This window comes from Trifolium pratense, linkage group LG6, assembly GCF_020283565.1.
Source record: "Trifolium pratense cultivar HEN17-A07 linkage group LG6, ARS_RC_1.1, whole genome shotgun sequence".
NCBI classification, from domain to species: domain Eukaryota; kingdom Viridiplantae; phylum Streptophyta; class Magnoliopsida; order Fabales; family Fabaceae; genus Trifolium; species Trifolium pratense.
Window position 1 is genome coordinate 33707628 of NC_060064.1, and position 135951 is coordinate 33843578.

At 33.3% G+C, this 135951-nt stretch overlaps 14 protein-coding genes across 19 annotated transcripts; 8 read left to right on the forward strand and 6 right to left on the reverse strand.

The window, feature by feature from the left end:
- Positions 1-1019: 1019 nt before the first annotated feature.
- LOC123888680 (glycosyl hydrolase 5 family protein-like) lies at positions 1020-3990 on the reverse strand. The gene is made up of 3 exons (XM_045937797.1): positions 3418-3990; positions 2577-3174; positions 1020-1441 (listed from the first exon to the last, which is right to left on the reverse strand). Exons 1-3 carry the CDS (start codon positions 3988-3990, stop codon positions 1020-1022), a joined length of 1593 nt encoding a protein of 530 aa, XP_045793753.1.
- A 7503-nt stretch (positions 3991-11493) lies between these two features.
- LOC123888681 (cyclic nucleotide-gated ion channel 2) lies at positions 11494-17104 on the forward strand. Its single transcript, XM_045937798.1, has 8 exons — positions 11494-11961; positions 12442-13096; positions 13583-13798; positions 14298-14611; positions 15384-15495; positions 15832-16068; positions 16159-16245; positions 16352-17104. The coding sequence occupies exons 1-8, from the start codon at positions 11936-11938 to the stop codon at positions 16838-16840; spliced, it is 2136 nt and encodes a 711-aa protein (XP_045793754.1). The 5' UTR covers positions 11494-11935; the 3' UTR covers positions 16841-17104.
- Positions 17105-18094: 990 nt separating this feature from the next.
- Positions 18095-23425, forward strand: LOC123888682 (phosphatidylinositol 3,4,5-trisphosphate 3-phosphatase and protein-tyrosine-phosphatase PTEN1). Its single transcript, XM_045937799.1, has 8 exons — positions 18095-18419; positions 19366-19701; positions 20628-20804; positions 20942-21055; positions 21231-21419; positions 21632-21868; positions 21954-22055; positions 22434-23425. Exons 2-8 carry the CDS (start codon positions 19414-19416, stop codon positions 22587-22589), a joined length of 1263 nt encoding a protein of 420 aa, XP_045793755.1. The 5' UTR covers positions 18095-18419; positions 19366-19413; the 3' UTR covers positions 22590-23425.
- On the reverse strand, positions 23139-27049 carry LOC123888683. The gene is made up of 5 exons (XM_045937801.1): positions 26413-27049; positions 24563-24701; positions 24357-24418; positions 24022-24160; positions 23139-23676 (listed from the first exon to the last, which is right to left on the reverse strand). The coding sequence occupies exons 1-5, from the start codon at positions 27036-27038 to the stop codon at positions 23548-23550; spliced, it is 1095 nt and encodes a 364-aa protein (XP_045793757.1). The 5' UTR covers positions 27039-27049; the 3' UTR covers positions 23139-23547.
- A 6125-nt stretch (positions 27050-33174) lies between these two features.
- On the forward strand, positions 33175-41601 carry LOC123888684 (isoliquiritigenin 2'-O-methyltransferase-like). Of its 2 annotated transcripts, XR_006802268.1 has the most exons (5): positions 33175-33685; positions 36331-36644; positions 37032-37096; positions 37366-37733; positions 41463-41601. XR_006802268.1 is itself a non-coding variant. In XM_045937802.1 (4 exons), exons 1-4 carry the CDS (start codon positions 33237-33239, stop codon positions 37660-37662), a joined length of 1125 nt encoding a protein of 374 aa, XP_045793758.1. In that variant the 5' UTR covers positions 33175-33236; the 3' UTR covers positions 37663-37790. The 2 variants fall into 2 exon arrangements, 1 of the variants encoding a protein (XP_045793758.1); XM_045937802.1 differs by lacking the exon at positions 41463-41601 and having other exon boundaries at positions 37366-37790.
- LOC123888685 (isoliquiritigenin 2'-O-methyltransferase-like) lies at positions 37957-41601 on the forward strand. Its single transcript, XM_045937803.1, has 4 exons — positions 37957-38470; positions 40067-40380; positions 40761-40825; positions 41095-41601. Exons 1-4 carry the CDS (start codon positions 38022-38024, stop codon positions 41389-41391), a joined length of 1125 nt encoding a protein of 374 aa, XP_045793759.1. The 5' UTR covers positions 37957-38021; the 3' UTR covers positions 41392-41601.
- A 5366-nt stretch (positions 41602-46967) lies between these two features.
- Positions 46968-49276, reverse strand: LOC123888686 (nucleoporin nup124-like). The gene is made up of 2 exons (XM_045937804.1): positions 49063-49276; positions 46968-47916 (listed from the first exon to the last, which is right to left on the reverse strand). Exons 1-2 carry the CDS (start codon positions 49197-49199, stop codon positions 47517-47519), a joined length of 537 nt encoding a protein of 178 aa, XP_045793760.1. The 5' UTR covers positions 49200-49276; the 3' UTR covers positions 46968-47516.
- Positions 49277-51564: 2288 nt separating this feature from the next.
- LOC123888687 (probable mitochondrial saccharopine dehydrogenase-like oxidoreductase At5g39410) lies at positions 51565-55448 on the reverse strand. The gene is made up of 2 exons (XM_045937805.1): positions 54608-55448; positions 51565-52561 (listed from the first exon to the last, which is right to left on the reverse strand). The coding sequence occupies exons 1-2, from the start codon at positions 55265-55267 to the stop codon at positions 51869-51871; spliced, it is 1353 nt and encodes a 450-aa protein (XP_045793761.1). The 5' UTR covers positions 55268-55448; the 3' UTR covers positions 51565-51868.
- Positions 55449-57078: 1630 nt separating this feature from the next.
- LOC123888690 (UPF0301 protein CHU_1773) lies at positions 57079-59448 on the reverse strand. Its single transcript, XM_045937807.1, has 2 exons — positions 59105-59448; positions 57079-58392 (listed from the first exon to the last, which is right to left on the reverse strand). The coding sequence occupies exons 1-2, from the start codon at positions 59229-59231 to the stop codon at positions 57644-57646; spliced, it is 876 nt and encodes a 291-aa protein (XP_045793763.1). The 5' UTR covers positions 59232-59448; the 3' UTR covers positions 57079-57643.
- Positions 59449-59743: 295 nt separating this feature from the next.
- On the reverse strand, positions 59744-64893 carry LOC123888688 (pentatricopeptide repeat-containing protein At3g29230). The gene is made up of 3 exons (XM_045937806.1): positions 62617-64893; positions 62103-62210; positions 59744-60542 (listed from the first exon to the last, which is right to left on the reverse strand). Exon 1 carries the CDS (start codon positions 64719-64721, stop codon positions 62913-62915), a length of 1809 nt encoding a protein of 602 aa, XP_045793762.1. The 5' UTR covers positions 64722-64893; the 3' UTR covers positions 59744-60542; positions 62103-62210; positions 62617-62912.
- Positions 64894-80432: 15539 nt separating this feature from the next.
- Positions 80433-86239, forward strand: LOC123888691 (probable WRKY transcription factor 3). Its single transcript, XM_045937808.1, has 4 exons — positions 80433-81114; positions 82441-83171; positions 83484-83642; positions 85593-86239. Exons 1-4 carry the CDS (start codon positions 80725-80727, stop codon positions 85873-85875), a joined length of 1563 nt encoding a protein of 520 aa, XP_045793764.1. The 5' UTR covers positions 80433-80724; the 3' UTR covers positions 85876-86239.
- A 3109-nt stretch (positions 86240-89348) lies between these two features.
- On the forward strand, positions 89349-94674 carry LOC123888692 (protein IMPAIRED IN BABA-INDUCED STERILITY 1-like). Of its 4 annotated transcripts, none has more exons than XM_045937813.1 (8): positions 89349-90027; positions 90950-91234; positions 91440-91757; positions 92179-92409; positions 92589-92686; positions 92824-92941; positions 93165-93659; positions 93916-94674. In XM_045937813.1, the coding sequence occupies exons 1-8, from the start codon at positions 89656-89658 to the stop codon at positions 94051-94053; spliced, it is 2055 nt and encodes a 684-aa protein (XP_045793769.1). In that variant the 5' UTR covers positions 89349-89655; the 3' UTR covers positions 94054-94674. The 4 variants fall into 4 exon arrangements, with proteins under 4 accessions (XP_045793769.1, XP_045793768.1, XP_045793765.1 ...); XM_045937812.1 differs by having other exon boundaries at positions 93156-93659; positions 93916-94585; XM_045937809.1 differs by having other exon boundaries at positions 92806-92941; positions 93156-93659; positions 93916-94317.
- A 2908-nt stretch (positions 94675-97582) lies between these two features.
- LOC123888693 (protein ENHANCED DISEASE RESISTANCE 2) lies at positions 97583-103428 on the forward strand. 2 transcript variants are annotated; one of them, XM_045937815.1, is made up of 10 exons: positions 97583-97702; positions 98132-98454; positions 98562-98645; positions 99283-99714; positions 99931-100066; positions 100259-100421; positions 100549-100677; positions 102002-102196; positions 102827-102949; positions 103058-103301. In XM_045937815.1, the coding sequence occupies exons 2-10, from the start codon at positions 98160-98162 to the stop codon at positions 103172-103174; spliced, it is 1674 nt and encodes a 557-aa protein (XP_045793771.1). In that variant the 5' UTR covers positions 97583-97702; positions 98132-98159; the 3' UTR covers positions 103175-103301. The 2 variants fall into 2 exon arrangements, with proteins under 2 accessions (XP_045793771.1, XP_045793770.1); XM_045937814.1 differs by having other exon boundaries at positions 97690-98454; positions 103058-103428.
- A 12119-nt stretch (positions 103429-115547) lies between these two features.
- On the forward strand, positions 115548-126325 carry LOC123888694 (ent-copalyl diphosphate synthase, chloroplastic-like). Its single transcript, XM_045937816.1, has 15 exons — positions 115548-115836; positions 116543-116614; positions 116789-116892; positions 117224-117506; positions 117709-117892; positions 118564-118778; positions 119939-120059; positions 120201-120313; positions 120425-120651; positions 120957-121072; positions 122305-122403; positions 122494-122733; positions 123461-123584; positions 124630-124824; positions 125830-126325. The coding sequence occupies exons 1-15, from the start codon at positions 115695-115697 to the stop codon at positions 126058-126060; spliced, it is 2466 nt and encodes an 821-aa protein (XP_045793772.1). The 5' UTR covers positions 115548-115694; the 3' UTR covers positions 126061-126325.
- The last annotated feature ends 9626 nt before the right edge of the window (positions 126326-135951 follow it).

Here is a 135951-nt window from a genome sequence, read left to right on the forward strand (position 1 = left end):
TTAGCATTTATTATTTGATTTAAATTTTGAATTTGAAACAAAATAACATTTTCATGATGCCAATAATGATATATTTTACTCGTAAATTTATTCCAAAAAACGACTGGCTAACAAAACTCATGGTAATTATTTTATTACTTGTATTGTATGATTCGGTATAATTTCTGAAATGGCCATCGGTAACATTCTAAGACTATGATCAGAATGTCGTTTGGTGAAAAGTGAGGTTGTTGACATTTGTCATGAAGTTTTAGACTATGATCCAGAAAACTATGAGTCTAAAGGATTTAAATACGACTTAAGCATGTGGCGGCTGAATCCACTCGCTTGCATAGGAGTAAATTTAAGAAAGTTTCAAGAATGAATCCTTTGATGGAACTGCTTGCACCTTTCATTTGTGATAGTTTTTGCTGCTTGATTGTCTGATTTATTGCAGGATCGAGTGCAGATTTCAGGCCTGTTCTTCAAGGTTCTGTTTTGTGCAAATGTCGCTTTAAATCAAGCTGTCTTGGTAGCATCTCATAATGTCACTGTCCTATTGTCTCGGGTTTGAAGCGATTTCGTTTCCAAAGCCCAAGATTAAACTAGTGGTGTGACGCGGGATCCCAAGGCTCTCTTGTTTTAACGACGCATTTGCTGATTTTAGAACATGATGTTTAGTCGAGCTGCAAGGATGAAATACTTTTGGTGTTCAAGCATAGGCGCGCCTACCCATTGTTGTCTTCCTGTCATTAGTGCTCTTTCTGTTGGCTCATCTTGGTTTGCTCGATTTTCAGTACTGGATCGAAGTGGCGAAGTGGCTTTAGACGAATAGGATGTCAGCTTACAGTTCTATTTTAGCTTTGTGTTTTGTTTCCTCAATACATCAATGCAGAAACTCATGCAGGAAAAAAAATTCATAGAGCGAATAAATAAATAAATAAATAAATATGGATACATTGTTTCTCATATTACTATGAATCTAATGATATTGAAAAAAAAAAAATTAATCCATAAAATAAATGTATCAGTTAAAACAGTTACACATTTGTTGTAACTAGTTGAAACCATTGACTTTGAGGGTCATCCAAACAAGTAGGGTTATCATCCACACAAATGCATTTCTTTGTAACAATCTTAGGTGAAGTAGATGATTCCCTTTGCAAGCATAAATTTTTCCCTTTTCCATCCAAAGTACTCAAATGAAGATTAGTTGCTGATAATGTTTTCCAAAAGCTTTGCTTGCTCTTGCAATTAGTTGAGAGCTTTAGTATTGATCCCTCACTAATTGCTTCTATGCATGCACCTCTTCCAACTAATTTGATTTGTTGCCCTTCTTTATTCCACTTACTTTTCCCATCACAATCACCCAATTCAAGCTCAAGGTTATTGTTAACTCTCACACATTGTCCACTTAATGGATGATATATTATGTAGGACTTGATTGAATTTGAACTTGGTTCTGAAAAATAATTAAAAAAACATTCATCACCATCAATTATTTAAAATAATATACTATTGTTAAATTTATTGTGCTTGTAATTGCCCATACTTACTTTAGTGTTAATAAGTGTGGTCTATTTGATTTTAACTCATTTTAAAAAGAAAAAAAAAAAAATTGTGCATAAAGTAAATCTATATTAATTGGTCGGTTCGATCCCCACAATTGCGATTGGGAGGGTTGCGATTGGGAGGGGACTGAAACCACTTGATGCCAGAGCTGACCCCGAACTAGATTAGACGGTCCAGTAGGCCAAATAGTGGTGCTGAGTCGAGAACTGTAAGATCAATCAAGTAGGCTAGTCAAGTACTCCTGTAAGCCGTAAAGCAAAGAGTGTAGCGGGTAATCCGTGAAAGAAGTTACTTCCTTGCCCAAGCCCCGACGGCTTCTATGAAGAAGGCGGCGCAAAGGAGGCTCGAGGGCTTGTTAAGGAAGGCGGCTATTGCCCCTTCTTTACACTCCAGTTGCTTTCGGCGCCGGTTTTATTGGCCAGGGGAGATAAATCATACTTTATCTCGTACTAGGGCTAGTAGAGGCCCATAGGTTGGCCCAACCTAGTCCTCTCGTACTAGGGCTGGCTCCTCAAGCCCTTGCCCTTGCCAACAAGTGACGAACTACAAGTAAATATAGAGTCCATAGAAAACTGCTAAGTCCGCAACTTTGGCTTGGAAACCTCCGCCGCTACATTAGCGGCGCATAAACCATCTTCGTCAATCAAGTTTCTTCAGTGGTCATAACGTAATTGGTGCCTATAAAGAACCAGAGAACTAGACTACCCTAAATCCCTGTTTTTCACTTGGTGCGAGCTCATGATGAGACAAGAGGTTGTGGTTGCACGTGGGACTAATGTATATGGTAACCCGTATGTTCTATTTGGTTCTACAACTTTTTATTTTAAATCTTCTATTCTACCAATGTATTTGTTATGTTGACTAATGATCTAGTGACATTCCTTATATGTGTAAAATTTAACTTAGAAAAAAATGTAGAAATGAATAAACATAAAATTTAAATGTCTCAAATTCCATTTCAAAGTGTTTTCTTTTATGCAAACTTATTGATAATGCAATTTTTTCAAGTAGTAAAAATATCATACCTAGAAGCTTCTTTTGCACAAGTTGAAACCTTTGAGAGAATTTCGAATATCGAAGTGTACTAAAATCATAATTCCATATACCATAATGTTCACTCACAATAAGTTTTTTCTCTCTTATATAGTAAGCACCTTGTGCAGCCCACAAAGCCCAATCCAAGTCTACCCCTGCAAGATAGGCCAACATACAAGACATGAATCTTTGATTTTTATCATCTATATCACTCATGTTCATACCAAATTCACTCATAACCAATGGCATTGGGCTGGAACCACTCATGAGAAACCCTGCCTTGTCATTCAACTTATTCATTACATTGGCACATTTTTGGTTCACTGGTTGCTTATTCCAATCATTTGCTGACCCATATGACCATGCATAGGAATGTACCTCATACACCAATTTGTTCCCTATGCTAACATTTAGAGGATTTGTCTTCAAGAAACTTAAATCAGTGTCATAGTTTAAGCCAGAAACAAAGACTAAAACATTTGGATTTGCTTTGTGAACAATTGTAGCTCCTTGGCTCATGTACTTGAGCCAATTGTTTTTGTCTTGATTTGGACCTCTTAATTCATTTCTCATCCCTATTGCCACAACCTATTCAAAACTCAACCATTAGAAAAAAGTGTTTTTTATTTTAATAAATACCCAGTACTCTTGAAATATATATTTATGTAATGTAGTTAATTAAGATACTCTTACCAAAAAAAAGACTAATTTTAGCATTAGCTCTAAATAATTTATACTATTACAAACAAAAACAAAAAAAAACATTGTAGCACATAGATGTAATTATTTTTATATCTTATAAAAGAGATGAAAATAATGTTTTGTTTGAACCTGAGGTTTTGCTTTGACACGATTGGCAACATTAGAAAGTCCTTTTAACCATTCTTGAGGGTTAAAATATTGGTCACCAAAGAATCCATTTCCATCATTATTGTCACAACACCATTTAGGATCACTAACATGATTATCAACCAACACCATCATACCTTGTTTCCCAAACTCATCAATTATAAAATCAAATGCATCAACAACAGTAACATTCTCCAAAGAAGGGTTATAAAATCCAATTCCTAACCTAATACCATGGAGATTCAATTTATCAAAAGTTTCTCCAACTTTATAAGTTGAATAACGTGTAAACATATGTGTTGCCCATGTGTATCTAACACAATTAAACCCTAATTCTTTCAATTGGGCTATAAACTTTTTTAATGGTATTTTGTCAAGTCCTTCAGATATCATTGCATTTAGGTGACTTGACCAATTGACACAATGTAGCTTCACCCTTTTCCCTGACTCATCTACTATCCATCTCTTGTTGCTTGAGAGAGGAAGAGAATTTGAATTTGATGCAAATATTGAAAATGCTAAAACTAAAATCAAGCACAAATGTTTTCCTCCCATCATGAAATTTATAAAAGGGACTATAAGGATGTGAGAATGTAGAAATATCAAATAGGTTTTGGGCTTATTTTTTATTGATTTAATTTCCTCACACTTGATTGTTTGTGCTTATAATATAGGTTTTTTTTTGCCACGGTGTTTGTTTCCATGATTATGAGATTGATATGAATGATTAGATTGATTTGTTTTTCTTCTAATTTTAGTATGATGAATATATGTTTTAATGCAACTATTGCCAATTTCATTTTCCTTATATAAACATTTGTCACAATAACTATTGTTTTTTTTTTTTTTTATAAGCAGTCACAATAACTATTGTTGATTGTTTCCAAAAATATAGATAGTTTATGAATCCCAATTCAAAAATCAGTGTCTTTTCAATGAGTGATAGTTTATGTATTTTTTTATTTTTTTTGACAAAGATAGTTTATGTATTTGGTCTTGCTAATAAGTTTAATTTAGTTATCAAACTTTTTTTTCAAGAAAAAGGACACTTTATTTTGGTAAGAAAAACTAATATCTGATATAGATAGAAATTAGTATACTTAACTAGTTTTTTTTTTGGATATTTTCATATACAGTAATAATTTATTTAAAAGTTTTTTTTTTAACGTAATTTATTTAAAAGTTAATTACTAGTATATAATTAATTAATTTATCTTTTGAATCAATCAATAGTAATACACGTTTATTCCTATTGAACTCATTATGGTTGCTTTTCAATGCTAATTAAAAGGATATTTCGGTTATGTCTTTTAACCATGATGAGAACATTGCAACGTTACTTCTAATCCTAATAAATAGGAATTATGGTTTTGTCTTGTGAGATTGATTAGCTATGGTATATTGCCTTTATATACAAAGAAGACTGAGCTATGTATACAGAGGTGAAGAAGAGAGAAAATAAACATGTATGTAAATAATAAAATTAAGTTCTCATGAGCATCCAAAATATTGTCTATGAGATCTTGTTAATTCACGTGCAGTGCTAGCAAGAAGTGACTGTTGTATTCTGAAGAGTATTAGCTATAAGACCAACTACACCTGATGGCGAAATACTTTTAAACTCATTGCATTAGCATGCCTTAGTCAAAATCTGATAAGATTTTCTTCTTAATTTTATTTTATTATGGGTCATATTTATCGGTCTAATATTTTTATCTATTTTATCATATGAGAATAATTTTATGTCTTATTTTTCCAACAGTTTTTTATAATGATAGTAGCACTTAACTATTTTTGTAACAAATACACGTAATCTTAAACGACATTTAATATGACACGGAAGTATAACTATACTCCTTCAATATGTATTAGGAAGGAGGAGAGAATTAAGTACAACTCATAATGCTTATATATAAAAATAAAAATAAAAGTACAACTCATAATTTGTATTTTTGTACGGAATTTTCATATCTAATTAAGGTCCCACAAAGATGATGGTTTTGTTGTTTATCAATTATTTGAGAATAGATGTGTTTGTGTTGGATTGTCATCATTTTCGACCTCAAAGTTCCACAATTAAATGTTGTGGTTCCTAAAGGTTGCAGCTACGAAGTGAACACTTATGAGTACGAATCAAGATTGAGTGACATTGTGGAGGAAAAAATATATGGAGCAAGATAGATAAAAGAGAAGAGCCACACCATTGGAATACATACATATTTGCCCCACACTGTACAAAAATACATTCATCCTCTATTGCTCTTTCTATTATGTAATTCTTGTTGTTCTTCATCCAATGACTCGTAATAAAAATAATAGTTTTTGTTGGATATTTTGATCTTATAATTTATTTTAAAGTTATTTAAAATAATTTTTATAAATAGTTTTAAAACAATTAATGTTGTTATTATTATTATTATTATTAATGATTTGTTAAAATGTGTTTTATACTTTGTCAAAGAAACGTTTATCTTTTAATCCCCATTATTTGGTATCAATCTTTATTAACAGGGCCTGTGGTATATCCAAATATAAGATGAAAACATAATGATATATAAAAAAACGTGAAAAGTTGTAATAAAAAAAAAATCACGTTAGCTTCCCGTTCTTTGATTACTTATATAAATCTGTGGTTTATTATGGTGAATATGTCCAATTTTTACAACAGTTTTAAAGAAAAAGAAAAATATGAATGGACGGTTGAGATAATGACAGCGTGGACAACAGAAGAGGATGAGCTGGAAATGATCTAGATCCAAAATACATGAAGTTTATACATGAAGTTGTGAGTATTCGGAAATTGAGGTGAATGAACATATTCTTTTTTTTTTTAATTGAAATTCAATTATATTCAAAAACAATTATATTTGTCTTCGTAAATTTATATATGTATGGGCTGAAATTCAAGCACCCCACTTAATCACCTTAAAATTTTATCCATTAACTTCCTTGACAGAAAAAAAATTCAAATGTGTCAAAATCGATTTTATATCTCTAAAATTAATTTTCCTTTTAAGAAGGTAGAACCAAACATAAAGTAACTATATCACAATCCCATATCTAGGTAAAAATCATAACCAACCTTTCAAATTAAATATCACATATCTTTTCAATTTCTTTCAAAGATGTCGTTTTGTTGACATTTTCATGCAAATGGTGGGGAGTGATCGGTTTACCAGACTTTGGCTCTTTATTTGTATGATGATCACATGGAAGATCATTATAAGTGATGACGATGATGATGTTGATTTAACAATAATCTTCACCAAAACTATCTAGATATTTTATGAAGGGTTAAATACATACTATAATTTTTGTCCTTTTAAAAAATCTCTATTAAGAGGGGGTGGATAGAGAGATAGATGGAGAGAGGTGGTTGAAGAGATTGATAGAGGGAGATAGATGGAGAGGGGAGGATGCATGAACGAAAATTAGAAGGTTAATGGACTATCAAATCACAAAGGAGAGAAACAAAATGGACTAAGTTAATTTGAAAAAATAGGGGGCAAAATGTAGTTTCGCTTTTCTACTTTAAACGTCTAACATAATTTTTTGGATGACGGCATGACATCTTTCCTCCACTAACATTATCGTCGCTACAATTGCGATCGATATTTGAATAATCACAAGTGCAATGCATAAAATAATATATATTTAAACTTCGCTAAAGTTTAAACCACTAAGTTTGATATAGTGGTAAAAAATTTCCTCAATATTTGTTAAATTTTGATTGGGTAGGATCGAGCAGAGAGGTAGTAGGCATTACACCAAATGCCTCCATTCACGTGATGTTAATACCACACAAAGAGACATTATTTGGGCTTCAGAGAGCAACGAGTCACAAAAAGGGCTACCTATAAGCTAAATTAAGGTATTCCATCGAATACTAATAGGTGAGCGAAATCGCCGAAAAGGAAAGGGCTACCATCGATTCAATGTCAATAGACTGAAAGGGTGTGACAACTGACAATGTTAGGAGTCTCACATCAATATATCAAAATGCTCAATATGGCACTTAAGCCATGAAGCTCCCCCGCCTATTGGACTAATCTTTTGGGTTTGGCTCTCCTCATGTGCTTAAGTCATAACAATTCATGCTCTCGTTGTGAGTTGGGTCACGGAAAAAGCTATCTATTGAAAACAATTAATGGTTAATTAACTCTTTTATGAATTATTTGGTTGAATCCAAATTCAATTTCTACTAAAAACACTTATTGATCATAATTCATTTACATCATGATCGAATTCTGCATTATTGGGCCTTTTTTTTGAGAATATGAGAGGTTTAACTAAAAAAAATTATTGAAATCATTTTCCAACGTTTTATACAAATTTTTTTTTTATAAGTCTTCTCTTCTTTTCTTCAAAAACACTATACCGTGGGATTTTTTATTTTTTCCTTCCTTTTTCTATTTTTCTCTTAACTCACAAATAAAATCTTAAGATATACTATAAGTTTAGTGAACATGTAAAATCATCAATTTGTTATGTCATATATTAATTTTAAAATATCTATTAATGGAATATAAAAAGATATTTGACATTCGATATGAAGCTATTTTATACTATTTTCTCATACTATATATGTTCAAAAATAAATAAAAAATTAAGACTCTATTAATTACCAGTTTTTTAACTATATTTTTTTTAGCTATACTTACACACCTTAAATAGGTAGAAATGAAGAATCTCGAGTTGGAAGTCCGATCATTGCAAATCAATGTTCCTGTAGCTATGAATTGAACTGTATTTACGATTCCATTTTTTTTTCGCAGTACATCATTTAATTTTCTTTTTTATATTTGAAAAAAGATAACAAAGGGTTTTATAGAAAAAAAAATCAATTTAAGAGTAATATGTTGTTTTTTTTTTAAATGGTTTTTTCTTATGGGTGAGTAATATGTTGTTTCATGATGGTACTTCTTTTCCATCTAATATATGTTGTTTCCTTTAATGTCTGTTTCTCAACGATGAGAAGTTACCATTGAAGATCAATCAAATATTCATAATGATTTGCTTAGATGATCAATGTGTCCTGTATTGACATTTGGACATAAAATTCATAAAAGAAATAATCAAGAGAACAATTTTTTTTTTTAACAAATCAAAATGAAATATATATATTAACAAAAATAACAGCTTACTCAGTACAAGATGTGCCAAAATAGACAGACACATATTGTGTAACAAACACTTTTGGAAAATGTAAAGAAGATGGACATATCCACAATTCTATTATTTTCTAATAGATGGTTAATTACGTACATGAATTCTATTATCCCATGATTATTAATGAATATCATTTGTGTAATGTTAAAAAAAATGGTGGGTTGAAAAAAATGTATTAATATTGATATATAAAAGATGACTATAATTTTTTTTCCAAGAATACTCTCACACTATAAATATGGAAAATCCGAAATTCAAACTTTAATTCCTCTGATAATGTTTCTAAGAGTTATCAATTGAGTTACCCTTACAGGGCAAATTTATTCAAAGAGATTTTTTGAGAGAGAATTTAATTAAAGTGATTTTTTTAATTCCAACAAATTTCTTTCTGGAACTCATTTTTCAAATTCCCTTAAACTAGAACCTCAACCTGCTTTCAAAATGGAACTATACTATTTCTCCCTTACTTTTTGCCCTTCGTTTTCACTTCATAACTCTCAAATAAAATATCTTAGACTTCTTATTTTTAAATAAGTGAGAAAAAAGAAATTATTATTGATAACAATAATATTAACGATCATTTTACAAATATCCCATATAAAATTTGAACTACATCCTTTAGATATTATTGGAGCAACAATCATGTAAGTCTTGGTGGGGACATGTTCTACCCTTGCCCCCCTACATCCGCCCCTACACTTGTTATAGTGAAAGAATAATGTATGATATTGAAATAAAAATAATTTGAGCTCCGGTGTTAAGAGTTCACATCAGTTGCGGGATGACCTAAATGTGTGTTTATAAGCAAGAGACAATTCTCACATTACAAGCCGGTTTTGTAAGGATGAATTAGGCCCAAAGCTCAATTCTAAGATGGTATTAGAGTCTCTCCACGATCCGTTTGACCACCTGTTATCAAATTTTCGCTATTCGGGTCACCCACCGTTTATATTCACGCATCAAGCCCAATAGTGTTTGGCGTGAGAGAGTGTGTTAAGAGTATCACATCGGTTGCGAGGTGGCCTGAATGTGTGTTTATAAGTGTTAAGAAGTCCCACATCGGTTGAGAGATGGCCTGACTAAGTGTTTATAAACTAGAGGCAATCCTCACCTTACAAGCCGGTTTTGTAGGGATGAGTTAGGCCCAATATCCATTTCTAAGATGGTATCAGAGCCGGGTTAAGGACTACAATGTGGGCATTTGACCCAGGACCACGCTAGGCGTGAGGGTGGGTGTTGAATATGTTGTTGTGTTGTTGGAGATTGTTTGAAGTCCCACATTGCTTAGGTTCCCGGGATGTGAAGTGTATAAATATGTGAGGGCAACCTCACCCTTTGAGCTAGCTTTTGGGGATGAGATCCAAACATATTTAACATGGTATCAGAGCCTCTCCAAGATCCGTTGGGCCACCCGATATCGGGTCACCTACCATTTATATCCGCGTACCAAGCCCAATAGCGCTGGACGCGAGGGGGTGTGTTAAGAAGTCCCACATCGGTTGAGAGATGGCCTGACTAAGTGTTTATAAACTAGAGGCAATCCTCACCTTACAAGCCGGTTTTGTAGGGATGAGTTAGGCCCAATATCCATTTCTAAGAATAAGCAAGAGACAATCTTCACCTTGCAAGGTGGCATGAATGTGTGTTTATAAGCAAGAGACAATCCTCACCTTACAAGCCGGTTTTGTAAGAATGAGTTAGGCCCAAAATTCAATTAAAAGAAGGAATTGAATGTTGTGACATTGATTGAGCTGATGTGACAAGCATGATCATCATTAGCTAAAAAACAGATAATAATTGAAGAGAAGGAATATATGAAGAATTGAACTCCGACATGAATTGAACAATTTTATATCCACAGAACATGCATGACTCACATTACTCATGCTATTGTGAATTTGTGATGCATTGTTGAAGATAAGAATAAAGAAACAAAAACATAAAAAAAAAAAAAAAAAGACAATATAATTTAGATTGTACCAACAAATAATTAGATGGTTAATTTTTTTTTTTTTTGTGAGAATTAGATGGTTAATTTTGTTCTGTAGTAAAAAAAATTGTTGAAATACGTAGTTAGTTTTTTGCAATTTACTTGATAATGAATACACATATATGAGTTGTGGTAACTTTTTTTCTTTGAAAATAGTTGTGGTAATTCTTATTGACCATAAATTGAACACAATTTACTTGAGTTTGATTGAATGCAGCGTTATGCACGAATGATGTCCGATTTAAATAACAATAAAAAAAACTCGGTTAAGAATGTATTAGCCGTAGAAATGATCATATTCGAATCAATTCAAAAGTAAAATCACAAATCGGACCAATTCAAATTGAAAACCGCAAAAAATCGCATTTAATGTGAACAACACGAATCATTTTTCTTCTAAATTGCATGATTTGTTTAGTTTGCGATTTTCATTTCAGAAAATCGAACCAAACCAAATTCAATCAAACCGTACAAACCGAACCAATCCTAACCACATTGATTTGGTTTGGTTTGAATGACTTTTTAAAAATCAAACCGAACCGCATGCATTTTTATCTCGTTGTTAGGATGACTTTTATACTCAAAACTAAATTAAACCGTACTGCGAGCACCCCTAATTAACCGTGATTCTCTAGGATATCAAAAATGAATTTAATTTATATGCACCGTCAGTGTAAAGCTATTTTACACACGCGTCCAATAATATACCGACACATTATGTATGGTAATTAAAAACACATGATGTGTCATATTCATTAAATGATGTGGCAACGCATTATTGGATGTATGTGTAAAAAATCTTTATACCGACAGTGCACAACAATTAAACTCATCAAAAATTGCGACCGAAGAATTATGCGACTACTATTCAAAACCTGGTTGTAAAGCACTGTATCTGCATCTGCTTGCAGAAGTATACAAATGATAAAACAAGAGTGGTCCCTAAAAGTATGACAGAAAACGGCAAAGAACAAAAAAACATAGTTGGAACGTAAGTAGTCACACACGCACACATAAAACACCAACGTTAATAACCCCACAAAACACTCTCTCTATTTTCACAAAACACTAAAATCCACTCTACATTGCGTAACCATAAACACCATTGTGTTTTCATTTCCGTTCCCTACTTCACCAAATTCACATGCAAACTCAAACTCACCTTAATTTCATTTCCAACACAATTTGATACTCTCTTCATTTTCCAACACAAACACCATGTGCTCTTCTCTGTCACACCTTAACCCCACTCTCTCCCTCTCTTCCATGTAACAAAGTACTTCTCCTCCTCCTTCAATTTCTCTCCCTCTCTCCCATGGTTATTACTCTTCATCATCAACCATGCCCACCTTCTTCTCTCTCCCTAGGTATATTCCATCTTTCAATTAAATTAATGTGCTCTCTCTGGTCTAAAATAATGAAAGAGTCTCAGTATTTAGTCTAAATATAGACCAGATACATAGACTCTTTCACTATTATAAAGATCAAGGAGAGTATTACCAATTCTTGAAATTATATTTATACAAAAGTTAGTACAAAAATAAAGTTAAATTAATAAGAAAATCATGAAATTTTCTAACAAGTCACTAGATTTTTTGACCAATGAATTTCTCTTTTTTTTTCATCATTAGCTTTAGTAATTTGAAAATTATTTATTATTTAATTATTTGAGTTGAGTATTTATCAACCAATTTTGCATAGTTTATGTGAATTGAACTATTTTTCTTCTTTTTCAAAGGCATTAAGTGTTGATAAAAAAACATTTTCTTGAAGTAGTGTTATATTATGATTTTGATATGAAATATGAAAATAATTGAGATATTCAAATTTTGATGTTGCGTTTTTAGGTGGATTGGTGGAAAATTGTTTGGAAAGAATCCTAAGAGTACAATCAATAATGTTGGTGACAGCGGTGATGACACTGGAGTTGCTGTCATAACTGACGACAATCCAGTGACAAGCGTGGTGGAGTGTTACGCCTGCACACAAGTTGGTGTGCCAGTGTTCCACTCCACCAGCTGCGATAGCTATCAACAACCAGAATGGGAAGCATCAGCAGGTTCATACTTAGTTCCAATACAAAACCGTCCCGGAAAATTCGCAAGAGCGGTCACAGGGGCAAATTGGGGACCTTTAGGAAAAGTTTTAGATCCAAGAAGCAAGCGTGTGCAAATATGGAACCGCGCATTGTTATTGGCACGTGGTGTTGCCTTGGCGATTGATCCGTTGTTTTTCTACGCGCTGTCTATAGGGAGAGGAGGCTCGCCGTGTTTGTATATGGACGGTGGTTTGGCGTTGGTTGTTACGGTGGCGCGTTCGGTTGTTGACGCGGTTCATTTGTTTCATGTTGTGTTGCAGTTTAGATTAGCGTATGTGTCAAGAGAGTCGCTTGTTGTTGGATGTGGGAAACTCGTGTGGGACGCACGCGCCATTGCTTCTCATTATATGAGATCTTTCAAAGGATTTTGGTTTGATATTTTTGTTATTCTTCCTCTGCCTCAGGTATGAAGTTTTTTCTGTTTTCTGTTAATTTTTATTTTATTTTTAAGAAGTGATGTCTAAAAAGTTACAATGCACAAGAGAATATTTTTATTTTTGCATCCTTAAGTATTTTCTATTTTTTATTTATATTTGTGAATTAAAGTTTTAGATGAAATGATATTTTAATGTCCGAGGTTGTTTGCTGTTGTCCACTAATATATTCTTGGTTCACATGTTGTTTCTGGTGACTAGGAAAATTTCTTCCTATTACTTTTAATAGATTAATAAATAATAGTTGCCCTCAAAACAAAAAAGATTAATAAATAATAGATTAGATTAATAAGATTAAGAGAAGAAATGTTTGACCAATATATATAAAAGCAGTTGAGTGTTCATTAGTTTACTTTTATTAGTTTATACTTTATAGTTTATTTATATTCTTGGAATAGACAATTAAGTATACTTTATTAAACTTATATTGACTACATAATATACTTCTATTTGCAGGTTGTATTTTGGGCAGTAGTACCAAAATTGATAAGAGAAGATAGGATTAAAATAATTATGACAACAATGCTATTGCTTTTTTTGTTCCAATTTCTCCCTAAGGTTTACCATAGCATATCCATGATGAGAAGAATGCAAAAAGTCACCGGCTATATCTTTGGCACTATTTGGTGGGGATTTGGACTCAATCTCATAGCTTATTTCATTGCCTCTCATGTAAGCGAACCTCAAATGAAATTTGAGCCTCTATTGTCAAGTTATCATTAAAAGCATGTTTGAATAAACTTATTTGAGTTTATCTACTGGTATAAGTATTTTTGAGATAGTTTGTGAGAGCTTATGAAAACAACTTATGACATGTCCATAAATTGTTTTCAGCTTATTTCCATCACCTTTCCAGGATAGTATATGAAAATAGTCACTTATGAGACTTTTTGAGAGAGCTTATGAAAACAATTTATTACATGTCCACAAGTTGTTTTCAGCTTATTTCGATAAGCTTAGTAGGATAACTTATGAAAACAATTTAAGTTTGGTATGAAAATAGATTGTTTGAGACAGCTTATGGAAATAGCTTTCGATATGTCTGTGAGCTACTTCAGCTTACTTTCATATGCTCTTCAGGATAACTTGTGAAAACAACTTATAACTTATATGAACACAGTTTGACATTTTTTTTATCTTTTGTTATAAACACTTACACTACAATTTATAGGTTGCTGGAGGGTGTTGGTATGTCCTTGCGATTCAACGCGTTGCATCATGCCTACAACAGCAATGTGAAAGATCTGTTGGATGCAGTCTCCCTCTGTCATGCTCAGAGGAAATATGTTTTCAGTCATTGTTGCCACCGGGAACCATTGGAAATGCATGTGGTGGAAACTCAACAATGATGAGTAAGCCTGTGTGCTTAGATGTGGAAGGACCTTACAAATATGGGATCTATCAATGGGCACTTCCTGTCATATCCAGCAATTCCTTGGCTGTCAAGATTCTCTATCCAATTTTTTGGGGTTTGATGACCCTCAGGTAAATTGCTCAATAAACAAACTCTTACTTTAGCATTGACTTATTTGAGCTTATCTACTGGAATAAACAATTGTGAGACAATTTCGAAGAGCTTATGGAAAACTTATAACATGTCTATAAGTTGTTTTCATACATGGCTTATTGTTAGTTTCTGTCTAGTTAAACAGTTTGCTTGTTCAAATTAGTGTTTTGATGGTTATAATTTTATATATCATATGATTAATAAGCATTTATTAGGCCAAGGCTTGGTTTGTACATTTTTCTCAAACTTGAAGACATTAGATGACTTTTGCTTTTATTTAACAACCTACATCATAATATATGAAGCACTAACACAAAGATCATAGACACTTAGATACCGGTAATAATTTAAGAAAATGGAAGTGATTGAATGTAACTAAACTACATGTATTAGTATTGTGTCTGTGTTAGACATCAACATATGTTGGACACCATACACGCCTTTAATTTGAAGTGTCGTTGTTACATAGATCATAATCAAGTATGAGAATAGGTGGTTAACTAATCATGCACCATGTTGAAATTCTGTTCAGTACCTCCTAAGGAAACTGAACTCAAGTATTGAGTTCTTGAATTGTTTGAGTGTTGAAATGCAATTCTGTTAACTTGTGAAAACCTAAAGTCTATTCACCTTATCTGAACTTGCTTTCAGAGCATCATTTTACGTGTAAATGGCTAAGCAGATATATATATATTAAGCCCTTGAATTAGTTAGCATCTATGTTTTCCTAATCCCTACTAATTCTTGCAGCACTTTTGGAAATGATCTTGAACCCACAAGTAACTGGCTAGAAGTGATTTTCAGCATATGCATTGTACTCGCTGGACTACTACTTTTCACTCTGTTGATTGGTAACATCCAGGTATCCAAAATAGATTATTATTGGATTTGGATTGCCTGAAATCCTACACATTCGCACTATAAACACATCAGTGGCCGTTGGATCGAAATCGGATGGTCTAGATTTCAAGCGGGGTATTTCATGATTTTAACTAAATAAAAATATGCTTGCATTCTGCACCGTCCAATATCAATTCATCAGCCACCAATGTGATGATTGTGTGAATGCATGGGATTGGCAACTGCAGGCAATCTAATCCTAGAAGTAAATATGAATAATGCTTGATATTGTTACGCTTATTGAAAAACTGTTTCGTACTCAACCATTGTTTAACAATGAGACATTTGTGCTATGAAGGTATTCTTACATGCAGTCATGGCAAAGAAGAGAAAGATGCAGCTGAGATGTCGTGACATGGAATGGTGGATGAGGAGGAGGCAGTTGCCATCCCGATTAAGACAAAGAGTTCGGCATTTTGAACGTCAGAGATGGGCAGCTATGGGAGGAGAAGATGAGATGGAACTGATCAAAGACTTACCTGAGGGTCTGAGGAGAGACATCAAGCGCTATCTTTGCTTGGACCTCATTAAAAAGGTAAGATAGATCCAAACCTGAAAGTGAAAAAAATTGGACAGTAAAGTTGCCGCATTAAAATGGATAATATTCCTTATGTCTGTTTGACAGGTACCATTGTTCCATAACTTGGATGGTCTTATTCTTGACAACATTTGTGACAGAGTGAAGCCCCTAGTCTTCTCTAGAGATGAAAAGGTATTAACGATATCATCTATGAACAATTGAAGCACTTTGTTTAGATAGGACATTAAAATGATCGTCATCGTTGTTTAACTTTTTCGTATATATCATTATGAAACAGATAATTAGAGAAGGTGATCCTGTACCAAGGATGGTGTTTATTGTCCGTGGACGCATAAGGCGAACCCAAAATCTCAGCAAAGGCATGGTAGCAACAAGTGTCCTTGAACCAGGAGGCTTTTTAGGCGATGAACTTCTTTCATGGTGCCTTAGACGCCCTTTTATAGACCGGCTTCCGGCATCCTCAGCTACATTTGTGTGTCTCGAATCAACAGAAGCATTTGGTCTTGATGCTCAAAACTTGAGGTACATAACCGATCACTTCCGGTACAAATTCGCGAACGAGAGGCTTAAGAGAACAGCGAGATACTACTCATCGAATTGGAGAACATGGGCTGCTGTCAACATTCAACTTGCTTATAGACGTTACAGGCAGAGGACTAGAGGTCCAGTGACTCCTGTAAGGGACAACAATGGAGGCACCGAACGCAAACTCTTGCAGTATGCTGCAATGTTCATGTCAATTAGGCCACATGATCATCTCGAATGATAAAGGTTTTAAATTGTGGTCCACAACAATAATTGCGGACGTAATATAAAGGAGTTTGAACTCTCTGCAACAACATCACAACCATTATTTAGATGGCATTGGTTGTATTTTCTTGCATTTTTCCGCAATATTTATTATTAAGATTCGCAGCTTAAACACAACTGCCACCGCAATTTGAAATCATGTGATAAACTAGTGTGCATGATTGGTTTTATTTTTATTGATTTTTTTTATTTATGTTGAGGTTTAAGGTCCTTAATTGAATTTTCTGTGTCATTAAGTCCTTTAGCCCTTTGAAATTGGTATATTATAAAAATCATGAAACTTATATAAAAAGACAGAAAGGAAATAAGCAACAGTGATTCAGGAATTATTGAGTTCCTGTCATAAGGAATTATTGGATATGTATCTGAACAATTTCCTATTGAGGCTGCTATATACTTATTGCATATAAATGAATAAAAGGTACTAGAGTGAGATTTGTTTTGTTTCATTCTTATGAAGTTTCCTTTCTATGAAAACCAAAAATAGGGAATCATGGATTTTACCTTAATTTCAAACGGGTAACCTTTTATTGACATTAAATTAGACAGAGTGGAACTGATCTCAAATTCTTGAACTGAGGCTTAGGTTCGAGCATTGTGAATGAAAAAAACAGAGTAAGCAGTCATTTTGGTCCCTATATGTGTGAAGTGTTGGCGCTACAGTCCCTGAATGTATCGAAATTATAAAATTATCTCTAAGGTGTGTTTGATCTGCTAAAAAATATGGGATTAGACATGAGAAATTCAATTGTATTGTGTTTTGTTTTAAAACTGTTTCTATGACTAGACAAACTGGGAGTAAGTGATAGGATAAAAACTGAATTTTTTCTCCGTGAGTTATCTAATATACCAAAATAACATTTTGTCCACCAAACATCGTACAAGACAACATTTGATCAAATGGACCATAAGTTTGTCTTTTATTAACCAAATTAACAGACAAAAGACACATTCTTCGATAATAAAACTAACTAAAAAAACACATTTGATGATCAAACTAACATGACACATTTAAATATGTTTTTGTAATATTGATACACTTGTGAATTATTGTGATGACGCCTCACATTTAAGGGTCAATATGTCACACCTACAATATAGAAAATGGATAACCTATTTATATTTGAGTACTTATTTAATTTCATAATGCAAATATTATAACGACTGTGAGACAGTGTGATTTGGCAAAAGCAGCAGACAAATAGAAAAACACAACAACATAAAAATACCTTTTCTTTGCTATGATAACGGTTTCTGTTGTAACCAAATATAGAGAAATTGATTGGAAGTGAGATAATCATTACCTCTAAATATAGCAAACCATATCTACCAATCCCCTTTCCATTTTTCTCTCTTTCTCTTACCAACGTATCATCACAACATGGATAATCAATCTTGTAATCATCATCATCATCACCTTTCATTTCATCATTCTCTGAGGGCTCCTCAATTCTTTTGGAGCCCTGGATTTTGCTTGCTTCTGATCTTTCAATTTTAGAGCTACTAATCTGCTACTACATGTTCAGATTACTTAGGTACCATATTTTGTTTCTTATATATTATCTATCTCTCCATTTGTCTTTTTATTTTTCATTGTTTTCAAAATGCTCTATGAAACATTTAATATAGGACATTATGTTCTTCTACCAAATGAATCATATATGCAATTTGTCTTTAGAGGATGTAATGTCTCTAAAGAGCAATTTTAGTTAGACCATCAAACACCGTACAAAACACATCCGGATTTTGTGTTATTTTGATTTGAGCAAAGAAAAAAAATAATATAACCATTGAAACCGTATCAAAACATGGTGTTAGATGTTGGTTTTAGATGTCGAAATATCTTTTCTCGTGTCAAAATGATGTTGTCAACCTTGTGTGTTCAAACCACGATTTTAAATTGTGATGTGAAAAATTGCAGACAAATATAGTTGATTGTGCTTGCAATGCTGTTGTGGAAATTTGAAAAACTTCGATGTTGCCATGTTAAAACAACAATTTTAAGCCAACTATGATGGTTGTTCCTCCCCCTAAATTGCTCACACTAGAAAACACACTACCAGAAGATATCTTCTGATAAGATTTGCACTACCAGGAGATATTTCCCGGTAGATGGGGAGGACATGGGGGAGATTCTGATCAATTTAGGGGGTGAATATGTATGATTGAAGTTTGCCTGCAAAAAGACTAATCAAACCAAAACATTTGTAAAAAGAAATATCAGCTTGCAAGCACAATTGCAGCTTAAATATGAAGATTTTAGAGGTCTCTGGACATTGAAACTGCAATTGCGGCCACATCTGTCTGCAATTTGTTGCAATATCATAGTTTGCAGTATAACTGCAATCGCAATTTAGAATCATAGGTTGCAGCCAACAATCTAAGTTTTTGAAAATTCACAATTTTTTAGAAAAAAGAATATGTAGCTAACCTTTATCATATTCAATATTAATTTTACAAATATGATTATTTTTGTGATAGGTACCTTATTGTCAGTGTGGAACCTGGCATTGGCATATCAACCTAAAAATGGGGTTGAAACTTACAACGGAGAGTCCACAACATAAAATTAGTAGTCCAACAAGTTTGGAACTACATCATAGAATGATTCATTACCTTACCAAGAATTTTATCCGTAACTTGGTATCTAAGCAAAGGAGAAGAATGCTTATTGCTGGTTATGATCTTGACATGTCATATATCACAGATAGAGTATTAGCAATGTCATTTCCTGCTGAACGTATGAGAGCAGTGTATAGAAATCCTCTCTGGCAAGTCAAATCTGTGTTGGATATGAGACATTTTGAACATTATAAGGTATAACTTCAATCCACCACTATGTCTTTTTCTTCTTTTCTTTCTCTTTTATAATAAGTTTAGATAAGTTGGGTCGCCCGGACTCATCAGGGCCAAGGCAGGCCTCAGGCTTAAAGAGTACTTACATATGTAATTAGAGATTTTCTAACATTGAGGTCTTTACATTGGTAGCGGGAGTTGAACGCGTACCTTTGTAGGGTATGAATCGACTCCTTACCAACTGGACTAACATTCGTTGTCAATCGACCACTATGTTTACTCCATACTAGCATGAAGCTTACTTACCCTTAGTTTGTATGCAGCATTCTTTTTGTTTAGTTCTCTATGTAGGTAAATTTTACAACTAGGGATTGATACTTAAAAATTGTTTGAAAATTCAGCGATGACTGGCATTGTCTTTTGAAAGTAAAAGATCGTGGTCCTCCTCGTTTTTAGGGATAAGACAATGACTTGATCGGTACTGATTGAACAAAAACAAGAGAACTTTGGTTATGTCGAAACTGACATCGATCATATCACTGAATCAATCGTAAGAACGAGGAGGATTGTGAGCTTTTATTTCCAAAAGCTGCCGGTTAGAGTTTTAGGTGATTTTTAAGTACCGAGTCTACCGTGGACCACTTATCAGGTGGATTACAATAGAACTCACATCAATTTGATCACTTTTAGATGATGATGCATCAATGAAGTACTAATGTTGTTTTTCCTATTATACCCTTATTATTTATTACTCTCATTTTTCTAATTATTGTATTTTTTTCTTTCTATACCATTAATGAAGGATAATTTTGTAAATTACAACTTCTCTTTTCCATATAAAATTAACGAGGTTTCTTAATTGTGTGTCATTTTTAAGTGACATATTTTGAGACAGAGGGAGTAATGAATGTTAATATATCTAAGCATACCACTTTTGAAATTTTCAGGTCTATAATTTGTGCATAGAAGAAAATTATGATCCAGAACACTTCCATGGTCGTGTGGAAGCATACCCTTTTGATGACAATCATGTGCCATCTCTTGAAATGATTAAAGCTTTCTGTGAAAGTGTGGATTCATGGCTGGCAAAAGATCCAAAAAATATTGCTGTTATTCATTGCATGGTATGAGTTCAAATTCACACTTCCTTTAAATTCTTACTCCCCCAGTTCTAAATATAAGCAAAAAACCGGAGGGAGTAACTATTACTACCAGTTACAAGTTTTTTACTCAATTGTATTATATGATTCCAATTATGCAGGCAGGTAAAGGTAGAACTGGTTTGATGGTGAGTTCATACCTAACTTATTGCGGCATGTCAGCAGACGAAGCTCTTCAATTATATGCCGATAGAAGGACAACGAATAATGAAGGAGTAAGTTAATGTTAGGTATAATTCCAACAATATAAGATGTAAATTTAATCTATCAGAAAATCAGCACTAACCATATGATGTGTAATTATAAAAGTAGTTATTATTAAAAACAAGCGCTTTAACAATTTGACGATTATGTTTGATTAACAGTATAAAAAATGTTTATACTTATTAGGTATCAATACCAAGCCAACGTCGATATGTAGGGTACTGGGAAAGTCTACTTTCTGTCCCCAGAGGAACTGGATATGGACCTCCAACTGTGAATTTGCCTCAACCATGTAACAGAGAATTGCGACGAATCCGACTGTATGATACTGTCAACATTGACACAGTTTTCTTTGTTATATCAGAACTGCAGGAGGTTAGTTTCACCTCAATTTATGAAATGTTTATTTAGAGGTGGTGACTATGTCATCATCGATGTTTTGAATGACTTTTAAGCATAAGTCCACCATAGACCGCATGAGATACTTTTTGACCCTAGCGATTACCTTGAGAACATACTTAAATAATGATAAGCTGCAAAATTTTCTTTGAATACTTACCAAGATGTGTTAATCCATTTCTTGACAGATTCCAAATGAGGTCTACCGTCCACCAGTGGAAGTTTATAGGAGCGGCTGCAGAGAGGTTAAGAAAGGTTATCAAAGAACACAGAGTCCTCGCTATTATATTTCCATTCCTGAAGGTGATGAAGATGGAGTAGCATCAGAAATAGAAGAACCTCGTGTTGTAGTTCAAATGGATACAGAGAGTCCTGCAATATACCAAAAATCTTGTTTGGACCATTATTTTGATAAACCTATACAAGTAAGTTATAAGTTTTTATCAAACAGAATATTCATTTTCACTTCTGTTTGTATATATTCTGAAGAGACATTACATCATTGGACAGGTAACTGGAGATGTACGTGTGATATTCTACGAGAAAATGATCGGAGGCCGTCTTTTCTACTGCTGCTTTAATACAGCTTTTATTAGGAACAGCTTACTGCAGGTAATCTCATTTTTTTCAGAAACTGCAATATACATAAAAGCTATTTGAACCATTTTCAGTATGATTTTTGCTGCATGAAATTTATAAATTTGAATTCCACGTAGTCAGGAGAATCCCGCATTCACGACATCAATGGTTGTTCAATCAACGTCGGATGGTCCAAAAAAATATATATTTTATTTTATAATCCAAAATATCGGGCTTTGGACCATCTGAACTTGATCCAACTGCCACCGATATTCCAATTGTGTGAATGCCGCCCATCCCTTACTGCAGTGGAGCAGATTCGACATTAACCAATATAAATTGGAAATAATAACAATAAAATACATCGAGTTCGACTGACTGTGTTCGGTTATGTGACTATTTGTTTTGCAGCTCACAGTAACGGAATTGGACAAAGTTGGGAAGAAAGGAAGATCAATATGTGGCCCTACATTTTGCCTAGAATTGTTGTTTGGTCCTGCTAATGCAGGATATTCATCATCTAGTCTTCTTTCTGTTAGTGATCATTCTAGTGATGATTCATTATAAAAATTTATGTCCACATATCTGGAAAAAAAAATGAATAATATGAAAGGTTTGTCCAAATTCTTTACACAACTTGTAACATATTTTTGTGCGAAATGATCCCAACAATGAGTCCCTTACTGTGTTGTGTAGTAGTGCATTGATTCCACCAGCCATCTTCTCGTCTAGTTTTTCATTGGCAAAAGGCATGAGTTTGTAAGTTTTGTATTGTTCTAGTGATTGAATAGCATTTTGCGGAAGATGAGGTTGAGAGCATTATAATGCAAAAGTTCCTCAGTTGCGTGACTGGTTTGTGTCTTAACCCTCTGGTTCTCATTCTCAGAGGAAAAGGCATTGATAATCTAGAGTTTGGCCAAGATGTAAGTAAACTTTGGCTAAAGGATGGTCTAATCAGTGTCAAATTCGGATACTATACTCCTGACTGGTTCGACCTTGGCTGAATGTTTACAAATTTTTAAATCTCATCCATTTTGTAAGGGATTTCCAAAACACAGTTCAAAAACTAAGAAAAGAAGTCATTAAGAAAAGAAGTCATCAAGACAGAGAATGATATGGCATTCAAACCAGCAACATTACCTTTCCTCCATTATAATACAAAGTACTGTATGTCAAAATGAATCGAACAAGGAACTTAAAATCGTTGTCCTCATGATACAGTAATACCCAAAAACTCGACTAAAAACAGTCGCACATTAGTTGATATCATTCCCTGTTGCTAAGGGATTGGGCGAGTAAGCAGATCATTAAGGAAATATTACAGTTTAAACAGAAGCATGGTATTATATGGTGAGTTCCCCATTGTCATGTGTAAGGCCTGCGCACTATGATTCGGCTAATGCAACGTAGCATTTGCTTAGTTTGCAGGAATATGATTCGAGGATATCTAGTGCTTGCCTGTCTCCTTGTCAAAAATGAGTTAACGTACAACAACTAGAAGTAGTTTAACTTCCTGTGGATGCTACTAGGTCAATAATGCTGCCTTGCGCTTTGCATAATCTTCAACAACACTAATCGCACTATTGCTATGGCGTAGCGAAAACTCTGCTAGTAGAATTTGTCTTTCTTCAACCGTTAAATCGCCATGACAGCCCTGCAAATGTTGTGAAAAGATCAGACTTCGCTACAATCAAATGAGATCCAGCAAACAGCAATAATGAGAAATCCATAAATGAATTGTAGAACAAGAAATGATTTTATAATTTATATCATAAACTTGTTGGAACAGTAGACCATTTCTTCATTTACAGGTAATATTAATAAAACAAGAAAAGTGGAATTACATTGAATATCCAAAAAATAAGGTGGGAATAACCATGGAGAAAAGAATACACAGCAATAGCATTATAGTGATTGGATTGTAATTATCAAAATAAGGTTGGTTTAAAAATACAAAACTGTCATCTTATGCCACAAAGTATAAAATTAAAATCATTACCGTACGAGAAATTCTATCACAAACAGCATGGTGCATGAGGATTCCTGCAGCAACTGAAACATTAAAAGAGTCCACCATCCCTTTCATTGGAATACTGCAGTGTAAATCTGACATGGCCAAAGCCTCATCACTGATACCCCTGCAAAAAGAACATAACCCTGATTAGATAGATAAAAAACAAGCTCATATTTGCATCTTAAAGGTAATACGTAGGATTTTCTTAATCCAAAAATATATCAAAAGCACCAATATGAAGGAAATATATAAAATAATAAGACATCTATTACTTCATAGATAAAAAAACTAAAACAAGAGACAAATGTGAAGGAAATAACCTATTTTCGTTCCCGACTACTATTGCGGTTGGACAGGACCAGTCCATGTCATAAATAGAAACCTATACACAGCAAGAAAAGGCCAGTCAACTTCACTGTATACATGAGGATTTTCGACACAATTTACATTTTAAATACAGCATAGGTTAGGTTACAAACAATTCCTGTGGATATGAACTAACAAAAATATCAGAGAAAAACAATACCGCGTCTATTCCCACATGAGTTGTGGCAATTCGATAACCACGTGATTTCAACATTTCAAAGCACTCCTTTGTAGAGTCCCACAGTTCAATGTCTAACCATTTCTCTGCACCCATGCTTACATGACGATTGTCCTTATACCTGCAACAAGCAAGCCAGGTTACATGTTGCAATTAGGTTTCTCTTAACTTCATTTCAGTTTAAATTTACAAACTTTATATTCATAATTATGAAAAGTTTTGACCTTTTGACAACAAACATTTATGAGATTGGCTAAATCTTAGAAATATTATTTATTCAAGAAGAAACCCACTTGGGGTTGGTCTAGTGGTGTTGGCTTGGGTCCTTGGAGTATGCTCCTCTCAAGGTCTCAGGTTCGATTCCCCCTGGTGCCAATTTCGGTGGGCTAAGTCCATACAGAGCAAAAAACTCTAGCTTTAAATGGGGCCCCCGCAAGTGGGCTGTGGGATTGGTCCCCTTGAATTAGTCGGTCCTAGAGCCGGATACCATGTTTTCAAAAAAAATTATTATTCAAGAAGAATAAAAAAGATTTATAAAAATAATTAGAACAAAAATTACTTTTAACCTAACAAACTTCATATATGGGTGACAATGGAAAAGATAATTAGAATGCAACACCCATTATAATCATCAGCAAAATAACCTATGAAGCATTGACATCGACACCGGACACGATTGGCACCATTGTTGTCAATGGTGGATGGCGGAATATATATAGAGGAAAGCCAAAGGTCCTCCACACAAACAAGCCATGGTGGCCTATAGTGCCACCATGGAGGGTATCCGTTCAGAAATTGCCTATGGCGGTTGTCCAAAAATCCGCCACGCCATCCTGCCATAGAGGTGACGTGGCTTCCATTTAACACACACTAACTGACAAATAGCAACGATTAATAATTTAAGAAAATGGAAGAGATTGAATATAACCACATGTGTTAGTATTGTGTCGATGTCCACATTGACACCGACCTCAAGTCCACAACATTGTTTTCCTGAGGTATTGTCCCCTTGGGGACTTGTGTGATGCCTTGCAATTCTGGCCTTTGCAAAAGGCGTCTCGGTGGGGTGAGGAGTGTGAGTGTTGCTTATAAATAAACTACCCTTAGCCTTACTTCTTAAGCAATGTGAGACTTTTTGGTATTTGACTTATTGACTTGGTCAAAATTAAGTCTTTACTCGTATCCTATTTTGGTTACTTTTGTTCTTTTACTAATGGTTTATCAGTGAGGTTTACCTTTCCTCTATAGAAACCTTCTTTGCAATCATTTTTTTTCTTTTCTTTTTCATAATAATAATATTCAGTTGTTATTCTGAATCATAGTTACTTTCTGCCTATTCAACTAACACACTGACATATATCAGACACCGAACACTCTTCAACCTCAAATGTCGGTACACGACAAAAGTTTCAACAATCAAGCGGACTTCAAAAGATAAAATGCAGCTTTGATTCCACTAAAAATCAACTACGCTATAGAATATATTCATATCAAATATGACTCCAAGATAGCATTCACAGTCAAATTCCTAATGTTATGGTGATTCAATTCATCGAAATCAATAATTCAAACCTATTTTATGAACTATGAAGCACGAACACAGACACGACACCAGACATGGACACTGACACACACGGAGACCAATAGTAATTTTAAAAAATGACATAATTTAATGTAATGATAAGTCGGACACCAACTTGTGTCTCACACAAGGACATGTCTAATCCGAGGAGTATTTGTGCATCATAGTTTATGAATCCAAATGCAATGAAGTGAATAACCAAAAAAAAACATTCCATTTTCAAATTTCACCTCAACAAGAATGTAAACACCTTTTGTTAGCATCAGTAGAAACAACATGAACAGACTGAACACCAAGAGCATCAGCAGACCGAAAAGCAGCAGAAACATTTCCAAAATCACACAAACCTTCAACCACAAGACAAACCGAATAGCTTCGATTCCGAACCGCATTCCCAAACCTAACTTTCCTCGATTCCGAAATACAAGGATTAACAGCTTCAATAACTTCCTCACTAGTAACTTCATAACCATTTCCGCACCTGAAAGTGTCTAGGTAAGGGAACCACCGAGCCTGAGGTTCGTGAAGAAGTGGTTTTCGTTCCATTTTCATGAGTGAAGAAACTCCTTCGTTGGCATTGAGAATGTTGTGTATTGTGTCGGTTGATTGAGGGTGTTCTGTTGAGGAAACGACGGCGGGTTGAGGTGAAGTGTAACATCGGCGCCATGTGGGGGTTTGGCGGCGGCGAAGGAGAGAATAGAGGGTGGTTGGTGGTGGTTTGAAGTAGGAAGAAGAGAGTGATGAACACAACATGGTTTTGCAACTAGAGTATGTTGTTTCAAGTTTTTTCTTAGATTCGGGATAAGAACACCAAACAAGTAAATCAGGTGAAATTAAACTCACGATCTCGGGTTCGAATTCGAGTAATTTTGACATTTTTTGCTGGTTGAGTTAGGACTTATAAACTCTTTGGAACACTTTTTAGGTTAAACTTTTTAATACATTGACTTTATGTGATGTAGAAAAGTTGGTCGCGCCAGAGCGCATAAACGAAATAGTGCAGAATTTTACTATATTTTAGATAAATTTGCTATATTTTTATGTTTTAGCTAAATTCATTATATTTTTATGTTTTTGCACAATTTGACTCTAATTGCTGGACAAGGTTATACTTCATTCATACTAGTGGTTGAAGATATCTAGAATTTTTTTTTCTATCCCAACAATTGTCAATCCATCCCAACATTTATTTTGAATAAACGAATTTGCCCTCATATATAAACTAAAACCCTGAAGAAAAAAATTTGGTTACCGGAACACTTTGGAAAAAAGTGTTCTGATATGTAAATTTTTTTTTGTTACCGGAACACTTTGGAAAAAAGTGTTTAGGTATATAAAATTTTTCTAACTTTTTTTTACATGAACACTTTGAAAAAAAGTGTGTAGGTATGTAAAATTTTTTCAAATTTATTTTGTTACCTACACACTTTGAAAAAAAGTGTTCAGGTATATAAAATTTTTCTAATTTTTTTTTGTTACCTGAACAATTTGAAAAAAAATGTGTAGGAAAAGAGAGTTTCGTAAAGAAATGTTTGTTAAGAGAGAGAAGGAAAATTATTATATGGGTGTTTGAAGTTAAAAATGAAAAAAATATATTCCTCCTTGGTCTGTCACAAGAGAAGAATGATTATTTTTATAATAGTTGTGTGTTTTTTATTTTTGACTGAGTGGTTAGTGATGTATAATGTACATATTTCTTTATCTTGACTTAGTGTACTTATCTCTTAGAGGTTTGTTATTTAAACATTAAATTTGACATCAACTTTTTTTTCACTTATAAGTACGCAAATCGAGATATTAAAAAATATTAAAATAAACAAAAAAATATATTTATTGTATTTTTATCAAATAAATGTGTTTAAATAACAATTTCCTATTTCTTAACCACCCATAATTTTTATTTTTGTAGAATTATTTCTCCAAAGAGTTACCTCACGTGATTATTTTTTTTTATCAAACAGTAACGTGTGAGTATACAAATGATATTTGTAAAGTTTGACTTTGTAAATAGTTTTAACTTTATTTTTGGTGATACTTCCTAAGTCTTTTATAATTTATACTTATTCTTAACTCAAATAAATTGAACCGGTTTGAGCTACTCACTCCCCGACCAAATCAAATATTCTTTCCCTTATACGTTTACTAGTGTGATTTTTGTATGCTTTTTAACACCATTTTTTCAGACAATGATAACGTGTTCAAACATAGACGAAATCAGAAAAAATTATTTAGGGTGGCAAGAATATAACACAACAAAAATTATTTTAATAAAAAAAAAGTCATCATATATACAGTAAAAAAAAAAGTCATATATATATATATTTTTTGAACAGGCAAAAATGGGATATATAAATATAATAAAAATCAAATAATCTCCTCAGCACAAGGTGTACCGAGAACGATTACGAAAGTTTATAAGAGAATCAACACATAAACAGTAAGATAAACAAAATTAGTCGATACCAAAACATAACAAAGGTTCGACCATCGATCATCTGTGATAATTCTAAACTATATTTGAATTTGTCTACATAACAAAGGTTCGACCATCATCTTTGATAATTCTAAATTATATTTGGATTTGTCTACATCATATATACTATAAAATTAATTAAACATATAAAATTACATTGACATAGTCATCAATCTAATTTTTTTTTAAACTTAATAAATATACACATTTTGAGAAAAGTGAGGAATATCTAGTTTTAAGAAAGGTGAGGAGTATATCTAGTAAAGTGGTTTTGAAAAATAACTCCTAAAAAATGCACAAATAAACGTCTTGTTCACTACACACTGTTTTTCACAATTGTACATAATGCAAGCCTTTTAGAGTTTAATATGTATATACCATCGGTGTAAAGTTTTTTACACACGCATCTAATGATGGGCTGCCACATTATTTAATGAGTGACAATCATGTGTTTTTAAGCACCATACATAATGTGTTGATTTATTATTGGACGCATGTATAAAATAACTTTACAATAATGATGTATACAAATTAAATTAATTTTTTTAACACCATATAATTAATTGCCCTTGAAATACTAGTATTATATATATAAGAGAAAGAAATCTCAATTACTCACAAGTTTTTACCAATAACAATACAAATATACAATTGTACATTATATGTCAACAATGTTAATAGTTTTTACGGGTTAGCAGGGTAAATCCACCCTTTGCAAGTAGGAATTGCACGCTGCGTTGCGTGATGTATTCACTCCCCCGGCGTAGTACAATCCTGTTACTTCTTCAATTCTTCATCTCTTTCTTCAAAACCAAGTAACTTTCATACATGATCATTTTGCTCTTGTTTATTAGCTAAAAGATACTCAAAAGAGGTCTAATGTCTCTCAATTGCCTTAGAATAAAGTAGTGTGACGAGGATTCATCATTTACCACCAATATATAATAGGCCCACTGGATTGTCTAATCTGATTCGGGGGTCAGTTTTTTTTTTATGATGTGGCATGCATATGTGGATTTTCTTAGAATTTTTATTTATTTTTATTATTATAATTATTCCAAATCATTGTTATTTAAAATAAAATAAAAATTAAAAAAATCTTCATCTCAAATCCCACAATTTTTTTTTTCTTCCAAAAAACAACTTTCATATCAAATCTCAGGAAGCAACTTTCATCTCAAATCCCTAAATCGAAAAAAAAAATAAAATCATCATCTCCACAGTTCCTCCAATTCAAACTCTTCCTCCACCTCCTCCATAACCACCACCACCAACAACAACCCTAACATAATCAACTCCTACATCCCTCTCCTTCCTGGTCTCTACCTCTCACGTGTTCATTTCTTTGATCTTGGTGAAGGATATGGGTTGGGTTAGCAATTACAAGTTCAAGAAAAATAACAACAACACATGTTCTCCAAACATCATTAATTCTGATTTAATTTTAATTTTTTGGAAAATCAACAAACAACAAAATTCAGATCTGAAAATTGGCGGAAATTAGTGAGAGTGATGCTGCAAGGAAGAGAGATGCAATTGGTGGGAAAGAGAGATGGACGACGACAGTGGTGGTGGCTGGTGGTGGAGAATGAACCGTGAGATTTTATGTTTTGAGAAACTTATGAGTTTTTTATGGTTTTGGATTTATGGGTTTGAGATTGAATTGATGAGATGAAATTTAAGATTAAAGATGAAGTTTGTTGTTGTTGTTTTGATTTTTTTTTTTAATTGAATGAAAAAATGGGTTGTTGTTGTTTGTTCTTCCCATGAGAGTGGTGAAGATTGTTGATGTTTCTTGCTGTTTGTTTTTGCCCTTTTTTGTTTTTTATTTTTTATTTTTTTTAAATGACATAGCTCAATATGTGACAAAATAAAAATTAAATAAATAAAAACAGTAAAAAAAGTCATGTGTAAAAAAAAAAAGCCATGTATGGTTGCCATGTCAGCAAAATTAAGATTCCAAATCCATGTTGTCAATTCAGGGGGGCAAAACAAAGAATCTTAATATTTCGAGGGGGAAATCACAACTTTTTATTTTACAGGGGTAATGCAAAATTCTCCTATTTTGCAGGGGGTAAAACCCTATTTACCCTATAAAATATTAAATGGAAAGTCAATATTTTGTTTTTGGACCGAAAATGGAGAGGCAATATTATTGCTTGCTTATTAGCCGTTCAAAGAAAAAAAAATATTATTGCTTATTCAAAGTTTATTGAAGTAACATAATAAAGTTTAATTTTAGTAGATCTGACTTTTGAGAAGCACATCAAGATCAAGTGACATAATAATTTTTCTCTTTTTTAAGTAGTATAGTGAATAGAAAATTCACCTTAAAGGTGAATAAGTGGAGTGTCCCGGGTTTGAACCCGAGCTCCTGCACATATTATGCGATATCCCTACCAATTGAGTTTAGTTCATAGGGATATAAAAAAAGTTTAATTATGTACAAAAAAAAAGTTTAATTTGACCATTATATACAAGTTTTTTGTTTTCTGCCTAGGAAATTTAGTTCTTTTGACAAAGTTTTTTTTTTTTACTGATAGTTAGTTGGTTTAGTGGTAATTGACGCTGAACTTGGTAGAGAGAACCACGGTTCGATCCCCGCAACTGCGATCAAAAGGGGGCTGCAACTACTTGATGCTAGAACTGACCCCCGAATCATATTAAACTGGTGGTGAAAACTAAAGTTTATTTTTTTTGTAATTGATAGTTTTTTTTTTCTACATAATTGATAGTTGGGGGCTTCTATGGTACAATAGTAAGATTCTGATGTACTGATACATTAAAATGTATTAACCAATAGTAATTTGACATGCTGTAATGGTATCGACAGGTTGGAACAATTAATTTTGACTTATATTTGTAAATTTAACACCACAAAACATCTGCATTTTTCACTTTTCACCACCAAATTTTCTTGTTGATGATTTTGTTCATCTTTAATTCCAAACTCCACATTCATACCCGACCAGATGGTTCCGATGTTCATCATTGAAACATCGTCTCTTCCGATGCGCCTCTCTTTGCCGACCAGATCCTCTACCATGGCAGCGACACCGAGAACCTTCAACTCTGTAACTTTGATGGTTACGATTTTCACTTCTTTCTGGACTTTTGAATTCCTTTTCTTCATTTAGATGTGCGATTTTCTTCTTGAATTTTGAATTCCTTCGTAAGTTCAAATTGAAACTCAATTTTGAATTCCTTTTATTTTATCGCAGTTATCTTTGATTATCAGTTTATTTTCTCTCTTTTCTCCATATTCTATATTTTTACAATTTCCATTCCTTTTCAAATTGAAACTCAACTTCTATTTATTCATTTTCAATTAAGTTGTTTCAGATCAAATTAAAACCTAATTTTGTTCTTCAATTGTGTTGATGATGAACATAAATTGATTTTTCAAATTATTAAATTAAATATTGAAATACAATTTGTATAATTTATGGGGTTAAATTTTTATACATAAATGTACCAATACAACAAATTTAGTTGACTTTTAAAATATAACCTATAAATAATGACATGGACAAAAGTTAATTTTCTATTGGTTGAATTGGCTATTGTACCGGTACATCAAGTTTTAATGAAAGCATAGTAGAATTTGCCTTGATAGTTATCTTTAAGTTTATTTTATATTATGATGATGATCGACCATTATATATAAATTATAATTGTTTGGGTACACCTAATCTGTATGTGCGTATGTGATAACATCATTTTATTTTCTTTATGAATTTAATTTATATTCACCGTCAGTGTAAAGTTATTTTACACATGCGTTCAATAATATATGAACACATTATGTATGGTAATTAAAAACACATGACGTGTCACATTCATTAAATAATGTGACAACGTATCATTGAATGTATGTGTAAAAAATCTTTACACCGACGGTGCACAACAATTAAATTATTTATTTATGAAGTTTTGGATAAATTATTTTTATTAAATTAATCATATTTGAGGCCCTACAAATTGCGTATGACTGAATGAGACATTTTTTTTTTATAAGCAACTGAATGAGACATTGATTTGAAACATATATAATAAACGTCTTACATTGAATGTGATATTTTTTTTACACAATTTTTTTTTTTTTCCTTTTACAGTCAGTTTAATTTGGTTTGGGGATAAATTTCTTCTTTACTTAACATTAATTATTCATATTAATTTTTTTTTAACACAAAATTATTCATATTAATTAGTCGGTCAAAAAATTAAAATTAATTATTCATATATTACGGTAAAAGCACTTACCACAACCCTATCAAAGCAGGGTGACACATAAATGATGTGAAGTAGCCAAGATAACCATGATCACTATTTTCGTCATGAGAAAAATATTTACCCGACGGGGTGATCGCATAAACTCTTACGATGCTACCATCGTCATTGGTCCGAGTGGAAACAGACAGCAGAGAGTAAATAATTAAACAAATTGATTAATAGACAATGACATAAATAATTAAACAAATTTTCTCAGTATAGCAACGAAGGGCCAAATTTGCCTATAAAAAACCGCACAATTGAAGGTATCAAACTTACACACCATCAAAGAATATCATAAAAGCTATAAGCCAAAAAATAAAACAAACATGAGTTCCTATTCCAATGAGAAACAAAACCATGTTGGGGAAACTCAAACCCCACAAATAGAAGACAGTGATACACTTTCTGCCTTGGTACTAGGTGCCAATTTGGTTTTTCCAGCTGTTCTTAATGCTGCAATTAAGCTCAACTTGTTTGAAATCATTGCTAAAGAAAGTTCACTAGATAACGGTGGATTCTTATCAGCTTTTGAAATTGCTTCAAAGTTACCAACTCAACACTCTGACTTACCGAATAGGCTCGATCGTATGTTGCGCTTGCTTGCTAGTTACTCTCTTCTGTCTGTTTCTACTCGGACCAATGACGATGGTAGCATCGTAAGAGTTTATGCGATCACCCCGTCGGGTAAATATTTTTCTTATGACGAAAATAGTGATCATGGTTATCTTGGCTACTTCACATCATTTATGTGTCACCCTGCTTTGATAGGGTTGTGGTAAGTGCTTTTACCGTGCCCAGTTAATATATTTTGAAAATCAAATACTAACATTTACCCTAACAGTTGGATGCAATATTTTAGTAAGTGTAAAATCGTCAAGTTATAAAGATATATATAGTAAATAGGATTGTCTTCACAGAGATTACTTATTCAATAATTCAATTAAAATATATTTAGGAAGAAAGATAAGAATTGTGGGAGATTTAAGATGAGTAAAAATATAAAGGAGGGGGATCTGTTGACTCCAGAGTAAGTCTCCATTGATTTATTACTCTACTTAATAACTAGATATCGGCATTATATTTCTACAATCCAACCGTTGAATTCAAAGATCTCATTGAGTAGATCAACTCTGCAATTTTTTTATAAAAATTCAAAACCGTTTGATACTTTTTCTGATAACTTCAATTGAACGTACAACAAACTTTTAAAAAAATCGTTGAATTTTAATAGTCTGAATACATAACTACATTCTTTGAATTTTTATAAAAATTTGTGGAGTTAATCTACTAAATAAGGTCTTTGAATTCAACGGTTGGATTGAAGAAATATAATGCCGATATCGAGTTATTAAGCGGAATAAGTCAATAGAGACTTACTCCTAGAGTCAACGAATCCCTCCTTAATATAAAGAATAATAATTTGGGCTTCTACCCTCTTGTACTCCAAAAAAATAAAAAAAAATAATGACATCTTAAATAAGATGAAAAAATAGTTAGGTTATTTTGAGTTTATTGCTTATTCCTATTTGGTAATATATGAATAATTAATTTTAATTTTTTGACCGACTAATTAATATGAATAATTTTGTGTTAAAAAAAATTAATATGAATAATTAATGTTAAGTAAAGAAGAAATTTGTCCCCCAAACCAAATTAAACTGACTGTAAAAGGAAAAAAAAAAAATTGTGTAAAAAAAATATCACATTCAATGTAAGACGTTTATATATGTTTCAAATCAATGTCTCATTCAGTTGCTTATATAAAAAAAATGTCTCATTCGGTCATACGCAATTTGTAGGGCCTCAAATATGATTAATTTAATAAAAATAATTTATCCAAAACTTCATAAATAAATAATTTAATTGTTGTACACTGTCGGTGTAAAGATTTTTTACACATACATTCAATGATACGTTGCCACATTATTTAATGAATGTGACACGTCATGTGTTTTTAATTACCATACATAATGTATTCATATATTATTGAACGCATGTGTAAAATAACTTTACACTGACGGTGAATATAAATTAAATTCATAAAGAAAATAAAATGTTATCACATACGCACATACAGATCAGGTGTACCCAAACAATTATAATTTATATATAATGGTCGATCATCATCATAATATAAAATAAACTTAAAGATAACTATCAATTATGTAGAAAAAAAAAACTATCAATTACAAAAAAAATAAACTTTAGTTTTCACCACAAGTTTAATATGATTCGGGGGTCAGTCCTGGCATCAAGTAGTTGCAGCCCCCTTTCGATCGCAGTTGCGGGGATCGAACCGTGGTTCTCTCTACCAAGTTTAGCGTCAATTACCACTAAACCAACTAACTATCAGTAAAAAAAAAAATTTGTCAAAAGAACTAAATTTCCTAGGCAGAAAACAAAAAACTTGTATATAATGGTCAAATTAAACTTTTTTTTTGTACATAATTAAACTTTTTTTATATCCCTATGAACTAAACTCAATTGGTAGGGATATCGCATAATATGTGCAGGAGCTCGGGTTCAAACCCGGGACACTCCACTTATTCACCTTTAAGGTGAATTTTCTATTCACTATGCTACTTGAAAAAGAAAAAAATTATTATGTCACTTGATCTTGATGTGCTTCTCAAAAGTCAGATCTACTAAAATTAAACTTTATTATGTTACTTCAATAAACTTTGAATAAGCAATAATATTTTTTTTTCTGTGAACGGCTAATAAGCAAGCAATAATATTGCCTCTCCATTTTCGGTCCAAAAAAAAATATTGACTTTCCATTTAATATTTTATATTATAATTACTTGCTAATAGCTTGTTGTTGATGTATGATAAGTATATTATAAACAGTGGCGGAGGCAGGAATTGTTTTTTGGATGGGCCGCTAAAAAATTATCTATACTATATATAAAGAGGATACATAAGTTTTGGTGTGGACAATACCAACAATACTCTTGATTTTTTTAGTAGCAACAAAAAACATTTATTAACAAACTCACCATAACATAATACTTGCAGAAAATTGATCTTCAAAAAATATATTTTTTGTTATATTACATATATACAAAAAAAAAACATATAATCCAAAATAAAAAAATTATGCTTTATTCACACAAAAAAATTAACAAAGAAGATAACAGTGGATATATAAATATGAAAAGCTAATTTTATAAAAAAAATGGGATTAATTTAAGACTTTAATTCTGTCTCAAAGTAAAAGTTGCCATCCACCTTAGCCACTCGGTCAAATACGTTGTTATGAAATTAGTATGCGTTCACTAATATATGTATACAGTCACATTGTTTTATATATGTATAGGGGTACCCTAGTAATTTCACTTTTTTGGGGTGGGCCATGGCCCTGCCTGGCCACCCCCTGGCTCCGCTACTGATTATAAAATCATTTTTGTGATGGCAAAGGTTAAATTTCAAGGAAGCAGTGGTTGATCCAGAGGTTGACTTATTCAAGAAAGTCAATGGAATTACCAAGTATGAGTACATGGGGAAAGATCCACAATTGAACCAAATATTCAACAACTCAATGACTAATGGAACCAAAATTCACATGAAAAAAATCCTTGAAATATACAAAGGATATGAGGGAGTCTCAACTTTGGTTGATGTAGGTGGTGGAAATGGACAAACTCTCAAAATGATTATTGAAAAATATCCATCAATAAAGGGAGTCAATTTTGATCTCCCTCAAGTGATTGAAAATGTCTCACTAATTCCAGGTACTTTTTATAATTATGTGATTAAATTCAAATGATTAATGAGTTTTATCTATCGACTTGTGTTTTGTGTTTAGATTAACAAAACTTGTGTGCTTTAGTATTTCGTCGAGGATAAAGTACAGAATTTTGTATATGGACCCTAAAAAATGTTCAAAGAGAATCTTTACTTATCTTTTTTTTATAAAATAACAGGTTTTGTAAATAAAATAGAAATAAATTCATTGATCATGGATTGATTTCTAACGAAGATCAGTGAAAATTTCATATTTATAATATGGTAACAAAAAAAATTGTATTTTAATCAAAATGAAAAATTATGACCACCTCAATAATTATTTCAACTTTCCCAAAATTATTACTAATTGAAAATGGCCAAATTCCATTTAGGGATTGAGCATGTTGGAGGAAGTATGTTTGAAAGTATTCCACAAGGAGATGCCATAATGATGAAGGTTTGTATACACTAATAAAAACACTTATTATCTAAAACTTCAATTACTATTTATTGATAATAATCCTTCTGATCTTATATATAAGTTTTTTTTTAGGTTCATTGAATAATCGATGTATGTGATCATGAACTAGATACATCAATTATTCAATAAACCTGCAAACCAAATCTTTATTTATATATGAAATTAGAGGGAGTACCATCGATTCTCAGCAATATTCATATAATCATTGCTAAAATATTTTGTATCTCTCTTTTGGTTTGTTCTAGAGTGTATGCCATAATTGGTCAGATGAAAAATGCATAGAAATTTTTAGCAATTGTCACAAAGCTTTGCCTCAAAATGGAAAGGTCATACTTGTGGAGCTTTTATTGCCAGAATGTCCAGAAGCAACAGATGCATCTCGAATGATTTCAATTGTTGATAATATCATGTTCATCAATGCTGGTGGAAAAGAAAGAACTGCAAAAGAATATGAAAGTTTGGCTCAACAATCTGGATTTTCAAGACTTGAAGTTGTTTCTTGTGCTTTCTCTATTTTAGGAGTGATGGAAATTTACAAATAAATAAGTCATATTAGTAGTTTTCATCTAGAATAAATAAGTCATATTGATATTGATATATAGTAAAATATGACATTTTAATGTGGAATATGTTTTGGACTAATACACCGCCTATAAAAAAATGTTTACTATATTTTTGGATTTGGGGTGAGTCGTGGCCCATCTCAGTAGACAATGACATAGTAAATAATTAAACAAATTTTTAAATAATTAATGATAGACAATGACATAAATAATTAAACAAATTTTCTAAATATAGCAACGAAGGGCCAAATTTGCCTATAAAAAAAGCACAATTGAAGGTATGAAACACACACCATCAAAGGAATATCACAAAAGCTTATAAGCCAAGAAGAAAAAAAATGAGTTCCTATTCCATTGAGAAACAAAACCATGTTGGGGAAACTCAAACCCCACAAATAGAAGACAGTGATACACTTTCTGCCTTGGTACTAGGTGCCAATTTGGTTTTTCCAGCTGTTCTTAATGCTGCAATTCAACTCAACTTGTTTGAAATCATTGCTAAAGAAAGTTCACTAGATAATGGTGGATTCTTATCAGCTTTTGAAATTGCTTCAAAGTTACCAACTCAACGGTCTGACTTACCGAATAGGCTCGATCGTATGTTGCGCTTGCTTGCTAGCTACTCTCTTCTATCTGTTTCCACTCAGACCAATGATGATGGTAACATCGTCAGAGTTTATGGGATCACCCCGTCGGGTAAATATTTTTCCAATGACGAAAATAGTGATCATGGTTATCTTGGCTACTTCACATCATTTATGTGTCATCCTGCTTTGATAGGGTTGTGGTAAGTGTTTTTACCGTGCCCAGTTAATATATTTTGAAAATAAAATACTAGTAACATTTACCCTAACAGTTGTGATGCAATATTTTAGTATAAGTGTCAAATAATAAAAATATATATAGTAAATAAAATCGTTTTCACAGATATTACTTATTCAATAATTCAATTAAAATATATTTAGGAAGAAAGATAAGAAATATAATGTCGATATCGAATTATTAAGCGGAATAAGTCAATGGAGACTTACTCCTGGAATCAACGGATCCCTCCTCAATATAAAGAATAATGATTTGGGCTTCTACTCTCTTGTGCTCCAAAAAAAAAAAAAAAAAAGTGACATCTTAAATAAGATGAAAAAATAGTTAGGTTATTTTGAGTTTATTGCTTATTCCTATTTGGTAATATATGAATAATTAATTTTACTTTTTTGGCCGACTAATTAATATGAATAATTTTGTGTAAAAAAAATTAATATGAATAATTAATGTTAAGTAGAGAAGAAGTTTGTCCCCCAAACCAGATTAAACTGTTGGTGAAAGAAAAAAAAAATTGCGTAAAAAAAAATCACATTCAACGTAAGATGTTTATATATGGTTCAATACTTCAATGTCTCATTCAGTCATTCGCAATTTGTAGGGCCTCAAATATGATTAATTTAATAAAAATAATTTATCCAAAACTCCATAAATAAAGAGTTTAATTGTTGTGTACTGTCGGTGTAAAAAAAATTTACACATATATTCAATGATGTGTTGCCACATCATTTAACGAATATGACACATCATGTGTTTTTAATTACTATACATAATGTGTTCATATATTATTGGAAGCATGTGTAAAATAATTTTACACTGACGGTGCATAATGTTATCACATAATATAAAATGAACTTAAAGATAACAATCAATTATGTAACAAAAAAAAAACTATCAATTACAAAAAAAAAAAAAAAAAAACTTTAGTTTTCACCACCGGTGTAATTTGGTTCGGGAGTCAGTTCTGACATCAAGTAGTTTCAGCCCCCTTCCGATCACAGTTGCGGGGGATCGAACCGTGGTTCTCCCTACTAAATTCAGCGTCAATCACCACTGAACCAACTAACGATCAGTTAAAAAAACAAACAAAAAACTTGTATATAATGGTCAAATAATTAAACTTTTTTTATATCCCTGTGAACTAAGCTCAGTTGGTAGGAATATCGCACAATATGTACAGGAGCTCGGGTTTGAACTCGGAAGACTCCACTTATTCACTTTTAAAGTAAACTTTCTATACACTAGACTACTTGGCAGAAAAGAAAAAAGAAAAAAAAAACTTTTTTTATATATATAAAAGCAACTTTATTATGTCACTTGAATAAACTTTTTTTTTTATAACCATGAGGGCCTAAGCCCCAATGTCACTTCAATAAACTTTGAATAAGCAATAATATTTATTTTTATTTTTTAACTGCTAATAAGCAATAATATTGACTCTCCATTTTCGGTCAAAAAAAAAATATTGACTTTCCATTTAATATTTTATATTATAATTACTTGTTAATAGCTTGTTGTTGATGTATGATAAGTATATTATAAAATCATTTTTGTGATGGCAAAGGTTAAATTTCAAGGAAGCAGTGGTTGATCCAGAGGTTGACTTATTCAAGAAAGTCAATGGAATTACCAAGTATGAGTACATGGGGAAAGATCCACAATTGAACCAAATATTCAACAACTCAATGACTAATGGAACCAAAATTCACATGAAAAAAATCCTTGAAATATACAAAGGATATGAGGGAGTATCAACTTTGGTTGATGTAGGTGGTGGAAATGGACAAACTCTCAAAATGATTATTGAAAAATATCCATCAATAAAGGGAGTCAATTTTGATCTCCCTCAAGTGATTGAAAATGTCTCACTAATTCCAGGTACTTTTTAGTATAATTATCTGATTAAATTCAAATGATTAATGAGTTTTATCTATCGACTTGTGTTTACTTGTGTGCTTTTAGTATTTCGTCGAGGATAAAGTACAAAATTTTGTATATGGACCCTAAAAAATGTTCAAAGAGAATCCTTACTTACTCTTTTTTTTATAAAATAACAGGTTTTGTAAATAAAATAGAAATAAATTCATCGACCATGGATTGATTTTTAACGAAGATCAATAACAGTGAAAATTTCATATTTATAATATGGTAACAAAAAAAATTGTATTTTAATCCAAACGAAAAATTATGACCACCTCAATAATTATTTCAACTTTCCCAAAATTATTACTAATTGAAAATGGCCAAATTCCATTTAGGGATTGAGCATGTTGGAGGAAGTATGTTTGAAAGTATTCCACAAGGAGATGCCATAATGATGAAGGTTTGTATACACTAATAAAAACACTTATTATCTAAAACTTCAATTACTATTTATTGATAATAATCCTTCTGATCTTATATATAAGTTTTTTTTTAGGTTCATTGAATAATCGATGTATGTGATCATGAACTAGATACATCAATTATTCAATAAACCTGCAAACCAAATCTTTATTTATATATGAAATTAGAGGGAGTACCATCGATTCTCAGCAATATTCATATAATCATTGCTAAAATATTTTGTATCTCTCTTTTGGTTTGTTCTAGAGTGTATGCCATAATTGGTCAGATGAAAAATGCATAGAAATCTTTAGCAATTGTCACAAAGCTTTGCCTCAAAATGGAAAGGTCATACTTGTGGAGCTTTTATTGCCAGAATGTCCAGAAGCAACAGATGCATCTCGAATGATTTCAATTGTTGATAATATCATGTTCATCAATGCTGGTGGAAAAGAAAGAACTGCAAAAGAATATGAAAGTTTGGCTCAACAATCTGGATTTTCAAGACTTGAAGTTGTTTCTTGTGCTTTCTCTATTTTAGGAGTGATGGAAATTTACAAATAAATAAGTCATATTAGTAGTTTTCATCTAGAATAAATAAGTCATATTGATATTGATATATAGTAAAATATGACATTTTATTTTACTCTGATGTCAATGATATAATTGGTCTTTTGTACTTATCAAGATTCAAGGCACGTCTGTATTGATTTTCTTCATTATCTTTTTGGTCTTTGATCAAAAAAATATATGAAAAATATCATGTTCCTTTTATGTTTTGTTTAAGATATAGTTTGAACTTTTAAGAAGTTGATGTCATATTGGCGTTGAAAATACTGTTACATTCAAGGTTTTCACACACATTATATATACACACACACATACAGACAAATGTATATGTATATGTCATGTATTTTAATTAGTAATCTTTATTTATCTTATGTATTTATATATACTAATACAAAGGTATACAATACAAGATTTGGTATGATCTATTTTCTCTTTCAACTTAACTCTTCTTGTCTACAAATATAAATAAATAAATAAATAAATAAACAAATGAAGTAGTTGAAATTTTGTCACAGATCATTATTGTTGGTATCAATATTAGTAGAGATATAGTTATAGATATATAAGTTAGGTGTTAGTTGCTTACTAATTAGTTAACCTATATAAAGTCCAGTATGATCATTTTCAGTTACTTTTCACATTTTGTAGCAACTTCAATACAAGTCATTTCTCCAGCGTAAGTAGTGCTAACGTTAGCTCGTGATTATACATAAGCGGGTCGCATCCAGCATGCATGCATAAAATCGGGACGTAACATCATTCAAGTTGGTTCGGAGGCTCCGCAAACAAGTTGGGTAAAATTAAATTCATATGGTTCTTGTAGAGAAGATTGTAGGAGTGGAGTGGTGGTGTTATTAGAGGGAGTGATGGAGAATGGCTCGAAGGTTTTGCGAAATATTTGGAGACGGAGTAGTGCTTATATGACTAATCTTTCGGGTCATTATGAAGGACCGTCATTAGCTCATAATTTGGGATTTAATGCGGTTGAGGTTAACATTGATTCGAAGATTATTCTGGACACATTGAATGATAAAAAGGTCAGTAGTGTGTTGGGTCGATCGCTTGTTGGAAGAATTTGGCGTCTTATAGAGCTTAATTGGCAGGTGGTGGTTCATCATTCATATCACGAAAGAAATCAGTATGCAGATGCGTTAGCTAGCGTTGGAAGTTCTTTGAGTACTGATATATCTTACTTTTGAGTCGTGAGTCGTGACCCCTATTGGTTTTTGTAATTCAAAACTCTGAACCTCTGAACCTCTGAACCTCTGAAGCTGATACAGGCTCTGAAGCATAGGAGGCTCTGAAGCTCTGCCTCTAAAGCTGATACAGGCTCTGAAACATAGGAGGCTCTGAAGCTCTGTTTCAAGTTCTGATACGCGTTCTGTTTTGTTAGCTTTCAATTAGCAGTTAGTTAGTTAGTTTGTACAGTTGTAATTCAGTTACGTTTTGTTTGTCTTAGGTAGTTATGCAGTTACTTGCATTTTGAAGTAACCACCTATTGTATATAAACAATCAAGACCCTTTGTGGAAGAATAAGATTTTACTTTTCCTTTATTCAATTTTCTGCTTAGTTTCCAATTAGTCATTTTCTCTCAAATTATTCATTCTTCATTCCTTCATCATTCTTCTTTGTTCTTTGCTTTGGGATTAATTCCCCAACAAAGTGGTATCTAGAGCATTGTACGATTCAAGGGACCTTGGTCAAGATTGATCAAGACTTGATCTTTTGCGATCTTTCTGGTGTGGAAAGATTCAGTGGTTGATTGGTGTATTCAACCATGGCTGGAAACAATAATTTCCATGCAAACTTACCAGTTTTCGATGGAAAGAATTGGGATTTGTGGGTTAAGCAAATGAAGGTGATTTTCACTTTTCAAGAGGTATTTGAACAAGTGAATGCAGAGATTGCTCCACTCCCAGCCAATGCAACTGAAGAACAAAGAACAACTTTCAGAGAAGCAACGAAGAAAGACAACAAAGCTCTATTTCTCATTCATCAATGTGTAGATTCGAAGGTGTTTGAGAAAATTGCAGATGCTGAAACTTCCAAAGGTGCTTGGGATATTCTGCAAAAGAGCTATGGTGGTGATGCTAAGGTAAAGAAGGTAAAATTACAAGCATTAAAGAGGCAATATGAACTGTTACAGATGAAGAATGATGAAAAGATTGCAGATTATTTCACAAGATTAGTGACTCTCACTAATCAGATGAAGAGTTGTGGTGATACTCTTCAAGAGCAAGAGAAAGTGGAGAAGGTTCTCAGAACTTTAACTTCAAGATTTGATCACATAGTGGTGACAATTGAAGAGACAAAAGATCTGAGTGAAGTGAAAATTGAAGATTTGCAGAGCACTCTTGAGGCTCATGAGATGAAGCATGGTGAGAGAGACCATGGTAAAGAAGATGAGCAGGCTCTTTATGCAAAATTCAAGAAGTTCCAGAGCAAAAAGAAATGGCAGAAAAAGAATGAGTCCAAAAAAGGGAAAGAAAGTGATGAAGACAAGCCTGAATCCTCAAAGAAAGAAAGAGGAGGTTCTGTCAATTCAAAGAAGGGTAGCAAGAAGCATATTCAATGCTTTAACTGTCAGGAGTTTGGTAACTTTGCAAGTGAATGCAGAGGTCAAAAGGTTCCAAGACAGTATAATGAAGAAGCAAATGTGGCACAGGATGATTCAACATCAGAAGAGGATGTGAACTTCATGGTAACAGTTACAGATGAAGATGAATCAGAGGCACACATGACTAAGAATGATAATGGATCAGATAAAGATCCATTAGTTGGTAAGCAAGAAGGATGGTATTTGGACACAAGTTGTTCAAATCACATGACTGGTAACAAGAAGTGGTTGATTAACTATGATTCTTCAAAGAAATCAACAATTCGATTTGCTGATAGTAGAACAGTAAAATCAGAAGGAATTGGTGATATGTTAATCAAGGGAAAGAATGGTAATCAGGCATTGATTACCGGTGTAATGTATGTGCCAAATGTGCATACAAACGTCCTCAACATTGGACAATTGGTTGAGAAAGGTTTCACAATGACCTTAGGAAACAATCAAATGAATGTGTACAATGAGGAAAGTAAGCTGGTAATGTGTGCAACATTATCACAAAGCAGAACATTCCCGGTGAAATTTGAGAGTTCAAATTCACATTGTCTTGCTAGTGAAGCTATCCATGATGCAGCTTGGTTATGGCATCTAAGGTATGGACATTTAAATTTCAAAGGCCTTAGTGATTTGAAAAATAAAGATATGGTCCATGGATTACCAGAAATTAGAGTGCCTAAGGATATGTGCAGAAATTGCTTAGTTGACAAGCAAGCCAGAAAATCCTTTGCAGATCATATAGCAGTGAGAGCTAGGGACAAGCTTGATATAGTACACAGTGATGTATGTGGTCCTTTTACTGAATCATTAGGAGGCAATAGATACTTTGTATCATTTGTTGATGAATTCAGTAGAATGATGTGGGTGTATCCCATGAAAACCAAAGATGAGGTGCTGATAGTTTTTCAAAGGTTTAAAGCAGTAGTTGAAAAACAAGCAGGAAGGAAGATAAATGTATTGAGAAGTGATGGAGGAGGTGAGTATACATCTCATAACTTCAGAAGTTTTTGCAAAAAGGAGGGTATCTCACATGAAGTTACACCTCAGCATAATGGAGTATGTGAAACCAGGAACACAACCATTATGAAAATGACAAGGTGCATGTTGAAAGAGAAGAAGCTACCTAAGTCATTTTGGGGAGAAGCAGAGACAACTGCCTGTTATGTGTTGAACAGATGTGCTACCAAATGCTTAGACAAAGTGCCAGAGGCTGTATGGAGTGGTTTAACTCCATCTGTGAAACACTTGAGAGTGTTTGGCTCATTGTGTCATAGACACACTTCAGATAAAAGAAGACAGAATTTGGATGACAAAAGTGAAGCCCTTATACTTGTAGGATATCACACTACAGAGTCCTACAGGTTGTACAATCCAATTACTAAGAGAACCACAATCAGCAGGAATGTGAAAGTTAGTGAAAAAGAGCAATGGAATTGGGGGGCTGCAAGCACAAGGTCAGAACAGGCCTTACTACATGCTGAGAAGAAGCCAATAGCAGTAGAATGGGTGCATAAAGTGAAGCACGTACCTGATGGCTCAAGTGCAAAGGCAAGACCTGTGACCAGAGAACTCTCACAAAAGTCTGACACAGACTCCAAGGAAATGTTATGTCAATCAGGTGTAACGACAAATGCTGAAGCAAGGTGTGGAGCATCTGTCCATAGTGTGCCAGAATTTCAGTTGGAAAGCTTGGCACCAGTTGCTAGATTGGAAACAGTAAGACCTGTGATGGAAATAGCAAGCCAAGTGAATTGGCAGAGTGTTCAACTAGATGTCAAATCTGTAGTAGAGAATAGTAAACTTGAGAAAGAAGTATATGTTGAACAACCACAAGGTTTCAAGGTTGAAGGTGTAGAAGATAAAGCACCTAAGGAACAGGAAGATCTTGAGTTGATGATTGATATATTGACTAAGCTACTGAATATTGAAAGATTTAAAGACCTGAAGAAGATGCTGAAGGTCACAAGTTTGGAACATTTGAATAAAGGGGGTGTGTTGAAATGTAACTCAAATGCCCTATCAGATGTTGTGAAAAAGACAAGGTTGAATTGTCAGCTTTGACAGTTTGATTTAAGGAGGAGTATTGGTTTAGGAAGAGTTTGAATTAAGGAGGAGTATTGGTTTTTGTAATTCAAAACTCTGAACCTCTGAACCTCTGAAGCTGATACAGGCTCTGAAGCATAGGAGGCTCTGAAGCTCTGCCTCTAAAGCTGATACAGGCTCTGAAACATAGGAGGCTCTGAAGCTCTGTGTCAGCTTTCAATTAGCAGTTAGTTAGTTAGTTTGTGCAGTTGTAATTCAGTTACGTTTTGTTTGTCTTAGGTAGTTATGCAGTTACTTGCATTTTGAAGTAACCACCTATTGTATATAAACAATCAAGGCCCTTTGTGGAAGAATAAGATTTTACTTTTCCTTTATTCAATTTTCTGCTTAGTTTCCAATTAGTCATTTTCTCTCAAATTATTCATTCTTCATTCCTTCATCATTCTTCTTTGTTCTTTGCTTTGGGATTAATTCCCCAACAACCCCCTCAGATTCACCATTTGTATAAAACAATAGCATAAATAATTATTCACAGTTCACACTGGCAAATTATGATTGCAAATGAATGTTTAATCAATTAACTATAGAATTCAACCGCAAAAAAATCAACTATAAAATTCAACCAAATTGTCTGAGACTTGAACAATATTTAACTTTTGATATTTATTTTTATTTCTTCAGCTTTTATACAAATTTTCATAAGTTAATTTGTTGTTCTAACCATCCTTATTTCTGCAAGAAGGATTCACCATTGACTATCCATGTAAATTTTGGGATCCTTATTTATCCATACAGAAGTCCATTAGATACATACTAGTATGTATTTTTTGAAACGGCTAAATGTATTAAAACAACTCAAATTTGAGCACAAGAGCCAAATTAGAGACGGACGATTACACGCCACTGCACTAGTAGTGAAAAGAAAAGGGCAGAACACCCCACAACAAACAAGCATGCGAACAAGCCAAAAGATCCTAATGCAACAGAAAGCGACAGGATACAAGGCCTACGCAACAAAGCCACAGCCTCAAAAGTGAAAATCCCATGGTCTAAACACCAACCACTAATGAAAAAAACTAAGGCAAAGCAAAAACCAGAACAGATTATGACAAATCCAAGTGAGCAAAACACTAACAAACAAGCCACAAGAAGCCAGCACAAGTTAGCTTTTACCATTAGATCAAATAAGATATATAATACCTAATCAAGACTTGTCGATTGAATAGTAAAAAAACTACGATTGTGCATGGTGCATGGTGCATGGTGCAAGACTATTTTCTTTGTGTACATTAGAAAAAACCAGAGTATTGTGTACAGTTTTTTAACGATGTAAAATACGTAATCACATTGAGAGATGAGAGATCCCTCAGATTGAGAAAGGGTGAAACACTTCAAATTACTTTGTGACTGAAATACTACCATTTACTTAAAATTGAAGACTATTTTCTTTGTGACTGAAGCCTTTCAAGATGAATTCTCTATCACCTCTTTCTCATCGTTGGCTGTAATACCAGTCGTGGAATCACCCGGAGCAATAAATGTTGTGACTGAACTGGTCTTTTCAGTAGGTTGGGCACCCAAATTCTGACCATCGCTTGAACCATGAGATTCAATGGAGCCGAAAGAAAATACAAGACTTTCAGTAGCTTGGGCACCCAAATTCTGACCATCACTTGAACCATGAGATCTTTCAGTAGGTTGGGCACCCAAGCCGAAAGAAAATTTAAGACTTTCAGTAGCTTGGGCACCCAAATTCTGACCACTACTTGAACCATGAGATCCAATGGATCTGAAAGAAAATATACTTTCAGTAGGTTGGGCACCCAAATTCTGACCATCACTTGAACCATGAGATTCAATGGAGCTGAAAGAAAATATAAACTATAATGTACTCACAATGAAAATCTATCAAGGTAATCCATGAGAATAGAATATTTTGTCTAAACAAAGGTTAAACATAAGTTATTTTCAATGACGAAAAAATGGCGGCTAAAAGATGTATATTTTGTTGTCATAACGCATGGAACGTTTTTCTTTTAGCATAAATAGAAAGGAAAAAACCAACACAGGTTGATTCAATTGGTAAGGAGTTGCCACCCTGCATCGAGTGAGTTGTAAGTATCTATATCAGCATCTTTATAAATCTTAAGATTTGTCGACTCTGGTAATCCTCATCACCCAACTCACCTAAACATTTTATTATAGAACAAGAAAATGAAAAAAGAGAAGCAACTCCACAATGATTAACGTCAACGGTGTACATAGAATTGCTGGGATTTTTCCATGGCATTATTTTCAGGGTTAAACTCAGTAACTCACTCATAGAAGTTGTTATCTAGCTAGATGTTAAGTTTTTTTTTTCTTAACAACCAATGTTAGTATGTTAACCACTAATTTGTTAATATTTGTTGGAGAAGGGAATCAAGTTCAAAATCAATCTTATCACTCCACTCTTTAACTCTCTCACTCGAGCCACCAAGCCAATCTTGTATGTTTGCTTTCAATTTTTTTCTTTTAACCACCAGTATCCGGCCTACTATACCGCCTAATCTGGTTCGGGGATCACTTCTGACATCAAGTGATTTCAGCCCCTCCCGATCGCAGTTGTGGGGAATCGAACCATTGTCTTCCCTACCATGTTTGGTTTCAATTCTGGAGAAGCTAAAATTGATTCTAGACGTGCAGAATTAATTCTAGTTTGTTTGGTTTCTCAAAAGTAAAATTTATTCAGTCTCCATGATCGATTATACTTGAAGCTAGAAATTATAGCTTTTGATTCTAGAATTGATTTTTAAACTCAAATTTTTTGTTCAACTCACTTTTACATAAATAATATCCAAACATAAATTACTTTATCTTCAACTCAATTTTGATCAGAATCAATTCTGCTAAAATCAATTTTTCTCACCACAAAACCAAACATAAATACTCAAAATAGAAAAAAACACAAAATTTCTAATTAGAGTTGAAGAAAACAAAGTAATTGAATTGGAATTGGGAACGTACATACCTAGGTGGTGGTGTTGAAGTGATGATGGGAGAAGAAGGAAAAGGGTGGTTGTTAGCTCCAAAAAGGATTCGAGAACCTGTTATGGATCCAGGACCTGAATTCTTCCCGAATCCTCCTCCTGCATAAGCATTAGACATTTTTTTTTTCTTGCTTCTTCTTCTTCTAAGTATGAATTATTTGTTAAGTTCGATTAGGTTTGGGTATATATATATATATATATATATATATATATATATATATATATATATATATATGAGAGTTTTGTACTGAATCAACTCTTTTTGCGATTTAAATTTTGATTAGCGTCGATTTGACGCGGGGTTATTCGTTAGTACGCTTTTAATTGCCACCTCAGCGCAAAATTTAATGGTTTTTTTTTTTTTTTTTACAAAAAAATAAAATAATATTGAATGAGGTTATGAAATTACAAATGGGGTAAATGTGAGAGATCAAAATTGGTCAAAACAAAATTATGAGTGTCAAAATCGTACAATTGAAAAAGTTGAAAGGTTAAAGTGCAATTAAGCTTAAAAAGATTAGTACAATGGTTAATGTTTATGTTGATTGTGTAACCTCTCGATTATAGTTGCATGGTAATATTACACCTATATAAAGACTAGGTTTGTGGTGGATTATTGATGTTTGATGGCATTGGTGAATTTAACTACATTCGTTATTTGTCTTAGAGAAGGTGTGTATACTTCATGAATGGTACGTCAATTTCATACATATGCATTGTAAGACCTCGAATTTTTAGTATTTTCTTTTTGAATCATTATTAGGCTTAATTAGTAAAATGGTCCCTTAAAGACATTTTTGGTTTCACATTGGTCCCTTAAAGAAAAAAAGGACCAAATAGGTCCCTTAAAGAAAAAAATGTCTGAATAGGTCCCTTAAAGACATCTCTGTTAATCAGTTTGGTCCCTTAAAGACATCTCCTTTAATCAGTTTGGTCCTCGAAAAAATGGACGGAAAGGACCAAACTGATTAACGGAGATGTCTTTAAGGGACCTATTCGGACTTTTTTTTCTTTAAGGGACCTATTCGGACTTTTTTTTCTTTAAGGGACCTATGTGAAACCAAAAATATCTTTAAGGGACTATTTTACTAATTAAACCTTTTTAAATCTAATTGTTAGTTGTTTGAATACTTATCAATATAAAATAGTTAGAATGGACAAATTCTGTTTTCTATAAATAGAAATTGATTTTTCTAGAGTTTGGCCGAGAGGTAAGTAAAGTATGGTCAAGAATTGTTCTCAAGAGGAATCGAACTCCAATTATCCCAAACGATTTGTCCTAGGGGGGCTCATTAACCATTTGAACATAATATCTTGGTTAAATTCAATATGTCTTAGATGCAAAAATCAATTTTATCCGGTTGTACCAGACAATACTATTTTTACTCCAAAATTGATTTTCTCTGTTATAAAAGTCAACTTTTATTGATCAATCCCGAAGTCTATACTCCTAAATTAATGTAGTGTTTGGGCGACTACTTGTCATTATTTGTGGATGTGGAGGAACAAGGAAACACATAGTGATGATTTTGATAGACCAGTGCTTCATTTTAGAGAGGACCAGATAGTGTAAGCATGCTGATTGTTCCCATATTGTTAAAAAGGTAAATTCCCAGCGAGTTTGTTCTTTGGTCCATTGGAATTCGCGGCAAGTGGGTTGGGTAGCTTTGAATATGGATGGTGCTAGTAGGAGAAATGAGGTTGCTGGTTGTGGTGGCTTAATTCGTGGTAGTAATGGCAACTGGTTCCGTGGCCTTCCAATAAATATAGGGTGGTGTACGGCGTATGTGACAGAATTATGGGAAGTTTCGGAAGGTTTAAAACTAGCTTGGAATCATGAGTTCCCGAAAGTTGAGCTTTGCATTAACTCTAAAGTGGTTGTTAATACTTTAAGGAGCACTAAGGGAGTGTGACAGGTTGGAAACTCATCTGGGAGATTCATAATTTACTGGCCATTGCTAGGAAGGTAAAAGTTTGTCATGTTCACCATGAAGCCAATTCTTGCTAATATGGGGTGTGATCATGGGGATGTTATGGTTATTTATGAACTTTGTCCAGCTCATCTTAGACCTTTGTTCTTTAGTTTTTGCTGATTTGATGGGGATATCTACCCCTAGGATTATTACTATGTCATTCTTTTCTTTTTTTTAGGGCTTCAGCCCTCTTTTATTCCAAAAATAAAAATGCACATATATAAACACTTATTTGCTTCAATTATTAATTTTTGGTAACATAATATATTGTGCTTACCAACATATTTTGTATTACTGGGTTGTACGCCATAATCGTTGAGATGAACGATGCAAAGAAATTTTAAGCAATTGTTACAAAGCTCTTCTCCAAATGGAAAGGTCATTATCATAGAGCTTGCACAACCAAGATCCAGCAGAGGCAACAAATACTTCTCAGATGATTTTGATTATTGATAACATCGTGTTTATCATAGTCGTTAAAAGAGAAAGAACTCCAGAACAACATGAAAATTTGGGTAAACAATCTGGATTTTTTAACCTTCAACTTGCTTTTCGTGCTTTCTCCATCATCGGAGTGATGGAGTTTTACAAACAACTAAGTCACACATTGAATTGTCTGAGTATAACTATAGTATACTATATGATTATTATTATTATAAAACACAGTCAAACAAAACAGCTATAAAGTTATCCCTTTTCTAATTTATTTGTTTAAATGAAAACACAGATACAAAGCCTCTTTCTACTTGGTTGTCTAATTCATTTCTGAGCAGTATATTTCACTCCTGATAAACGTGGGAAGAAACTTACAAGTTCAAGAAGAAATGGTACTTTTCGAGACGACATCAAAGGATATTCCATTTTGTTGAAGCCTCTGCTGGAGATCAGTAGGACCGAATACGATCCCTGGAGGGTAAACACCTCCTTTAGGTAGGTTGTTGCGCTGGCTGAGAAGAATGAGAGCACACTGAACAATAATTATTGGGGTTGCTACATATCCAATTTCAGGGCCCGTTACTCTTGTTACAATTTCCAAGTCAGGTTTTGTGTTTCCTTGTGAAGCAAGACTCTCATTACTATAACCTCGTCCAACGAACCACATCTTGAATGAAGCGCTTTCCACTTCTTCTTCGGTAGGGCCATTCTTCTTGAACCAACCGAGACTAAACAACCAAGGAAATTTCAAAAGAAGTCGTCGTCCGAAACTGTTGTTTCCTAAAAGGCCAATGAAAATCCCAACCATAATGATTCTTAAAATTCCCAACAAAGATTTTTCACCTATTTTCACACCAAAATGAGCTGGTTTCACAGATGACCAGAAAGCTTCTCTTTTAGCTACTGTCTCGGAACTTTCGTTCGACCCGGGGAGACCATTGGGGTTTTCAGTTAGAGTTGAAAGTGTTCTTCGAACAACGCTTGCATCTGCTGAAGGTAGCACAACTGACCAAAGGCCGATTTTCTTCTGGTGTTCTATAGTCTCTCCTTTTGAAGGAGAGGGCCCAGGAATCTACAATCATGAAAACAGATATCGATAAAATGACACAGTAGCAAAAATGTTAAAACAGAACAGACAAAAAATGATGAAATATAAACTCAATAGACATGCCATTGCCACACCATACCAGGTCCAACCAATTGGTGGAGCACCAGAACAGAACTATTGCAAGAGTAATATTAAAAGCAAAAATAAGAACCTTAAAGCTTTTACCATGGAAAAACCAAAGCTTCGGCTCCTCAAAGAAAAGGTATTATTTTTTCTAAAAAACCCAACGCAACTGAGTCCTCACTCTACTCCTCCCCCTGTAACCGAACTGCATGACCTAACCAACTTGTCAACTCAGCATGTAACTAATTCTCTTCTCCTATGTCTTTGTTTCTCTTACAAGTATAGAGCATCCAAATCCTAGGTGACTAGGCTCGCTATTGTTCAACATGTTACGTGCAAGCATGTGCACATGCAAACACAAAAATGCACAAAGTCTTCCGCCGCCAAGAGGCAGTATGTATTATCTTGGTTTTCAAGGTAGTGCTAATATAATCAGAACTAAATTTCGTCAAAGCTAGAATGTCAAGAATTCGTTAAACTTCGCACCAAATCCTATCACAGATCACAAAATTCTAAATCGTCAACATAATAACTTGGTAAAAACCATTACACTCTTAAAGTTGATTTCTACTGCAAGAAACCTGAGTAATTGACCACTGATTGCATGCACAATAATCGATGATGGAAACTAGACTCGGCAAATGAAATAATAATTTTGTTTGACCCTTATGAATGCAATCTAACTTGTTGGAGAAAATTTACGATTAATATTACATTACATACATCCATAATATAACATCAATCGTTGATTTTCTTATCAATAGTTGAAATTACTTACTGCATCCTCTAAAGTGAATTTATCAAACTACAGGAGCCAAATTCTATTCTAAACAAACATTCATACACAAGTCGGTGTCTAACACAACATAAACACATTTCAATCAATTCTTTTCTTTTTTAATTAGGCTTAACTACACATTTGGTCCCTTACGTTTATTTTAGGTTTCACTTTGGTCCCTTACGTTTAAAAAGTATCAATTTGGTCCCTTGCGTTTATTTTAAGTCTCAAGTTAGTCCTTTCCGTTAGTTTTGTCACTAACACCGTTTGAACAGTACACGTGTCGGTGTGTCCAAGTGCCACGTGTCAGTCCACATATGCAAATTGGCTGCCACATGTGACAAAATTGACGGAAAGGACTAACTTGAAACCTAAAATAAACGTAAGGGACCAAATTGATACTTTTTAAACGTACGGGACCAAATTGAAACCTAAAATAAACGTAAGGGACCAAATGTGTAGTTAAGCCTTTTAATTATTACTAGTGTCAACATGTCAATGATGTGTACATGCTTAATAATTAAAAAAATAAAAATCAATTGAACCAATTGTGGCCGGTTCAATTAGATTCCACAAAACTAAAATGCAACTAGAAACAAACCAATTGGCTAACCGGCCCATTTTCGGTTCAACCGGTTGAACTAACTACTCTGTCTAATTTTTAAACTATTAGACTAACTAAGAGTGTCATAATGTAGAACCAAAATGAAAGTTTACTCTAATAATAATCTCATAAACAAATAATTTAAGTTCAAAAATTGAGTTACTTGAGGCCTAAGTCTTCATGTAGCATTTGAGCTTACATCATTTTGACTTTTTAATTACTAGCTTATATTGTTTTATGATAAGCTACTTCAAGTAGCATTTGAACTTATAAGTTATCATTTTTCTCTCTCAATTTTACCCTTATTATCTAAATTGAATAAAAAAATTACTAAAACCACTTGTAATGACATTTCATATTTATCAGTTAGTTCGACCGCTAATTTTACCTAACACTACAAATTCAATCTACTATCATTTATCAACTAATTTATCAGCTATAAACTAATACTCGTCCACCATTGGCGCTACTTTTCTCCAAACAGAGCCAAAACGTTTGGTAATTCAAAAAATGGCTTACTCTAATGAGAATCTCATAAACAATTAAAGTTCAAATTTTGAGTTACCTGAGGCCTAGGTCTTCTTGGTCTAGACCTTCTAAAAGCTTGCAAATTATGAGCATTAGCAACACCAAGAACCGCAGATTCATAAGTAGCAAAATTCCCCACCATTCTCTTCTCAGATTCCAAACTAACATAAGCCTCAACCCGGTTCAACACCTCCGAACCAACCCACTGAACCGAATTAAACAAAAACCCTAACTCAGCCGGAACCGAATCAAAACCACAAGCCGAAATCACCAACGAACCACTCTCAACTGCTCTTTCATGATAATTCCCTTCCATTCTCTCCATAAACTCCGGTTCGCCGCAAATATCGAGATAATCGCAACCCGAATCGGCGCATGCCGCGACGACTGGTTCGCCATGGAGACGAAATGGTCCGACGCAATTGAGGATGAGGCGAGTTTGGGAACAGAGGGAACGGAGGGAGGTTGGGTCGGTTGTGTCGGCGGTGAGAATGGGAAGAGTGGGTGGTGGGTTGGGCTTTGAAGCCCATTGAAGGGTTTGGGCTAATTTAGTTGGGTTTCGGCCCGCGATTGCTATGGAATTGAGAGATGATTGGTTGTTGAGGAATTTGAGAGTTTGTTTGAGAACGTATTTGCCTGTGAAACCTGATGCTCCTAGGATTATTAGGTCGAATTTTTTTGTTACATTTGGTTCCATTTTTTTGTACTTGTTTGGAGAAGAGAAGAGAAGAGAAGAGAAGAGAAGAGGAGAATGGTTTTTTCAGTATAAGTCGAAGTTTGGAAGGTTTGAGGAAGTGATGATTTGTGTGTGTTCTTATTGGAAGTAGATTGCAGGTTTAAACCTTACATGTGATGTGGTCCAACGAAAATTGTCTGTCAATTTCCGACAGGTTCAACTACTTGAACTAGAAGTAGTAAAAATTTAATGTCTCAGTTCAATTCGAAATCGCAAAAAACCACATTTAATTTTAATCACATGGTTTGGTTTGGTTTGTAGTTTTCATTTTAGAAAACCGAACTAAATCAAACAAAATCGCAATACTTAACTTAACTCTGTCAACTATTAGATATTAACCCAAATTAAGTTCATAAAACAGTAGGTTGTCAAAACATATCATTTCACGTAATCCAGAACTATACTATTGATATTAAAAAAAAAAAAAAGGCAACCTAATAAAAATAAGGTTTAATTAATAAAATGGTCCTTTAAAGACATTTTTGGCTTTAGATTGGTCCCTTAAAGAAAAAAATGTTCGAATATGTCCCTTAAAGAAAAAAAGTTCCAAATAGGTCCCTTAAAGACATATCCGTTAATCATTTTGGTCCCTAAAAATGGGTCAAAATAGGACTAAACTGATTAACGGGTAAGTCTTTAAGGGACCTATTTGGGCCTTTTTTTCTTTAAGGGACCTATTCGAACCTTTTTTTCTTTAAGGGACCAATTTAAAACCAAAAGTATTTTTAATGGACCATTTTAGTAATTAAGCCTAAAAATAAACTATAAGTTTTTGAGGAAAAAATGTTACTAAACACATTATTTTTTTCAATGCTCAAAATTTGATATTATCATAGAGAGCCTTATGCTTATAAAAAAAAATAATAAATCATAGAGAGCCTTATTTTTACCGCCTCCCTCCTTGTGAATTTCTAAAAATATTTTTATCGAGTTCTAAGCTTAAGCGTATTTTAGAATATTTTTTTTTTAGCAAGCGTGTTTTAAAATTTGAAAGCCACATTCTCATCAGTGGGAGGATTTTCTCATCGGCAGTAGTATTCACAAATTTAGGTGTAATGTATGAGTCTTCGCATCAGCGAGAGAATCATGACGGGAATAAATATCTTCTTTTTTTTTTTGGTAAGTGACGGGAATAAATATCTAAAACAACATAAACAACTTTAAAAAAACATAATTGTCTCAATAAAATAAGTTTCGAGTTCTACAATTTCAAACATATTTCAATTTCACGTGTTTGTGTTTTTGGGGGCTTTTGAATTCTGGAATCCCAACATGCAAAATACATGATAGAGTTTGGAGGGGTTTAGATGAATTTTCCAAATTCTTCAGGTCTAAGAATTAAAATTATATTAAACATAATCATTCATTTATCCTTCTTTACAACACCTTAAGATGGAAGATTTCTTGAGTAAAAAAAAAAAGATGGAAGATTTCTCTCTATTTTTCCTCTCCCTCCAAAGCTCTTTTACTCCCTCCCCTCTAAACTCGCAAAGAATCCTTATAATGTCGTAATCAAACACTATTTGGACAAAATGATTCGAGTCTTTTTCAACTCAATCAGAAACCTGAGTTCAAATCCATTTGTAAGAAGAATGTATCGTTGTTAAATAAAAATAATCGCTGGTTACATGAAAAAACATATCAATAAATTGAAGGACCAATTAATATATGATTCAATTTCGAAAAAATTACAATAGATACATCCATCCTTGTGGATTGACATTTTGAACTTGAAATGAGTAAAACTCGCATAGTTAAAAACCATCAAACAATTAAACACAACAATTAGGTAAAGAATACTATATTTTACAACTTTTATCAACTTGTCAGAATCTAACTAAATCAGACAAATGAGAACCTTCCAATCAAGTTGGTTTAAAATTACAGTTTAAATTAGGACATGGTATTAGCATATATGTTTTTCCTACTACACCTAGATTTTCTGAAAGTTCAAATAAGCTTGAAAGTAAACTTTGATGGTATAAAATGAAATGAAACGAAATAGAATGAAATCGGATAGCATCCATTTCTTTAAAAAATCTAACTAGACAATTTCATTTTATTTTACTTCATTTCGCCATGTACTATCAATTGAAACATACCCAAAAAGTCTAGATGTAGTAGAGAACATCGATATCAATACCAACACCTATTGAATTAGAGCCCAACTTTTTCCATCCTACGAGCACTTCGGAAATATACATTTGAAAAACAAACAGCTTCTCCCGCCCAAATATGTATTTTCGAACAACACTCTTTTTTACCGGTCCAAGAGTGTATTTCCGAAATCATATAAGGGCGAGAGTGGGTAAAATTGGGCCCTCACATTAGAGCTCCTTACCTGACCTTCCTTCTACCCATAAGCCCAAGAACTTCATCCCAAAGCCCAACAATTCCAACATTACCCAAATCAACAACACTTGGACTACAAGCAGCCACAGTCCAATAACCACTTCTAATTTCATCTCTTAATTGTTCTTTCTCCCAACCACAATACCCATCAAAGAACCTAAAATCACTGACCTCGACAACATTCCTCTTCACCATTTCAGCAGCACACCCCACACTTTCTTTTGTACCATAATATAAACCCTTCATCACTTCATCAAAAACACCACTTTTACCCACCCCATCATCTTTAGGATTCACCAAAAACAACCCTTCTTCTAAAGGTCCTCCAAAATACAAAGGACTATTAGAAAAAGTACCATTCACATCAAATGCTGTAGACCTTGTCTCTTTAATAGACATCAATGATGGTCTATTGAGTATGATCCCTGATGGGCCTATTGGGCCGTTTGATAAAAGAAGGACCACCGTTCGTTCGAAAATGTGAACACCATCAAGCTTTTCTGTTGCTATTAGTAAACAACCTCTTTCGGGCTCATGGATTATGTGGGCCCATTTGTCACCGATTGTGATCAGTGGTGGACGATCCACAACCGTGTCTGGATTAGTAATCGATGAAAGTGAGTCAGGCTTTAGTAATTGTTCTCCGGCCACCAATTTTGCACGGAAAGTTCGCCAATCGGTGTTAAGGGTTGGTTTGTCATCATCCAACGGTGATGATGATGACATGTTGCAGCCTGTGGTTTGATCATAAAAGTTTAAAGATTAGAATAGATAATAATAATTTTTTGGTGAATTCCAAATAGATAATTATAATACTCCTATATACTACTAGGAGGGGTAAGGGGTTAATTCTAACCGAAGCTCTAAACTCCCAACTGAGATGTGTCCGCATGTAGTGTCTTATAGATACTCCCGGTGAAGGGAATTTGAGGAAACCACAAAAACCTATATATATGCTACAAAATTAACACATTTCCTCTATCCCTATTTATAAGGCATACTAAATTACTCGGTGTATGATGTATTTCATTTCATATACCAAGATAGTAATAATAAGTGATATATTTGGAAAAAAATATTAATAAATGTGTCCAGTAGTTTGCAAAGGGTCTTGCATTTTGGGACAATTTCTTTTGTGAACATGTCTTATAATCAAGGATGAGTAAGTATCTTAGTCAAAAGTTAAGTGTTACAACTGCAATTGAGATCATACCAACTATATTTGACTATAATATTTTACAATATTAAAGATCATGATTAAGATCATACAAGGTCAATTCAACTACAATATTTAACAATATCAAAGATCATGATTGAGATCATATAAACTGTATCTGACTACAACTTTTTACATTATCAAAGATTATGATTCCATATGTAATTGCAATTTATAATATTTGAATTCTTGATCTTAGTATAACTAGGATAGAAAAGATTAGAACTTACATGATACATGAAATGGAATTCCAACTTTTCTTGAATGAAATTGTTGAGAAGATCTTTTAGAGTGTGATAGAGATCCAGCTCTGATCTTGGTGAAGGAGGAACTGTGAGAGAGAAAACAAGCATCCATGTTATTTGAGTAACAACTATTTTCTTTAGATGAGAGTGAGGTTGATGAGAGAGTTAGGTGGAATAACTATATGGTATAAATTGAAAATGTGGTTTAATATGAACCACTCAGAAGTGTTTTGTATTATATCTTCATCTCATCCAAAGTTGGGTGTGTATAAAAAAAGTATGGGGTAGTGGATATGCTTTGACACATGGCACATAGGACAATTCAACACATAGTGATGCTATACGGAACTTTATCTGTGGGTGTTTTTTTTTTTTTTTTAAAATTGATGGTTTATAAGTACCACTGCTGCCAAGGATCGAACCCCTGACCAACAGCCTACACCTGCTCAGTCAGCAAGTGCCAACTGAGCTACCCCATCCACCCTATTATAATTTATAATAGAGGTGAATATTAATGAACACTAATTGAATACAAAAATATAGCACTGTGAACACTAATTGAATACAATAGAAGTGAAAGAAATATATAGCAAACTTTATCTGTGGGTGTTGAATGGATCATATGAACTTTTTAGATGAAGTGTCAAATTCTATATCACTTGCTATTTTTTTGCTGAAAAGTTCTTTGTATATTTAATTTATTTTTCTTCAAAAAAAAATATTTAATTTATATTAAAAAAAATTGACTTTTATTGATTTGCTGTAATTTGTTAATAATGTAAAAAAATTATATAATGTATACAAATTAAACTTTTTTTGTTACACTTAGTCTTCTACCTTATAAACATTGCAAAAATACTATGTTGACCTTACTAACTTTAAAATAAACTCATTTATTTTTTATTTATTTTAACTAAGTTTGCTATAATTGAAGAAAATCACAATGAGTTTTAAGAACTCAAATTTTGTAGTGATAATCAAATTTCCAGTTATCCAAAATTAGTTTTTTGTTCAGGAACCTGTAAAGACTCACTTTTTATCCGAAATTTAGAAATTGAGGAAAATAGTGTAAAATGAGAATGACAAAATGGGATGTCGGCAACATGTGGAGCTGGAGAGACCACGTTAAGGGTATATAAAATATATTCTCAATCATAAGTAGAAAAACCATTTTTAAAATTGAATAATTGTACCCTATAATATAGCAAACAAAGTAGGCTGATGGGCAAGCCTCCTCCTGCCGCAATGGTGTGGGGCGTCAGAGGCTGTTGCCCCGTCGCCAACTTGAAGGGGCTGAAGTTCGACGCAGAGCTTTTGAACAACACTGAGTAACATCCAACAGCTCTGGTCTTTCTGGTTGGTGTGCTTGCACTAAAGTGCCTTAATTAAGTAGCCCGCCCTTGAGGAGTCCATTTATATCCGTCTGAGCTTTCAAAGATATACCGACCATAGGTATCTTAGTTGCCATCAGATACAGATAGACCAAATATATTAATTATTCAGTAAATTTAAAAAGTAATTTTATTTTATTTTTTGTTTATAATTGAGACAGGAGTACTTTCTTTTTGTAGTTACTTCAAATATGAAAAGTGATTTCTTTTGGCAGTCAAAATTACTTTTACTAAAAACACAGAGAATGAGGATAAATCAAACATTGGAATGGACCATTATTGTTTGATACAGACAGATATGCAAAACTGAAATGAAACGGATATAGAATCTTATTGTGTAAATGAATATAAACTAGAACCTTAAAATCTAGAAAAAAAAAATTTGTAATCCTTGCACTGCTATCATGTTATTATCAGAATAAGTGATCCAGTTATTACAATATCATATTTTCAAACACAGTAGCAGGAAGTGAATGGAGAAAATTACCAAAATGGCAGGTGGTATAAATGATAAGATATGGAACAAACTATAACTAAGTAGCCAACAACAACCAAACCTTATCTCATTGAATGGAATCGGCAACATCTAACCATAATGTTCGATCATATATATCATATTTCTATCCAACTCATTAATCTCTAGATCTTTCTTAATTAAAAAAGAGATGATTAGATGCACACTTTTTTATTTCATTTTATCTAAAAAAGTAAAAAAAAATAAAAAATAGATGCACACCAACAAAATAAAAAAGTGAGACTACAAAACCGACGGTTCTATTGAACTAACCTTGGCCCTTAATGGCCAATTAGGAAGCTTGTAACTTTTCCATAGGAAAGTAAGAAAGGACCACTGAGAGAAAAGGGGCAAAAATTATCAATTGACACAAAAACAAATAAAATCAGACAATGTAAAATGTACCGTGAATATGTATCCCAAAAATTACAGCATAATGCAAAAGGAGCATCCAAAGCTAATGTCACCAAATATATGAATGAAATGAAGAAGCCAACTAAAAATGTTGAGAGCAGGTTATTTGATTCGAGGAGTGAGGGATATATCAGAGAGGAGAAGTGGAGGAATTGACAGGGAGTTATGTGGTAGTTTGGAGAAGGTATTCATTCATAATATGGTGTAGGTTCTTCAGATGTTGATTTAGGTGTGTAATGATAGTAAGGAAATGAGAGAGCAAAGTGGCGCAACAACTGCAGTGATTACACTGTTGACGACTAATAACTTTGTTACTTAGAATGCATCAAATAGAAGTTACATTTTCCAAATGAGACAAACTCCTTATACCATACTGTGGGGTATTTTATGTGCCTCTAAGTTATGAGTCTGTATGGACACATTATCTGTATACTTAAAGGAGGGTGGGCACAATCTTTGAAAACTTTATTATGGAGAACTTATCCTTTTAAGAATAGCCAATGCATCAAACTTAAATAAACAGGACACCAAATTATTTCACAGATCATAAGCATGAGAAATCAAAAAGTGTTACGAGCTTATGTCTAAAACAATTTACAAATCTAGGATATCAAACCATATATTGATCATTATTATTATAAACTAGGAATTTTTTAAAACTAACTTGAAATAGGAGTGTGGAGGGATGTTTCTGAGCTCAGGGAGGCATGAGAAGGATGCAAGTGTCGTCTCTTGAGTTTGAAATTTGAATCTTCACATCTAGTATCTGTATCTGCATCAGTATTTCATAGGAGAGAAGTACAGATTAGACATAACTTGTAGTTGCAGAAATAACCTTATTCTGAAGTAAATGTAATTTAGTTGTGTTGTTTCAACATCAAAATATATACATTGTATGTGTCATTTTATATGTTTCTCTCTCTCTCTCTCTCTCTCTCTCTCTCTCTCTCTCTCTCTCTCTCTCTCTCTCTCTCTCTCTCTCTCTCTCTCTCTCTCTCTTATTTTTTATATTCTACACATACATTTCAAAAACAAACCAAAGGACACTGTATTCGACATCAAAATTTTGATGTAAAAATAGTTTCTTTTAACAAATAGGCTGGCTCTGTGCCAACAAACACCAGTATACATATTTAAGTCGGCGCTCCTTTTTAGAATAAGTAGCAGACAAGAATCACCTCTGAGCATTTTCTCTTTGCAAAATATTCCCTTTCTTTGGCTTTACAAATTTGCTCCTGCCAGCATTAGCAGAATGCAGGATGCTTGCACTGTTAGCAATTAGCATACGATCTGGTATTCCACCATGGTCCCTGGATACATTTGTTTTGCCAAACCAGTGATAGTGATGAATACAACTATTTCTTTAGATTTTGTAAACCAGCGTTGCACATAACTAAATTATGGTATTCATTCATTTCTTGAACTATAAGTATCACTTCAGCTATGAACAGTGATGCAATCAAATCATATTCATCTAAGATATCCCAGGAGCATATCCAATTTGCCTTAGGTCCAGTACCAATCTATCAATCATACTATATATATCACCTGATTTAGGGTGTGACTGATCATATGCAGTAAATTCATGTACTTCTTCTTCTACCTCTATGGAACTAACCCCAGGAGGCTTTTGACCTCCTTTAATCTTCATCTGCGACCTCATATTAGCAACATCAATCCAACAACCAGCTCTAGCATAAATATTTGACAGAAGCGAGAAATTCCCAGGATCTAACGGCACCGATTTAAGCAGGTATTCGCACACAGCTCTTGCGAGTTCTAGATCATTATGCATCCGACAAGCGCCCAAAAGAGTGCCGAATATAATGACATTTGGTTCAACCGGCATGCTGCGCACAAGCCTAAAAGCTTCTTTTAGATGCCCCCCACGGCTGAGAAGGTCAATCATGGAACCGTAATGTGAGATTTGAGGAACAATCCCGTATACTCTCTCCATGGAATAAAAGTAATTGCGACCTTCGTTAACAAGGCCTGCATGTGTGCAAGCACCTAAAAGGCCAATAAACGTGTATCTATCAGGCTCAAAACCTTCACGTAACATCCTAGTGAAAAGCTCGATCGCTTTCTCACCATGTCCGTGTATGCCAAACCCATGTATCATGGAATTCCAAGACACCAAATCTTTATTTGCCTTCATTCCGTTAAAGACTTCAAAGGCAGCATCTATACATCCACACTTTACATACATACCAATGAAGGCATTCAACACCTCTGTGCTACATCTTAACCTACGCCTCAGAACCGAATCGTGAATTTTCTTGCCCAAGCCAAGCATTCCAGACTCGGCACACGCAGCCAAAATACTTATCAAAAACCCATCATCAGGCCTCAAACCAGCCTCCTCCATTTCATCATACAACTCTGTTGCCTTCTTCACCTGCCCCTTCTCAGCATACCCAGATATTATCGTCGTCCACAACACCAAATTCTTCATAGGACACCTATCAAACAATATCCTCGCCATATCCATATCACCACTTTTACTATAACCAAAAACCATAGTAGACCAAGAAACAACATCCCTCTCACCCATTCTCTGAAACAGTTCAAAAGCCTTATCCATTTCACCCGCCTTCGCAAACGCATCCAACATCGTATTCCAACTAACCCTATCTCTCACAGGTATTTCATCAAACAATTTCAAAGCACCATCAAAATCACCACATTTAACCAACCCACCAATCATAGTATTCCAACTCACAACATCCCTTCCATCCATCGCCCAAAACAACTTCATCGCCATGTCAGCATCCCCACACCTACAGTAACAATCAATCAAAGAATTGGGCACAAATATATCACCATAAAAACCCAATTTTTCAACATGGGCATGTACCATTTTCACCAAATTCAACCAAGAACGACCATTACAACCTTTAAGAAGAAAAGGGTAAGTAAAATTATCAGGCAAAACGTCTTCCATCTGCATCTTCAAAAAAGTGGCAAATGCAAGGTAACTGTTTGATTCATTGTTTGTGAGAGAATATGCTCTAATAAGATAATTATAAAGATGAACATTTGGTTCAGGAACTTGGTTAAAGACATTAACAGCAGAATTCATGTGATTGGTGAGTGAATAAGAAGCTATGAGTTTTGGAGCAATGTAAAGGTCTTGATGAAGATGACATTTGATGAGTTGGGCATGAATTTGTTTGATGAAATTGAGGTTTTTGCATTTGTGAAGGTCGATGATGTTATCTTCTAAGTGTCTTCTTAGAGAAAACCATGTGAAAGCTCGAACTCCTGATGAAACTTGCGTCATTCGTATATGTTTGGTTTTAGACACAACATTTCATAGGATTGGATTGAGTTTGATTTCAAATAGGGTTTTGGAAATTTTGATTTTGTGGACAAGACAAGGGTTGAGAGAGAGAGGAAGGAAGCTTTCTTTGAGGGAAAAATACTAACTCGATTATTATCTTTTTTGAAGCTTCTCTATCTTTTTGAGTGAAATCTCCTTAATATCCCTCATATTCCTAGGGCATTCCTTTTCTTTGAATTGTTATTGTTATTTAAAGAAGGGTTAAGTTCTCGCACTAGTTAAAGAACTAAAAAATTAAAGAAAAGAATAAGTATGTATTGAAAAATTAAAATTTAGATTTTTGGGATGTTAATTACAGTACACAATTTCTAGTGTGCGGTGACACTAGTTAGTATTTTCCTAAGTTTATTTAGAAGAATAGATGAGATATGATAATTAAATTACTTACGTTATTTCTTGAGATAATTAACGGAACAATTTGTATAAGTGTGTTACCATCGAAACTAATTTCCTATTTTTAGGGTTATTGAGTTGGTGAACCATTAAATTTTTTTCTCTCATTTTCTCCTAAATAAATCTCAAGCAATTATAGCTATTCTCATGCATAGAACTCTTTGTCTAGTCTTATATTTCTGATTTTGATCTTTGTCTCTCGAGCCTCAGAGCTACATCCAAAACATGCAAATAGGGCCAACACACTTCTAAAACAAAATAACACCATAAGACTAGATTAATCAATACATGGATGTTATAACATAGGATAGGATATTGATTAATCTAGTTATAACATAGGGTAAAGTTGTGTCAAAAAAAACATAGGGTAAAGAAATAAATTACATAACTTCCACAAAGGAACTCCCTCCAATCCTAAGAGGTAAGGTGGACTACTCACACCTAGCTATGATGAGCAGCTTCAAAACTAAGAAAATAAACTAAATTTTTTATTGAAACTTGGAAAGTGTTTATAATAGTGGGAGGTCATTTTTACATCAGAATTTAGGTACTATTTATAGTAGTCATTTGGCAGAAAACATGAACAATGAGAGGTGTAATTCTCGATTTTGTTTTATGCTATGCTTTTTGGTAAAAAGTGTTTCCCTTTTGAAATAGAGAGTATATATTTTTTTTAATGTTATTCAATGATACTAGAAAAATGGCCGTAGCATGGTAATAAAACTCATATTTGCGGGTATCCGCCCTAATTTGACGGTAAAAATTCAAGTTGAGTGGATTTGCATTTGGATTTTTCCGATTTCAAAAGACGGAGATGAAGTGGGTATTGGGGACATTGATATACACCAACTCCAAACCCGCCTTGTGTATATCGAAATCATATTTTACCTTGCTTAAATTAAAAACTCTTAAACAAACTCGTAAATTACATTCATATTTTAATTTTATTATTTAAGTTTAGTATTGAATAAATTATTTTCTCTATTTTTTTCTTTGGTTAAATAGATGGTATTGTTGAAACAAATTAGTTTTGAATTTTTTTAAATAAAAATATATTAAAATGCAATCCAATTTCATGTGGGATTAGGGTGGAACGAGGATACCCGAACTCAATCGGGGATACCCGAACTCAATCGGGGATACTCAAACCCCGTCGGATATGAATTTGAAATTCTATTTTTCATTCCTGTCTAGAATTGGGATAGGTTCGAAGATACTCAAATTTTATGGGTTTGGGGAGGACAAATTTTGTTCCCTCCCCATCTCATTGTCATGCCTAGCGTAAGGTAACATTATTGAAAGTTGGTCGTCTTTTGAGAGAGGGAACGCCTTTTAAAGCTTACTTCATTCCCAATGACAAAATAAAAGTATAAAAAATGTAATTAAGCTTTTTTATCCATGAAAAACTTGACATGGGACGAACTAAGGGATTAATTGTTATAAATATATTTGTTAATCATTGTTTAGTTTTATTTATCTAACCCTTAACTTGCCTTAAGCCAAACACAAGTATTTCTCAATGTTGAATCTAAGAGGACTCTAGATGATTAATTCATATTGTGCATAAGCTGACTTGGTGTGCAAGCTAGCAAAAAAGTGAAAGTGTAACTAATTGCTTGAGAAGCAAGTTAGTTAGTTTGTTAATAGAGTTTGTTAGATTCAGTTAGTGTTTGTTTCACCTAGGTTGTTAAAGTGTTTTAGAGTCAGTTAGGGAGTTGTTAGTTGGTTAGGGCCTAAGAGAATCATCAACTAATGTGATGATCTAGTATTAGTATAAATAATAGGCTCATGATTAGTGATTGTAATCAACTATTTTTCCCCCATTGAGGATGAATAAAACTGACTCCATTTTTCCCTAATCTTCATCTTCTTCTTCCTCTGTTAATCGTGTGGTTTTCTTCCTTTCCATCCATTCACCATTGTTGCAGCAACAAGGATTGTAGATCCTGCATAAACTGTGCTCATTGGCTTGGCCAAAGTGACAGTGCAGCGCGCGCGTGTTTCCTTGATTGTCTGCTTGCTTGTTAGGCCTGTGCAGGCCAAAGTGTGTGAAGCCAAAAAGCTTAAGCTGCGCCAACATCTGGCATCAAGAGCCTGGTTCGAGCTTTAACCATGGCAACCTTCAACAATGGTCAATTCCCTGCGAATCTTCCAGTTTTGGATGGAAAGAATTATGATAATTGGAGCAAACAGATGAAAGTCTTGTTCAATTATCAAGATGTGATGGATCAAGTGATTAATGGTGTGGAATCACTTTCAGAAGGTGCAACAGAGGTTCAAAGAACACAACACAAAGAATTGAAGAAGAAAGATTACAAGGCATTGTTCATAATTCATCAAAGTGTAAGCCCTGATATCTTTGAAAAGGTTGGAGATTGTGAATCAGCCAAGCAAGCTTGGGATATTTTGGCTACAGCTTATGCTGGAGATCAGAAGGTGAAGAAAGTGAAGCTACAAACCCTAAGAAGCAAGTTTGCACAGCTACAAATGGAAGAAAAAGAAACTGTAAGTGAGTTCTTTACAAAGATTGCAAAATTAGTTAATGAAATGAAAGCATGTGGTGAAATTGTGTCTGGTACAATGAGAGTTGAAAAGATACTGAGATCTTTAACTCCTAAGTTTGACTATGTGGTAGCTGCAATAGAAGAGTCTAAAGATCTTGACACTATCAAGGTTGAGGAACTGCAAGGGTCTTTAGAAGCACATGAGCAAAGGATGAATCAGAGAAATTCTGATAAATCCAATGGTGAGGTAGCATTACAAGTGCAGCAGGGTAACAAGAATAAGAAAGGAAAGGGAAAATGGCAAGGCAATAAGGGAAAAGATAGTTATCAGAATGGAAATGGAAAAGAGAATCAAGATACCAAAGGAGGTGGAAATCAGAAGAAACAGTTCAATGGTGGTAGAGGTGGTTACAATGGAGGTGGAAGAGGTGGAAGAGGTGGCAGAGGTGGAAGAGGCAAGTTTAATAAGAAACACATACAATGCTATAATTGCCAAAATTATGGTCATTTTGCAGATGAATGTAAATTCAGAGAGGAATCAAGTGATGCTGAGGCCAAAATTGCTAGAAATGATGATGATGATGAAGGCTCAGTTATGTTTCTTGTAACTACAAAAGATGAAAGTGATCTTCAAGAGAAATGGTATCTTGACACTGGATGTACAACACACATGACAGGGAGGAAAGATTGGTTCACAAGCCTAAAGGCTACTCAGAATCACAATGTCAAGTTTGCAGACAATAGCAGTCTTGCAGTACAAGCCATTGGTGATGTAACAATCAAAAGAAAGGATGGCAAGTGTTCAGTGATTTCTGGTGTATTGTACATACCAGGTATGAAATGTAATCTACTCAGTATAGGCCAATTGCTAGAGAAAGATTACAGAATTGTAATGGAGAATAAGTTGCTGAAAGTGTACAACACTAAAGGTAACTTGATGTTAAAAACTGAAATGTCAAAGAATAGGACATTCAAGATTGGGCTCAATGTTCTGAATCACAAGTGCTTGATGACTGCATCAAACAGAGAAGAGTGGAGATGGCACTACAGAATGGGGCACTTGAATTTCAAGGACCTCAGCTTGCTGCAAAAATCAAAGATGGTGACAGGCTTGCCAAGCCTGCAAGTGCCTGAAGAGATTTGTGAAGAGTGTGTGCAGTCAAAACAGCACAGAGGGAGCTTCAGCAAGCATGCAGCAAGTAAGACCAATAGTGTACTTGAAGTGGTGTATTCAGATGTATGTGGTCCAATGCAAGTGAACTCAATTGGAGGTAACAGGTACTTTGTAAGTTTCATAGATGACTTTAGCAGAAAACTATGGACTTACTCCATAAGTAAGAAAAGTGATGTGTTTGAAATTTTTAAGAAATTTAAAGCTACAGTTGAAAGACAAAGTGGTAAGAAACTCAAAACCCTAAGAACAGATGGGGGTGGAGAGTATGTATCACATGAATTTGCAAAATTCTGTGACAATGAAGGCATTGTGCATGACATAGTCCCACCATATACTCCACAGCAAAATGGGACTGCTGAAAGAAAAAATAGAACAATAATGGATATGGTGAGGTGTATGTTGAAGGGAAAGCATTTACCTAAGGAGCTATGGGGTGAAGCAGTTTCTACTGCTACCTATACATTGAACAGGTGCCCTACAAAGAGATTGAAGGGTATCACACCAGAAGAATGTTGGTCAGGACACAAGCCAAATGTGAATCATATGAGAGTGTTTGGTTCACTAGTTTTCAAACACACACCAGATCAACTGAGGAAGAAGTTGGATGATAAGTCAACAATGATGATATTGGTTGGTTATCACTCAACTGGAGGTTACAAACTCTATGATCCAATCAACAACAATGTGGTGATCAGTAGAGATGTAATAATTGATGAACTCAAGGAATGGGACTGGAACACTAATGACAGAAAGAAGTCAACTAGTGTGATGATTGAAGAAGTTAGTGAAGAACAAGTAAATCAGCCAGTGCCTGAGGTGAGAAGATCAAATAGGCCTAGAACTCTACCAGCAAGATTACAAGAGTGTGAAATGAACTCAGATGGTCAAGTGAACAATGATGGTGAGTTGATCCATTTAGCATTCATGGCTGAATCTGAACCAATTGATGTGCATAGTGCTCTACAAAGTGAAAAGTGGAGAGGTGCTATGAAAGAAGAATTGGATTCAATTGAAAGCAACCAAACATGGGAGCTGGTGGATCTTCCACAGAGAAAGAAAGCAATAGATGTGAAGTGGGTTTACAAGCTGAAAGTGAACTCAAAGGGTGAGATAACCAGATACAAAGCAAGGCTAGTGGCAAAGGGATTTCTTCAGAAAGAAGGCATTGACTATGATGAAGTGTTTGCACCTGTTACTAGAATGGAAACAATTAGGTTAGTAACTTCTCTTGCTAACCTAAATGATTGGCCAATGTATCAAATGGATGTGAAGTCAGCTTTTCTGAATGGCCCTATAGAAGAGGAAGTATATGTTGCCCAGCCACCTGGTTATGAAGTGAAAGGTCAAGAGCTTAAGGTGTATAAGCTTAAGAAGGCACTCTATGGTCTGAAACAAGCTCCAAGAGCCTGGAACAAAAGGATTGACAAGTTCTTAAATGAAATAGGGTTTAAGAAATGTGTCACAGAACATGGAGTGTATGTCAAGAAAGATGCTGCAAAGGGAGTCATTATAATTTGTCTATATGTAGATGATTTGCTTATCACAGGAAGCAATGAATCTTATATCAGTGAGTTCAAGGGTGACTTGAAGGAAGAGTTTGAAATGACAGATTTAGGCCTCATGACATATTTTCTAGGCATTGAGTTTCTGAGGAATGAGCAAGGAATCTTAATGCACCAGACTAGATATGCATCAGAGATTTTGAAGAAGTTTGAGATGGACAAATGCAATGTTGCATTGTCACCTGCTGAGCCAAGGTCACAGTTAACAAAGTGTGCAGAAGAAGAGGATGTAGACCCTACATTCTATAGAAAGATGATTGGTTCTCTAAGGTATTTGTGCAATACAAGGCCTGACTTGGCTTACAGTGTAGGGATTGCTAGCAGGTTCATGGAAAGGCCTAAAAGTTCACACTTGATTGCAGTGAAAAGAATACTTAGATATGTGAAAGGGACCATAAACTATGGTATTATGTTCCCTGCAAGTGATAGAGACAAATAATGCAAGCTGATTGGCTACACAGATTCAAATTGGTGTGGTGATCATGAAGATAGAAAATCAACTGCTGGTTATATGTTTTTCTATGGTGGATCACCAATATCATGGTGTTCAAAGAAGGAACCTGTAGTGGCCCTATCCTCCTGTGAAGCAGAGTATATAGCAGCATCACTCAGCACCTGTCAAGCCATTTGGTTGAAAAACCTAATTGAGGAAATCAGTCAAGACAGGTGTGAAACTGTCACTTTGAAGATTGATAATGTGTCTGCTATCAATCTTGCAAAGAACCCTATTGCTCATGGAAGAAGCAAGCATATAGAGCTAAGGTTCCATTACTTAAGAGAGCAGGTAAGCAATGGTAACTTGGCCCTAATGCACTGCAGAAGTGATGAGCAAGTTGCAGACTTGTTAACCAAGGCTGTAACAACACAGGTATTTGAAAAATTGAGAAGTGAAATGGGAATTGAAACAGTGGACAACATGAATTAAGGGGGTGTGTTGAATCTAAGAGGACTCTAGATGATTAATTCATATTGTGCATAAGCTGACTTGGTGTGTGATGAATCCTCATCGGTCTCTATTTTTGGAGTCTTTTGAATTAAGTTTTTAATATAATTTTATTAGTTTAGTGTTTAATTTAAAGTCATTTTAAATAAATTGCATTTTTTAGTTTATTGAGTCAATTAAGTATTTTTCTTTATTAATATTTCATTTTGTGTAGTTTTTATTTTGTGAAGTTAGTAACATATTGTGTAGTGTGGGTGATGGCCTAAAAGGGAGTATATATATCATTTAATATGATGGGCTTGTGTACAATGAAAGGAAGACAACTTGGGCCTTATGTTGAAGTCATGACCCGAACCAAGGAAATGAAAAGGAAGGTTTCTTTGCAAATTGGGAGAGCGGGGTACTGTAGCACGACGGAAGCTGCGCGAAAGATGGAAAGGAAGGGATGAACAGAGGAATGGAATTAGCATAGTGGTGGAGGATTGAAAGAAACAAGCAGCTCCCACATCACGCCTATTCTATGGTTTTATCTTCATTGTTTCATTTTTATTTTATTATGTGTAACTAAACTCTCATGATTGGTCCTTAGGGGATTCTTATTATTATTTTTCTTGAACAATGTGATTATCATATGAATTGATATATGAATTACGAAGTTAGTTTCTTCAATTATTCTTTGTGCTTAATGCTTTGCATGACTTGATCAATTGTGTAATGATTTTAATTATTTGTTTTACTATGACGATAGGAATGAATGATTGATCTAGGAATGATTGATCAATTAACTTTCACTTAAGACATTTTGGATCGTTAATTGAGATTAAAAGATTAAAGTTTGTAAACCTCAATTGATCATAGATTACCTAAGACATTAGGAATCGATGATCAAGGGAGAGGATTATGTTACCAAGACATTGGGCATAATCAATTTTGATTTAATCTAATCGTGAAACTAAATTGAGTAATTTGTAATCATACATGAAATTGCCAAGAAAAGTAGTAATTAGATGAACCAAAAGGATCAATCGTTTTTCTTCCATCAATTTGAATCCCAAGTTATTTCTAAGTTTATGATAAAAATCCAAACCAAGTTAAACTCCCCCCTTTGCATTTTAATTATTAATCCTAACTTAATTTAATTGTTTTGTCGAGATTGAAACAATCCCTGCGGATACGAACTTTATAAATTTTATTACTTGACGACTATTTAGTACACTTGCAAATTATTCATCAAGTTTTTGGCGCCGTTGCCAGGGATTGTTGATCAATTTTGACAAGCCAATTTATTTTACTTAGGATTTTTTTTCCTGTTATTTTCATTTTATTTTTGTATATATGCAATTTTCTCTTTATGTCTTTTTTAGTTTATTTTGCTACTAAAAATTTTCTCTAAGTTTTGTAGCAATAAAATGGATTGATAATAGATTGGTTGATTCCAAAGAAATAGCTATCATTTGTTATCAACTATGTTTACTATCTTATGAGCAAGAGAGGTTGGATGCAAAGATTTCAAGATTGAAGTTGAGAAGTGATTTTTGTGGAGCGAATCATCACAATGACTATTGTGAGGAGTATTGTTTGAATGAAAAAGAGCGCGAACTGATCAACATTGATTACAACTTTCAACTCAAAAAGATTTTGGATGCATTTTTGAGGTCAAATCAAGGTTTATTTGATGGATTTGAAGTTGAATGTGGTAATCTTGTTGAAAAGGCAAATGAGTGTGATAAGTTGGTTGAGATGGAGATGAAACATCATGCTATTGGAGAAGAAGAAAAATGGAAAAACAAGAAGAATGACATGATAACTTGTTCATTTTATAGTCATGACGGACTCTGCTCATATACCAAGACATGGCAACAATCACAGTATTAAATAATTAGTAAATACTAAAGCTTAATGCATACGGAAAACACATTACAATCCAATCAGATAATGTCACATAACAATTATCAAATACATGTGCATTTACCCTAATGCATCTAATGCCAATTATCCAATGTCATGTCATCCCTAGACACGACTAATGCATGTGGTACCAATTTTACATTGTTCAGATTTCAGTCATGACGGACTGTTCAGTTTTCAGTCATGTACGGACTGTTCAGATTATAGTCATGTACGGACTGTTCAGATTATAGTCATGTACGGACTCTACATCAGCAGTTTTACATCATGCAGGATAAGCGTCTCACCACTGGTGGACCAAACCAGTTTTACATCATGTTGGATGCTGCTATTCACCCCATTTAAGATGAACCCAGTTTTACATCTTGTTGGATGCGTCGGAACTTACCGAACCACCTTATCTCCCTTGGATAAGCATCAATAACAGTTTTATATCATGTAGGATATGGTTATCATCAACCATCTCTCCCATAAAGAGGAGTCACACAGTTTTATATCATGTTTGGATATGGGCTCCAGATCTCGGATAACATAATCCCATCTTCGGCCACTTTTCATAACATAATCTATTTTCATCTATTATTGGAATTCACATGATTCCCATAACACAATTATTCATGAATGCATGATTACTTTTAAACACATCAAATACATGACGCTATCTAGCTCGAAGCTATTCATTCACTGATGCGGAAACACAATTCCAACATCTAACACATTAGGATAACACAATATCCTATCACTCAAATCATAATTATTCACATGATAATTATCTGCATAACCATTTTTATACACATAAAGTTTCATTTACACTTATGTCATAAAACACACATCATTTCCTTAACATTGCAAATTAATGCTAAAACATAAACATAGTCACTTGAACTACAAGTCATTGCATACGCGTGCGAATCATATAACGATTAACAATAAGCATTAACGACATCAACATGTATCAACAAACATGTAAGGATACCCTTAAACCATGTTACAAGTGCCTAATTGCACTTAAAACAATTATCAAAAAGTTGCTGTCACAGTGCTGTTCGCTAAGCGAATCCGTAGCGAACACGTAGCGAACCCGTAGCGAACCCGTAGCGAACCCGTAGCGAACATGTTCGCTGTAGCGAACAGGTAGCGAACTACATCAGAGGGTTACAGGTACATGGCGAACAGATAGCGAATCCGTAGCGAACATGTTCGCTGTAGCGAACAGGTAGCGAACCACACCAGAAAATATCTGTTCTTGAGTTTTCTAAGGCGGTTTAACATTGAATCAACTCAAAAATTCATCCAAACATGTTATAAATTCATATAAACAGTCATTCCAAACATATATGGTATCAAGGAACATTAATCATCTCTTCCAAACATCCAAATACCTCAAATAATCCAAATCATGCCAATTTCTTGGGTTTTAAGCAAGTTTAACAAAACATGCAAATCATTGATCAAACATCTACATATACCCACTTTCAACTCCCCAAAGTTGTTTACCTCATCTACCATGAGTTCACTACACATATTAGGATCAAAAGAATCCATTTCCCATTAAGAAAATCACCCACAATACCCACAAGGAAAATAGAGTGGAAAGAGTTTGGGAATGGAGGAATCGACATCCTCCCCTCTTTCGAATCACTCACGAATATGTAATCTAACTCTCGTACCTTAGCTCGACGAATCCACAAGCTTGCTCTTCTCTTTCTCTCCCACGAGCTCTCCCTCTCCCTCATGAGCTCCTCCTCTTGCTCTTTCTCAAGAATTGCAACTTATGAGACTATTCATTGGTTTGACTTGCTACTTATAGCTCTCTCTATTCTCATGGATCAAAGCCCACTTGGCTTAGGCCCAATGCCTATTCCACGCCCAAAGGCCCAAACAACGTAACTTCTCGCTCATTAACTTACGTTCTCGCTAAATGATTATTCGCCACTTAATAATTTAATTATAAATCACGCCCTCGCGTAATAAAATAATTAAATAACGAATACTAAATTTTGGGTCGTTACACAAGCTAGCAAAAAAGTGAAAGTGTAACTAATTGCTTGAGAAGCAAGTTAGTTAGTTTGTTAATAGAGTTTGTTAGATTCAGTTAGTGTTTGTTTCAACTAGGTTGTTAAAGTGTTTTAGAGTCAGTTAGGGAGTTGTTAGTTGGTTAGGGCCTAAGAGAATCATCAACTAATGTGATGATCTAGTATTAGTATAAATAATAGGCTCATGATTAGTGATTGTAATCAAGTATTTTTCCCCCATTGAGGATGAATAAAACTGACTCCATTTTTCCCTAATCTTCATCTTCTTCTTCCTCTGTTAATCGTGTGGTTTTCTTCCTTTCCATCCATTCACCATTGTTGCAGCAACAAGGATTGTAGATCCTGCATAAACTGTGCTCATTGGCTTGGCCAAAGTGACAGTGCAGCGCGCGCGTGTTTCCTTGATTGTCTGCTTGCTTGTTAGGCCTGTGCAGGCCAAAGTGTGTGAAGCCAAAAAGCTTAAGCTGCGCCAACACTCAATACAATGGTGGCCAAGCACAAGTGAGAATTTTAGTACAGCTACTACATGAAAACTTCTGATTGAGCACTTGCTTGAGTTGTCATTTATTTTGCAGACACTAAGATCGTGTACTCAAATTTAATGCGATTTTAATTCTTTGGCCACTTGGTGTTTTAATAAGGACCGGTTGGTCACCTTATCAAGTGACGTACTTAATGTATTTATTACAGGTCAAGTTAACATGTGTTAATTTAGGAATTGTATCCATACGTTAGTTGATTCAGCGATGATTGACGTTGAATTTGATAGAGAACACCACAGAAGGGATTGAAACCACTTGATGTTAAAACTGACTCCCGAAATAGATTAAACTGACGGTAAAACTAAAAAAACTAACTTGTGAGTTACTCCATGCTAAACTTCACTCAAAGTTTAAATGCAAAGAGAACAACCAATAACAAGGTGTCATTTAACATCTACACTTAGGTATAAATTACAATGTCCATAAATGAATTAGTCTCAATAATTGTCTTCCAATTTTTAAGTGTTGAGATAACGATGTGACATATTTAATACATGGAACCTACTACTTCACATTAGAGTGTAAACATGGCTGCCACACATCCAACATCCAAGCACAAGTGGCTCTAGAAATGAATTCTAATTACAAAAATACCAATCCTAAGTCTTGAACTCGTGAACCATATGGTTCCAAAACAAAACACTTTCGATTACTGTAAGAAAAACAAAAACTAGTAGTATAACCGTATAAGAACTCGCTTTAGAGTTAGAGATATTATTAAGAAGTCTCACATCAATTTTTATTTTATAAATCGATTTTGTTAAGGTTGAGTTAGACTCAATATCAATTTTAAGATATATAAGTTAGATCTCTTCAATGTATGTGCAACTTTCTCTCCCAAATACTAGTAGTATAAGAAGATATGAACACAATTTTTTCCCTTCAGATAGAAGTGATAAGTATCGTTAAAATTCACACACGTAATTATGAGATCATAAATTTAAATTTAGATGAAAACTTTTAACTTAATAATATTGATATTTTCAGTTTAGATAAAACTTATATCTACTTATTTAGTTTTGGCTAGTATTTTAAGTTGTACATTAAAGAAATGAATAATGCTAGCAACATACTCTTTAACAAACACACTCCAACACACTCTCTTTTATTGGTTGAAATTCACATGGGTCCCATAAAAAAATGTGGACCCATTTAATTTTTATGGGACCCATATAAATTTTAACCAATAGAAGAGAGTGTGTTAGAGTGTGTTTGTTAAAGAGTGTGTTGCTATTTTCAATATTTGATTTAATAAAAAAATATATCTATTTTCACTATTTTGTAGAATTAGACAATTAGTCTTTCTATTTTAAAATTTGTCAGTTTTAGTCCCTCCATATATTTTGTCTAAATTATGGTGGTATGACATGTTTTAAATTAAGTTTATAAATAAATTTTCCAACAATTTTATCAATATTAGTAGTTTTCCATAATCAGATCATATATCACGTCGTTTTGATTATCAAAACACATTACACCGGTGTAACATTTGAGTAATGTTACATTGCTCAATAACGCTTTAACGAATACAAATTTTACAAAATCTACCATTGGATTGAAAGCTTATATCGTATAGATCATCCATGTTGAATTTTACAAAAATCTAAAATCGTTTGATATGTTATTGAGACCGATGAAGATTAATGGTTTATGCGTTTTTATTGAATACCGTTAATTTTGATCTATCTCAAAAACATATAAAACGATTTTAGATTTTTATACAATTCAACATAGATGATCTATACGATATAAGTTTTCAATCAAACGGTAAATTTTGTAAAATTTGTATTCATTAAAGCGTTATTGAGCGGTGTAACATTACTCAAATATTACACCAGTGTAATTTAATCTCTCCCCTATATATATATATATATATATATATATATATATATATATATATATATATATATATATATATATTCTGTCATTTAAAACATATCACATCTTTAATTTATAAACAAAATATTTGATAGAGAGATGTTAAATTTTAAAATAAGTAAACTAATTTTACAAAATGGTGAAAATATATACGAAGACCAAAACTGCAGTCAAGCTTATAATTTATTAAAAAATAGAAGAAGAAATATTTTAAAAAATTATAAATAGATTTTTCAAGGCAATTGAAGAAGAAAGATATTTTGTGGATTTTTTATTTGAGAAGTGAGATTGAGCGGTCCTCCATTAACTTGCTTTATTTGCGGTCTCCTCACGCCATTTTCTCATTATTATTTTCAATTGGATTGGATAAAAGGTCAATGCAATTTGCAAAAAAGAAACAAATAAGCATATAAAATCTTAAAAAAGAATTATAAACTATAAATGAAATTTTTTCTTTAAAAATTAATTCCAGAAAAAGTCTTATACGGAAGGAAAAAAATACTCAAAGTCTTTCAAAATTTGACTATAAGAAGGATGAATATCCTTATAATAAAAGTTGAGGAATGAAAATCAGAAAACAGTCAAACAATAAGGACAACAAAACCTTTATATAAAAAGAAAGGACAACAAAAGATAAGTATCTATAAAAAATTGTACTTCATATTTTCCTTTTAATTATTCATCCTTTTTTTCTTTCAAAAAGTAACTTCATGTCTTTTCATCCCTTTCAAAAAAAGATAAATGCCATTAAATGTCTAAACTAATGTCATTTTTATTTTTTAAAATAGAAAATGTCATTTTGTTTTTTTACAGAACTAGTGTCATTTTATACATATATAATAATTATATATAATTATATATGATATTGATGTGACTTTTATCTCTTCTAATTCTCTTTCTCTCTTATGATATTTATCGTTTGTGTTTTTTTGTCAAGTAGTTTAATGACTAGAAATTCCATCTTAAAAATAGATAATGCAGCAGTGTATGGGGTTCGAATCCCGACTCATGCATTTATAATGCTATATCTTGCCTTTTACTTGACATTAAAAAATACACAGACAAATTTTTGTAAATAAATAATTAATACATGTAAAATTATTTACTTTAATGGACAAAGAAAAAATGGTCTTGTAAATAATATTTTTGCAGAGCCCAATATTTTCCTATTAATAAAAAGAAATATAAAGATGGGAGAGGGGATTAAAATCAAAACCCTTTAGTTTTGTTAAAAAAATAATAATAAAACTATATAAAGGTTAATAAATCTGAAAAAGGAAGTCCTAATATATTTTTAGAATAGTTTGACCTTATATACTATTAGGAGTGTCATTCCACCGGTGATTACCAACCAATGACAATCTTATATTACTCAACTTGTCAGCACAATGCTTCTCTTATCTATATACGTGAGTTACGATAAATTTCATAGGTCTTATCAAATGCAAACAATTATTCCACCTAATCTTAAGATTTAAGGAACTAAAGCTTGATTTTGAAAAGTTAAAACTACCAACTTGAAACCAATTTCCAACCATAAATTGTTACAGCCATTGAAAGAAAGCAATTTTGACAACAAACATTGCTCCATTGAGCTCAGCATTGGGGGCACATATGATACCTAAACTTACTGCAAAACAACCCATTGATATCTAAATGATTCCTGAAAATTCCTCCATAGAAAGCAATGCATGGACTTCCAAGAACTGCACCATCATAATCACATTTGATCCAGTGCAAAAGAAGAGATTGTCAAATGACTTCCTTAATACTAGGGCTTGATATAGGAAGTCTCTTATTTCTTTGCTTAAGATGCAAAAAAGTTTTATGATATTTCCAAAGATATATGTGTTTGAGATAATCATAGATATGCAAGATTTCCAATTAGAGTTTTTGTTCATGAACCTTGCTTCATTTTTTCAATGTGAAATGATCAAGATTTGAACCTCGACTCTTGTGTGTGTGTGTCAGTTTACGATACCAATGTAAAATAATTTTACACTGTCAACCAATATTAACTATGGTTTCCGTCATATCACCTCATTTTATTTCACTTTCTCAATACTCCCTGTGTCCCTTTTTATAAGAACCATTTCAAAAATCACGGGTGTTAAGAAAAATTGTTGACGTAATAATTTTGTCATAAAAGTGTGTTACTATTACTAAGTTACCCTTGTGTATACATTCATTGTCGATTTTTCATATTCCAAAACAAATTGATAATATTAATAAGGAGTATGTTTGAAAAAAGTGTAATAAATGCCTATAAAAATTTATAAAGGGTCTTATATTTAGGACACCAAAAGTCTTATAATTAGGGACAGAGGGAGTGCGACATTATAAATTGATACTCCCTCCGGACGCATTTCACTTTTTTGGTATATTGAATAATGGATGTATGTGGTCTATATTATAGACTACATCATTTTTTAATGTACCAAAAAAGTCAAATTTGCTTATAAATATGTATGGAGGGAGTAATTTTTTGTTAAAATTATGCATTGACATACGTAAAAAAGTCAAATGTGTCACTTATTTTAGGACGGAGGGAGTATTAAATTAGGCAAATGCTAAATAGTGCCCCAGGGGCACTTGTTAAGGATTCAAATTTAGAAAGTTTTACTTGGAAATTGTGTAGTCAATACAACAAAAGTCTATATTTTGATGTTTTCCATGCACAACTTTTAAGTACCGTATTATGGTGCTTCTCCATTAAATTCATAAATAAAAGTGTAAAATGATTAGTGGAGCAACAAAAGAGTTTTTTCTTTTTCTTACAAAGAAGTGGACTTTGCGCTGATTTTCAAGATAACAACAACACAAACAAACACGAAACCATAACCTATCATTCATTTCATTTCTCTTCTTCCCATTTTCTTCTCATTCTTACATTATTATTCTTTTTTTTTTTTATTATTTTCCTTTTTGTCTTTATTATTATTCTTACACTAACAAAACAACACCAACAACCGCCGCAAAAAACAACACCAACAAAAAAAAAACATGTCAACCACCAACCCTTCCGACACCGACACGGCGTCACCACCACCAACACGACCAACAATCACCCTCCCACCACGTCCTTCCGTCGAAGCATTTTTCGCCGGTGCCGCTAGTCCTGGACCCATGACACTAGTTTCAAGCTTCTTCGCCACCGAATCCGCCACCTTCTCTCAACTACTCGCCGGAGCTATGGCTTCTCCTCTTGCTTTCTCTTCCTCTTCTTCCGGTGACTTTATTTCCGGTAAAGATGATGATGGGTCTAATAGAAACATGGGTTTCAAACAAAGTAGACCTATGAACTTAGTCATTGCTCGTTCACCTGTTTTCACTGTTCCTCCTGGTTTGAGTCCTTCTGGTTTTCTTAACTCTCCTGGGTTTTTTTCTCCTCAGGTAATTCACCCAATTCATTGCTTTTTGTATAATTTTCAAAAGGGTTGTGATTTAATTCATAAAGTTTTAGTTTTTATCTTAAATTGTTTTGAAAAAGTCAGATTTGATTTTTGTTTGTGATTGGAAATTGCAGTTTGAAAAAAATGAGATTTTTTTTTTATCTTGTCTGTGTTTTTGTATCAAATTGGTTGCAATAGTCTCAATTATTGAAATTTGATCTAAATTTTGTTATCTTATTGTGTTTTGGATTTAGTAAAATTATGTTGGCTTGTGTGTAGTGGATTGATGCTGTAGTGCTTTTTTGATTTGTTTTTTTTTTGTTGAGGGATTGATGAAGTTGAAGTGTTATTTTTGCAAAATTTGTGCAGAGTGAAGTTAAAGTGAAATGAATTTTGGTTGCATTACCTTGATTTTCTTTTGTGGTAGTTTTGATGGGGTGGTTTAGTAACAAACTAACAATGAAAAGTGTAGATAAAGTTTGTGGCTTTAATTTGTTTTAGGAATATACAGTCTTTGTAAGACATTCCATAATGAAAAGTTTTTATGAGTTGTGTTTGGTTATGCGATGAGATGACAAAAAGTGATTTGGTAAATTGTTTTAAGGTAAAAGGAGTTGAATGTCAAGTGGTTTATGTTTGGATACATTTACGTAAAAGTCAGTTGAATGTGAAGTGGTTTATGTTTGGATACATTTACGTAAAAGTGAGTTCAACAATAAATTTGAATATAAAAATCGCATTAAAATATACAAATCTCAGCTGAATCGATTCCGATTGACATCAACCAAACATGTCCAAATAAATTTAATGTCTGGAATCACTTTTACCGTGAAATTAAACACACACTAAGAAACTGAATGACTGGATTTATGCCTTAGCATTTGACTTGTTCATGAGTCATGGCGGCATGTTAATTTTTTATCTTCAAACTTGTTCAAATTTTTTTAATTTTATCTTCAAATATTACTGCAGATCCGTATTTTCCTTGCACATAAATAAAATGATTCTTTTCTGTGTTTGTGTAAAGTAGTTGCCGAGCAACCCTTTTTATCCTTGCACATGTTAATTTTTTTTTTCTTTCAAATATTACTGCAGATCCTTTTTATCCTTGCACATAAATAAACTGATTCTTTTCTGTATTTGTGTGTAAAGTAGTTGCCGAGTAACCGTTCAGGGTCATGCATTATATTACATCATTTGTTGGTCATGCTTCTTACTTCTTAGTATTTTTCTCATTATTATGCATCAAAATGTCATCTTTTTCCATTGAGGATGGTGGCTATACTTGTCCGAGGTTTTAACCATCTCTTCAATTCAATTTATACAGAGTCCCTTTGGAATGTCACACCAACAGGCTTTAGCACAGGTTACAGCTCAAGCTGTCCTAGCACAATCTCATAATATGCACATGCAACCTGAATACCAGCAGGTCTCATTAGAACCTCACACCGAACAACGTGTAGAGCAGCCATCTTATACTCTAAGTGAAGCTTCAGAGCAGCAAATGGTAGTACATGCATCAGAACCTAGAAATACTCAAATGGAAACGTCGGAGATTTCACATTCTGATAAGAAATATCAACCAGCATCTCTACCTATTGACAAACCTGCAGATGATGGCTACAACTGGCGTAAGTATGGACAGAAGCAGGTTAAGGGGAGCGAGTATCCACGAAGCTACTACAAATGCACGCATCTGAATTGTCCTGTGAAGAAAAAAGTTGAGCGTGCCCCTGATGGTCATATAACTGAAATCATCTATAAGGGCCAACATAACCACGATAAGCCTCAGGCGAATAAGCGTTCCAAAGAAAATAGTGATGTGAATGGAAATGCAAATGTTCAACCTAAGTCTGACTCAAACTCACAAGGTTGGTATGGAAATTCGAACAAAATTAGTGAAAGTGTACCCGATTCTTCGGTGCCTGAGCCTGAGAATGACCCGACCTCCAATCAAGGGGCTCTCCTACCATGGCCTGGAACGAGTGAGAGTGAGGAAGTCGGTGATGCAGGCAATAAGGAAGGCGGAGATGGTGTTGAGCCAAACCCTAAGAGAAGGCAAGTTTTTCCATGTTAATCTTTCGCCATTCAGTTACACTTACTTTTTTTATTTTTTTTGCACCTTAATTAGGGTTTTTTACCCTCGATAGACGCCTCAAAGGTTTTTTTGACCCCCGATAGACGCCTTAAGGTATCCCCACAGCTTAGGCTCTCTGGCCTGCTATGGGACTAATCCTTGAGTCGGCAGCGAGACATCTGGTTTTTCTCACACGAGGTTGGACTGTCTCGCAAATGGGCAACTCAAGGAATCCAACTCAGTTACACTTATTTATAATTCTTCATGATATATGCTAAATCGCTGTCTTTCAGGAACATTGAGCCTGCGGTTCCTGAAGTACCTCCGTCTCAGAAGACTGTCACAGAACCCAAAATCATTGTGCAAACAAGAAGTGAAGTTGATCTTTTGGATGATGGCTATAGGTGGAGAAAATATGGTCAGAAAGTAGTGAAGGGAAATCCTCATCCAAGGTGAATGCTTTAATAATTCCTCTCTCTCTCTCTCTCTCTCTCATATTAAAAGTTTCTTAGGTTCACATTTCTCTTAGATTCAAAATGTTTGAACTTTTAACCTTAAAAGAATCAAACTAACTACTAACATTGGCCGTTTCAAAAATAAAATAAAATTTGTAATATGCTATCCGTCTCTAGTTTTATATTGTATATTAATTTGTAGTTGATTTATAATTTTTATTATTTAATTTAATACTATGCACCCAAACATATTTATACAGAGTATGTGCTTGAAGAACTTTTAAATTTTAAGCAAGGTTTATTTGTCTAAGATTGAAATACGAGATGTCAATGTAATTTACTTCATTGAATCCTTATCACACACGAAAAAGTGTTGATTGACACTTCATCTTGAAATATCAATTTTAAGGTTTTTCACAGCAACTTGGGGCTGATTTACTCTACTGTTTCCACTGACAAATAAACATTAGAGAAGGGTTATGAAGGTTTTTGAAAATGCACTTTAAAAATAGATTGAGTATTTTTGAAAATTCGGGAAAAATTCAAAACATTGTTTTCAGTTTTCATGAAACGCATTCTATCTAGTTAGCTTCCGTCGTTTCTAGTTTCAATTAAAAAGGAAAATCCATAACCAAATATCATTCCAGACTCCAACATACAAAATAAAAATTGAGAATGTTGTTAGAAAATAAACGGACACCGAGAAAGCCATTATGTTACATACTCTTAATTTCAAGGGAATATAAGTACACTTGACTATATTACCCTCTCATCTCATTCCACAAGTTGCTCTTTATTTCACTTGGTGATAGTACCATGACACAAGGATAAAGTTAGAAATAAGTAGTTAATGCGAATGTTATGATTCACTAATTGCGAATGAAAATAGGAAGAAACTCACCATTTTGACTTGATAAGCCCACCATCCCTCATTTTCATGCTTTCTGCATGAAACTTTTCTTAACTATTTATTTCATACATGTAATAGTTGTGAATTATTTTGTACAATCTTTTCCCACTAGTTGGAATTCGAGACATGGATCAAATAGTTTCCTATCACGAATCATGTTTAATGACATCTTATAACTTCATAAATTTTAATTGCTTTTGTACTAAAAAGAAAAAGAAAGGTAAAAAATAGTTCTCTTTATTCCACACACTCTGGATGCTCCTTTGAGTTTGAAATATTTTGTACTCTATTTGTATTCTTTTCCATGATAATCTTCTTTCGTGTACATTGATATCATTCTGAACTTGTTCTGCTGGTTCTGGTAACACAGTCAGCATTTCAGATTATTAGCCCCACTCAGTGTCTGAGGCATGTTTGTGTCATTTATGCATGACATTGTATCTGTCTATTCATTTTCAACATAAGAGAACAATAACTTCGGATCCCAAAATTTTGTTCCACAATTCTGTAACATCCTTGCAAATGTGGTGATTTGGCCCCCTCCCTTGCACCCTCCTTGCCTAAAAGCTATGCAGCACCGACATTTTAGATTGAAGGTGTGTCCGGTGTCCGACACATGTCGAACATTGACACACGTAGCTTCATAACATTGAATCACTTCTATTTTCTCATATTATTACTGATATTTATGTGACTGTGTCAGTGTTGTGTCTTACGTCCATGTTACTATGTCAGTGCTTAAAAGTATACAATGCAAACAAGAAATGTTGCTTTGTTTGCTCCCTTCTTGAAGCTAGTGGTCTCTTTGTCAAATATGTATCGTGCTTAAAAGTATACAATGCAAACAAGAAATGTTGCTTTGTTTGCTCCCTTCTTGAAGCTAGTGGTCTCTTTGTCAAATATGTATGCACGAGGAGACATCACACTCGTTTCAATCTGACAACAAATTGATAAAAAAACTAGTTTAGTTTATAACTTTTCATGTACTTTGTTTTCAATTTTTTTGAACAATTCTAATACTGAATTTCTGTGAGCAGGAGCTATTACAAGTGCACTAGTGCAGGATGCAACGTGCGTAAACATGTTGAAAGAGCTTCAACAGACCCAAAAGCTGTCATAACAACGTACGAGGGAAAACATAATCACGATGTCCCTGCTGCTAGAAACAGCAGCCACAACACAGCTAATAGTAATTCAATGCTATCAAAACCACAAACTGTGGCGCCGGAGAAGCACCCTTTGCTTAAAGATATGGAGTTCGGAAACAATGATCAAAGACCTGTACATTTACGCTTAAAAGAAGAGCAAATCATTGTATAAAAGTCTGGTGCCAGAATCAACGGTACAATACACTTGTTACAGAATGAAGTTGTGTAGAAGATGAATTATTGGTAGTAAGAATTGGTAATGGCCAATGCATGTTTATTGTTTTGTAGTTTCTTTTGTATGTAACACCTTTTGTACATTGAAATTATGGAATTGCTTTTGTATAAGATATTGTTCACAAGTATGAAGATCATTTAAACTGATCTATGGACATTATTATCATAAATTTATAAACCATGATGCTCTTGGTACTGTCTAATACTTCTTGTTAGGGGCAGTTCTAGAGTACAAATAAAATTTAAAAGTTGGTATCAAACTATCAATTATATGTTATGGAAGTTGAATGAATTATTTTGTATGGATTTATTTGTGTAGCTATTTCTGTTGAATTATATTTGTTCCATGTATTGAGCCCAGGCTGATAAAGCACGCAACTCGGTTTAGGATAATGGATAAACTAGCTGATAGCAGATAAGTTCATAAATTGAATTTGTAGTGTTTTAATAGAATTAGTAGTTGAGCTATCGTTAAAATTAAACATCAATTAAAATTATATTTTTATTTAATATATTTTTAATAGATACTAAGGGTAAAATTTAAAAAGAAAAGAAGAAAAAGTTATAAGCTTAAATGGTACTTGAAGTATGCTGTATAAACTAGTAAAAAGAACTATAAAGTCCAATCTGGCAACTGAAGAAGGAAGTGTCAAATTCTGAGTGGAGGTGTTATAGTTGGCTGGCATGGAGCCATCAACACCTTTCAATTCATACAGCTCACTCACAAACACACACGCATGCTGCAATTAAATTCTTCTACTTTGCATTATAGTACTGTATAAATATATCAATTAAATTCAAGATCAAATAGTTTTCTTGAATTTTTCCCCTCGTAAATCATGTATTTTATACGTGTAACTATAAAGACTAATTTCTCGAGTCTTGTGAGATCTAAATAGACGGCAAACTCTCCTTAAGAGTTTTAACAATGCTGCATGTCCAAATTAGAGATCGAACCAACAACCTTGATTATGTTAAAAGAAACTTGCGTCATTTGACAAAAAATATTCATCATTAAATTGAACAGTGAGTATGTTTTGACTTTTTTTTTTCTTATGGAGTATACGACACAACCACTTCTATGGGAGTTACCGATCAATGATGGACAACTATTGTAAAAATTGTATCAACAAGCCATCAGGTCAAAAGAAGAAAAAAAAAATGATCCTATAGTGCTCATTTTGATCAAAACATGCTTCACAAATAGAAATTAGTTTCAAAATGGTTACAATGCAAGTTCTAAAGAACATCGAATAATCACTCAAAACAAAGGAAAGAGACGTCATATTTGATCAAGTACACAAGCCTCTATATATGGCAGCGGTGCACTCTTACGAATAGCTCATACAATGGATAGTTCATACAAAGCAAAAAATAAATAAATTATGGTTTTAAACCGACCACACAAGAGGGTTGTGAAATTTATCCTATGATTAGTCGGTTTTTGGGCCGGATACAGAGTTTTCCAACAAAAAACAAAATTTACTCTGAAAATTTCACTTTCTTGATTATTTAAAAACCATCGTTGCATCACTTGACTTTGAGGCTTTCATCCTTGCAACATTGCACAAAATTCTTCACTTATTCCTCCACTTTTCCTAATATTATTATTAAAAATAAATCAAAAAGGTAGTGAAATAGAACTAAACCATGCTAAAATTACTAATAGGCTGTTTACATTTGTAAAAATATTTCCTGTTTTCATTTTCTAAAATATATGTTCATTTTAACTTGCTAATAAGAATATGTACGAGACTCATAAAATGAACAATTGTAATGGAAAGAAGAAGAAAAACTAGTTAAACATGATGCATTTTTGAAAATAATGAAAACAATATTTTGACATTTTCATTGGTTTCTAATAATGTACACAATTGTTCACTTTGAGTTTAGTATTCTTAAAATAGAGTGTTCGGCCTAACTCATTCGTACAAAACTGGTTTGTAAGGTGATGATTGCCTTTTGCTTATAAACCTCCCCTCACGCCCAACACTATTGAGTTTGGTGCGTGAATAAAAACGGTAGGTGGCCCGATAGCGGAAACCCGATAACAGGTGGCCCAACGGATCGTGGAGAAGCTCTGATACTATCTTAGAATTTAGTATTGCGCCTAACTCATCCTTACAAAACCGGCTTGAAAGGTGAGGATTGCCTCTTGCTTATAAACACACATTCAGGTCATCTCGTAATTGATGTGAGACTCTTAACAAGTATATCTTTGTTAACGAGTAAAATTAACACTATTTTAGAAAATGTAAATAGAAAAGATTTCCACAAAGTAAAAAATTGCTTAAGTATAGATTTCTATTGCATAAGTTGATTTAGGCCTGTTTAATTACTTTTGGTGGTGAAAAGTAAACGGGACCTTCATAATGAGCTGGTTAGAATTCAGTTACAGAAAGAGAAAGAAGATGAAATTGAGAGAATATAAAAAATTAATCTCATTAGTTGCACAAATACAAGAGTTTGCTACTTATACAACACATAGGCGCAAGATAGGCTCACAATGCATAGGCGCAATATAGGCTCAAGCTAATGTAAGCTACTAGCTGGAATAACTAGGGAGCTAATTAACAACTAAACAAGTTTAAAAATCGTAACTTATGAAATAGAAATAGAAGTCTAAACACAAACAATTTTTTACTTATCACCATCTATAATAAAGTTTAACTAACAACGTTGTTATTATTAGGTTGAACATTTTTATCTGGAGTTTAACTAACAAGGTTTGTAGACAAAAAAAAAAATATAGAAAATAACTAAAGATAAAATAATAAGTGTACTATATGTGTCACATTGTTTAAAAAATGACGAGAACACTAATGTTACAAGTGGTAGATATTAATTATTTGGTCTTGAATTTGATTTTCGGCCGGTGCGTATTGAGAAGCATTTGTTGAGAGAGGTCAATCCCTTAAATGGATCACAATAATATCTAGATAGAATTAGTCTTTACAGCTGTGCGTGAAGAATACCTTTGATTTACAAAAAAAATGATGGAGAACTACTATTCGAATCCCAATTAAGATAATAAGATAAGTGTCAATATTTATTATCCGATAATGCTTTGAATTTTTTTTGGTTAGAATCCTAAGAAAATGAGTTTTAATAATGCAGAATTCGAATACGAGATAAATAAAATCGAACAGAAAAAAATCGTAAGCTCACACCTATCTAAAAATCTAAAAAAAAAAAAAAAAAGTGAAGGAGTATTGGACAGCAGCAGTGACAGTAACAGTGAGTGAGTAAACCAAATCGCTCTTGTATGAGATGAGAGAAAACAATAGCAACACATAATACAGCTTTTCCCAACGGTTACATTACACCTTTCTTTCTTTTCTCTCCTTTTCTTTCTCTTTCTCTTTCTCTTTTCTCTTTCTCTTACAACACCACCAAAAGACACAGCACAACAATGCATGCAAACATCATCATTCCCCACAAAATCCTCCCAACCATTCACCACAGATCTCCCAACTCGACTTTCAAGACAAAAAAAGGGTTGGATTGTATTGCATTTTACATTTCTGGAAGAGAGAGAAAACCAAACACAAAATATTCCAAAAAAGACAAAAAGCAACTCTTTTTCTTTTATTTCATCATGTTTCTGTATCTGGGTATTTTTCCTTTTCCTTTTCCTCTCTGACCCTTATCAAAATTTTCTCGGAAGCGGATTTACAACCCGCTTCCGAGCTGGTTTTACTTTCCGGGTTTTATCTAAATGGGTTGCGTGAACTCCAAGAAAACCGGAGAAGCTGATACAGTTTCTCCGGTTGGACCTTACGTTTATTCGAGTTCTTCTCGAAAAAGGAGCAATGGTTCAGGTAGAAGCATGGTGGTGGAGACATCTCCATCTTCTAGAGGAAATTCTGGTGTTGTTGTGAATGTTACACATCAACAACAACATCAGGGTGACCTCAAACCCGCAGAGTGGAAAAAGGGAGATTTGAATGTCAAGATTGGTTTTTATCATAGGTTTGTTGAAGGTGAACAGATTGCTGCTGGTTGGCCTTCTTGGCTTACTTCTGTTGCTGGTGAAGCCATTCATGGTTTGGTCCCTCTCAAAACTGATTCTTTTGAGAAATTAGATAAGGTAATTTTTTTTTTTTTTTAATTACATTTCCATGCATTGATTAATTCCTTGAGATTTTAAATAGGTTGCGGCCGCGTCGCGATCGTTGATATCGCAGAGAATTGCGGTCAGATGCGCTATCAATCGCAGTCGCATTTGCGGTTTTGATAACATTAGATTGTAGTTGCATACCTTTATTTTAAATCCCTAGATTGCTAAGTTTATTTTTTATAGAAAAAATTTAGGATTAGAGGATTTGTAGCTCATGAGTGCAAGGCAGAGAAAATCTCAATAATTGCCAAGAATCGCGGTTAAATGCGGTCGCATTGTGGTTTGACAACATCGGAAAATGTTATGTTGCAGCCCAGATCGCGGTTGCAAACCTTTATTTAAGACCATAGATTCATGTATTCTTTTATGGAAAAAAAAATTAGGATCAAGGGGTTGCAAAATGCAACCGTAACCGTACTTGTGATTGTGATGCCAATACTGCGGCCGCAATTGCAATTGCAGACTACTATTTAGAACTAGGGTTGTATCTACCGATGTTTGAGGCAGAGAAACCTTAAGAGCCTAATAGCATTCATGAAGGATTTACATTTTACTCCTACAAGGAGAGACTAGTGGGGTCTCGAACCTGCGACAAAAGACTAACCCTTGAGTTTTAGTTTATTTTCTATTCGATCTTTACTCTCTATGCTGTTTTATAAATTGATGTGGTTATTAAATTAAATGCATCAACATGAGTAATTGGCTGTTGAATAAATGTGTTTTATGGTTTGGTGATTTTATCATTGCTACAAAGCTTCATTTCTTTGATTCACCATGATAAATTGCACGTTCCATAAGCTAGAATTTCTTGACCTTATGGCCATTATTTGGCAAACACTAATCAATTTACCATCTTATATTTTTGTTTCAATGTGTATTTATGTCTCTGCAGGTTGGACAAGGTACATATAGCAGTGTTTTCAAAGCACGCGAAGTCGAGACAGGGAGGATGGTTGCCTTGAAAAAGGTGCGGATGGACACACTTCAACCTGAGAGCATTAGGTTCATGGCGCGGGAGATAATAATCCTCCGCACACTGGACCACCCTAACATCATGAAGTTAGAGGGTATAATCACTTCACCACTATCAAATAGTATATACCTTGTATTTGAATACATGGAACATGATCTTGCTGGCCTAGTATCTAACCCCGATATCAAGTTCACAGACGCACAGGTTTGTCAACATTTATTTTTGTGATGATTTTGTGGTTTTCATTGTTATAGGTTACTGTCACCGTAAAGATTTTTTACACAGTGAATCAGATCATTAAAAATGTTTGACATTGGTTGTGATTTATAGACAATGTAAAACGTTTTACACTGATAGTGTTCAAAATTAAACTCTCACATGAATTGTTGTTTCATATATTCCTCAACAGATTAAGTGTTACATGAGACAGCTATTGAGTGGAATTGAGCACTGTCACCTACGAGGTATCATGCATCGAGACATTAAAGTATCAAATATATTAGTTAACAACGAAGGCATTCTCAAGATAGGAGACTTTGGATTAGCAAATAACACCGGCCCGAATAGCAAACGTCCTTTAACAAGCCGTGTGGTGACTCTATGGTATCGTCCTCCCGAGCTTTTAATGGGATCAACAAACTACGGAGTTACAGTGGATCTGTGGAGTATAGGGTGCGTGTTTGCGGAACTTTTTATAGGGAAACCTATCCTTAAGGGGAGAACTGAGGTACTACTGCATTACTCATCTTCATATTCAATGTATTTAATCCTCTTAATCATTGTTGTTATATAGAAGCTATAACCCTATGATGTAGCAGAATTTGAACAAATCACCATTGTTCCACAAAACGCTATTTAGTACATAATGTTTTTGTTAAGAGTCCCAAATCGGATGTGAGATCGCCTGAACATGAGTTCATAAGTAGAGGCAATCCTCAACTTACAAGCCGGTTTTGTAGGGTTGAGTTAGGCCAACTCCCAATTTTAAGAGTTTTCGCATAGAGGCACCATAGAACTGTTGTGTAGCAGAATTTGAACAAACTGCTATTTTTCTTGATCTGCAAATAATGCATCTATCGGTTCCTTCTTCAAAGTAATACTAAAACTTTGGTTTCATAATTTGTTGCATATTCTTGTTTAATCTACAGGTGGAACAGTTGCACAAAATTTTTAAGCTTTGTGGATCTCCACCTGAACATTTTTGGAAAAGGAGTAAGCTTCCGCTTGCAACAATGTTTAAGCCTCAAACTAGTTACGAAAGCTCCCTTTCGGAGAGGTGTAAAGGTCATCTTCCTCCAACTGCTGTGGACCTACTTGAGACCTTACTCGCTGTTGATCCTTCCAAGCGTGGTACTGCCTCCTCTGCACTTATGTCCGAGGTAAATTCTTTGTGCATTCTAATTTTCTCCCGATCTCAATAGGATATTTAAATACCATTCTTCTTTGTGCAGTTATTATTATTATTTTTTCCACAAAGTGTATATAGACCGTTTATTTTTTATGATGTTTGCTCTCACTGGTGATTCTGATTTTATGTTTCACGCTGTGCCTTTAATAGTATTTCAACACCGCACCATATGCTTGTAGTCCATCACTCCTTCCAAAGTATCTACCAAGTAAAGAATTGGATGCTAAAAACCGGGAAGACATGCTCAGGTAAATTGTTAAGATGTTTTCGATTCATAGAAAATTTTCATTTTATATTTTACTTGAATTTTTATACTGCTTTGAGCCTAATGAAACTATGTACTTTATTTCCATTTTTGTGACTAAAGTATAAATCTCGCCCTCAGGAAAAAGAACGGTGGTGGTAAAGTGCGAGAGCGAGAGGCTCTAACATCAGGAAGGCAAAGAAGGGCCCATAAAGTTATTCAGGATCATAACAATGTCAACAAACCAACTATGAAAGAGGTATTCTTTACTCAATGTTGTAAAGTAACAGCTATAGCGCAGCGGAATTTGAATAAATTGATTTTGTTCCGCGATATGCTATTTGGTACAAAGTGTTGTCAAATAGCGACCCTAAATCCTAAACCGCTATTTTCTGCGATCCATGATTTGACATCACAACATTGTTTGAAGAAAGTAGCTACTTTTTATATACTTATCTTTCTTCTTTGTGAAGGAAATGCAGAATATTTCTCAAAACCCTCGTAGAGACGATGATGGTAAAGAACATCAAACAAAGGGAAGAGTAGGAGCTATGCACAAAGAGCAACAAAGACATTTGTATGATGCAAAATCAGATAATGTACAAAGGTTGAATGGTTACAACGGCTATAGTGTGTACTCAGGACCAGCACCAGTCTCGGGATCTAGTGGCTTTACATGGGCGAAAAGAAGAAAGCCAGATGCTTCATCGGTATTATCAGATGGCTCAAGAAGTAAAATCAGTGCATTGGATCCAACCTTTGCAAAAGGCACTTATGATTTAACGAAGCAAGGGATAGAAGTTTCAGAAAGAAAATATCATTATAACACAAGGCATCACGATGAGATTCCCAAGCATGCAGTACCAAAGCACCTGGGTCATAAAGTAGAATCATTTGATGCAGCTGATGTATACAATGCCAATTACTTCATGGATCTTGATCTCATAGATAAATCCGATAATCAAATAGATGCACAGGTAAGTTTGAAATCCTCATGCTTTAAATCAAACGGTCACAATGCACTGACTGCGTGAATGCAGGATATCCCAAGTGCATAGAATCCATTTTCGTATTTGTGGTCACAAGATGTCAGTAATTTGGCCTTTGTGAATAGTAACTTTTAGACGAGATTGATGTCAAAATATCCTTAGTGGCCGTATTTGAAATCACGATATTGATCAAGATAGGTATTGTATTAGCTCGCAACTTATTTTCTTTGTCAATTTTTTACAGGACGACAAATATTACGGTGAACCTGTGGAGCAATCAGTACCAACAAATAAAAACGATGAGTTGTTACATTGGCATGAAAATAACATGTGGCGGCAATCTGTTCGTAAATCAAGGTTGGGAAGAGGTATGGAAGAATAACTGGAATAGAGTAATATTCGCTTCTACAAAGGGCGACAATATCGACATTGTGGCGAATGATGGACTCCATTACCGAAGACATTCGACCCATATTAATTTCTGACTTCAGCTCATCTGATAGCTTTGGCGATACTATCCTTCGTTTTGTTCATAAGAAAGTGTTCATACAGGATTTATCATACATAGGATTAACAGTAACAGTGCCAACATGAAAGATGATATGATTAAAGAATGGTTGATTTTTTAATGATAGAATTTTTGTGTTTAGCATAGTTACAGAAGTTTTAATATTTATTAGCCTATTTATTAAAAAGGGAGAGAAATCTCAAAGTAGTATTCTGGTATATATATATATATATATATATATATATATATATATATCAGAGTGTTCTTACTACATGCAAAACCAACCAAAATATATACATAAATAGGGAACAGAAAAAATTAGATCAAAGTAACTTTTTTGCATTAACTTGTAACATAATTAATAGTTTGATTACCTCATATGGCTCAATTTCATTCTTTGACATTCTAATTCAATTGAGTAAAATTTCTAAACTAAACAATCAGTTTGTACAACTCTTGATAAAAATGATGCAAGAATTGTGTTAGAAGTGGTTACAAGTGAACAATAGTATATTGTGGTATAAACACTATCATCTTAATCTTAATAGTATAACAAAAAAACAAAACAACAGATAATAAATTGGTTCAAGTGATAAGAGATTTGAGTACATTAAAAAAGTGGTTAGAAGTTCGATTTCTGCCTCTTGCGTATAGAAAAAATTCGATTGAAAAGGGACAACCCACATTGTATGCCGAAGAGGTTCTCCAACCGCTGATTAATTTGCTAAACAGTAGCGAAAGCTTTGTATCTATAATATGGTAACAAAAAATAATACACAAAAATCGAATTTTTTTTTTGTCACTCAAAATATAAAACATGAGATAAATAACGCTCGTTTTACCATCAAAGATTGTGCCATAATAAAAGTGGCTGGATTTTACCAACATACTGTGGCACAAGTGGTAGATACTTGAGTTCCTTAACCATTTGGTCCTAGGTCCATCTTCGGCCGATGCATATGAAAAAATATTTGTTGGGAGAGGACAACCCCTTAAATGGATCTCAGTTCAATATTGAAATTACAATCGAAGGACAACCCAACAAATCTTTAAAAAATCACCAATCCAATCATAAACTTTGAATCTATCGTAATTTTTTTCTAATAAAGATGAGAGGTGAGAGGAGTGTCATTGATTTATAATCAAACGGCTTTTTTTTTTGATAATGAAACGGCTTATATTACTTATTAATAAAATTAACTATAAACGATTTCGGACATCAATTTTAAATCAAACTATTAAAAACAGTAACTGCATCACGCCTGCTGCGTTTAATCTAGACCCCTAGTAACATGAAGGAGTAATGTACGTATAAAATCTAAATCCATATACCTATAATGTAAAGTACTACTACCATGTGGGAGGACGGAGAATCGCGGTTCGATTCCCCGCAACTACGATCGAAAGGGGGTTGAAACCACTTGATGCCAGAGCTGACCCCGAACCAGATTCAAAAAGTACTACTACCATGTATATGAATATATTTGCTTAGTGGTAGTGGTACACACGTGCGTATACTGCACTTGCATGTGAAGACAGATTCTGTTTTTCATGTGTTCTGCCTCGTTCTTCGATTTGGATATGAACGTCTCTCTGTTTTATTTTTGGTACTTGTTTTCTGTCTTTCATCATAGTTAGTGACCTCATCTCAAACTTTCAGATTTTGGGTTATGCTTATATGATGATGCATATGTTACATAACTTCTAGTACTATGCATTCAAAATACAAAGTTTCTTTATAAATTATGCATTAAAAGCTAACTTGTGCTTTAAGATACTACTAATATTTTAAAAAAAATTTTGTGTTTTAAAGATACTACTAATTTTAAGATGAATATTTTTAATTTTTTTAAACGAATTTTAAAACAAATATTTCTATATTATATTCTTAACATATAATTTTTAAGAGGCATGTTAACGTCTTCTTTAAATTTATTTATATTATAAAATATATAATTATTTTATTTTAAAAAATAAGGCGTCTTTGATTATAAAGATAATTTTTCTTTTGATGATCGGTTTATTTAAGGGTTGGCATATTTGAAAATACTTTTAAGGTAGACACAAAGACATATTTTAACGTATTTTTCTCTTCATTTTTGTCACTATTTTAATTCTTTTAGTATATAATTCTATTTTTAAATTAAAAAATGATATAATAATAGAAATTCCAATATAGTTAGTACAATACTACAATGCAATTACTAGAATAATAATAAAAAATTACAAATATAAGGAGGAATATTAATAGTATCCAAATACAGATCCAGATTAGAAAAACATATTATGATACAGATTCAGATTAGAAAAACAGATTATGATGAGATCCTACAAAGCACAGCATGGCATATGGTTGCTAACATGGAAGATATGTTTCTTGCTTCTTTCCTTTGTATAGAGCCAGCTAAATCTCATGCATTAAGAGGCCTAAGATTTCAAGCCAGATTATCACAACCAAACAACAAATTCTTCTTATCAAAAACCTCTCTTGATGAATTAATGTGACCATTATTTTCAATTATTTTCATCATTTTTTTCTTTCTTCAACATAATCCATTATTGATTACTTTGATTGTTCCCATAAACAATACAATTATTGCAAAAGGAAAACACAAAGACGGTGTTGTGGTTTTTGTGGCATTTGGATTCGATATTATTTTCTGTCGGACCCACATGCACACTTTCTTCTTCTCTCTCCTTCATATTGTTGTTCTGTAGAGGAGGGAGAGAATATTCCAATAATTTTCAGGTATGTTATTTTTATCGACAAAATGCCATTATTTCTTACATTTTTTTATATTTTTTATTCATTTCAAAGTGATAAAAATAATATAAAAAAGGATTTTGGAATGTTTTGTTTGTATTTCTCAAATAAAATTGTTCCAAATTTTATGTGTCTTTTTTTTCTTGACTTCTTATTTGTTGTGAATTCTATATATTCTTTTGCCTTAGCCATTATCTTGATTCATGTTTTCCAATTTTATTTTTGTTGCTATTTTCGCATTTCTAAATTGTGGTCCGTAACTGCAATTGCAATTGCGGCTGCAATATAAAAGTTTTAGAGGTATCTGCAACAACATTAAAACCGCATTTGCACACTTATTTACTGCATTTTTTAGCATTTTGTTGCAACATCAAGGTTCAATGCCTAACCGCAACCACCAATTAAAAACAGAATCAACAAAATCAACTTTTTAATGTTACTAAAAACAGAATCAACAAATGCATTGAACACAAACATAATTATTTCTTTTCCCTTTTCAAGGTTGTTATTAATGTGTCATTCTCTTTTCTATTCTTTACACGCTTTTGGCTTATTTCATGTCACAACACTTGTGGATTCTTTTGCTTCTTTAGCTTTTTTTTCCAAACACATGCACACAACAATTGATGTAGCTTCCTTGAAACAACCTCAAAACATACCCTCTTTCTATATATATGTTTTTCTGCTTATGGAAATTTATATATATGTTGGTTTATAAGTCTTTCTTTTCCAAGGGTTGAATTGAACTTCATTTGAAAGGTACAATCTACCTTCATCATATCAGCATTGTCAAGTAGCGGCACTATAGTCTATAGCGGTATAATGTAGCAGAATTTAAACAAATCGTTATTGTTCTGCGATGCACGGTTTAATACAAAGTGTTGTCAAATAGTGTACAATCTACTTTAACATTGTTTTTACTTGGTTCCTTGTTCATTTGTTTTCGATTAGTTGTAAATTTCAGGACTTGTTTGGATTGACTTATTTGAATTTATCTACCTGCATAAACACTTGTGCGACCGTTTGGGAGAGATTGTGAAAACAACTCATGACATGTCCATTGGCTCTTTCCAGGATAGCTTATGAAAACAACTTATAGCTTAGATAAAAACAGTTTGACTTTATTTTATCGTTTGTTATAGACATAGCTTATACATAAGCACTTATCTTTGATATATGCTGATGCAGATTCTGAGGTACTTCAATCTCTGATACAATGGGTGGTTGTGCGTCAGTACCTTCTAAGGCAATAAAAGCACCAAAGAAGCTTCAAAGAAGGATAATAAGACGCCGTCGACGAAAGATATCAAATTCAGTTACTAAGGATATCAAGAAGAAGAATAGCAATGCAGGAGGACGGGGCGTAACAGATTATTCTGTAAGTGAATTTGTTCGTAGGGACTTCGAAAATGGTGCAACTACTAAATGTAAAAGATCTGAAGTTTGTAATTCAGCATACCATCTTACTCAACTTGAATGGCATCATAGTCAATATGATGCTGATGCAAACTGTATGTATAGATATATTTTTTCATAACTTAGTTACATCTTTTGACTTTTTCATTTTGAACTTTGAGAAATTAATAGTGAACTTTGTTTTTTCATTACTTGTTTGCAGTAATGTGTCAAGAAGAGAATTACTTTGATTCAGTTAGTATTCTGGATTCTGATTCAGAGGATGAGTTTAATAGTGTTCATGGAGGTAATGAATTAAGCATCCCTTTTTAACATCATAACAATGTGGCACTTGAGTTCAGATACCACTAAGAGCTTGTTTGGATTGACTTATTTATGTTTATCTACTGACATAAACACTCGTGCGACTGTTTGGTAGAACTTACTTAAACAGTTTATGACATGTTGATATGCTGTTTGGATTGACTTATTTGAGCTTATCGACTGGCATAAACACTTGTGAGACTGTTTGGTAGAACTTACTGAAACAGTTTACGACGTGTCCATATGCTGTTTTGATTGACTTATTTGAGCTTATCTGCTGGGAATGTACCATTATTTACCATTGAACATAAAGTCCATCTTCTAGGACACCCTTTCATATATAATTTTAGTATGTGAAATAACTCTTACTTTGTCTATTAGTACAGTTTTTAAATAGCGACTATAGCGGCGCTACAGTCTAGAGCTCTGCATAGATGACTTTGAACAATGAAACGCGATTTAGTACAAAGTGTTATCAAATAACAGCTATATCAGCGCTATAACATTGTAGCATAGTAGAATTTGAACAAAACCTCTATATTTTCTATGATCTGCGATCGACAAAACTGTATTCATATTACCATTTTGGACCATTCTTATTGCTGTTTCTTTCTTTGCAGATGGTTTTCCGATGGCAGGAAGCACAGGTGGAAGCATGTCATGTGGCCAAGTGCTCCAATATGAAGGAAGATCAACATGTGTCGTGGAAAATAACTGTCAATATGAAGAATATCATGAAAGTTATGTTAAGGTTGATGGAGGGAATAACACAGATAAGTTAAAAGGAAGAGATGAAAATGGCTTTGGCTTAATCAATGCACAACATGGTTATGGACTTCCTCGCTTAGGAAAGAATCAAGGAAGCTTTAAAGGTTTAAAAGAAAGTAAAAATAATGCTGAAGAAAATACTCAAGAGAACACAAAGAAATCAAGCGTGAATCGGTTAGCACCGTCCGTTAGTTTCAATAATCGGCCGAGCAAAAAGCTGTCAACGATTTTCAGGCTTTCGTTCAAGCGAAAATCTTGTGATGTAGAGGAATCACCTGAGCTTAGTAAGTGTTTGAATCAGTTTAATTCTCATTCCTTGGAAAAAAAGTTACATAGAACAATAAGCACTTTTTATATTTGCATTTGTTTAGGCTTTCACATTGTAGCATAATGGAAATTGTAGAAACATAATTGAAGTATAATTTTAACTTATTATACAGATTAATGTAGCATTAACATATTATTATGCTGATTAAGCTCCTTGATCATGTTATGTAAAGGTCAATCAACAAGATATCTGATCCGTCCACGAGCAGGATATACAATTTCATGTCAGAATGGAGAGAAACTGTCTCCTGGATGTTGGTCTGAAATTCCGCCTTCAACATTTCAACTCCGCGGTGAAAACTATTTCAAGTATGTTGCAATTTTGCTCTTCATTACTGAATCAAATAACCGGTTTTTTTTAAATTATCATAGAACATTTTGAAACTTCCATACAAAAGACGGACACATTAGTACATGTCTGCACGCTAGAGTTAGAAAATAGATATCGCCAATTGTATTTTCATGGAAATATAATTATGTAATAATATTCACTTTTTCCAGGGACAAGAAAAAGACTCCTGCACCAAATAATAGTCCATACATTCCAATTGGTGTTGATCTATTTGTTTGTCCAAAAAAGATAGATCATATTGCTAGACACATTGAGCTTCCAAATTTGAAATCCAATGGAAAAATCCCCCAACTTCTTATTGTAAATATTCAGGTATAAATTAATTTTTTTTCCTTCATTGTTTCAACATTCTTATATCTTTATATAGTACTAGGATTGAAATATGTATCATTCTTAAATCTTTCTCTACATTGTGTTTATATTATATGATTTGTTGCAGTTACCTACATATCCAGCTGCAATGTTCCTTGGTGACAGTGATGGAGAAGGGATGAGTCTTGTATTGTATTTCAAAGTTTCTGAGTCTCTAGATGATCACATTTCTTCTCAGTTTCAGGAAAGCATAAAGGTACATCAATTGGTCCATCAATTTTTTGTACTCATTTTAATCAATCCATGACTATGTTTAGAAGTAATTAAAATTTGGATTGAACTTAACTCAATCCTAAGAAATCACTTGTAAGGTGAGGGATCGATGTCTCACACTTATCTCATCAAATGTGAGACTCTCAACACGTACCCTTATGTCTAGGTCTGGACATGTAGAGCATGACCTTATTAGTGGCATGATAACGGACAGTCTAGCAGATCTTACGTTAGGCTCTAAAAGCTACTTAGAATTTGAGTCGAGTCTAACTCAATCCTATAAAATCGGCGTGTAAGGTGAGATATGCCTCCCACTTATAGACACTTTTATAGGTCATATCTCCTCCTCACGCCTAAGACTGGACATCTAGAGTATCACCTGAGTGGCCCGATTGAGGTATCCTAGTGGATTTTGTATTAGACTCTGATACCAGATTTAGGTTAAACATATCTCAACCCTACAACCGGCCTGTAAGGTGAGGGAAGTCTCGCACTCAGCAGCGGACCTAGGGGTGGGTTGAGGTGGGCCACGGCCCACCCCCACCCCAAAAAATATTTTTCTTTTTATATGTAGAGTATTAATTTAAATGTATTATTAATGATTTTAAGTCACTCAGTATACATATTTGTACAAATATTAATGTAAATATTAATTTAGAGTTTATTATTGATGATTATAAGTAATTCGGTACACATATTAGTTCAAGTATTAGTGTAAATATTAGTTCATAATTAATTGAATTTATAGTATTAGATAAAATTAGCAATTGAACTAGCATATATAAATATGAAATGAAATAAAAAAAAAATGTTTAATTAATATTTAATTTTTTAAGTACCATATTTTCACATTTGTTGCAATTATAGTCCTATCTCAATGTTTTTTTTTCTTTTCTTTTTTGCGGTAAAAATAGCAAATTTTAATGAAAAAAAGAAGTGAATTTTGGTCTCAAATTTGATATTTCATCTTTAGATTCAATGTTGGAGACAATAAATCACCTTTATGGCCCAAAATCACAATTTTTAGAGTAAAAATATCGATTGTTGGTACCAAAATTGTAACATATGAAAATAGAGGGACAAAAAAATTCAATTTGAAAATAGATTGACTATTTTATGGTCCACCCACAATATTTTTCCTGGTTCCACCACTGCTCGCACTTATATACAAATTTTAAAGTCATAGCTCATCCGATGTTGGACTCTCAACAGAAGTGTTATTGAAATTATATTAGTTTCTCTTGTATATTTGGTGTGATATGTGCTTGAAGTTTAAAACTTAACTTGGATTCCATTTCATGATACAGAAACTCATTGATGATGAGGTGGAAAAGGTAAAAGGATTTGCAAAAGATTCTAATGTTGCTTTTAGAGAAAGACTAAAGATTATGGTAGGACTTGTTAATCCTGAGGATATGCACTTGAGCTCTACTGAGAAGAAGCTAGTTCAAGCTTATAATGGAAAACCTGTACTCTCAAGACCACAACATAACTTCTACAAGGTAAAAATAAAGTTCATAGATATATGCATTGTCCTTCCAAATTATAAGCTAGATTGTGATTAACTATGTAGCACTGATATTTTAGATTGAATGTGTGTTTGATGTCGGCATATATTGGTGTCACACAACGGTACGACACCAACATGTGCTTATACTCAATTAGTTTTTATGTCTACGTATCAGAGTGATATGTTTGGTGTTTGTGTCAGTGCTATATTGGTAATTAACTTCTACAAGGTAAAAATAAAGTTCATAGATAAATGCATTGTCCTTCCAAATTATAAGCTGGATTGTGATTAACTATGTAGCACTGATATTTTAGATTGAATGTGTGTTTGGTGTCGGCACATATTGGTGTCAGACACGGGTACGACACCAACATGTGCTTATACTCAATTAGTTTTTACGTCTACGTATCAGAGTCATATGTCGGGTGTTTGTGTCAGTGCTATATAGGTGATTAACTAATTACTGGCTTGAAAGACGGAAAAAAGATGATTGATTGTTGCTTCCTCGGCAAGCTACATAAAAATCAGCTTACATGATATACCTTACTAATAACATGTAAATGTTTTCACCACCTTGTTACATATAACAAAGAAATGATCTTGTTTATTCTGTTCTTAACAGGGACCAAACTACTTTGAGATTGATCTTGACATTCATCGGTTTAGCTACATATCAAGAAAAGGACTCGATGCATTTCGAGATCGGCTAAAAGAAGGCATTCTTGATCTTGGCCTAACCATTCAGGTACAAATTTATTTGAATGAAGTGAATTTACAACCATTTTTGTAGTACTCTTTAGTTATCCTTCAACTAATTAAGATTGTAACTATTTCTCTTAATTTTATATAACAGGCACAGAAACAAGAAGAGCTTCCAGAAAAAGTGCTATGCTGCATTAGATTGAACAAGGTTGATCTTGCTGACAATGGCCAAATACCAATGCTAATGACTTTTGATGGTGAAAGCTAAGGGTTTTCATGAATATATTGTGAGAATAGCATTCAACAATATACAAACTAATTAATACATGTAATAATAGTAATTCATTTAATTAAATTAGATGAGGAAAAAGTGGGAGTTTAATGTTTTTATGTTGGATATGCAAACTTCTGTAGTCATATACTTATATTCAAATGTACATTAAGGTAAAAAAAAAAATTAAAAGGGTGATTAACATGTATAATAGACAAATGACATGAAATGTAAAAAAATAAAAAATAAAATTATTATTTATTTTAACTTGTAAACATTTGAAAATTATTTATGAACTTTTGATGTTATAATGACTAGAACTAAAATTAATGTAACTATTTATTCCCGTGAGTTTAGTTCAGTTGGTAGGAACATTACATTATATATGTAGGGGAAAGGGGATCGGGGTTCGAACCCTGATCATCCCACTTATCCACCGTAAGGGTGAAATTTCTAGCCGCTAAGCTACAAGATGTTGCATGGGGATAGTGAGATGTCGATTCTCTAAACAGATCTTTTAGCTTATAAGTCATAAGAAAAAACTAAAAAATAGTTTTTTTTTTTTTTAAATTACCCTTAATATATTCTAATTCCATATACTAGCCACTCAAATATGGGGACCAGTTCATACTTTGACTCTTGAACATTACTCACAATCTCAATTCAATGTCAATTCATCACATCACATGCCCACAAATCAAATATTCAATGGAGACCAGACAACATTAAAATATTGATGTCTTCAAAAAAAAAATTAAAATATTGATAATATTTGACGCTACACCTTGTATTTTTTATTCTCAAGGAAGAATCCACAGAATATTTTGTTTTGTTGAATAAATTCACCTAATAATACACTCCCTCCGGCCTCTTTTGTAAGCAAAAATTCCCTTTTGCACAATTATTAATGAGTAACTTTTTTGTCGTAATTTAATGTGATATTTCAATTGAAATTCCTAAATGACCTTATAATTTGCATTGGAACTCTATAATGTTAAAAAAGTAGAACAATTAATGTGGATATTTTTGGAAGAATAACATTGAATAAAGTTAATTTTGGCAAATTTTGCTTATATTTAAAGCCACAATTTTTTGTTGACTTTTGCTTATAAATGAGGTCGGAGAGAGTAGTATCGGACTGTATTGGTTATTTTGATCACCTCATATTTTTTTACATTTTGATTCATTAACACTACTATCATTTTATTAAATTAAGGGTCATATTAAACAAACCGTGCACTCGGTGTACTTGTTAAGCATATCAAAAATAGAAATAAAATATAAAGTTAATGTTGATAAAAACAACTTTTTACATTTTCTATGTATTGAGTGCACGAGTTTCAAGACAAAATTTCCTTATTTATGTGTTTAACTAGTACACCGGGTGCACCGTTTAACATTTTCCTTTTATTAATTCACTTGTCTAATAAACTAAAACTATTGAAAAAATAATTAATAGAATGATTAATTCAACCTGAACAATTTTTGTTTTCTGATAAGTGATAACCAACATAAAATTTTTCACTGTAGAAACTAATTCCTTAAAGTATTTGATATTGGTATAAGTACGAAATGTTATAGCTAGAAGAATTAATGTAAATAACTTAGAAAGTAAGAGGATACTGAAAATGAGTGGATGGATGAGTGGGGTTAGGAGAGATAGTAACAGTTTCAACACCGTGGAGTGGAGGGAGGTTGAAGATGAAAGAAACAATTTTTCTAAAAATAATTAAGTGAAGTGTAAAGCATATATATATATATATATATATATATATATATATATATATATATATATATGGGGGCTGCTAACTTAGACCCAGTTGGGTCTAAGTTAGCAAGGTGCACCTTTTGAGTTGGACAAAAATACCCATGTTTTTAATTTTTGAAAGAATTGAGCAACAGGGGCATTTCTGTAATTTTCTGCAATTTTACACGCGCCCCCCACTTCTTTTTCCCCCCCCCCCCAGACACGTGGCAGCTTCTCATTTGACAAAAATCGCGCGCGTGCATCACACGCGCCGACAGGCGCGCGTGGTGGAAAGGATGACGCGGAGAGAGAAAGCCTTTTGAAAAGGCAGGCCACGTGTCAGCATATGATTGGCTGCGTTAATTTTTTTTCATTTAATACTTTAAACACGATTATTTCGTCGTAAATTAATTTTTTATTTTTTAATTTTTATACCAAAATTCATAATTTTTTTTCTCTACAAATAGAGACTTGGTTCGTTTGATTTGGACACCGAAAAAAAAACCCAATTTTTCACTACTTTAAACTCGATTATTTCGTCGTAAATTAATTTTTTATTTTTTATTTTTTATACCAAAATTCATAATTTTTTTTTCTCTACAAATAGAGACTTGGTTCGTTTGATTTGGACACAAAAAAAAAAACGCAATTTTTCACTACCTTAATCTCATTTTTCACTACCTTACATCAACTCACTGAAACCATTCTACCAGAAAAATGGTTTCGGAGTACAAATCTCTGAAACCATTCTACAAGCTAAATGGTTTCAGAAGCAAATAACTAATAATCAACTTACTGAAACCATTTTACCAGCAAAATGGTTTCAGATTACAACTCTCTGAAACCATTCTACCAGATAAATGGTTTCAGAAGCAAACACAATTAATAAATTACTCACTGAAACCATTCTACCAGTAAAATGGTTTCAGAATACAACTATGTGCAACCATTGGTTTCAGAAGCAAATAACTAATAATCAACTTACTGAAACCATTCTACCAGCAAAATGGTTTCAGATTACAACTCTCTGAAACCATTGTACCAGATAAATGGTTTCAGAAGCAAACACAATTAATAAATTACTCACTGAAACCATTCTACCAGTAAAATGGTTTCAGAATACAACTATGTGCAACCATTCTACAAGCTAAATGGTTTCAGAAGCAAATAACTAATAATCAACTTACTGAAACCATTCTACCAGCAAAATGGTTTCAGATTACAACTCTCTGAAACCATTGTACCAGATAAATGGTTTCAGAAGCAAACACAATTAATAAATTACCCATTGAAACCATTCTACCAGTAAAATGGTTTCAGAATACAACTATGTGCAACAATTCTACCATTCTACCAAAAATAAAAAATAAAAAATTAATTTACGACGAAATAATCGAGTTTAAAGTAGTGAAAAATTACATTTTTTTTTCGGTGTCCAAATCAAACGAACCAAGTCTCTATTTGTAGAGAAAAAAAAATTATGAATTTTGGAATAAAAAATAAAAAATAAAAAATTAATTTACGACGAAATAATCGAGTTTAAAGTATAAAATGGAAAAAATCACGCAGACCCATTCATATGCTGACACGTGGCTGCCTTTTCAAAAGCAAAATTTTCTCTCTCCAGCTTATAATCTAGTGTGGCGCAGACAGGATGATCTGATAGATCAGGATGATCTGGGCTGTCTGATTGATCAGACAGTCTTAATGAGATCACATCTTGGCTGTCTGATGGAAATCAACGGTCTGTAACCATGGTCCTTCCGTACGCGCGCGACACTGGATCCACGTCTATTAATTGTTTAAGAAGGTGGGGCGCGTTTTGTTATTTTTTTTTTATGTAAAATAACAGAAATGCCCCTGTTGCTCTATTCTTTCAAAAATTAAAAGAATGGGTATTTTGGTCCAATTGAAAAGGTGCACCTTGCTAACTTAGACCAAACTAGGGTCTAAGTTAGAAAGCCCCTATATATATATATATATATATATATATGGGGCTGCTAATTTAGACCCAGTTGGGTCTAAATTAGCAAGGTGCACCTTTTCAGTTGGACCAAAATACCCATTCTTTTTAATTAATTAACCAAATTACCATCAATGGACGCGGATTCAGTGTCGCGCGCGTACCGCATGACCATGGTTACAGGCCGTTGATTTCCATCAGACGGCCAAGAGCTGATCTCATCAAGACTGTCTGATCAATCAGACAGCCCAGATCATCCTGATCCATCAGATTCCAGCGCGTGCACCACACTGGATTACACCCTGGAGAGAGAAGAATCTGCTTTTTAAAAGCAGGACACGTGGCGTGTTCTGATTGACTGCGTATTTTTTTTTCCATTTAATACTTTAAACTCAATTATTTCGCTGTAAATTAATTTTTTATTTTTTTATTTTTATACCAAAATTCATAATTTTTTTTTATCTACAAATAGAGACTTGGTTCGTTTGATTTGGACACCGAAAAAAAACCCAATTTTTTACTACCTTCATCTCATTTTTCATTACCTTACATCAACTCGCTGAAACCATTCTATCAGGAAAATGGTTTCAGAGTACAACTCTCTGAAACCATTTTACCAGCTAAATGGTTTCAGAAGCAAATAACTAAGAATCAACTCACTGAAACCATTCTACCAGCAAAATGGTTTCAGAATACAACTCTCTGAAACCATTGTACCAGCTAAATAGTTTCAGAAGCAAACAATTAAGAAATTACTCACCGAAACCATTCTACCAATAAAATGGTTTCAGAATACAACTATGTGCAACCATTCTACCAATAAAATGGTTTCAGAATGGTTTCAGAAGCAAACAATTAAGAAATTACTCACTGAAACCATTCTACCAGTAAAATGGTTTCAGAATACAACTATGTGCAACCATTCTACCAGCTAAATGGTTTTACAGTATTATACAAAGATAATTAAAGGTAGTAAAAAATTGGGTTTTTTTTTCGGTGTCCAAATCAAACGAACCAAGTCTCTATTTGTAGATAAAAAAAAATTATGAATTTTGGTATAAAAATAAAAAAATAAAAAATTAATTTACAACGAAATAATTGAGTTTAAAAGTATTAAATGGAAACAAAACACGCCAACCAACCAGCAGTTGACACGTGTCCTGCTTTTTTAAAAATAAAATTTTCTCTCTCCAGACGTGAGCCAGTGTGGTGCACGCGCTGGCTTATCATGGATCTGGATGATCTGGGCTGTCTGATTGATCAGACAGCCATGATGAGATCATCTCTTGGCCGTCGGATGGAAATCAACGGTCTGTAACGGTGGTCTTGCGGTAGGCGCGCGACACGGGATCCGCGTCAATATGATTTTTTTATTTTTTTTTAAAAAAAGAAAGGGTATTTTTGTCCAACTGAAAAGGTGCACCTTGCTAATTTAGACCCAACTAAGGTCTAAATTAGCAATTGCCTATATATATATAAATTGTAATTTTTTGAGTGCTAACTAATTGAGTACTATGTAATTTTTTGAGTACTAACTAATTTAGTACTATGCATACATTATGATATATTATAATTATAATTATTAATTAAATTTTAAAAGTTTGAACCCCCTAGTCCAGGTTCCTGGCAACGCCACTGCCTTCCAAAGATACTAGCGAGGCTCGAACTCGGGACCTCTCGAATTCAAAACCTATCTTTTTACCAATAGAACAAGCCTTTGGAATAGCTGAATTAATACTTAATACTTATTTAAAACTCAAGGACAAATACGTTGTTTCTCTATAAATAATAGTCCAAATAATCATATGAACTAGTAAACAAACATAGTATATACTAAGCCTTAACATGAAGAAACAAAACCTTATACTATCACTAATAGTAATAGGATTAAAAACGACAAATTGGTTCTCCTCCAAAGTCCAAACCAAATAAGTCAGCCAAAATATTACTTTTTATTTTACAAAAGCCAAACATATAGGAAAGTGAGGCATTAAATTTCGATTTTTCTGAACAATCTATTTTAGGAGAATCTCATTAACCACTTAATAAACTTAATTTGGTTTTAATTTTTTCCTTCTAATTACCTTAAATAATGGTTGGTAGTTTACCCAAAAATATTCAATGAAAATTATCCATGTAAATAAATTGATAAAGTGGAGCAAAATTTAACTTGCGGGTATTATTCCGATCTACAACTTTGGTTTATAGTAGCAATGGTGAATCAATGGAAGATAGTTTCGAACTTTTTGACGATGGTTTTTGGCAGGATTCCACGTCTTCAGCCATATCGGTATCAGTCAGGAGTGTACCTGTTGTTGGGTCAGGAAAGGGCAGCCGGGAGATCATTCACATTAAGCTTAAGAACAACTTCACAAGTGTTGGACAACACACTAAACCAAAACCTTAAGGTGTTAGGTTTATAGGTCATCTCACTTATAAAATGTTCAACCTCCACTCCACAACAATCTGCCACAACAATCTCCCCCTCAAGTGTGAGTCATTCAATTCTTTATGTTCCCCCTCAAGCGGAAGCTTTTTGAGCTACACTACACTTGCACCGCTGATGCCGCTGCCATCGGGACATGCCTCCTGACCACCTTTGTCAGGAAGACTTTCGATACAAGGAGCCGGTCGAACCCTTTGTCGAACTATCGGCTCTGATACCACTGTTGGGTCACGAGGGGGCAGTCGGGGGATCATTGAGCTTAAGAACAACTTCACAAGTGAGTTGGACACCACAGTTTAACTCAACTTTAAGATGTTAGGTTGGGTACGTCCTCTCACTTATAAAGTATTCAACCCCACTTTTCTAAATAATGTGGAACTTAACTCACACTTTTCAAATGACCTGCAAATTATCAGAATCTCAAGTTAATTAGTATGTTATTAAGGTGGGGGTTTACTTTAGAATGAAGTATATCTTGAGAGGTGGTGATCTAATAGTTATAACTATACATTGTCCTCTTTTTTTTTATTTTAAGGAAAATGCTAAATAGTGCTCCCGGGACACTGGTTAAGCAAATAAATAAGGAAATTATGCCTTGAAACATGTGCATTCAATACATTGAATGTGTAAAATATTCTCTTATCAACATTAATTTTATACTTTATTTCTTTTTTGAGTATGCTTAACAAGTGCCCCGGGGACACTGATTAGCATGACTTTTTTTAATTGCACCAGATGAGTTACTAAGAATGACCCAAGAAAGCATATAGTGTAGTCATTTAATTTCTTGGACTCCTAGTTTTTTTTTTTTCTTGGACTCCTAATTGTGCACCGACAAATTTAACTTTTAAATATAAAAGGTCGGTGCTGGCAATTTAGTGGACTTGTGGGGGGCAGAGAGACTTGTCTTGAATGTGTTAAGGGTAAATTTGGATTAACATCATCGGAGGTAGAGCTACAATTGAAGGGATATGAGGTAAAATTTTCACATTATTGGCATCACTCCATGAGTAATTCTTATATGGACCCAAAAATCTGGACCAATTTCTTGATCGCACACATAAAAAAAATAGAAAAACTAATAATTAAATAATACTCTATGTGCGCCAAATGACTTGAAAATAATCAATAATTGACTTTGAACTAACACTCGCACAGAGTTAATCATTAAAAAATCATATGTTTTATTTTTATTTTTTTTTTGGTACATAATCATAATTTTTATTATTATATTACATATATAGTAAAAAAAATGTGTTTGTAATTCAAAATAGTTGTATTTTTTTTTAAAATAAAATAGAAATTGTGTATTTTTTGTATTAATACATACATATAAAATTAACTTTATTTAGGAAAATGTCATTTCCTTTAGACAATGTTTTGTCACCAAATTATTGATTTTCATTTAAAAAAAATAAGTGAATTCAAATGGACCCTAAATACTAGTAGGAGGCTTTTAACTTGATCAAGAAAGAAATTAAGAAAGAAAAGCCCACTCGTTTGGTTGAGTGTAAAGAAAGAAGAAGGAAAAAAAATTACGAATTTTAATGGATGAATTAGTCTAAGTTCATTCATTGAAATCCGTAATTTTCTTTCCTTCCTCTTTCTTTTCTCAATCAACATTTAATATTGTAGTTAACTAATGAACTCATTATGTCAAAAAAAAAAAAAACCCCTAATGAATTCATAACTCATGGACATAATTTATTTCTCCCGATAATTACTTGAAGAAAAAGAAATCCCCAAAAGCTATTAATCAATACATCTGCTAACTTTCAAATTCAACACAAATACGATAATGATATTTCTCATGATAATGATATTTTAATATAATTGGGACCTTGTAAAATACCTATCAAGCATGATATTTGATATATAATTGATATTTCTTATGTCGGTTTAGAAGACTTATCTGTTGGGACCAATGACTTAGAACCAAACATTAGGCGTGATTTGAGAATCTTGTAGAAAGCATCTATGTGCAGATATATACCATAAAATAGCTTTCTTTCTTAGGTAATGAAGCCATAAACAAAAATCTAAAAATTTCACATTAAGCTAATCATTAACTACTACTATTAAAAGTATTTACATGCAACTCATCCATCAATGACACAACTGACAAGGCTATGATTTAAGATTTTTTCTGGGCAAATTTGTTATATTGTTTATATGTTGCTTTCCATTTTTCTTGTTTGAATTAATTAAGAAGATTGTTTTGTTTTATGTACTATTTTCATTTCCATTGATTTTCACATCTCATGTTTGTTTATGATTGGTGTTATATATAAGCCAACACTATCCTAGATTTGAATATTTAGTTTAGCTTAATTAACAGCACACAGTCGATACATCTGAATGATTGAAATTTTAGATTTTAAATTTTTAGAATTTATTTTTAAATTTTAATTTACAATTTATATCGTTTGATCTTAATCGAATGATATAAGTGTAAGTGACTGTTGCAATCATGTGATTGTGACTAAACACAACCCACAATTATTTTTGATAAAGGGTTATCAACAATCATATATATGGATAACCTCTTGCTGGTCATTGTTAGATGTCAAAACTTGGAAAACCTTTTGATCACGAAGCACATTTAGTAGCATTTCCATGCATGATTAGAAAAGAAGTGTAGTTTGGAAAAGTATATTCACACCTTTCCTCTTGTGTTTAACAAACTTGTCGATTGGTGGATATGTTTTAGTTTGTAATTATGGGACAATTTTATTTACATTGGAGGTTAGGCCTAACTCATATTTACAAAATTTGTTTGTAAGTTGTAGATCGTTTCTTACTTATAAATTTTAGTCCAGGCCAATTCACATCCGATATTGGACTTCTTAGGAAAAACATAAATCATTGTTAAAATATATTTTCATTAATATGGTTGACAAATATAGTAATTAGATGCAATAAACTATGATTTTCTCTCTGCTATTAAAAATGATTTTTTTTAAAGCTAATTAAAATAGATATTTGCATGACAAAGAGATTTTTGAGTAAAACTTGCACACAAATATAAATAAATGATGTTTTTACGAAAATCTTAAACAAAACATTCGGTGTCGTCGCGTCGTACGTAAACGTCTAACATCTTCTACTTGCCCAATTCTTGTTGGTGTCCAAATGTGTAATTGCAGTTACATTTCCGCGAAAGTAAGGCTATTTAATGATTTTGTAAATCCTTGTTTGGCCAAATTAAACTGAGTTACGATCTTCTCCATTTTTTATTTTTTCCATTTTTTTCATTATTATATAGTTTTGGAAATATAATTAAATACAAAAGTGTGACATTAAATGAGTCCAAATATTTTTTATATATATATATATATACCCCAAAACATTTAAAAACTTTGATAATAGAAGAAAGAAAGAATAAAAAATGGAGAGATTCCAACTCAAACCTGGTACAACAATTATTATTTACAAATGGTGGGATTAGTAAGATATATCCATATATCTCATATAAAACTTTGCTACAAATGATATGCTTTTTTTTTTTTTTTTTTTTACTTAACTACAAATAATATGCTTGAGTAGTTAATTTAACGATAATTAATGAATAATGATTATGCATGGTTTTCTATGAACCTTATTTCTTCTTACTTTCCTACCCACCTTAGCCAAATGATTGAGACAAACACAAACAGCACAAAATTTATAAAGCCATGAAGCAGACGTGATTTCATCTTAACAGCGTGGCTTTTAAGCGGGCTTTTCTTTCTTGTGATGGTTAGATTTTTTTTTTCAAGTACAAGAAAAAATTTAGAAAAATAAATAGGTATTACACTCTATGAGAACCTCACAATCTCTAAGATAAGAGAAGAAAACAAACAAATAAAGCTACATATCTTGTTTTCATAGGATAAAATTTCTAACTGAGTTCATATTTATAGTTAGAATAATTTTTTTAACTAAAGAGACCTAACCTCTGTTTGGCAAAAATAGCTTTTGGCTGAGAAGCTACTGACTTCTGACTTCTAGCTCAAAAGCTACTTGAAATAATGTTAAGAAGTCCCACATCGGTTGAGAGATGGCCAGGCAATCCTCACCTTACAAGCCGGTTTTGTGAGGATGAGTTAGGCCCAATACTCATTTCTAAGATGGTATCAGAGCCTCTCCACGATCTGTTGGACCACCCGATATCGGGCCACCTACCATTTATATCCGCGTACCAAGCCCAATAGCGCTGGACGCGAGGGGGTGTGTTAAGAAGTCCCACATCGGTTGAGAGATGGCCAGGCAATCCTCACCTTACAAGCCGGTTTTGTGAGGATGAGTTAGGCCCAATACTCATTTCTAAGAAATAACTTCTGAAAAAGAAGCTAAAAGTCAGTAAAAGAAGCTAAAAGCTCTTTCTGAAAAGACCGTTACCAAACATGTCTTTTAGCTTATAAGACAAAAGCTAGAAGCTAAAAGCTAGCTTCTTTGCCTTGCCAAACAGACCCATAATATGATAACTGATAAGTTTCAGGATTAACTTATTATATCTTTTTATCTCATCAAACACTGAATTGTGACAAATATATTTATCATATCTTGTCTCTTATCTTGATCAAATGACCCATAATTAGTTTCTTTCTTGATTAAGTTAAAAGCCTCCTAGTAGCATTCAGTTAAAAATTTCTCTTTACCCCCTACGATTCTCTCAGACTCCTCGAATTTTCTTTTTTACCTTTTAGAATTATTCAAAATCTATTTTTTGAAGTAAACTTTTTCTGAATTTTTCTTTTTGTGTTTAATTTATATATTTTTTCATCTAAATCTTATGTTTTTATGTCAATCTTTGTTGTATGCCGTTATAGGCTTATATTGTTTGAAGTTATTTTTAATGAGACATGTTAAGTTTTTTTTTTTAGTGTATTTTAATGAGATATATTTTTTTTATGCATACCTCAATGTTTCGGATTCTAATTTCAAAATTAATTTACATTTTCAACTATTTTGAAACATAGAATACGAACCTATAAAAGGTCTTGCATCAAATAGTTTTTTTTTTTTTTACAATAAAACATCAAATACTCAAAATAGTTATTTGATTGACATTCTAAGATCTTGCATCGAATAGAATAAAATTATTATAATCTATTGACAATAACCCGCATCATAAGAAAGCATCATTAAAAGTTTGAAGAAATGCTCATATCACATCTAAAAATTTAATTTTGAAAGAGTATCGTCAATATTTGATTGATGGTTGCATCTAATTAATGGGTTTTGTCTAAGGTTAAATGAAGCTAATACAACAATCTAGAGGATAAACCTACATATGAAAATGACAACTCGAATAATTAATGGAACAATGCTATGGGAAAATAATAGGAGAAGTGATGAAACGAAACCGAAAGACATACAGTGAAGGAATATTATGAAGGTTTGACAATATAAATGAGACCCAATCTTTAAATTATATGGAAAACCATATAAACATTTGAGATTAATTATTACTCTTTTTACATATATATTATGCTACATTAATTACCTCGGTTGGTTTATCCTTCATACAATTATAGACCATTTTTGGCTAATAGTTAAATTATTTTTTTTGTTAAATTGTATTTTTAGCACTTTAATTTTCACAAACTTGCGATTTTAGTCCCTTAACTTTCATAATAGCACTTTAGGCATCTAACTTTCACAAACTTATAATTTTAACCTCTAACTTTAGCTTCCGCTCTACTGATTTTGATCAAGTCAACACGCATGTGACAAATGTCTTACATATCACATCAGCTTGTCTTGTCACATGGACAATGTCTCACATGCTATTTCAACATGACTTGCCAAACATGTTGATGTGACATGTGAATCATTATCCACGTGACAAGACTTGGTGTTATTTGCCACATGAATGCATGGCAAGTTATGAAAATTATAGGCCAAGAGTTTATAAAGTTTTTTTGAAGCAGAGTGAAAGTTAAGGAGGCAAAAATATAATTTAGCCAATATTTTTAAAGTTAGACAAACTTTAAAATATCTTTACAAATATCTATAGAATAAAATGTGATGGCATGCATTTGTAAAAAATTGATTGGATACAAATTAAATCCTAAACTTGCATATTCCATGTACTATTCCATATGTAAGTATTGGTGTATAAATGATATTCATATAAAAGTGAACAGTCAATAAAGGACAAGAATAAAAATATGAAAGAAGGAAAAGGACATGAGTGCCCTCAAGTAATGAGTTTGAGATGATGCCATGCATCCATTAGTGGGAATCTCAAGAGAAGTCATTTCTGTCTCTTTGCCTCTCTTTTGGCTTTTAAACAATTCACTTCCTAGCTAACTTTCTCTCATCATCACTCAAACTAAACAATACTTACTTCCTTCTCTCAACACACACATACATCATGTCTATTCACTTCTCCACCCACTACCACCTTCCCTCATTCTCTTCTTCTTCTAATTACAATTTCTCTTTTCCATCTAATTTTTCTTCTTCTTCTTCTCCTTCTTCTCTCTTCTTTCATCTTTTCTCCAAATCCTCTCTAGGTAAGTGTAATATTCAATTCAATATCCATTAATTTCTTATATATATGGTGGTGAATAATAAACGTGCATGTTGTGTGTTTCTCTTAATTATAAACCATAAAGAAGTTTTGTCTTTTTTATTTATTTATTAATTTTTAAGTTGTATATATTGATTTTCTTTCTTTTATATGGCATGTTAGTTTCTTCATGGGGACATTATTGTATAACTCAATCTTTTTTAATATTTAACCACAAAGTTACATGCTAATTAATTATATAAGAAATTAAAGCTAACATCCAAATTAAATGGAACATAATCAAAGAATTATTCATCATATTATTATTATTATTTTTATTATTATTTGTTACTTAACTTCAACCTTACTTCTTGGTAAGTAAAATAAAAAATTCCTCCCCTAGCATATTTACATATACATGGCTTCTTTTGTTTTATGTAAAAGAGCAAAATAAACTAATTTATTCTTACAAAAATAAACCAATTTAATTAAGAACTTAATTAACTTACTTAAGAACATAGTCATTTTGGCTCTATGACTTTCTCAGCTTTCAAGATTTCATTAACACAAGCATGCCACAGTTGTGAGATGCTTACTTGTATTTTGTATTTTCCTTAACCCAAAAAGAAAAGGACATTAAAAGTAAAAAATATTACTTCACTTCCAAAACCAACAAAATTAATCTTATTTTATACTATTATTATATATAGGTGCTGTGTCCTTTGTGGTTAAAGACAAACAAGAGAAAAGATGCAGAGCTATATCCAAATCAAGAATTCAAGGTATATATGTAGTTGAGATTCTTAAACATACATATGTAAAATGGTCATTGGTGCCGCTTAAATAATTTAAGGAGTTTAAATCTTAACAGTAAAATGATCATTAATACTGCTTGAATTAATATTCACCAATTTTTTTTTAGAAAAAGTTAAATAATTTAATATTTCTTTTTGCAGAATATTCAGAAGTATTTCAAACTAATGTAGCAACTTTAAAGTTGAGTGAGATTAATGTGGAGGATGACATAATCACTCATGAGGAGGAGGAACAAGATATTAGGGTACTTTTAAGATTAAATTAATATTTATTTAGAGTTTTTTTGTTTTATTTTCTGTTTTATTCCTTTTTCGATTAGACTTTCTAATATATTCTTTTCTAATGCCTTTTTATTTGGTTACTACAACTCATTAATTAATATTTTCTCTATTTTAAAATTGATGTCAATAAAAATTGATGTATTTAATTTAAAATTTAAACTAACTATATTTATTTTTGTGACTCATTTTTATTTATATTTTGAAACAGATCGAGTATATTTTTAATTTTGTTTTCATATACTTTTGGTTACGGAAATTCATTAATTAATATTAATATTTTTATTAACAAAAAAGGTGGGTTTAGTGAACAAAATCAAATCAATATTGAGTTCATTGGAAGATGGAGAGATAAATATATCAGCTTATGATACTGCTTGGGTTGCTCTTGTTGAAGATGTTCATGCTAGTGGCACACCTCAATTTCCTTCTAGTCTAGAATGGATTGCGAAAAATCAACATCAAGATGGTTCATGGGGCGATCGTCAATTATTTTCGGCTCATGATCGAATCATTAACACATTGGCTTGTGTTATTGCATTAAGATCATGGAATATGCACCCGGAAAAGTGCGACAAAGGTAATATACATTAGTCTTGTTATCAAAGTTTTAATTGCATTCTTGGTCGCAATTCTTTATACTATAATTGTGGTCAAATGTAGTTTATATTGTTTTAATTGTGCTCGCGTAGACATAAAAATGTTATTTGTTTGACATATGGTATCTTTAAAATTTGTTAAATCAATTTTTAATATTAATATCATATCATATGTGTATTTAGGAATGGCATTTTTTAAAGAAAACCTTGGCAAGCTTGAGAATGAGAATGAGGAGCACATGCCAATTGGGTTTGAAGTTGCTTTCCCTTCACTTCTTGAACGAGCTAGAGGATTGAACATTGATGTGCCAAATGACTCTCCTATATTGAAAAACATTTTTGCAAAGAGAGATGAAAAACTCACAAGGTATACCTTTTTATATATTTTTTGGGGGAAAACTCAAGGTACCTTAGTTGTAGTCATAATTATGTTTGGGTCATGCCCATATCTATTTTCATTATTGATTCTAAAAGTAACCTTATCTTGCAATCAGGGAAATCAATTTAAAGTAATTTCTTAGTCCCACAATGATTGATTTATTTGATCATTTATACAAATTAAAAAATAAAAATAAAAATATAGATGAAAGAGTGATGGTTTCACTTTTACTAAATTACTCTTATTATTAAATATTAATGTATTTATAATTATCATAATTGTATAAAATGAAAGAGATTGAATGCAAGTAATATTAATAAAAAAAATAAAGCATTAAACTTGAAAATATAAAAAATAATTTATTTTGAATTATATTTTTATAGATGAGTTTCTCATTGTGGGACAAATTGATTATATATTACAAGTCACAATTTTTTTTGTCGAGTAGTCTAGTGACAAGAAATTTCACCTTAAAAATGGATATAAGTGGAGTGTCCGAAACTCGAATCTCGACTCCTGCATATTTAACGCAATGTCCCTACCAGCTGAACAAACTCACGCGAACACTCACTATTTTTTTCTAAGTTGTGCAATAATTAACAAGTGTGTGTATAATTATTGTATTGTGTGGGGCTTGATATTGTGTTATGTTGGGATAGAATACCAAGAGAGATAATGCATAAAGTGCCTACAACTTTGCTCCATAGCTTGGAGGGAATGTCAGACTTGGATTGGAAACAACTTCTAAAATTGCAATCACAAGATGGATCATTCTTGTTTTCTCCATCTTCCACGGCGTTTGCATTGATGCAAACTAAAGATGAAAATTGCCTCAAATATTTGAACAATGCTGTAAAAAAGTTCAATGGAGGAGGTAAAGTGCTACTACTTATTTGCCTAATGTCACCTTTTCAATATTCATGCATACCATTTTTCTCAATGAAGTGTATTATATAATATAAGAAAGTTGATTGTTCTGGTAAACTCATAATTGTCTTTGCTTAAGTTGCTGCCATGTGTCCAAAGTAAGGGTAATTGGTGTCCAAAAATTTGGTAACTAAACTGAAAGTACATAAGTAACCAAGCCATCTAAGCCATATTCCATATTGTGACTTGTGAGTGCAAATGTTACTTTATTGAAAGACTTAGTTACTTTTGAAAACAAATGCATGTGACAATGTCCTTTATTTTGCAAGTTGTCATGGGTTTTCATGAATTATCCTTTGGAGGCAAACTATGATATTCAAATTTCAAATGAAACATATATTTTTATATTTATCCAGTATATGTGAGATAAGTTATAACTAATAAAAATTTCAAAAAATTATTTTACACGGGATAAATTCGAACTGATATATAAATTTTAACTATCATATACAGGATAAATTATTATTGAAAATAAAAGTTTAAAATAATTATCATATGTGAGACAAGTTCTTGCTAATAAAAATTTCAAAAAAATTATTTTACACGAGATAAATTATAACTGATATATAAATATGTTCTATGTAATTATTTCTTTCAATTTAAATATTTTATAATTGCAACCAATTTTGATCAAACTACAACTTAAAAAAATATCGTCGTAACGTTACGACCCGTGCGATAGCACGGGTCTCTTACTAGTGTTTTTAATATCTATATAATTTTTCCAAATTTTTTTAGTCCTTATACTTACTTTTTTGTCGCTATATTTTTAATTCGTAAAGAGTGACTAAAAACATGCACTTTTGTTGTATGACCGAAAAGTGGGTATGAGGATTAAAAAAACAAGTATAAATTTTTTAAAAATATATATTTAACTAGCGTGCCCTTAAGGCAATATATAACATTTTCCTATTAATATTCATCCAATAAAAATAGCTAACCACATTTTTGAAGTGCATTAACCATTTAAATTATTGTCAAATTTGTGTGTAAAAATATCAATTCTGTTTTTCTACATAATATATAATATCTTTACTAATTTGGGTTAATGGATTATTTTTTTGTTTATTTTCTTCTTCTTTTTTTTATAATGATTTTTTTTTTCAGTTCCAAATGTGTATCCAGTTGATTTGTTTGAACATATTTGGGTGGTCGATCGAATTGAACGTCTTGGAATATCACGATTTTTTCAACAAGAGATTAAAGATTGTATGAGCTATGTTTACAGGTAATTTATTTAACATTGACCCTCAAATTAATATTTTGCAATTAACTTTTTGAACATATAATTGTGTTTACAATGTATGATTAGTAGTTGCAATTTACAAAGTATAAATGATATTGTCAAAATAAAAATATGAAATTTCAGAAATTGGACTGAAAAGGGAATTTGTTGGGCAAGAAATTCAAATGTTCAAGATATTGATGACACAGCAATGGCTTTCAGATTACTAAGATTACATGGCCATCAAGTTTCAGCTAGTGAGTTTACTACACAATTATATATGTTATTTTTTACTAAATTAAATATATTTTAGTCCCTATAAAATTTACGATTTTTTAACCGTATAAAATTTACGATTTTTTTTATAGATGTGTTTAAGCACTTTGAGAGAAATGGTGAATTCTTCTGCTTTGCTGGTCAATGCACACAAGCTGTGACTGGAATGTATAATCTATTTAGAGCCACTCAAGTGTTGTTTCCAGGAGAAAAAATTCTTGAACATGCCAAACACTTCTCTTCCAAGTTTTTGAAGGAAAAGAGAGAAGCAAATGAACTAATAGATAAATGGATCATAATGAAAAATCTGCCTGAAGAGGTACGCAATTGATATCATAAAAGTGTAAATTAATAGTGCGCACATTATTGTTGCACCTCGTTAGACTCGTCCTTAGTCAATATATATATATATATATATAAGATAACATGTTAATATCATCATAGACTTGACCAAATTTTTAATGTGTGTTATTTGAAGGACAAAAATTTGGGATTTATGGGACCGCTTTAGGAGTTTAGAAATGTACTAATGTTATATAGGACCACATTGATGTACTATATATATGGTAATAGGTGACTAGAACTAAAAAATAAGGAGTGTGTGATCCTTAATTTGTTGGGCAGGTGGGTTATGCATTGGACGTGCCATGGTATGCAAACTTAGGTCGTGTGGAGACAAGATTCTACATTGATCAATATGGTGCTGAAAATGACGTTTGGATTGGTAAAACTCTTTATAGGTACTTTTTCACTCTACTCCTTTAACTAACATTCATGTATGTTATTCCAAAAAATCATTATTTTTATTTGATGAGTGCTAAAAGTACTCTCTAAGACACATTTATTTTTGAACGAACTCTAAGACAGATATTTAAACACTTTATTTTATTAAGTTAAAACAAATGTAGGTCGGTTCCGTGATATCTTAGTTCAGTTGGTAGGAACATTGCATTATATATGCAGGAGTTGAGGCTTGGACACTCCGCTTTTTTTTTAACAAGGATTGGACACTCCACTTATTCGCAATTTTTAGCCACTAAGTTACTAAACAAAAAAATGTAGGTCCAACAAATTAAATTTATATGAAACCCATATGATTTGGTGGGACTAAAATAAATTTCAATCAATAAAAAAATGTTGAAATATGTGTGTGAAAATTAAGTAAAAGCATTATTCTTTTATTTGTATGAAAATTATCAATCATGTTACTCACTATAGAACATAACTACATAAGAGAATATCCATTAGCAAGTCTCATAAACAAATGAGTAAAATACAACAAAAAAAACTAAGATGCTAACTTTTCAATGTCGTTAATGCTGTTCGTTTTCCAAAATTGCTCTTGACATTTATTAATGTATTCACTAATCACTTGCACGTAAGAGATGGAATTCTTGTGTTTGAATAAAACAAACATAGGGTAAGACAAAAGAAGAACCTTATTTTGATTTGAGGGACTTAAGGTAAGACAATTGGGTTGGTGGGTTTGACAAATTTTTTTGATTTATATTTTGAGAGAATCTCAAAGTTATGCGGAAGGAGTTTTTTTTTTTACACAACATGATTCGGTGCTTGGGGCCGTACGATTTTGATCAGGGGACTTAGATTTAAATTTAGAAAATTTTTAATTTTTCTAGATTTTTCGATCAAGATGGATGATTCTGTACAAACTAACTATGTGAATGCGTATTTGAAGTTCCTCATTTTATTTCTTCGAGGTTTTGAGATGTCTTTTGCGTGGAATGTAATCCCTCTTTATCTATCAGATGAAAACAAACTTAATAAAAATGCGTTATAAGACTATGCGGATTAATTTTAAAATTTGAACCTGAAATGTCATAATTGTGTGATTTTTAGTGATATATTTGTGTCTTCGTTTAAGACAAATAAATGGTTTATAGTTCATACAATTATATACTTTCTCTTGCAATTTTTTCATAAATTAAATTACTCTATTTTTTTTTCTTCAAAGGATGGCATATGTGAACAACAATAATTATCTCGAGCTTGCGAAATTAGACTACAACAATTGTCAAGCACAACATTTAACAGAGTGGAACATGATTCAAAAGTAAGGAGTTTTAAAATTTAGATTGCGCCTAACTCAACACTCTTTCTGCATTGAACTAACACTCATTGTTGCAATGATCACATTTATTAGATGGTACTCAGAATCTAGATTGGGAGAATTTGGATTGAGCAAAAGGGATCTTTTATTATCCTATTTTTTGGCAGCAGCAAGCATATTTGAGCCTGAAAGGTCTCATGAGAGACTTGCATGGGCCAAAACCACATCATTGCTTGGGACAATTACAGCCTATGCTAGTGATGAAGATTTGAGGAAAGATTTTGTGAATAAATTCAACGACTGCATCAACCGGCGAGACAATTCCATTGGCTGGTAAGTTAATTTATAGCGATTTCTTAAAATGTTAGTATTATTTGTTAGGTAAAGGGTGTAATTTATTAGTAGTAGGGCCAGGGGATCGAACACTGACCACTGGATCGAACACGGACCACCTCATTCTAATTATAAGGGCAAGTAAATTAGTTCTAGTTACAAGGAGCCAAAAACCTTAATTACTAAATAAATTTAAATTTTAAAAGACAATTATGTTATTATCAAAGGTTGTTTTTGTATTTTCAAAGATAGTACCAAATTTTCTTTCTATACTTTATGACTTTCTTTTTCTAAAAATAGTGAAACATATATGGCTAAATTTGTGCTATCATCATTATGCTACATGATAGTGGTTATTGACAGCTTATTGTTTTGTACATTTGAGAGTTTGTTGTATGCAACATATCCCTTTCAATTAATGCCAAAGTTTATGGGACCAACATTAGCCAAAGTTTTTCAATTCCCATGGTTACTTGCAATTTATTTTTTGCTTTTTAATTTACAATAATTTTCTAGAGTAGGCACCAAATTTCCTTGTCCACCTAAAGTGGATTGCAATCTTTTGTCAACTATTATTATATAAAAAATTTAATACATCCATGAATTAAATGGAAATAATATTAATACCATCTATTTTTATTTTTTTTTTGGTTATTATACCATCTATTTTTAAATTACTATGTAGTTTAGACTATAGAGAAATTGAATAGTATCATGTTATGTGTAGGAGGTTGAACAGGAACAAAACAGGACATGATCTTGCTGAGACACTTGTTGCAACTATAGATCAAATATCATGGGACATACTTTTGTCTTGTGGTCATGAAATTGGATATGATATGCATCAATGTGTGAGTCTTCCAATCCTCAATCCTTTCAATATTTACATGAATTTAGATGATTTGTTATTAGTTAACGTACTTTTGAGAAAATGTCAGAGTCTCAAAGTGATCAGTGGGGTAGTTAAGCCATGGGGCTCTTCCACTTAGTTTTGAGTTCTAACAATTTGTGTTCTCCTCATGTGCTTAAGTCCTAACAATTTATATTTTCATTGAGAGTTGGGCCACAGAAAGGACTACCTATCGGCCGGGTTAAGGTGTTCCACTGAATACTGATAGGTGGATGAAGCCGTCAAAGACGAAATGGCTATCATCGGGTCGGTGTCGATAGTGTGAAAGCCATCATGAATGTCAGCTCATAAAGGGCGTAACAATATTAGGAGTCTCACATCGAGTATATCAAAATACTCATTGTGGTACTAAAGCCATGACGCTCTCCCACCTATCGACAATTTTAGCACAACTTACAAATCCAAAACAACATGTCACAAACAATGAAACTTTGAGATCACACTATTTTGACATTTTCTTATTATCATATCTATCTATTATTAAAAGAAAAAAAAATCTTAAAGTGACACTACTATTTGATGTGATTAACATAGGATTTTCACAATAGAATAATAACTTAAAATAGGGTAAAACTATGTGATGCAAAATTTCCTCTTAACTAAAAAATAAAAATAAATACAACCCATTTGTATTTTTTGTTGAAAATATATTTTTTGCTAATGTAAATTATTTTTCACACTATCAATCCAACATAACTGTTAGATCATTGAAAACTTTTGATTTTAGTTATAAATATTTTTAAAATCACATATACAAATAGTTGTAATTTATGGACAACGTAAAATTTTGTACACCAACAATAATGTATGAAAATTAATCTTATTTTTTTAACATGATTTTATTTTTCCAATTGCTCCACCAATGTGGAATTGGCCCCAACTTGAAAAATAGAGAATCAAGTATCAATAGATCAATACAACCATCAAACCAAAGTATTGGTTCAAATGTGTTATGCATTTTGACTTTTTCTTTGGTATTATTGTAGTGGAAAAAGTGGCTTTCAAGCTGGCAAAGTGAAGGTGACAAATGTGAAGGAGAAGCAGAACTTTTGGTACAAATAATAAACCTAAGTGCTGGTCATTGGATTTCTGAGGATCAAATATTCAATCCACAATACAAGCATCTTCTTCAACTCACTAACACAATTTGCCATAAGCTACGTTGCTATCAAAAGGACAAGGTTAGTGACAATACAAGCATTTTATAAGATTCAAATTCTCCACGATTATGAAATTACACATTTGACACAATCATACGATTTAAATCATCAATCTAAAATAGGACGACACGTGTTCCCACTCTGATAAATTAAGTTAGAAATATAATGTTGAAACATGAATTGTCCTATCTTAATTGGACATTTTAGATAATCGACGACATAAATGTAGAGAATCTACTTTCATTCTATTATGTTCTAGGATAAAAATGAGCTGAAACTCTACTATTATCTACTTCCTATTATCTTCATATTTAGTGTTCACAAAATATATTGTGTGTCATAAAAAAAAGGCAAGATATGTAGTTTTCACAAAATACTCATAATTGAACTCATGTCACCACATAATTGAAATTCCAAATTCAACATCAACCATAAAGACCATAAATTTTGTCGATTAGTCTTGTGCCGCATTGTGTACAGTCTTCAAATTTAGCAAACCTTGCTATTCATGGAATGAAATATTTTTACAAAAAAATTTGTCATTTAGTCTTGTGCCGCATTATGTATAGTCTTCAATTTTAGCAGCAAAAAATAAAATAAAAAAGAACTATGGTATATTGTGGAGTGAAATATGAAATATAACATACTAAATTTTATCAACAAAAAAAAAAAACCTAAATTTCACATGATATTGTCAATGTTTTATAAATATTTTATGTCTGTCCATAAGTCATAACTCAACGATAAGAGACAAAGATAAGTAAAAGAGTTGTAACTTGTGTCATTCAAAAAATTATTAGTGTCATTAATAAAAATTGAATTTGCTCTTCTCTAAAAAAAAATAGTCCCGGTGAGCTTAACTCAGTTGATAGGGACATCGCACTATATGTGCAGGAGCCGGGGTTTGAACTTGAACACTCCATTTATTCACCTTTAAGGTGAAATTGCTAGACACTAGACTTGGCAAAAAAATTTTAAAAATCTACTTGATTTCTTATTTGCATTTTGTTTGAATAAAATTACCAGGGACTTAAGGCCAGCAGCTGCAATATGCATGAAAACATGACTACACCAGAAGCAGAGTCAAAAATGCAAGAACTTGTACAAATGGTGTTCCAAGAATCTCCAAATGACATTGATTTCAATATCAAGAATACTTTTTTAACAATTGCAAAGAGTTTTTACTATGCAGCTTTCTGTGATTCAAGGACCATCAACTTTCATATTGCAAAAGTTCTCTTTGATAAAGTTGTTTAATCAAATTTATTGCCTTCAATAGGTATTAGATTTCATCATTATTGTACATATATAATTTAATCTGATATTACATAATTGCCTCTGATGTGTTATTTAAAGAAGAGGAAAATATTAGTTTTTTTTTTTTGATAAGCGAGGAAAAATATCAGTTATTGTAATTCAAATGTGTAAATAATTTTATATGTCAATTAATTCACAAAAAAAAATGTATACAAATGTCAGTTTTTTTTAAAAAAATGAGTGCTTACTTGTGCAACTTAATTTAGTTTTATTGAGTATGTGCATTTCGGATTCATCAATTTCTTTTTCTACAATGTACTTTTGTTCTCTGCTATCATTAATTATCCTTTTTTTATTTTTTATTTTATTTTTCACCACCAGTTAAATCTGGTTCGGGGGTCAGTTCTGACATCAAGTGGTTTCGGCCCCCTCCCGATCGCAGTTGCGGGGGATCTAACCGCGGTCTTCCTTACCAAGTTCAGTGTCAATCACCACCGAACCAACTAACGATTGGTAATTATCCTTTTTTCTACTTGACCTATTGTTGATGTTTTATCTTTGCTGCATAATAATGGCTGGAAATTATAATCTAAATTTTGTCCCCTTTTATTTCATTATATATTTTCCATTTTAGAAATGAAACTATAAGTAAAGTTAAATGTTTGGGCCAATTTAAGCCCAATAACATAACAAACCTCTACAAATGGAAATTTTTAGGCCCAATACAATAGAAAATATAGGAAATTGCTATTCTCTCCCCCCTCTCCGTGCATTGCTCACAATTCTCCCAAATTTCTAAAATATACTTTCTGTTCTCTAACTACCAAAATGTATCTTTCAGTAAGTATTAGTGTATAAGATCGAGTTTGTCTTATATAATGATGCCTAACAAAGATATATATATATATATATATATATATATATATATATATATATATATATATATATATATATATATATAGAGTCAGGATCCATTGACACCAGGTGTCAAAGTTTAGTTTGACACCAAATCTCAACCGTATATTTTATTTAATCTAAGGCTTATAATGGTTTCTAAAATAAAACACTTTTATTTACGGTGTATGTTTCTCACTCAATCAATCTTACTGATCTCAATACCTAATTCCCCTTAAATTAGCAAAGTTTGGAAATATGTCTTCTCACCGATTTCAATAACACAATCATCACTGTACATACCTAGTATAAATACTTCTTGATCTTCGGTGCACTGAATTGGTAGAATTGGCAGCCATTCAAATTAATTTAAAGGGGTTTTCAATCTACCAAAACCATAAAACTAATTTTATGTATACGAACCCATAAAACTACTATCCCCATAAAACAAATTTTACCAATACTATAAATTTAAAACTACTATTCGCATATGATTTTAAGCAGTCATATCTTGAGAGTATTTTAATCATCCGATCATGGTTAAACTTAAACACTAAACTTCTATCGAAACAAGGAATTAACCAAGAGGGAATAGATATGCTGACAAAAATAATATTAACCGATGCGTGGTGTGCAAACAAATTTTCCAGAAGAGTATAAGGAATAATGATGCTGAAACTGTTGGAACATGATGAAGGAATAAGAGGAAACTTGGTATTGAAGTAAACACATTTGTTAGAACCATGTGTAGTGTGAATTGAAAAAAGGCTCTTTGAGTCCCACATTGGAAAAATCACACCACTTGGTAGTGTTTATATACCACAAGGTGGCAATCCAAGGGTGTGCCCTTGGGGTACCCACTTTTGTAAGAAAGGGAGACCACACACAATGTCGAATATCGCGCGCGCGCCGCCGTCCGGCCGGGCTTGGGCTTGGGTGATATATTAATTTTTTAATACTAAGAAAAAAGAAATTTTTGAATTTAAATTTCTTTTAAGTGTGTCCCTTAATTCGCACATGTTAAATGTGCTTAGACCAAGTCTGAACAGATTTTTATCTGTTAAACGGTCAAAAATGATGTGTCCCGCGTGTTCCTATTTCTGTGCCACGTTTGGAACTTTGACTGAGCAAATTCAGCTTCTGAAAATCCTCTGATTTCAGCTCCCTACTTGCCTATAAATACCACTTCAATTCTTCAGTTTTCACTCACTTCTTTTTTCTCTGCATTCTGAGAAAACTGCTTCTTTCTTTCTCTCATTTTCTTCTTCGAAATTAATTTTTGTTGTTTCATAATTTGAACGGTTGTAAACCGTAGAATTGATATTCGTATATCAATTAGAGTGGTTCGAAATTTTCGACCATACTTGGTGTTATTCTGACCGATACTACAGTGCAGTAGTTTATCGGTATTTTCATTGAAAACGGCTGTTTTATCCTGGGGACTTCGCGGTTGATATACTACAGTGCACTTCTTCGAGTAGTTCCGCGAAACGTCTTAAAGAAAGCGACCTAGTACGCGACTCAGCCAATAATTTGTTTCGTTGCCAATTTTGAAAATTCGTTTTTCTGTTTTTTATAAAGTCAGTAAACCGTTTTACAACAATTTTAAGACGTTTCGAAAATATCATGGCAAACGAAGAGATTATTGGTAATTCATCTGTCGGTGCTACCGAAAGGCCGTTTAAGTTTGAGGGCAATCATTTCAAACGTTGGCAGCAAAAAATGTTTTTCTTCCTGACTCTTAAAAAATGTGCCTACGTTTTGAAACAGCCCATTCCTGTGGTTCCTGCTGAAGCTTCGGCTTCTGGAACTAATGAACAGACCGTTAACACCAACGGTGATGCTGTCTCTGCCGAGAAAGACAAAGGCAAGGCCACGGCAGAACAGCTTAAAGAAAAAGCGCTGCAACTAGAAATAGATAGGCAGCTCTGGATTGATAATGATTATGTTTGCAAAAACTATATCATTAATGGATTGGAGGATGATCTGTATGATTATTACAGAACCTATAATACAGCCAGTGATGTGTGGGAGGCTCTGAGTAAGAAGTATGATACTGAGGAAGCTGGAGTGAAGAAGTATGCTGTGAGTAGGTATTTAAAATACCAGATGGTTGATGAAAGGTCAGTGGAAGTGCAGTCACATGAACTGCAGAAGATTGCTCATGAAATAATAACCGAAGGTATGCCTTTACATGAGCAGTTTCAAATTTCTGTCATTATTGATAAGCTGCCCCCTAGTTGGAAGGATTTTAAGAATCAGCTCCGTCATAAGACAAAGGAATTTTCCATTGAGGGTCTGATTACCCGTCTTCGTATAGAAGAAGAATCCCGGAAACAGGATATGAAAGAGGAAGAAAAGATATTGGTTGTTTCTAACACCAATCAAAAGAAATTCGGTGCAGCTCTGAAGCCTACGGGCAAACCTTTGAAAAATCAGAATCAGAGCCGCGTACAAAACCGAGTTAAGAATGGTAACCCGGTTAGGGGCCATATTGCTAAGCAACATCAGCAACAACCACCTCCAAGAAATGACGCTGTTGAGCCATTTTACTGCTTCAATTGCTGGAAAACAGGTCATATATCAAAGAAGTGCAGAAATCCAAAGAGGCCTAAACCGGCTAATCTTGCACATATTAATGTGAATGTGGCTGATGAGCCATATGCTGCTATGATCACCGAAATTAATATGGTCGGTGGTACTGATGGATGGTGGATAGATACTGGCGCTACCCGCCATGTCTGTTATGATCGTGCTATGTTTAAAACATACACGAATGCTGAAAATAAGAAGGTGCAGATGGGTAATGCTCATACATCTGATGTTGCTGGTGTTGGAGATGTGGTTCTGAAGTTCACATCTGGAAAGACTCTTATCTTGAAGGAAGTCCTTCATGTTCCTGAGATGAAGAAGAATCTTGTTTCTGGTTTCCTCTTGAATAAGGCTGGGTTTAATCAAACTATAGGGGCTGATATGTACACCATCACTAAGAATGGTATTTTTATTGGGAAAGGGTACGCCTCTGATGGCATGTTTAAGCTGAATGTTGATGAATTTATTATTAATAAAATTTCTCCTTCTGTTTACTCTTTGTGTGATTTTAATATTTGGCATTCTAGACTTTGTCATGTTAATAAACGCTCAATCTTGAATATTAGTAACTTAGGATTAATTCCTAAACTTAGTTTTAATGAAATAGAAAAATGTGAATTTTGTAGTCAGGCAAAAATAACAAAGAGCAAACATAAATCAGTAATACGAGAATCTGAACCAATGGACCTTATACATTCTGATATATGTGAACTAGATGGAACCATGACTAGGAATAACAAACGTTATTTTATCACTTTTATTGATGATTGTTCAGATTATACTTTTGTTTATTTAATGAAAAATAAAAGTGATGCTTTTGATATGTTCAAAATTTTTGTGAAAGAAATAGAAAATCAATTTAATACGAAAATCAAGAGACTTCGTAGTGATAGGGGAACCGAATATAATTCTAGTTTATTTAATGATTTTTATAAACAACACGGAATTATACATGAAACGACTGCGCCATATTCCCCTGAAATGAATGGTAAAGCAGAAAGAAAGAATAGAACTCTTACTGAATTAGTTGTTGCTATTATGTTAAATTCCGGTGCCGCTAAACATTGGTGGGGGGAAATAATTTTGACTGTCTGCTTTGTTTTGAATAGAATTCCCAAATCTAAAAGAAGCGAATCTGCTTATGAAATATTGAAGAAAAGACAACCAAACTTGTCTTATTTGAGAACTTGGGGATGTCTAGCCTATGTCCGTAAACCGGACCCGAAGCGAGTTAAACTCGCTAGTAGAGCCTATGAATGTGTATTCATTGGTTACGCAGCAAACAGTAAAGCATATAGGTTTTACGACCTAAATGAAAAAGTGATCATAGAATCTAATGATGCAGATTTCTATGAAAATAAATTTCCCTTTAAATCAAGAAATAGTGGGGGCACTGAACAGGATAATACTCCTGAGTCGAGTCACTTACCAGTGATACCAAATGATGATAGCAATGACGAAGTAGAAAATGAACTTCGTAGAAGCAAACGTGTAAGAGTTGCTAAAGACTATGGTCCAGACTATGCGACCTTTACATTGAATGAAGATCCAGCAAATCTTCAAGAAGCCTTGTCATCGATGGATACAGATCTTTGGCAAGAAGCTATTAATGATGAGATGGATTCTCTAGAATCTAACAAAACATGGCACTTAGTAGACTTACCTCCCGGTTGCAAACCAATTGGTTGCAAATGGATTTTGAAAAAGAAACTAAAACCCGACGGCACGGTTGAAAAATACAAGGCTCGCCTTGTAGCCAAAGGTTTTAGACAAAGAGAAAATATAGATTTCTTCGACACATTTTCACCTGTCACTAGAATAACGTCCATTCGAGTACTTATTTCAATAACAGCTATTTATAACTTAATTGTACACCAAATGGACGTTAAAACTGCTTTTTTAAATGGTGACTTAGAAGAAGAAATCTATATGGAACAACCTGAAGGTTTTGTTATACATGGACAAGAAACTAAGGTCTGCAAGTTAGATAAATCTCTGTATGGTCTTAAACAAGCTCCGAAACAATGGCATGAAAAGTTTGATAACTTAATGATATTGAATGGGTTCAGACTCAATGAGAGTGACAAATGCATTTACTATAAATGTGATGGCAACATTTGCACTATAATATGTCTCTATGTAGATGACATGTTAATATTTGGCTCAAACCTTTCTGCCATAAATAATGTGAAATCACTGTTGAGTAACAACTTTGATATGAAAGACCTCGGAGAAGCTAGTGTGATTCTTGGAATAAAAATCACTAGGTCTGAGAAGGGGATATCCCTAGATCAATCACATTATGTGGAAAAGATCCTAAAGAAATACGGTTACTTTAACTGTAAACCTGCCTGCACACCTTATGATCCCAGTGTAAAACTGTTTAAGAACACTGGTGATAGCGTAAGACAAACAGAATACGCGAGCATCATTGGTAGTCTTAGGTATGCCACTGATTGTACTAGACCCGACATCGCCTATGTCGTGGGACTCTTGTGTAGGTTTACCAGCAGACCCAGTAATGAGCATTGGCACGCTATTGAGAGAGTCATGAGATACCTGAAAAGGACCATGAATCTCGGATTACACTATCAGAGATTTCCAGCTGTACTTGAAGGGTACAGTGATGCTGATTGGAACACCTTGTCAGATGATTCCAAAGCAACTAGTGGCTTTATATTTAGTATAGCCGGTGGAGCTGTATCATGGAAGTCTAAGAAACAGACCATTTTGGCACAGTCCACTATGGAATCTGAAATGATAGCACTAGCAACTGCTAGTGAAGAAGCAAGCTGGTTGAGATGCTTGTTATCTGAGATTCCCTTATGGGAAAAACCTATGCCTGCTGTCTTGATCCATTGTGATAGTACTGCAGCTATCGCTAAAATTGAGAATCGTTTTTATAACGGTAAAAGACGTCAAATTAGAAGGAAGCACAGCACAGTGAGAGAGCTCATCACTACAGGTGCTGTGAGAGTGGATCATGTACGCACTAATGATAACCTAGCAGATCCTTTGACGAAAGGACTGGCTAGAGAGAAAGTCCAAAATACATCTGTCAAGATGGGACTAATGCCTATGAAATGAATTACTTATGATGGTAACCCAACCTAAAAGACTGGAGATCCCAAGAATTAGGTTCCAATGGGTAAACAACAAGTTGTGAGTAATATGAGATGAACATGCAAATTGAGAAGCATGAATCCTGAAATGAGAAAGGTTGAGTTAGCAAAACTCTTAATGAAATCTATACTCTATAGGAGTGGAGTACATCAGGAGTACTCTTGATAGAATCACCTATATGAATGTGGAACTGAGGCCGGTTTCTCTGGAGTTTCGGGGCGAATTCCTAGAGCATTCATGAAACTGGGACAGACGTGCAGGGCCATTAATGCACGGGCCTTAGAAAACACCTTACAAAAGGTTGTGTGCTGGTTTGAGGAAAATCTGAGATAGAGTTCCAAGACTAAACGTCACTCTTGCTTAATCAGGCTCTTACTGGCTACGTGAAGGTTCCAAGACTTAGCTCACCTTCGCTTATGCACAATCTTACTGAAACGTTTAACGTTATGACTGAAACGTTTAACGTTATGACTGGAACATGATGAAGGAATAAGAGGAAACTTGGTATTGAAGTAAACACATTTGTTAGAACCATGTGTAGTGTGAATTGAAAAAAGGCTCTTTGAGTCCCACATTGGAAAAATCACACCACTTGGTAGTGTTTATATACCACAAGGTGGCAATCCAAGGGTGTGCCCTTGGGGTACCCACTTTTGTAAGAAAGGGAGACCACACACAATGTCGAATATCACACACGCGCGCGCGCGCGCGCCGCCGCCGCCGTCCGTCCGTCCGACCGGCCGGCTCGGTTCGGTTCGGGACGGGCCGGGCTTGGGCTTGGGTGATATATTAATTTTTTAATACTAAGAAAAAAGAAATTTTTGAATTTAAATTTCTTTTAAGTGTGTCCCTTAATTCGCACATGTTAAATGTGCTTAGACCAAGTCTGAACAGATTTTTATCTGTTAAACGGTCAAAAATGATGTGTCCCGCGTGTTCCTATTTCTGTGCCACGTTTGGAACTTTGACTGAGCAAATTCAGCTTCTGAAAATCCTCTGATTTCAGCTCCCTACTTGCCTATAAATACCACTTCAATTCTTCAGTTTTCACTCACTTCTTTTTTCTCTGCATTCTGAGAAAACTGCTTCTTTCTTTCTCTCATTTTCTTCTTCGAAATTAATTTTTGTTGTTTCATAATTTGAACGGTTGTAAACCGTAGAATTGATATTCGTATATCAATTAGAGTGGTTCGAAATTTTCGACCATACTTGGTGTTATTCTGACCGATACTACAGTGCAGTAGTTTATCGGTATTTTCATTGAAAACGGCTGTTTTATCCTGGGGACTTCGCGGTTGATATACTACAGTGCACTTCTTCGAGTAGTTCTGCGAAACGTCTTAAAGAAAGCGACCTAGTACGCGACTCAGCCAATAATTTGTTTCGTTGCCAATTTTGAAAATTCGTTTTTCTGTTTTTTATAAAGTCAGTAAACCGTTTTACAACAGAAACCAATAATAAAGATACACCATAAAAACTATTACCAACCATTGATTAAATAAAATATACGGTTGAGATTTGGTGTCAAACTAAACTTTGACACCTGGTGTCAATGGATCCTGACTCATATAGATATATATAGGGGGCTGCTAATTTAGACCCAGTTGGGTCTAAATTAGCAAGTTTAGACCCAGTTGGGTCTAAATTAGCAAGGTGCACCTTTTCAGTTGGACCAAAATACCCATTCTTTTTAATTAATTAACCAAATTACCATTAATGGACGCGAATTCAGTGTCGCGCGCGTACCGCATGACCATGGTTACAGGCCGTTGATTTCCAAAAGACGGCCAAGAGCTGATCTCATCAAGACTGTCTAATCAATCAGACAGCCCAGATCATCCTGATCCATCAGATTCCAGCGCGTGCACCACACTGGATTACACCCTGGAGAGAAGAATCTTGCTTTTTAAAAGCAGGACACGTGTCAAATTCTGACTGGCTGCGTGATTTTTTTTCCTTTTAATACTTTAAACTCAATTATTTCGTTGTAAATTAATTTTTTATTTTTATACCAAAATTCATAATTTTTTTTTGTCTACAAATAGAGACTTGGTTCGTTTGATTTGGACACCGAAAAAAAAACCCAATTTTTTACTACCTTCATCTCATTTTTCATTACCTTACATCAACTCGCTGAAACCATTCTATCAGGAAAATGGTTTCAGAGTACAACTCTCTGAAACCATTTTACCAGCTAAATGGTTTCAGAAGCAAATAACTAAGAATCAACTCACTGAAACCATTCTACCAGAAAAATAGTTTCAGAGTACAACTCTCTGAAACCATTGTACCAGCTAAATGGTTTCAGAAGCAAACAATTAAGAAATTACTCACTGAAACCATTCTACCAGTACAATAGTTTCAGAATACAACTATGTGCAACCATTCTACCAATAAAATGGTTTCAGAAGCAAACAATAGTTTTTAATTACCGTTTTATCTCATTTAATTAACGAAAAATAGTTTCAGGTCTCCAAAAATTTCATAAAATATACCAAAAGTTCCAGAATATTATCTAATATTTTATTAGAAACAAATAAAAAAAACAATTGATTTCATAGTATAAATCTATGAAATTATTATTATTATTTGTTAAATGGTTTTAAATAATCAGCGGAATTTGCGAACATAATTCCATGACTTGAACTAGGGAGAGTGAGGTACACAAGAAGGTTATAAATAATTCATAGTACTTTACATAAAAATTTGGAAATTTCTTATGGAATTATAATATTTTTAATTACCATTTTATCTCATTTAATTAACTAAAAATAGTTTTAGGTCTCCAAAAATTTCATAAAATATATCAAAATTTCAAGAACATTATCTACTATTTAATAAGAAAAAAAAAAAAGAACCTCCCTGAGGCCGCACGCACCCCCACGCGCCGCTAGTGAGAGTGGGCGTGGGCGACGCGCACTGTTCATCGTCACCTTCACCCAGTTTATTCAGAAACGGGTCGTGCGACCCGGTTTTTTGACCCGGTTAGATCTCCCTCAATACTCAACGAAACCATACGTTCCTTATATGGATTTTGATCGTTTTTCAATTTTACAAAGGTTTCCGGTATTAGTTTTCGAAATCGGCATTCGATTCGCACGTAAAATGAGGTTGAAATTTGGAAGAAATTTAAAAAATGTTATGGTTGTTGTTGGATGGGGGACGCGAGAAGACTTGGGGGGTGCTCATTTTGATGATGCAAATTACATACATCCCCAATTGCTCTATTGTTTCAAAAAAAAATAAAATGGGTATTTTGGTTCAACTCAAAAAGTGCACCTT

Excerpts from the sequence above, each read along its gene's own strand:
- LOC123888691 (XM_045937808.1), top strand. The coding sequence starts at position 80,725 with ATGTCAACCACCAACCCTTCCGACACCGACACGGCGTCACCACCACCA. Across the intron at positions 81,115-82,440 it reads CTGGGTTTTTTTCTCCTCAG|AGTCCCTTTGGAATGTCACA; the intron begins GTAATTCACCCA and ends CAATTTATACAG. Across the intron at positions 83,643-85,592 it reads AAGGGAAATCCTCATCCAAG|GAGCTATTACAAGTGCACTA; the intron begins GTGAATGCTTTA and ends TTCTGTGAGCAG.
- LOC123888686 (XM_045937804.1), bottom strand. The coding sequence starts at position 49,199 with ATGTCTAATGCTTATGCAGGAGGAGGATTCGGGAAGAATTCAGGTCCT. Across the intron at positions 47,917-49,062 it reads ACTTCAACACCACCACCTAG|CTCCATTGAATCTCATGGTT; the intron begins GTATGTACGTTC and ends ATTTTCTTTCAG.
- LOC123888688 (XM_045937806.1), bottom strand. The coding sequence starts at position 64,721 with ATGACGCAAGTTTCATCAGGAGTTCGAGCTTTCACATGGTTTTCTCTA.
- LOC123888687 (XM_045937805.1), bottom strand. The coding sequence starts at position 55,267 with ATGGAACCAAATGTAACAAAAAAATTCGACCTAATAATCCTAGGAGCA. Across the intron at positions 52,562-54,607 it reads CAAGAAGACCTAGGCCTCAG|ATTCCTGGGCCCTCTCCTTC; the intron begins GTAACTCAAAAT and ends TCATGATTGTAG.
- LOC123888692 (XM_045937809.1), top strand. The coding sequence starts at position 89,656 with ATGGGTTGCGTGAACTCCAAGAAAACCGGAGAAGCTGATACAGTTTCT. Across the intron at positions 90,028-90,949 it reads CTTTTGAGAAATTAGATAAG|GTTGGACAAGGTACATATAG; the intron begins GTAATTTTTTTT and ends ATGTCTCTGCAG. Across the intron at positions 91,235-91,439 it reads TCAAGTTCACAGACGCACAG|ATTAAGTGTTACATGAGACA; the intron begins GTTTGTCAACAT and ends ATTCCTCAACAG.
- LOC123888685 (XM_045937803.1), top strand. The coding sequence starts at position 38,022 with ATGAGTTCCTATTCCATTGAGAAACAAAACCATGTTGGGGAAACTCAA. Across the intron at positions 38,471-40,066 it reads CCTGCTTTGATAGGGTTGTG|GTTAAATTTCAAGGAAGCAG; the intron begins GTAAGTGTTTTT and ends GTGATGGCAAAG. Across the intron at positions 40,826-41,094 it reads GAGATGCCATAATGATGAAG|AGTGTATGCCATAATTGGTC; the intron begins GTTTGTATACAC and ends GGTTTGTTCTAG.
- LOC123888681 (XM_045937798.1), top strand. The coding sequence starts at position 11,936 with ATGCCCACCTTCTTCTCTCTCCCTAG. Across the intron at positions 11,962-12,441 it reads ACCTTCTTCTCTCTCCCTAG|GTGGATTGGTGGAAAATTGT; the intron begins GTATATTCCATC and ends TTGCGTTTTTAG. Across the intron at positions 13,799-14,297 it reads CTTATTTCATTGCCTCTCAT|GTTGCTGGAGGGTGTTGGTA; the intron begins GTAAGCGAACCT and ends TACAATTTATAG.
- LOC123888682 (XM_045937799.1), top strand. The coding sequence starts at position 19,414 with ATGGGGTTGAAACTTACAACGGAGAGTCCACAACATAAAATTAGTAGT. Across the intron at positions 19,702-20,627 it reads GACATTTTGAACATTATAAG|GTCTATAATTTGTGCATAGA; the intron begins GTATAACTTCAA and ends TGAAATTTTCAG. Across the intron at positions 21,056-21,230 it reads GGACAACGAATAATGAAGGA|GTATCAATACCAAGCCAACG; the intron begins GTAAGTTAATGT and ends TATACTTATTAG.
- LOC123888694 (XM_045937816.1), top strand. The coding sequence starts at position 115,695 with ATGTCTATTCACTTCTCCACCCACTACCACCTTCCCTCATTCTCTTCT. Across the intron at positions 115,837-116,542 it reads TTTCTCCAAATCCTCTCTAG|GTGCTGTGTCCTTTGTGGTT; the intron begins GTAAGTGTAATA and ends TATTATATATAG. Across the intron at positions 120,060-120,200 it reads TGTATGAGCTATGTTTACAG|AAATTGGACTGAAAAGGGAA; the intron begins GTAATTTATTTA and ends ATGAAATTTCAG.
- LOC123888684 (XM_045937802.1), top strand. The coding sequence starts at position 33,237 with ATGAGTTCCTATTCCAATGAGAAACAAAACCATGTTGGGGAAACTCAA. Across the intron at positions 33,686-36,330 it reads CCTGCTTTGATAGGGTTGTG|GTTAAATTTCAAGGAAGCAG; the intron begins GTAAGTGCTTTT and ends GTGATGGCAAAG. Across the intron at positions 36,645-37,031 it reads AAATGTCTCACTAATTCCAG|GGATTGAGCATGTTGGAGGA; the intron begins GTACTTTTTATA and ends AATTCCATTTAG.
- LOC123888683 (XM_045937801.1), bottom strand. The coding sequence starts at position 27,038 with ATGTCAAAATTACTCGAATTCGAACCCGAGATCGTGAGTTTAATTTCA. Across the intron at positions 24,702-26,412 it reads TCTACTGATGCTAACAAAAG|GTATAAGGACAATCGTCATG; the intron begins GTGTTTACATTC and ends TGCTTGTTGCAG. Across the intron at positions 24,419-24,562 it reads CTCATGTGGGAATAGACGCG|GTTTCTATTTATGACATGGA; the intron begins GTATTGTTTTTC and ends TGCTGTGTATAG.
- LOC123888680 (XM_045937797.1), bottom strand. The coding sequence starts at position 3,990 with ATGGGAGGAAAACATTTGTGCTTGATTTTAGTTTTAGCATTTTCAATA. Across the intron at positions 3,175-3,417 it reads GTGTCAAAGCAAAACCTCAG|GTTGTGGCAATAGGGATGAG; the intron begins GTTCAAACAAAA and ends AGTTTTGAATAG. Across the intron at positions 1,442-2,576 it reads TGTGCAAAAGAAGCTTCTAG|AACCAAGTTCAAATTCAATC; the intron begins GTATGATATTTT and ends ATTATTTTTCAG.
- LOC123888690 (XM_045937807.1), bottom strand. The coding sequence starts at position 59,231 with ATGGATGCTTGTTTTCTCTCTCACAGTTCCTCCTTCACCAAGATCAGA. Across the intron at positions 58,393-59,104 it reads AATTCCATTTCATGTATCAT|GCTGCAACATGTCATCATCA; the intron begins GTAAGTTCTAAT and ends ATCAAACCACAG.
- LOC123888693 (XM_045937815.1), top strand. The coding sequence starts at position 98,160 with ATGGGTGGTTGTGCGTCAGTACCTTCTAAGGCAATAAAAGCACCAAAG. Across the intron at positions 98,455-98,561 it reads ATATGATGCTGATGCAAACT|TAATGTGTCAAGAAGAGAAT; the intron begins GTATGTATAGAT and ends ACTTGTTTGCAG. Across the intron at positions 100,067-100,258 it reads CGCGGTGAAAACTATTTCAA|GGACAAGAAAAAGACTCCTG; the intron begins GTATGTTGCAAT and ends CACTTTTTCCAG.